General features: G+C 44.9%; 1 protein-coding gene across 2 annotated transcripts; it reads left to right on the plus strand.

Moving 5' to 3' along the window:
- Window positions 1-5,051: 5,051 nt before the first annotated feature.
- On the plus strand, window positions 5,052-103,506 carry TBC1D4 (TBC1 domain family member 4). 2 transcript variants are annotated; one of them, XM_083362293.1, is made up of 20 exons: window positions 5,052-5,886; window positions 45,493-46,083; window positions 47,521-47,610; window positions 51,096-51,200; window positions 55,087-55,219; window positions 60,507-60,598; window positions 60,784-60,894; window positions 63,828-63,947; window positions 65,155-65,229; window positions 68,113-68,339; window positions 76,508-76,657; window positions 83,780-83,940; window positions 86,716-86,925; window positions 91,897-92,055; window positions 92,680-92,838; window positions 93,096-93,340; window positions 94,122-94,281; window positions 96,725-96,894; window positions 98,850-99,026; window positions 101,036-103,506. In XM_083362293.1, exons 1-20 carry the CDS (start codon window positions 5,449-5,451, stop codon window positions 101,246-101,248), a joined length of 3,786 nt encoding a protein of 1,261 aa, XP_083218419.1. In that variant the 5' UTR covers window positions 5,052-5,448; the 3' UTR covers window positions 101,249-103,506. The 2 variants fall into 2 exon arrangements, with proteins under 2 accessions (XP_083218419.1, XP_083218420.1); XM_083362294.1 differs by lacking the exon at window positions 76,508-76,657 and having other exon boundaries at window positions 5,053-5,886.
- Window positions 103,507-144,179: the final 40,673 nt, after the last annotated feature.

Genomic DNA, 144,179 nt, shown 5'->3' on the forward strand with positions numbered 1-144,179 from the left:
CAGTCAACGGATGCTTTTTCATGCTTCTCACCGTATGAATGTGCAATTCTCTGGCCTAGCAGTTCCTCCTCGACGGCTTTTCTGGAGGCAGTGAAAGTCAATTGGAGTAAAGCAGAAAAGGACAGCATGACACAAAGGAAGGGCCTTAGGAAGCGAAGCAGGATCTGGATTCTTCCATGGGAGAAAAGCAGCCACGCCAAGGACTTTGGATTCCACTTGTCAGTCTGTTGAACAAGTAATGATAAATAACAATGAATTTCAGGCGCTGCTTTGGCTGCAACTTCTCAGTCAAGTTGAAAGGTTTTCCTTTCCGGATAATCTAATCTTTTCTAGAGGTTAAGTAGAAGGCGAGTCCAGAGTTTCCCTCTTTTCAGAGTTATTTCTCCGCACGCTGATACGAGTGGATTGAGGTGGCTGGATTTTATCCCCTACTGACTTGGCCTAGCCCACATTTTTTTCTGGTTTAAAGTTGTTTCACACTGCCTGACTGAAAAGTTACCCCATTTGTTTCCTTCCTTCCTTCCTTCCTTCCACCTTTCTTTCCTCTCTCCCTCCCTCTGCTACCTTCTTTCCTCCCTCCCTTCCCTTCCTTCCACCTTCCCTCCCTGTCCCCCTCCTACCACCTGTCCTTTCTCCTTTCCCTTCCTCCCTCTCTCCCTCGTTCCCTCTCCTTTCTTCCTCCCTCCCTCCCTTCTACTCCTCCTTCCTTCCTTCCTCCCTCTCTGCTACCTTCCTTCCTTTCCTCCCTCCCCTTTCTTCCACCTTCCCTCCGTCCCCTTCCTTCCACCTTTCCTTTCCCCTTCCTCCCTCTCCCTCGTTCCCTCTCCTTTTTTCCTCCCTTCTACTCCTGCTTCCTTCCTTCCTCTCCCTCCCTCTCTGCTACCTTCCTTCCTTCTTTCCTCCCTCCTTCCCCTTCCTTCCACCTTCCCTCCTTGTCCCTCTACCACCTGTCCTTTCTCCTTTCCCTTCCTCCCTCTCCCTCATTCCCTCTCCTTTCTTCCTCCCTCCCTCCCTCCCTCCCTTCTACTCCTTCCTTCCTTCCTTCCTCTCTCCCTCCCTCTCTGCTACCTTCTTTCCTCCATCCCTCCCTTCCACCTTCCCTCTCTGTCCCCTTCCTTCCACCTTTCCTTTCTCTTTCCCCCTCCCTCTCTCCTTCCCTCTTTCTTCCTCCCTCCCTACTATCCCTCCCTCCCTCCCTCCCTCCCTCTACTACCTTCCTTCCTTCTTTCCTCCCTCTCTTTCCTTCCACCTTCCCTCCCTCCCTCTCCTTCCTTCTACCTTCCCTCCCTCTCCCTCCCTTTTCTTCCTTTCTTCCCTCCCTCCCTACTACCCCTTCCTTCCTCCCTCCCTCCCTCTCTGCTACCTTCCTTCCTTCTTTCCTCCCTCCCTCCCTTCCACCTTCCCTCTCTGTCCCCTTCCTTCCACCTTTCCTTTCTCTTTCCCCTTCCTCCCTCTCTCCTTCCCTCTTTCTTCCTCCCTCCCTCCCTCTGCTACCTTCCTTCCTTCTTTCCTCCCTCCCTCCCTTCCACCTTCCCTCTCTGTCCCCTTCCTCCCTCTCTCCTTCCCTCTTTCTTCCTCCCTCCCTCTGCTACCTTCCTTCCTTCTTTCCTCCCTCTCCTTCCTTCCACCTTCCCTCCCTCCCTCTCCTTCCTTCTACCTTCCCTCCCTCCCTCCCTTTTCTTCCTTTCTTCCCTCTCTCCCTACTACCCCTTCCTTCCTCCCTCCCTCTCTGCTACCTTCCTTCCTTCTTTCCTCCCTCCCTCTCCTTCCTTCCACCTTTCCTCCCTCCCTCCCTCTCCTTCCTTTCTTCCCTCCCTCCCTCCCTCCCTCCCTCTCCTTCCTTTCTTCCCTCCCTCCCTCCCTCCAGTGTTGCCTGAGGACAAAGGCCTAATTCTCCCACCGCCCATTCCCAGTGGCATCCTGAGCTATTGTGGTAAGGGAGCATTCCTTGTCTAAAGTCAGCAGTTTCAGGGATGCAACACCCACCCTTAAGAGCCCTGGCTCTGCAGCTTCCAACCGCCCCCCCCCCCCACACCTCAAAAAAAGGGACCAAACTTTTACATTTAAGATTAGAAATTAACGATTTTTTTAAAAAAAGATTGTGTTGCGTGGCCATCAACGAAGCTGTTAGGAACACACTCCTAACACATCAATTACGAAAGAATTTAATCGTCACCACAGACACTAACCTCTAACGGTATCCGAGAAACAAGAGGCAATAAAACACATCAAACTTGGGGAAAGCTTTATAGATGGCATTTAGATCCTAAAAAGTTAGCATGTATGCATCCAAATCAACCACCTAAGTGTCGGAGATGTGGTAGTGAAGAGGCAACTTATCATCATATATGGTGGACATGTAAAAATGTTAAAGCTTTTTGGATAAAAATATGGTGGATTTTTCAGAAAGTTTTTTAAGAAAAAAATAAGATTTACCCCGCAGTTATTTTTATTAGGGATTATTCCGGATTGTACTGTTATAGAAACTAAATTAATGTTACATTTAATAACGGCGGCCAGATTGTTGGTGGCGCAATATTGGAAGAAAGAAGATTTACCTACAGTAGAACAATGGATACTTAAAGTAATGGGAGTAGTGGAAATGGCGAAAGTTTCAGCATATTTTGAAAGATCAGTCCCAAGAAAAATATATTTTGGAATGGAAAAGATGGATTGATTATATTCAAAACAAATATGGGACTAGAAAGTTTCAAATAGCATATGAATAATTTTTAATAACTATAGAAGTGTTGTTATAATTATTTTAGTTTTGTTATAAGGGAGTTAAAGGGTGGAAGGTTTGTTAATGTTGTAATAGATATTTAGCATATGTTTGCTTAAGATTGCTATATGTAATACTCTGTATTCTGCTTTGGGAAGTCTGGGGGGGAATGGGGGAGGGTTGGTGGGGAGGGTTATTTTTTTCATTAAAACTTTGTAAAACTTTTCAATAAAAAACAAACAAACTTGGGGAAAGCCACAGGCTCAGATGGCCCCGGTAGCTCAGTAACATCAAAGCCCTGTTTCTGAACCTCAGCAACGTTTAAAGACCTGTGGACTTCAACTCCCAGAATTCCTCGGGATGCTGGCTGAGGAACGTCGGGAGTTGAAGTCCACAGATCTTAATAGTTGCTGAGGTCGAGAAACACCATAAAGCAGGGGTCTTCAAACTCGGCCCTTTTATGACTCATGGACTTCAACTCCCAGAATTCCTCAGCCAGGCATGCTGGCTGAGGAATTCTGGGAGTTGAAGTCCATGAATCATAAAAGGGCCGAGTTTGAAGACCCCTGCGCATAAAGAATTGGAAGAGGGGATTGTCCCAGCCGCCGACAACGGTAGAAGCAAAGGGGATGCTGCTCCAACGGTGCTGAGAAGAGGAACCATGCTTGATTTGCAAAGAAAAGGCATTTTATCTCGGAAACAACCCACCCCACCCCCTAACGCCCGGTGCATGCAGGTGTCTGGCGCCAAGAGCACGCCAAGGTGTGTGCACGGCCTGCTCCCGACGTCTCTGCAAGAAAACCAGGTGTTTGGCCGCTGTTGCACCTTCGCCAACAAGGCGAAGCTCCCCGAGAGTGCACAGCTGCTGTTTCCCAGGCAAAGGCGCGAGGTGTGCGTTGCCAGCAAGCCCGGGCATGCATCCTCCGCTGTGAGAGACGCAACTCGGGCGAGTCCCGTTGTGTTGCAGCCCGGAGCAGCTGGTCCCGCTCGAGGGCGGTCTAAAGCATTTACAAAGCGTGCCTGGCCCCGCTAATCGATTGATTTGCATTTTGTTAAAAGCCGCCCAAACGAACAGCAGAGATACCTAGGGCTCTGCATTTACGAAAGCCCGAGAGAAGAGGTGCTGCGCCCTTCGGGGGGGGGGGGGCGAGAGATGGGGGGGTGGCCTCCAAACCTCCCATTCGGGGGCTCCTGCTCCTTCCTCCCTAGCCCGCGAGGGTAGGACAAGAAGCGCTAGGTGGAAACTAATCCAGGAGAGAAGCAACCTAGAACTAAGGAGAAACATCCTGACAAGTGAGAACAATTAATTACTCAGTTTGAACAGCCTGCCTTGCAGAAGTGGTGAGTGCTCCCAACGCTGGAAGTTTTTAAGAAGAGACTGGACAACGAACTGAATGTGAAACTGCACTTTGCAGCAAAGTCTGTTGTGAAGTGAGATTGGGCAACCTGCCTGAGCAGAGGACTTGACCAGAAGACCTCCAAGATCCCTTACAACTATTCTATTCTATTCTATTCTATTCTATTCTATTCTATTCTATTCTATTCTATTCCATATTGTCTATTCTATTCTATTCCATTCCATATTGTCTATTCTATTCTATTCTATTCTATTCTATTCTATTCTATTCTATTCTATTCTATTCTATTCTATTCTATTCTATTTCATTCCATTCCATATTGTCTATTCTATTCTATTCCATTCCAGTCCATTCCATATTGTCTATTCTATTCTATTCTATTCTATTCTATTTCATATTGTCTATTCTATTCTATTCTATTCTATTCCAGTCCATTCCATATTGTCTATTCTACTCTATTCTATTCTATTCTATTCCATTCCATATTGTCTATTCTACTCCATTCCATTCCATTCCATATTGTCTATTCTATTCTATTCTATTCTATTCTATTCTATTCTATTCTATTCTATTCTATTCTATTCTATTCTATTCTATTCTATTCTATTCTATTCTATTCTATATTGTCTATTCCATTCCATTCCATATTGTCTATTCTATTCTATTCTATTCTATTCTATTCTATTCTATTCTATTCTATTCTATTCTATTCTATTCTATTCTATTCTATTCTATTCTATTCTATTCTATTCTATTCTATTCTATTCCATTCCATTCCATTTTCGGGGACAAGTCTGACTCAGCTCAAAAACCCTCCGAGGCTTTTCAAATCTTGGACTTCCTGGCGGCTGATCTGCCAGGACGCGTCTGCGGAGCTGGGAAGCCTCCCCCCCCCCTCCCGCGCCCAGCGCCGAGGTCTCCTCCTAATTGGCCCGCCAGCTTCACCCGGGGTGGAAACGGGCGCACCGTCAGAACTGGAGCACCAGCATTAGCAGCGGCAGCGGCAAGCGGAGGGGCAGGAAGGGAGGCGGCGCAGGCCCCGCGGCCCCTTTCCAACGCCAGCGGCTTGGCTGCCTTCCCGGCTGGGCAGGGCCAAGAAGCCGGCCACCCTCGGCCCGGCGGGAGCCCCACCAACCTCGCGGAGGGCTCTCGGGACACGCCGGGGGACGGGCTCCAGACCCCGCACGCCCGAAAGCGGGGGAGGCGAGGGCGGCGCGGCCCGAGGCGGCTCCGCGGACCCGTGCCTCCTTCCCGCTCCGGTCGGCGGCGGCGGCGGCGGCGGCGTGGCCGGGCGAGCAAGAAGGGGCGGCGGGCAACCGCGGAGGCGCTGCGGAGAGGAGGAGCCCGTGGCGGGAGCCAGCGAGCCCGATGGAGCCGGCGCCCTTCCCGCACCCGCTGGCCCCCGAGGCCGAGCCCGGTCCCGGGCCGGGCCGGCCGGCCGGCGAGAAGCGTTTCCGACTCTGGTACGTGGGCTGTTCGAGCTTGGACCGGCGAGCCACGTTGCCCATGTTGCCCTGGCTGATGGCCGAGGTGCGGAGGCGCAGCCAGAAGCCCGAGCCGGGCGCGTCCCCGGCGCGGGAGGTGCTGCTCCTGCTGGGCGCGCCCACCCTGCGCTGCGTGCCCTCCTCGCCCGGCGGAGTCCCCGGCTCGGCCGTCTTCATCTTCGAGCACAAGGCGCAGCACATCTCCCGCTTCGTCCACAACAGCCAGGACCTCACCTACTTCGCCTACCTGATCAAGGCGCAGCCCGACGACCCCGACTCGCCTGTCGCCTGCCACGTCTTCCGGGCCACCGACCCCAACCAGGCAAGAGTGTGCGCGCGTGTGCGGGGCTGGGGTGGGGGGGAAATGTAAATAATAATAATAATAATAATAATAATAATAATAATAATAATAATAATAATAATAATAATAATAATAATAATAATAATAATAAACCTTTATTGTCAAAGTACAACATGTGTACATTGAGATTAGCTGAGCCTTCCGCCCCTGCTCTCTTCTCCCAACACACAGTGACAACAAACCCTGCTGGGTGGCTTCTCGGCCAGGAGCAGAAGCGGGGCACCTTGAGGTCCTCCAGCACCACCTCCCCGCCCACGCTTTCCAGATGGGGGTTGTGGCCTTCTGAGCCTTTTTCATCTTTCCCAATTGGTTTTTCCCCCCTGGCTAGCACACCACCACCACCACCCCGCGGAGGGGGGTGGGGGTAAACTGGGGAGGGGGAGGAGGTTGGGAGGAAGAGAGAAGCCACTTGCCAGTTGTCCTGGCTGCTGTGGGCCAGATCACCACTCTCCAGTTGTAGGTGGGGTGAAAAGACTTGAACCTGGGCTGCTAATCAGAGATGGGGGTGGGCTTACAAGGCAGGATGACCTGGATGCCCAGTTTTAGAAAAAAAAACGAAGGGAGCCTGTAGGTCATCTAGTCCAACCTTCCCCCCCACACACACACAAGCAGGGGCCCCTATACCACAGGTCTGCAACCCGCGGTTCCGGAGCCGCATGCGGCTCTTTCAGCCGTCTCCTGCGGCTCCCAGTCCTCTGCCATGTGCAATCCAAAAAAAGAAAAAAATGGGACTAAAAAAGTTCAACCAATCAATTCAAATATGCAGGGTAGGTCCATATCTCGCCTTGGCTCCACTCTTCAGTCAAACCCTGCTCTGCGCATGTACGCGCATGTGCACACATTTTTTGCGGCTCCCAGTTTTTCCTTTTGTGAGGGAACCGGTTCCGAGTGGCTCTTTCACTGTTTCAGGTTGCTGACCCCTGCCCTATACCATTTCTGACAGATGGCAGTCCAGCCTCTTCTTGAAAGCTTCCAGTGATGAAGCTCCCGCAACACCTGAAGGCAAATTGTTCCATCCCTTGATTGTTCTCACTGTCAGAAAAATTCTCCTTATTTCCAGGTTGAATCTCCCCCCTGATCAATTTCCATCTGTTATTCTTTGTCTGGCCTTCGGGTGCTTTGGAAAATAGGTTGACCTCCCCTCCTCTCCGTGACAGCCCCTCAAATATGGGAACACCGCTATCATGTCTCCCCCTGGTCCTTCTCTTCACTAGACTTAGCCATGCCCTGATCCTGTAACCGTTCTTCATATGATTTTCTTCATATGATTTAGCCTCCGGTCCCCTAACCATCTTTATTGCTCTTCTCTGCGCTTTTTCTAGAGTCTCAACATCTTTGTTATAGGGTGGAGACCAAAACTGGTTGCAGTATTCTAGGTGTGGTCTTACTAAGGCTTTATAGAGTGGGATTAGCACCTTACGTGATCGTGATTGAATCCCTCTGTTAACACAACTTAACAACTGTGGCTGATTCAATGATCGTGTGTTTGTGTGTGTGTGTGTGTGTGTGGTGTGGGTGGGTGTGGGGGTGTGGGTGTGGGTGTGAGGCCCAGTTAGCCCTTCAATGGAGAGAGCAGGAGATCTAAAACCTCCAGGCTAGACGGGGACATGGGAAAACCTTACGGAAAGAAGGCAGAGGAAGCTATCTTCAACTGTTACCTGGAAAATTGGATGCATACATATCCATCCTTGTGGTCTCGGGAATCAGGTATGCTTGAGGGAAACAGCTTGAGCAAGGTAGGAACTCTCTGGGGCTTCTTGACCTGCTGGATGAGCAGGAAGGCAGAGGGATGGCAGGTCCAGTTGAGCTTGGTGGAGGCTTCGCACCTCTGTATCATTTTTGCGCTAGTCTCTCCCCTTCCTGCTTCCTCAAACCAAAGTATGGCCGGGCTTCTGGTTACTCTTGCTTGCTTGTATCTCAGAGCTTAGGAGCCGTGGAAGCACCTCCTGATAGGAAGCTTTTGGTTTTCGAGCCGAGTGCGATGCCTTGTGGCACCAGCGAACCCCATTCCCAACATGATGGCAGGTGAGGGATTCCTTCCCCTGGAAGACCTCACATGCCAGCAGGTTGGTTCACTTTCTTGAAGGAGGACTGGCTTGACTTGGAACTGAAACTTAGTAGATGTGTTGGTCCTTTCTCCTGCCTGAACCTGTGAAAGATGCCTTGTGTTAGAAAAGGGTTTTTCAAACTTGGCCTTTTTATGGCTTGTGGACTTCCAACTCCCAGAATTCCTCAGCCAGCGTGCCTGGCTGAGGAATTCTGGGAGTTGAAGTCCACAAGTCATAAAAGGGCCAAGTATGAAGACCCCGGCATTAGAATATTCCCTAAACGAGAGAATCCCAGGAATGCTGTCTACGTGGTTCCTTGAGGTCAAATGGAGAAGCAAAAAAGAGGGGCATCTTGGAATGGATAGAGGAGGATGTTTCAGCTGTGTTAGTGTGTTAGGACGCTGAGCTTGTCGATCAGAAGGTCGGCAGTTTGGCGGGTCGAATCCCGACTGCCGCGTAGCAGAGTGAGCGCCTGTTACTCATCCCAGCTTCTACCAACCTAGCAGTTTGAAAGCATGTAAAAATGCAAGTAGAAAAATAGGGACCACTATGGTGGGAAGGTAACAGCGCTCCGTGCGCCTTTGGTGTCTAGTCATGCCGGCCACATGACCACGGAGACGTCCTCGGACAAGTGCTGGCTCTTTGGCTTTGAAACGGAGATGAGCACCGGCCCCTAGAGTCGGAAACGACTAGCACGCATGTGCGGGGGAAACTTTACCTTTATCTTTTTGCATATATTCAAGTAAAATAAAGACAGAATAACAGAGTTGGAATTGACCATGGAGGTCTTCCTGCTCAGGCAGGAAACCCTCTACCATTTCAGACCAATGGCTCTCCAATCTCTTCTTAAAAACCTCCAGTGATGGAGCACCCACAACTTCTGAAGCCACGTTGTTCCACCAATTAATTGTTCTAACTGTCAGGAAATTTCTCCTTAGTTCTAGTTTGGTTCTGCCCTTGATTAGTTTCCATCCATTGCTGCTTGTCCTGCCTTCCGGTGCTTTGGAGAATAGGTTGACCCCCTTCTTCTTTGGGGCAGCCCTTTAGATATTGGAAGATTGCTATCATGTCACCCCCTAATCCTTCTTTCCTTACACTAGACTAGAAATACTCAATCCCTGCAACCGTACTTCATATGTTTTATCCTCCCGTTCCCTAATCATCTTTGTTGCTCTTCTCTGCACTCTTTCTAGAGTCTCGACATCTTTTTCTTTATATTGTGGTGACCAAAACTGGATGCAACATTCCAACATAGGGGAATCCCCATCTATCCTTTAGTTTCCTGGTCCATTGAGAGCAAGATGCTGGCGTTCCCTCTTTGTGATGCTTTCAGGATCTGTTTGCTGGTCAGGATATGTGCAGAAAGGAAGGCAAATGGGAGGAGAGATGGATTTGGGGAGGAGAGAGAGGGAGAGAGAGGGGGAGAGAGAGAGAGAGAGAAGTTTTGGGGAAGAATTCAAATACTTCTGTGTCTCAAAATGTAACTTCCTTTCCCCCCCCCTTCCTTGGGAGACTCCTTTAACAGCAAACCTTTCTGCTTGAGGAGACTCTGTATTTAGAACAGGAATTCTCCCTCAGGGCTAATGTGATGCATACCCATGTGTCTCACCAATTCCCCAGGAAACAAACATTGAAAGATCAGCAGTGTGTGACAAGAGACCAGATGAACAAGGGTGAGATTTCTGACCTTTTTTTTTTTTTTTTGGCACAAGCCTGTGAAATCACCGGTGGTCACGTGGTCTTGGAAACCTCGGATGTAATCTCCAGCAGAAGAATTCTGAACCAGCTGCCAAAGGAATGATAGCAGTGTTCCAATATCTAAGGGGCTGTCGCAGAGAATCGGGGCTCAGCCTATTGTCCTGAAGGCAGGACAAAGAGGCAATGGATGGAAACTAAACAAGGAGAGAAGCAACTTAGAAATAAAGACAACAGTGATAGTGAGAACAATCAGTCAGTGGAAAAGCTTGCCTCCAGAAGTTTTGGATGCTCCATCACTGGAGGCCTTGCCTCTGTTAGCCATGCCCCACCCCCACCCCCCAAACCCAGCACTTCCTGCAAATCCAGTTTTCCATGTTCATGAGACAGAAAAGATCAATATCCGGCTTGGGAAAAACCTTTCCTTGCTTGCCGTTTCATCCCAAGCTCTTGGCACCCCTTTATTCTGCAGCTGGAGAGACGTCCCATATGTTTAAATAGCTCTGATCCAAGCAAAGAAGTATTTTTGAGTTTTCCAGGGTTTTGCAATAACAAATTTGGCAGCCTCTTGACCGAACTCAAATCAATTAGTTATGCTGCGCCAGCTGAAGAATCCTGTCAAAGGAACCATTAAGCGTGCGTTCTCTTAAGGTTCCTGCATTCAGCATTCAAAACTTCTTTGAAATTTCTCTGGTAGTTTGAACATGGCCACGTTGTGCAGATTCTCCTGTGGCTGCCTTGGCCTTGCAGTGAGACGGCAGAGAGGCCAAGGGGCAGCGCTGGGTCTTCTGTCCCAGGCTGTCTAGTGATCCAGGCCCTTCATCCCTGCCCTGGGGGCTTTGGGCCCCTTTGCTGCTTAGCCAGGAGTTCCTGGAAGAAGCACAAGGCAAGCCTGGAACGTGTCCTTCAGCCTTGGGTGATGCTGATGGAACAAGTGATGGTTTTTTCTATCCCAAAGGGAGTGGGACGAAGGTCTGTTATAATCTGCTTTAGAAAGGTGAGAAATTTCTTTGGACTCTGGGACTTCATAAAATTATGTACCTACCGTAACAACAGGGACGCGGTGGCTCAGTGGGTTAGGACGCTGAGCTTGTCGATCAGAAGATCGGCAGTTTGGCGGGTCGAATCCCGAGTGCCGCATAACAGAGTGAGCGCCTGTTACTCGTCCCAGCTTCTGCCAACCTAGCAGTTTGAAAGCACGTAAAAATGCAAGTAGAAAAATAGGGACCACTACAGTGGTAACAGCGTTCCGTGCCCCTTTGGCGTCTAGTCATGCCGGCCACATGACCACGGAGACATCCTCGGACAAACGCTGGCTCTTTGGCTTTGAAACGGAGATGAGCACCGGCCCCTAGAGTTGGAAACGACTAGCACACATGTGCGGGGGAACCTTTACCTTTACTTTTTACCATAACAACAGATCCTGGTTTTGCAGATTGCGAGGTCTGTGTCTCCTCTGTTTCCTAGTTAAGCCCATCTTTGGAAAGTGCTCTAAGACACAGAGACCCCCTGAGTTGCAGGACAATTTCAGCCCAATGGGCCTGTGTTTGTTTCTTTGGGGGCAGCAGATAGGAACAAAGCTGGAACAGTACTTCCAAAAGCGGCTGGTCCTTCAAAGCTTCAGGAAGCTGTGGCAGAAAGAAACCACGGACAGCTTTAAGGGTGGAAATTGTATTTAGATATATTCTCCACTGTTAGGTATTGGGGGTGGGCAAGGACCAGAGAACCCCACAGCCAAACTCTTAAAACTACATTTTGATCCCAGTTAAGCAAAATAAAGTAATGCAGGAAACTCTTAATAAAGAAAGTACCCATTTCCTTTGCTTAAACTTCCATTTTAAATTCTGTTTGGAGGAAGTTTGTTAGCTCACAGTATTGGGCTGAGGAAGGATAAGCAAGAAGCAAGTTATTTTAGACAGAATCAGAAAAAAAAGAGAGTTTAAAGGTCAAATTTCAAAGCTTGTCTATGCTGAGGATTGAATAAGGTAAGGCAATTTAAGCATGAAGCGTTTAATTAAATCAGGGGTCTTCAAACTTGGCCCTTTTATGACTTGTGGACTTCAACTCCCAGAATTCCTCAGCCAGCCAGGGCTGGCTGAGGAATTCTGGAAGTTGAAGTCCACAAGTCATAAAAGGGCCATGTTTGAAGACCCCTGAATTAAATGATAGGTTCCACCTCCCGTGATAGATGATGCTCAGTGAGAGAATCAGGTTTGCCCCAAAATATTTTGGGACAACTTCCTTCTGGGCTAAATCTCAGAGGGCTTCAAGGCTGAATGAATTTTGGAAAGGTCATAAAAGCGAATGTGCAACTGGTATTTTTTACTCTGTTTTCACAGCTGAATTTTCTTTTCCTACTGGAATGTGGATTGAGTCTGCAGTAGGTTCAGTTTACTAATCCGTAATTAATCCATTGCAATAATAACTCCCTAAAGTTGTTTGTTCATTTATCTTATTTTATCACATGCATAGTAAAGCCGGAATTCCCTTAGTTGTTCTTGTGTTTTCTAGAAAATGTATGTTTCCTTTTCAGAAGAAAGTGTACATTCATTTCCCTTGTACGTTGTATTAAGTTGCGTAACTTCCAGCAGCTGGGTTGAGCAGAAATAACAGAGTTGGAAGGGACCTTGGAGGTCTTTTAGCCCAACCTCTGCTCAAGCAGGAGACCCTACACCATTCCAGACAAGTGGCTGTCCAGTCTCTTCTTAAAAGCCTCCAGCGTTGAAGCGCCCGCAACTTCTGAAGGCTAGCGCTATTTCCACTGGTTAATTGTTCTCGCTGTTAGGAAATTTCTCCTTAGCTTTTGGTTGCTTCTCTCCTTGATTAGTCTCCATCCGTTGCTTCTTGTCCAGCCTTCAGGACAATAGGAGGACCCACCCCCTTCTTCTTTGTGACAGCCCCTCAATTATTGGAAGACTGCTACCATGTCAGCCCTGGTCCTCCTTTTCACTAGAGCCAGGGGTGTCAAACTCAATTTCATTGAGGGCCGCATCAGCATTGCGGTTGCCCTCAGGGTGGCCGGGTGGGTGTGGCCAGGGTGGGCGTGGCCTACTGGGTGGGCATGGCTAGAGTGCGTATGGCCTACTGGGTGGGCGTGGCCAGCTCTACATGGTTCGCATCAAGGGTGCCTATGGGGGCCTGGACAGGAGTGGGACAGATCTGAGGGTCTCTGGCAGGAGGAGGGTCTCTGGGCCAGGGCCAAGGCAGTGGGGGCCATTCCCTCACTGTTTCCAGGATGGCTTCGCGGGCCGCATGAAACCACTTCGCAGGCTGGATCCGGCCCCCGGGCCTTGTGTTTGACATGTCTGCACTAGACTAAACTTACCCAACTCCTGCAACCTGTTCTTCATTTGCTTTAGCCTCCAGCCCCCCCCCCCTAATCATCTTTGGGGCTCTGTGCACAGGTGGCCATCACTGTTTTAAGAAGTCTTGAACAGCCCTTCTCTAGTCTTTTTTTTCAAGATTTGGTTAATTATTAATCTCTTGGTGCTGACTGCTTGAAGGTATTTAGCATAACAAAGAGAGAGTTTAATGAGACAGTCAAGGTTCAGGAGCAGCCCTACTACTTTAAAACTGCCTGAGTCAATATTATGATAATTAGCAAGGAAGGGCACCTTTCCCCTGAATTGGGTGTTGGTGCAAAAGAGTCTCAACAGGAGTTACCTCTGATTTGCTGATATGGAGGGGAAGGTGGTTTAACATTAAGAAAACCAAGATCATGGTATCCGGCCTTCTCAATTCCTGGTAAATAGATGTGGAAGAAATGGAGGTAGTGACAGATTTTATTTTCCTGGGCTCCAAGATCACTGCAGTTGGGGACTACAGCCAAGCAATTAAAAGACGTTTGCTCCTGGGGAGGAAAGCCATGGCAAATCTAGACAGCACACTAAAAAGCAGAGACATCACCCTGTCAACAAAAGTGCGTATAGTCAAGGCTATGGTCTTCCCAGTTGCAATGTATGGCTGTGAAAGTTGGACCGCAAGAAAGGCTGAGCGCCAAAGAATTGAGGCCTTTGAACTATGGTGCTGGAGAAGACTCCTGCGAGTCTCTTGGACTGCAAGGCGATCAAACCGGTCAGTCCTAGAGGAGATCAACCCTGAATGCTCTTTAGAAGGCCAGATCCTGAAGTGGAAACTCAAATCCTTTGGCCACCTAATGAGAAGGAAGGACTCGCTGGAGAAGAGCCTAATGCTGGGAAAGGTTGAGGGCAAGAGAAGAAGGAGACGACAGAGAATGAGGTGGCTGGATGGAGTCACTGAAGCAGTAGGCGTGAGCCTAAATGGACTCCAGAAGATGGTAGAGGACAGGAAGGCCTGGAGGAACGTTGTCCGTAGGGTCGTGATGGGTCGGACACGACTTCGCAACTAACAACAACAAGGAGAAGGTGGTACAGCTGAGGATCTCAAATTGCCAGTAGAATCTCAGACTGGGCGTGGCTAGATGCATTTCTTGTGGAGACAGGGGTAAAGCCATTCCCAGATAGTCCTCAACCTACGACCACCATTGAGTCCAACATTTCTGTTGCTAAGTGAGACAATTGCGAAGTGAGCTTTGCCCCCATTTTACGACCTTTCCTACCAAACTTGTTAAGGTGGATCATTGCAGTGGTTAAGTTAGTAAGACGGTCATTAAGTGAAACTGGCTTTCCCCTTGGTGATAAAAGATGACCAGGATAATAATACAACCGTCATAGATACAGTACATGCCAGTTGCCATGGATCTGAATTTTGATCATGTGACCACGGGGATACCGCAACGGTTGTTAAGTGTGAAAAATGGTCATAAGTCACTTTTTTCAGTGCCATTGTAACTTTGAACGGTCAGTAAATGAACTGTTATAGATCGGGGATTACCTATAGAACGGGTCCCCAACCCCTGGTCTGTGGACCAGTACCAGTCCACGACATGCTAGCAACCGGGCCGCACAAACAAGCAAAGCCCCATCCGCGAGATGCAGGCAGCACACAAAACCACGCACCCTCCGGTCCACGGAAAAACCTCTCTCCACGGAAGCGGTCCCTGGTGCCCAAAAGATTGGGGGCCTCTGCTATTGAAGATTTATGCTCTATGCAGAAAGCTGTGCTTTTATAAGGCCTGTGCGGCAGGGCTACCAATTCTGCAGGTCCATTTCTACCCATGGCTGAGTCAACAGATCCTCAGCGGTTCCTTTGAAGACTTGCAGATCACCTGTTCTTGATCCCAAGACCATTCTCTCTGGCTGGGGACCTAAACCCTGGCTCTTGCCCCATCCCGTCGTTTCTTGCCCATGGCACGTGTTGTGATTTAATTATCCGTTAGCAGAAGGCTGGCTGTAGCCTTATAGATTCGCATTATCTTAGGCATCAAAGGAGGGGAAGTGCCTTGTACTCCAGAAAAAAAAGGACAGGATATAAATATAGTAAACACATCTTGATACTAAATAAATAAATACATCTTTAATGCCGCAGTGCTTCAGAACAGAGTTGTTTCCTTGTGGTTCTGTAGCATTGCAAATCAGTCTTTAGAAAGTTTATTAAGTCAGCTGAGAGGAGGCCTTAAGCTCTTCAAACTTCTATCTCAGTTTTGGATTATTTTTGTCTGGGATACTTGAAGTGTCCCCTTGAAAATGCCTTGGAACACCTTAAAATTCACTCACAGTGGTTTTAAAGACCTGATTTTAATTCAGCAGAGCTCCAATCTTATCTGTAGCCAGCCTAACGATGCGTGGAATATAATTTTAAAGTTTCATGCTAAAGACAGGTTCACTCTTCCTAGTGGCAAAATACTTCCCGTGAATGTATTTCATATGTATTTCATACCCACCGCCTAATTTGTTCTTCTGACAGGCGTAATTAACCTTTCTCAGCCAAATCAGCCCAGCCTAAGATTGAGAGCTGATTCAATCCGTGGTTTGGGGTGTGAGTAGCATTATGGCTGCTCCTGCACCTTCTCTCCCCTCCTTGTTCAAGGCAGGTCCTGCCCTCCTGATGTTTTGAAAGAGCCTCAAGACCTGGCTCTGCCAGATGTGTGGGGACCCAATGGTCGGGGGAGCTTTACACTGGAGGTGGTTAACTAGTTAAAATTCTGTGCTGCCTCCTCACCCCACCACCACCGTGCTTCCTTCTTTGCCATCTTGATTTTATCTGTTAATGTTTTCATTTGCTGTGTTTTTGTAATGGCTGTTTTTAATATTTTTTTGTCCCCAATGTTTTTTTTTTATGTTGTAAGTTGCCCATTGTATACAAGATGGGCATCATCATGAAAGACGAGTTGGCTTCTCCCCTTCTTGTAGAGTAGTTTTTGTCTATGTCAGGGGTAGGCAACCTTGGCTCTTTTATAACTCGTGGACTTCAACTCCCAGAATTCCTGAGCCAGCTGGCTCAGGAACTCTGGGAGTTGAAGTCCACGAGTCATAAAAGAGCCAAGGTTGCCTATACCCCTGGACTATGTGAAGTGAATCTTCTGAAACAGTCCCTGATTCACACAAGCATTAAGGCATGCTTTGTTTTAGCCATGATGGGGCTCACCCCAACAGGAAATCATAAACCATGGTTTATAAACCATCAAGGATTAGCTTTTTCACCAGCTAAAGCTAATGCTGCTTGGGGGGTGTATGAAAGCCCTAATAAGCAGGCATATACATAGAATGAAGGCTACTGCTAAGCTTGTAAGCCGCCCTGAGTCTTCGGAGAAGGGCAGGATATAAATGGAATTAAAATAAAAAAAATAAAAATAAAGCAACCTCATTCAAAGTGAATGTAATAGTTGAACCTGCCCACCCTGGACCAAGACCTTCAGAGGGGGCCTTCATCCTAGAACATCCTAGAATTTGAGGAGAAGGTCTAGACTTTTGAACATTTCCTTTTCGATGCCAGTTTCTGCATTTTCAAATTACTGTTGTGGAACAGAGGCTTTCTTGATTGGCAAGAAGATTGAATTGCATTTTGTATGTCGTGCTGCAGGGAAACTTGCAGCTGTTTTACAATAACTTCATCAAATCTTGGAAAACAGATTAAAGGTCATAACATGATTTGCTGCTGGGAAAATGCTGGCTTCTTGTTTCCATAAACAAATGATCTGAAATTACCGCGTGCCATGGAAGGGGTTAATTTCTCCAGCATTTCTTTTTATCTTTTTCTTGAAAACACTACTTGGACGCTGAGAAAGAGAGAGAAAAAAGGCAGCTTGATAGAAAACGAGAATCTGAAACAACACCAAGAAAGTGGAGATATGAGACCAGAATGAAAATTGTTATGTTTAATACTGGGACCCAGCCACCACCATCAACAATAAAATGACTTGCTGCATTATTTCCAAATGCTTTATTGCCAATGCATTTTGAATGATCATCCTTGCAAAGCTGCACTTTGAAACTTTGCTCATGGTGACTTGAATACAATAAAGCAATTTTGCTCATCCAACAGATTTCCCTTGATAAAAATATCATAATTCAAAAAGCTTTAACACAATAACAGAGTTGGAAGGGATCTTGGAGGTCTTCTAGTCTGGCCCCCTGCTCAAGCAGGAGACCCTATACCATTTCAGACAAATGGTTGTCCAATCTCTTCTTAAAAACAACTTCCAGTGATGGAGCACCCACAACTTCTGGAGGAAAACCGTTCCACTGATTGGTTATTTTCACTGTCAGGAAATTTCTCCTTAATGATGATGATGATGATGATGATGATGATGATGATGATGATAACTTTATTGTCACTTTGAATGTACACCAATCGGCATATATCAAAATGAAATTTCGTTGCATACAGCTCTCAAACGGTCACCACCTCCGATATATACTCCTTGTTCGGGGCCCGCTCAAATTTCACATTGTCCATTTTAGTCTCTAGGGAGTGAACGATGGCAAAGAGGACAGATGGAAATGGGGCTCCATGTGGATTAGCCCTCAAATTCGCTTGTGTTCTGACAACCTCGCCCTCTTTCCTTTTTCTGATACTGACTCTTCCACCCTTTCCTTAAAGAGGCCTTGCTTCTTTTCGCCCCTGGAGCACGCTGCCGCTGCCACCAACTCCTCCAAAAGCCTCTCTCTCTTCCTCTGGGCCTGCCGACAGCCTCATCCAGTTCCTTTGCTCCATAAGCTCCAGGTCCTCTCCTCCTCTGGAAACAGCCCTGATTTGGAGTAGAATCCATCATTGGGCCAGCAGTCAGATCTTGCTGCTGGTAGAACAAATTCAAACAGTGCCAACGATTTTTAACGATCTCACCAACAGTTCCAAAACAACTAGAAACTCGCCAGGCCAGCAAAGATTGTCGGTTGTATGTCGTATGTTACCTTAGTTCCACCATGTTGCTCAAACACATTAAAATCTTCCTGATCATGTGGCCTATAGCCCTTACTATCCCTCCCAAAACTATTCGCCTTCAAGAGCCAATGCAGCTGCAGCCATTCCAGGCGCCGCCATCTTAGAACATATTAATTCTTAATTCTAGGTTGGAGCACTCCTTGATACGTTTCCATTTGTTACTTCTTGTCTTGCCCTCCAGTGCTTTGTAAAATAGAGTGCCCCTCTCTACTTTGTGCCAGTCTTTCAAATGTTGGAAGACTACTATCAGGTTACCCCAGTGCTTCCCTTAGACCCAGTTCCTGCAACTGTTCATTATATGTTTCAGCCTCCAGTCCCTTAATAGTCTTTGTTGCTCTTCACTGCAGTCTTTCAATCTAGAGTCTCAACATTTTTATTTTTTATTTTGGTATCCTGGTGACCAGAACGGAAGGATTTGCAATGGGCCTCTCCAGATAGATAGTGGGAGCAAGCGTCATTGGTCACGCTGCACTGGGTTGAAATTATCTGAATAGAGCAATCAGAGCTTTCACAAAAGGGCCCTTTTAAAATTTGGGCCAAGGTGGTGGCACCGAAATCTTAAATAATAACATCAAAGAAATTCTGCATTTGCTTGAGCACTGTAATATCTGCATGATTGTGGGGGAAAAATACTGTTTGGGTGAATTTGAGCAGGACAAGCCTCAGCCTTGTAAAGAAACTGTTTTCTGTTTGGGCTGCAGGTCATGTGAGTTATATTCCAAGGTCGGCTAAAAGCTCTTCCCCTTCAGCCTAGCAGAAATTAATAATCTCCCTGACATGGCAAACTGTAGCCTTCTTTAATTTTAAAGCCTGGGAACAAAAGAAGAGGAGGCTCAACCAAAGCACCCGAAGGCAAGACAAGAAAGAATGGGTGGAAACTAATCAAGGAGAGAAGCGACTTGGAATTAAGGAGAAACTTAACAGTGAGGACAGTTAACCAGTGGAACAGCTTGCCTCCAGAAATTGTGGGTGCTTCATCACTGCAGGCTTTTAAGAAGAGACTGGACAGCCACTTGTCTGAAATGGTGTGGCTTGAGCAGGGGGTTGGACAAGAGGGCCCCCAAGGTCCCTTCTTAGCAATATTCTGTATGTTGTGTGTTTAAATCAGCTGATTCAGTACATACTGTAGATCTTTTCCCTCTGACTCTTGATGGCCAGGCAGGGTTTGTAGAAGTCTAAAGCTGTCTCTTCTTTCTCCCCAGGGATCTCTAGCCAAGGATTATCCTATTTGCTTTCTTGCCTCAAAAAAGCCCCCATCCAGTGATAGAGCACCCACAACTGCAGTAGGAAAACCCGTTCCATTTGTCTGTCATCCATCCATCCATCTTCTTTATCTTATCTGTCTATCTCAGAGGTAGGCAACCTTGGCTCTTTAATGACTCGTGGACTTCCAGAATTCCTGAGCCAGCCATGCTGAGGGGACAGGGAGAGGTTTCCAAGCTGAGCCATGCTGGCTCAGGAATTCTGGGAGTTGAAGTCCACGAGTCATAAAAGAGCCAAGGTTGCCTACACCTGGTCTATCTTTCCTAGGTATCTATCTCATAGAATCCTAGAATCCTAGGGCTGGAAGGGACCTTGGAGGTCCTCTAGTCCAACCCATTGCTCAAGGCAGGAGACCTTACACCATCCCAGACAAATAGTTGTCCAATCTTTTCTTGAAAACATCCAGCAATAGAGCGCCCACAATTGCAGTAGGCAAACGGTTCCGTCTGTCTGCCTGTCTGTCATCCGTCCATCCATATATCCTCCTATTCCGTTCTGAACAGTAATCTTGCTTTTGATTTCTCTTCCGGAGTCCACCACATTTGCTTATTCTTATGAATCAGCTCTGATAGTCCCAGTAGTTTTGATGCGTGGAAACCTGAGCCAAACATTTCCCTTGCTGAATTCTCAAGACAGAATCAGATCGGAGAGGCTTTTTATGGTGTCTTGAAATGAAAGGTTGAAATGTCAACCCTGTTTTGGAGAGTCTCATTCTCGTTGTTGCCCAGAAACACCTACATGGGAATTCGAACAATGGTACAGCTGTCCAGCGTTGGTCTGATCAAACATGCTAGTTCAAATATCCTCTTAGCTCATATTTTGCTGGTCAGAGTAATAACCTGTACATTTTCACTGAGAACAGTCAACATCTGTCACAATAAACTTCCTTAGTTTGGGACAAGCCTGTCTCCTCCTTCTTTACTATAGGTGTGGGGGGGAGAACCTGGGCTTTTTTATGACTTGTGGACTTCAACTCCCAGAATTCCTAAGCCAGCCATGCTGAGGGGAAAGGGAGAGATTTCCATGCTGAAACCTCTGGAATTCTGGGAGTTGAAGTCCACAAGTCATAAAAGAGCCAAGGTTCCCCACCCCTGCTATAGGTAGTCCTCGCCTTTAAGCAGTTTGTTTAGTGACTGTTTGACATTCCAAAGGCTGAAAAAAGTGACTCCTGACCGTTTTTCCACACACGACCGTTGCAGCATCCCCAGGGTCATGTGATCGAAATTCAGACGTTTGGCAACTGGTTCCTATTTATGATGGTTGGAGTGTGTCCTAGGCTCACGCAATCCCCTTTTGGTGACCTTTGGACAAGCAAAGCCAATAGGTTTGCCAGATCCACTTAACAACCGCGTTGCTCATTTAACGACTGCAGGGTATTGCTTAGCGGCCGTGGCGCGAAAAGACGTAAAATAGGGCAGAACTCACTTAACAACTGTCTTGCTTAGCAACATAAACTTTGGGCTGGATTGTGGCTATACGTCGAGGACTATCTGTTTTGAAGGGTCGTGCTTTTCTTCAGTAGGAGAATGTTTAAGCCTGGCTTCTTTTGCCAGTAAAATCACTGTAATCCTATCAGCCACTAACCCAGTAAAATCTTCTTAGGGCGGGTTCTGGCTGCCCCCAATCCCACAAACAGGGTCAAAAACTTTGGGAATAGAGGATTTCCTGAAAAGATCATTGGCAGTTCCCTCCCTTCCATCCAGGACATGGCACATAAGCGTTGCTTGAGTAGAGTCCGCAAGATTGTCTGGGACACTACACACCCTCTTCACGACCTGTTTTCCTTGTTAACTTCTGGGAGGGGGCTCCATGGTATCCGAAGCAGAGCACCCAGATTCACTCACTGTATTGTTCCATGCAGTAGTAACCTTGTGAACTCTCAAGCTTCTTCCTTCTGTTATGTATTCAAGATGGACAGCGATTAATAGAAAGAGTACAGAGAAGAGCAACAAAGATGATTAGGGGGCTGGAGGCTAAAACATATAAGGAATGGTTGCTGGAATTGGGTATGTGTAGTTTAATGAAGAGAAGGACAAGGAGGGACATGATAGCAGTGTTCCAATATCTCAGGGACTACCACAAAGAAGAGGGAGTCAAGCTATTCTCCAAAGCACCTGAAGGCAGGACAAGAAGCAACGGATGGAAACTAATCAAGGAGAGAAGCAACCTAGAACTAAGGAGAAACTTCCTGACTGTTAGAACAATTAAACCAGTGGAACAACCTGCCTCCAGAAGCAGTGAATGCTCCAACACTGGAAGTTTTTAAGAAGAGACTGGACAGCCATTTGTCTGAAATGGTATAGGGTTTCCTGCCTGAGCAGGGGTTTGGGCTAGATGACCTCCAAGGTCCCTTCCAACTTTATTATTATTATTATATAAAGCTTTTATTCATAAAACATGAAACTCAGTCAACTGAACACTCAAATTGACTGGCACTAATGGTTGACACGGGTTGCTGCCAGCATCCTAGGTATCAACCAGGTATCTCCTTAAAACGTAAGATGTTCCGAGTAGCGTAGTTTTTTGTAGCTTTGCTGGAGTTATTGCAGGAAGCTGCAATTTCTTGATATATTTTGCAAAGTTTTTGGACATAGTTCCCAGTGTCCCGATGACAATGGGTATCACTGTTACACGTGATATTATTATTATTATTATTATTATTATTATTATTATTATTATTATTATTATAAAACTTTTATTCATAAAACATGAAACTCAGTCAACTGAACACTCAAATTGACTGGCACTAATGGTTGACACGGGTTGCTGCCAGCATCCTAGGTATCAACCAGGTATCTCCTTAAAATGCAAGATGTTCCGAGTAGCACAGTTTTTTGTAGCTTTGCTGGAGTTATTGCAGGAAGCTGCAATTTCTTGATGTATTTTGCAAAGTTTTTGGACATAATTCCCAGTGCCCTGATGACAAAGGGTATCACTGTTACACGTTTCATCCATAATCGCGCAGTTTCAATGGCCAGGTCACGGTATTTCGCAATTTTTTCCAGTTCTTTTTCTTTGACTCTGGCATCTCCTGGTATTATTATTATTATTATTATTATTATTATTATTATTATTATTATTATTATTATTTACTTATATGCAAGGGTATAGGTCAGGGGTCTTCAAACTTGGCCCTTTTATGACTTGTGGACTTCAACTCCCAGAATTCCTCAGCCAGCATTGCTGGCTGAGGAATTCTGGGAGTTGAAGTCCACAAGTCATAAAAGAGCCATGTTTGAAGACCTCTGGTATAGGTGTATACATATGTTGCATAGGGTATGTTTTTAAAAGTGTGTTATGTATGAGTACACTTTGAGAGCAAGCAACTAATTTTCATTTTTCATGTGTGCCGTTGTGCCCACAGGGGGAAGAAATGACAATAAAGGTTATTATCACTATCATATTTTCTTCAGCAGAGGGCGAGAGTCCATGGGCATTATCCCAGGGGCCTCCAGGCAGGAGAACGTCATGACATCATGAGCCTCTTCTGCATTTGCCTTGGAAAAAGAGGCCAGGAAACATGGCCTGACCATGTCTAGCTTTCTCTCAACTGGTTTCAGGGTTGGCTCCGTTTGGACTTAATTTTAACCCCCTTGGAAGTTGGTCATTTAATCCCTCTCGAGTGTTCCCAGAACACCCCAACCCTCAGGGATTGGTATGTGATGGGCTGAGAGCCAGAGAGTGACTTACCCAACACCCTGCAGCCAAAGGGAGAACAACTCCTACAACAAACACACCCATTTTGTACCCTCTGTGAGAAGGAATAAATATCTTGGCATAAGGCACATTCAGTTTCTCGCTGGGGGATAATGATCTAAGCACCTTTGCCTGGAACTTTCAAGGCTGAGATATTTGAATATAGAACTGACTGCCGCTGACTTAGTCATTTGTGGGGCGGTTTTATTTAGCAAAAGGTTGTTGTCAGTGGGAAGCCTGCGTAGATAAGAGAGCAGGGATTCGGTTGGCAGAGACAAATCAAATTGTTCTGCCCTTGCTCGGCCAGTCCACTTGTTTTGCTACTGATAGTGTATAAAATCCTCTTTGTCCCTTTCTTAGGCTTGCTGGTCTCCATCTTAAGTGGGGGAAGGATACCATTCTGGACAAGGACCAAGCAAGGGAAACATGTTTTAGTCTGCTACAGTTTGGGGACCCGGCAACCCAGCTGCACAATGCATTTATTTTTTAATAGATAGAATGGAATGGAATTAGGAATTAGGAATAGAATATAGAACATAGAATAGAATAGATAAAATAAAATAGAACAGAACAGAACAGAATAGAATAGAATAGAATTCTTTATTGGCCAAGTGTGAATGGACACACAAGGAATTTGTCTCTGGTACGTAAGCTCTCAGTGTGCATACAAACAGCAAATTGATTAAGTCATGGATCATAAATCATAAGATACAAACAACAATTGATCAACCGTAATAAACCAAGAGAAGGTACTAGGAAAGATGAGAGATGACAAATATGACAAGATGACAAGGATAATAGCAATACTACTACCAGCCTACTACATAGGTAAATATCTTTAGGTATAAGACAGTGTTGTTTAGCAGAGTGAAGACACAGGGGAAGAAACTCTCTGTCAGGACCCACCCCAAACCACGTCTTAGGAAGACAAAACTCTTGGAGCCAAATCTTAGTCCAAAAGGAATCTTTACTATGACATGCTTGGTTGTAGGAATACAAGACAGGACTTAATATTGTTCTACAAACTAAACCCTTATAAAGAGTTCCTGGTTCAACCCCCCCTTAACCCCATTTAGTCAGTCCCCGTCATTTGCCTCGTATCATCCCTCTCGTGGGAAAAAGGAACTTAGGACCTTTTATGTTTATTGCTCTCTTCCGTGACACAAGCCAGATGCTCCTACCCTAACCCCCCCTTTTGTTCCCCCAGTTCAAAAGGCTTCTCTTTTCCTTTGAAATGCCTAATACAGGCTCAATACACATTCGTTCCCTCCTCCTTGGGAGATGGCAGAATCCATGGAATAATGTTTTAAACATACATTTATGAATATGTTATAAATGGATTCTGACACACTCTTTGTGTCTGGTTGTTTTGGCATGCAGTGCCCTATAGCGGTGTCTTGAGGGGAGAAGTTGAAATAGATTCTATACAGGATGTGAGGGGTCTATAGATATTTTCTCGGACTTCTGTCTGGTTTGTGCAGTATACAGGTCCTCAATGGAAGGCAGGCTGTTTGCAATTGTTTTTTCTGCAGTCCTAACTATCTGTTGAGGTCGGTACCTGTCCTGTTTGGTTGCTGTGCCAAAGCAGACGGTTATAGAGGTACAAATGACAGACTCAATAATTCCTCTGAAGAACTGTACCAGCAGATCTTTGGGCAATTTGAATTTCCTGAGTTGATGCAGGAAGAACATTGATATCTATTCTGTCTTTTTGGTTGTTCAAAATGAACATTTCGGGCTACCTGCAGTTTAAGCAATAGAAATATGATATTGATCACAGCATTAAGCTTATTTTTTTTTTCTCAAACGGAATCTTGAGGGCTTTAGTTTTGATTATGAATAGGTAGACTGATGGGGCACCCAACAAATATTATGAAAAATACTTTATGCATAAATAACCTTGAAGCAAATGTTGATTTGGGAGGAAGGAGAAAAGATACCGCATGTGGAGAAGATTGGACCCCTGTGAATATTTTCTAAGATCACTGATTTCAGTTTAGGTGCAATGTTGGGGGGAAAGGACACTTTTAAGTAAAGCAACTTTTCTATAACTTCAGATGTGCTGGCCTACACTTTTCCTTTTGGTATGCTGCTGTTGCAGTTGAACGCCTGGCCAGGTCTCATAAACGAATCATTTGGATGGTTGACATCTTAATTGTTTTTCCTCTACCTACTTTCCAATCCTTCTGGTTTTTTGTCATCCTCCCTTCACTGAATAATTCATTCCTCTTTAGCAACATTTTCGTGGGCATTGCGAGGATTCAGAAGGAAGGTTTTCTCAGCTCCTGGATATTCTGCAGGTGTCTGCAGAATACAGTCTGAATCCATCATGGAAACATCTTCACGAAGGTCTTTCCCCCTATTTTTAGAGCTGCTTTGGGTCCTATAAATTCAGATGCCTTGTTTTGAAGTCTTTAAATAACAAAAACACCCTGTCCCAAGCTCCCTTTGGCAGCTTCCCAGATCAAACAACTCATATGGGCTGCAATGGAATAACACAAATATAATTGATTATATCATGTGAACGTTAGTCAGTCTGGTGATTTGAGGGCCCACACATACCCATCTGTATCAGAGCATCAAGTCTGAAAACAAAGAGGGTCTTGGTTTGGTTTATGTTTCTAGGAAATCCTTTTCTTTGGGGAAGAAAAAGGCCACCTAGGAAAGTATTTGCCTCCTATAACTTTTATAAAAACCACTGTCACTTATTCCTGTAATTCTAGCCTGTTTTTCTCAGCATTTTCACTAAGCGTGAGGAAGCCTTACAGGGTGGCCTTCAAATTGTCCAAGCAGATGGGAGGGTAATAAAGGACTAGATAACCGTTTTCAGAAGGATTGGCTCAACTTGACTCCGTAAAATAATTCCCTTGAAGATATTTTGACTGTAGCTGTGGCTATCTTTAGTTGTATGCTGCAAGATTGGTTCCTATTTAAGGCTGCAAGATGAGATGGTGCTTCACCCTAATTCTTCTTTTTAAAAATGCCTGGCAGAAATGAAAATTGAGTCCAATTTGGGGTCTCTGTTATGTACCTTGTTGAAAACTGGAAGTCCTTCATGCTGGAAGTGGGAATTTTTATTCACTCTCAAGTTTCTACATTAGCCTGTTGCATCAAGAACAGATCAAAGCTGAATTTTCAACCACAGTTTACTGTACAAACTGCAGTGATCTGTGTTCACAAAACATTCCAGATAAAACCAGATGAATCACACTGCCACTTAGTGTCTTCCTATGCTGAAGTTTTCTACCTTTAAATTTTTTGCTGAATTGAGATTTGGACAGATAGTTGAATAGAACTGTAGTCCAGTGTTTTGCACAGGCTTTCCATAAAGAGTTTTCCTAGCATGTTTAATAGCAATGGCAATAGCACTTTGACTTATATACTGCTTTATTTATATAGCACTTTACAGTCCTCTCTAAGTGGTTTACAGAGTCAGAATATTGGGTCCTCATTTTACTGACCTCAGAAGGGTGGAAGGCAGAGTCAACCTGAAACCAGTCAGGATCGAACTCCTGGCTAGGGGCAGAATTTGCCTGCAATACTACATTCTAACCACTGCGCCACCATGGCTCTTAATAACTTTGTGTTTCTCTGGACGACACATTCTTTGACAATCCATCTCAGAAAAGAGTTTGAAATGACAGGCCTAGAGGAGCACAATCCTAAAATAGCAAGGGGGTGGTGGTGAAGGACACGCATGAAGGATAAACTGCCTTTAGTTTTTAGTTAGATAATTGATGGTGTTTCTGAGATGAACCTGGAAGAATTTAACTGGTAGCAGCTTGAGTGGAAGGAACACTGATGTAATTCAAGTTAGAAGGAAGTCTAAGCTGAGTATAAAACGTGGTCCCTCTGCCTCTGTTGGAGAGTGTTAATGAAGCAAACTAAACTAGAGAATGCCTTGTTTCTTCACCTTAGAGACATCGCATGGTTGGTTGTGTGGTTTCCAGGATCTGTCTTGGCATCTTCAGCCTGCATTGAACCTTGATTTCTTGATTCAGCAGCTAATGCCAATGATTTACCATGTTGTAAAAATTCATAAGACTTTGCTAAGATGTCAAGGTATGTATTTAAATACCTTCCTCTGATGTGTGTTTTCCATACTTTGAAGGCCTGTTGGCTTTTCCTTGCAAGCTTGTCTCCCGAAGACACAAACTATCAGGTCTTGCACCAAGTTGTGGGTTGTGTTCTTCCTAGAAGCAGACAGGCTCCTGCATTGCAGCAGAGATGGTGTTCTCCAAAGTTTTAAGGGAGGACAAACTGGCTCTTGGCAGCCTATATTCTTGTTTGCAGGTTTATCGAACTTCCTCCAGTGGAGCTATTTTTTCACCTCTACCGCCTCCGTTTGCATTCTAATTGGCACCTCCCCTTGCCAAATTTCTTCAAAGAGGTACAGACGTTTCATAAGCTGGGGAGAAATTGGAACCTATAGGCTACTTCCCCAAATTAATGTATTAGGCAGTTCAGAGCTAGCGTTTTGTTATCAATGGCCTTCCCTTTTGGCAAAATGTGTGCATTATCATAGACTGCTTTTTTCCCCTTTTTTCCATTTATTTTCCAAGTTTTTTTCTTCTTTTCCTTTTTCCAGGATTTCTAGTGTTGATTTAATAGCTGTACCACTTTAAAGAGGACATTATTCCGGAAGGTGCAATTAAACTGACACATACATGGTAGAACTGCCTTCCCTTTCCCCCCTCCCGCATTTCCTGCCTGCTATAAAAATGTATTTTCTGTTATTATGTAAGGATAAAGTCTTCTGCTTGTGGCCTTCGTGAACTAGGAGAGTAAACACACATCATTACAAAATGCTGTTGGTTTACTAAGCTGTGCAACCTCAGTTGAGAAGGAATTTTCTTGTCTTCAAGGAATCTGCCCTTAGTTTAAGTTGCTGTTTTTTTTTTTATTATTATTATTATTATTATTATTATTATTATTATTATTATTATTATTATTTATTATTATTATTATTTATTATTTATTAACATTTTGGGGGGGGGTTCCCAAAAAGATGGGCCTTTAACATCAGCTTTAAGAATGGCTGGAAGCAGCTGAAGAAGGCATTGAGGTGGATAAAAAAAATAGAATTATTTAAAAAATTAGGAAACTAGGTTTGGTCAACATGCTTCTTTAGGCTCAGTTGCTTTTAATATGGCAATTAATTGACCACGACACGGAAGTGACTGGGCTTTGTCTTCTGCCCTGGTCTGGCTTGTTGTTGGTTTCTGGTTTGCATCAGTCTAGTCCAGCTCTGGGACTCCTTGGTGATTCCCCATCCAGCTAGGACCAGATTGAAGTCCACTTAGCTTATCCACTTAACAGAATAACAGAGTTGAAAAGGACCTTGGGGGTCCCCAACCCCCAATCTGTGGACTAGCACCGGGGCCGTGGCATGCCAGCAACCGGGCCGCGCAAACAAGCGAAGCCCCATCCGCGAGATGCAGGCAGCACATGAAGCCACGCCCCCTACGGTCCATGGAAAACCCTTTTCTCCGTTATTCCTTTGGGGAAATATAATATTCTGCCTTTTTTATTTTTTTTTATTTATTTTAATTCCATTTATATCCCGCCCTTCTCCGAAGACTCAGGGTGGCTTACAAGCTTAGCAATAGCCTTCATTCTATGTATATGCCTGCTGATTAGGGCTTTCACACACACCCCAAGCAGCTTTATTACAAAGTCAGCTTATTGCCCCCAACAATCTGGGTCCTTATTTTACCTACCTCGGAAGGATGGAAGGCTGAGTCAACCTTGAGCCTGGTGGGATGCGAACCTGCACTAATTGCAGGCAGCTGGTGTTACTTAAGGAGGCATTAGCCCACTGCTCCACCAAGGCTCTTTTAAAATATTCCCCAAACTATTTCCTTCTATGGGGTGGCTGGGTGCTGACTTCCTACAGTTTAAATCTGCAGCCCTTCAAGACTGACTCCTCAGCATATTTTGCTACTGGCCAGGCTGGTGACAATGCCAGCAACATCTGGAAAGTCAGAGGTTTCTCCCTCTTGCTTTAAAGTCTTTGGAGAATCTGAATTATAAGTAGTCCTTGACTTACAACATTTCATTTAGCGACTGTGCAAAGTTACAACGGCACTGGAAAAGTGACTTATGACCATTTTTCACACTTGCGACCATTGCGGCATCCCCATGGTCATGTGATCAAATTTCACACACTTTGCAAGTGGTTCATAATTATGATGGTTGCGGTGTCTCAGGATGATGCGATCGCCTTTTGCGACCTTCCGACAAGCAAAGTCAAAGGGGAATCCAAGTGAAACCTAACAACCATGTTACTAACTTAATAATTGAAGTGATTCACTTAACAACTGTGGCAAAAAGGTTGTAAAATGGAGCAAAGCTCACTTGACAAATGTCTCACTTAGCAACATAAATTTTGGGCTCAATTGTGGTCGAAAACTACTTGTACATGCTCAGTTCCTGGGATCCAAGTGTTAATTGAAATTTACTTTATTTTTAGTCCAGTTAGGTATGAAAACAAACTTCCCACTGGAGTTTGTGTAGCTGGATTGAAGAACATGGGGAGGATAGTGTGGGCAGTGGTAGGATTCAAATATGTGAACAACCAGTTCTCTGGGTTGATGCCGCTTCTGGAAGTCCATTCTGGACCTGGGCAACAAAAAATTAGCTACCGGTTCTGCCGAAGTGGTGTGCACCAGCTGAATCCCACCCTTGAGTGTGGATGTGTGTGTCTTTGTGTGCATGCCTGCTATTCATTCTCTTGAGTGTGATCTCTTATAAAACCAGCCCATGTTCATTTAGCTCCTAACTCCAATCTGATTTATATTTGCCTTTCAGAACTTGCTAATACACTTCTGCTAGCTTCTCTCCTGGGTGAAATCCCTTGGAAGTAATAATTTTAGTATGTGGTGGCTCCAATGTTTAGCAAAAGGCATCTGTAAACTGTCCATTATTGATATTTTGAAGGCAACAAAGTGCATTCAAGGACATATGCGCTCTCAGTTTATAAAGGGGGGGATCCTTTTGGCATTAGAAATAGCCCACATTCCTGTATTAACTATTAACCAAGGCTTTCATTGCATGTGCCTCTGGGCATATTCGAAGTCAGACCAGCTGGTCCTTCAAGGTCATAGATAAAATCACTTTTATTAGAATATGCTCCAGACAAGTTCTTACAGTCCTCAAATCTTACATGCCAAGCCCACATTCCTTAAATGGATAATGCTGGGGACTAAGCAAACTACCTTCGGCAATTAAGGCTGTGAAGTAAACAAACATAAGTACAGATATTTCAGATTCACCTTCATATTGCTAACCCTGGGCTCATAAATGTTTTGCCTTGAAATAAATTGGAAGCCACATCAGGAACAGTCAACCCTCTTCCCTCAGAGCAACTTCTGTTGGTTAAGCATTACAAATCTTTGGACCTCTTCTGCATTGGAAATAGTGTTATACAGTATACAGAATCTTAATGCACATTGTTGTTGAATGCCTTTATCATTGGAAAGACCAATTTAGATCATCCATCCATGTACCCACCAACTCATGGCTTTTTGAATAAGTAGAAATGCACGAATTGAGCTCAGCTCTTGTTTGTTTTAACATTGTTTGCAACTTGGGAAATCGCCCCAAACTAAGCCACAGGTCATGGAGTGCACACCAGAGTGTCTGGGATCCAGCATTATGGGAAGTCAGGGGAAGGGAGGATAGGCACCAAAAAACTTCCTCAAAGAAGGTTTGGTGGTACTTTTGTACATTAAAGTAGGAGCTTTCATGGACAATTTATTGTATCAAGACTTATGTTTCAGTGTTGAAGGAGTTACAAAGATCAAAAACCTTAACCTGAGATAGGACTGTCTCCAATTCATTGTGGTGATTGTGATGATTGCAGTGTAAAACCCTACTGATGTCTACTGTTGCCACTGATGTATGTGCTTGTAGAGGAGAAAAGGGAATACGACTAGATTTTCCTCTAAAATATTTGGAAATATTTTTTAACAGTTGATTTACACTTCAGCATTTTAAGAAAGCACTCCTCTCAAGGTGTTGATGGTAAGCCCGTTTAATTGGTTGGTTAAAAGAAGAGCTGTCATTTTAATTAATGAAACCCTTGAAGAAATCAGTTTAAAGTTAATTGGCAGTGCTTAATTCAATTCAGAGAATTACGTTTCTGGTCTCTGACCTTGATGGCCACCAGCAAACTCAGTTAGGCAGAAATTCCTTTTAGATTTCATAGGAAAAGAGTTGGAAGGGACAGAGTTGGAAGGGACTTTGGAGGTCATCTAGTCCAACCCCCTGCTCAAGCAGGAGACCCTGTACCATTCCAGACAAGTGGCTGTCCAGCCTCCTCTTAAAAGCCTCCAGGGATGGTGCACCCACGACTTAATGGAGGCAAGCCTTTCCATTGATTAATTGTGCTCACAGTCAGGAAATTTCTCCTTAGTTCTAGGTTGCTTCTCTCCTGGATTAGTTTCCATCGTTCCTTGTCTTGCCTTCTGGTACTTTGGAAAAGTAAAATTGAAACACATCGCCTTTCTTCAGGCCACCTGAACCTCCAAGAACTCAAGGACTTTATTTGCCTTTTGGTAACTACTACGTTTCCTCGAAAATAAGCCCTACCCCAAAAACAAGCCCTAGTTTTGGGGCGAGGCGCACACCTAAAAATCAAGCAAGGGTCAAGGGTGGAACTGACCCATGCGCTCCGCACATGCTTACTGTTGCAGCTAGGCCTCCCATGCCCCAAAACCTGCCTCGCTGCCCCACTTCTTCTGCGGCCACTCGCTGCACGTGTCAATCCAGAGCTCGGTTCTCGGCTGCCGAGGCCTTTCCTGAAGGCCTCAGACTGCAAAATGGAGGCCAGGGGGTGCCATGTGCATCAATCCGGAGCTCCATTCTCAGCTGCAGAGGCCTTTCCTGAAGGCCTCTGATGGCAAAATGGAGGACAGAGGGTGCCGTGCGTGTGAATCTGTAGCTCCATTCTCAGCTGCAGAGGCCTTTCCTGAAGGCCTCTGACGGCAAAATGGAGGCCAGGAGGCACCATATGCATCAATCTGGAGCTCCATTCTCAGCTGCAGAGATCTTCCTTAAAGGCCTCTGACGGCAAAATGGAGGCCAGGGGGCGCCATGCGCTTGAATCTGGAGCTCCATTCTCAGCTGCAGAGGCCTTTCCTGAAGGCCTCTGACGGCAAAATGGAGGCCAGGAGGCGCCATATGCATCAATCTGGAGCTCCATTCTCAGCTGCAGAGATCTTCCTTAAAGGCCTCTGACGGCAAAATGGAGGCCAGGGGGCGCCATGCGCTTGAATCTGGAGCTCCATTCTCAGCTGCAGAGGCCTTTCCTGAAGGCCTCTGACGGCAAAATGGAGGCCAGGAGGCGCCATATGCATCAATCTGGAGCTCCATTCTCAGCTGCAGAGATCTTCCTTAAAGGCCTCTGATGGCAAAATGGAGGCCAGGGGGCGCCATGCGCTTGAATCTGGAGCTCCATTCTCAGCTGCAGAGGCCTTTCCTGAAGGCCTCTGACGGCAAAATGGAGGCCAGGAGGCGCCATATGCATCAATCTGGAGCTCCATTCTCAGCTGCAGAGATCTTCCTTAAAGGCCTCTGACGGCAAAATGGAGGCCAGGGGGCGCCATGCGCTTGAATCTGGAGCTCCATTCTCAACTGCAAAGGCCTTTCCTGAAGGCCTCTGATGGCAAAATGGAGGCTGGGGGTGACACACGCACCAATCCGGAGCTTCATTCTCAGCTGCGAAGGCCTTTCCTGAAGGCCTCTGACAGCAAAATGGAGGCTGAGGGCGACATGTGCGAGCGGCAGCAAGCGACCACAGAGGAAGTGGGCCAGCTGGATGGGGTTGTCAGTGCCCCCGCAGTGAGGTGAAACAGGAAAAGACGTCCCCCCAAAATAAGACCTGGTCCCTCTTTTGGAGGCAAAAAAATAAAATAAAAATAAGACCAGGTCTTTAACTTCCGGGAAACACGGTAGTTAGTGGGGCAAGATTATATTTTGTAAAGAAGGTGTTTGAGTTCATAGAAGTTCTGTAGAGGCTGCAGTCTGCATTCCTTTCTAGGCCTGTGTCCAAATAGCATCCTTTATCAGGAATAGCCTTAAAAAAATGAAGAGCTTTTGGCAGCAGTCTGGAATTCACACATATCTGTAATTGTGTAAGCACAGCATCTATAGGAGAGCATTGCGTTTTTCAGAAATGGAATTAAAAATAAAGCAAAGGTTGGTGCAGCTAATTATGGGATGTTTTACCTTAAGGCAGCAAAATGTTGCTTGTACAGATCCTGCTTTGCCAAAAAATTTTGTAGTGGAAAAACACCTGCCTAGCTCAGGTATTTGATTTCTTGTTCAAACAATTCAAGGTTGTTTTGCAAGATCCTGAGATCCAGTTTCACAAATGGTTACTGTCTCCTATATGTCACCTGGCATAATTGCTTGGCTCCCTGAAAAACACTTTTCAAACCAATCGGTAAGTTAATTGAAAGTTACATAAAACTTAAAAAGCATAATGTTGTATATGGTAATTTAAACATACAGACACTCAAATTGGGATCAAGTCATGATGATTGTATGAACAATTGCTTGCTATCCAAATCTGACTTTAATAATGTAACTTGTAGTCTTCCAATAATATTCCTGTGATATGTTTGATGTCGTCCATCCGCATGTTGTTTTTCCTCCTCCTTCCCTCAACCTTGCCAAGAATAATTTTTTTCTGGTCCTTCATCCATGTTCATCAGATGTCCAAATATACTGTATGATGCTTTAGTTGGTGATGGTACCTCAGTTAATCTTCTGATCCAGGATTGGCTGATTAGTTGAAAGACATCTGTCATTTTCATCCCACTCCCAATGTGACAGGTACATGTTGCCATCAGAAATACTTTATTTGGATGTCTTCAGATCTTTGTTGTCATATCTTTATACCTCACGAACCTGTCTAGGTTTTTATTGCCTTCTTCCCAGAATGAATCTCTGCTTTATTTCTCCAGCACAGCATTCCTCTTATCTAATCTTGAGATTAAGAAAACATAACTATACGTCAACATCATCTTCCCTGTCAACTGTAACTTCGAACAAAATGCCTTCTTGAAGCTTCTCATTAAAATACAGCAAGGATTGGCCATTATGGGTTGGATTGGAATGATTGTGGAGTGGAATTAAGTGTTGGATTGGAAGACCCAAAGGTGCTTTTTCAGGAGGCAACTGGACTTTCTTGCTTTTCTTTGAAGATGTTTCACTTTTCATCCAAGAAGCTCCTTCAGCTTTGATTAGATGGTGGGGAATGGAAGGATTTATATTCCTTGCAGCCTGCTGGTCATTTGCATTATTTTAGAGAGTTGTTGGGACCATTTGGAGGTTTACCAGTGTCCTCAGGATCACCTGAGAAGTGCAAATGTGTGTGGAGCCTTCTTAGCTGCAGGATGTTTTCTGCCCTGTGTCCCTTTACTGTTGAAGACAGGTGCAGGCTGTTGGGGATAACTCTATGTTGTCTGAATCTCATTCTGAAGCAGAAATGGTTCCTCTAGTCTGAAGTGTTTCTGGAAATCCTTTCATACTCCCGCACCATTCGAAGGATGTTCATTCCAAAGTACAAAGCTAAAATTCTGTGGAGATTCTCAGTCATCCAGGTCATGAGTGTTCAAAGGGTGCTTTTTCAGGAGGCACCTAGACTGGAAGATACTGTGGATGTAGATTTATTTGGCCTAAAGAAGGTGTTGGAATTCCCCAAAGCAGGTGTTGAAAGAAAAATCATCAGGTCCAGTTCCAAGCTGGGAGTAAACAAAAATGGAGGCTAAGATGCTGGAAATAAAGATGGAGGCTGCTTAGAAGGAAGGTTCCAGTTTATTGAGTTGCAGAACCAGAATGAAATGTGGTTCTGGGGCAGCTGACCACATGGAGCTGGGAGTGGTGGGTTTTTATACCTTCTTGGGCTTTTGTGTTTGGAGTTGTTCCTGTTCCTGTGGCATGAATTTTGACATGAGCTTTTGAGTGTGTCCTTTTGGTATTCTGCTGGTGGTGGGTTAATCCTATTATGTCCTAAAGGTCATGTCCTGCTTCTCTGGAGTTGTGACTGATGGCTATGTCTTGTGTTGGATTTTTGGGTGAGGGGTTGCTGGTTCTAATTCTATCACTCTGCTATTGTTAGCTATCGGTTTTGCTGCAAGGGATTTCAAAATAGTTTGTCTTGAATGGGCTTCTGCCCGGTAGTATTTGCTCATGAATGGGGTCTCAAGTCTTTTTGAATGGGATTATCAAATCTGCATTTCTACAGAGCTGGCCTGTTTCGTTTCTGTTTGGGGCTATTAAGAAAAACTGGGCCTGCATTTCTGCCTTTAAGATCCTTTGGGGAAATATAATATTCTGTCTTTTTAAATATTCCCCCAAATATTTCCTTCTCTAAGAGGGTCGGTAGGCACTGACTTCCAACACAGGCAACAGGCATTTGCAGGCAGAGGACTCTGGTAATCAGAACAATCATTATGACCTTAAATGGTTTGCTTTGAGATAAGCTCTGGTTGTGTTGCAGTTGTCCTCAGCCATTCAGTTGTGTCCTACCCTTGGCCAGTCTACTGTATGGATCAACACTCTCCATGCCCCACTGTTTCACACCGCCTCTTTCCGATCCTCCACGGTCATCCTGGTGTCCTCCTTTATACAGGTAGTCCTCGACCTACGACCACAATTGAGCCCAACATTTATGTTGCTAAGTGAGAAATTTTTTAAGGGAGTTTTGCCCCATTTTATGATTTTTCTCGTCACATTTGTTAACTGAATCGCTGCAGTTGTTAAATTAGTAACACGATTGTTAAGTGAATCTGGTTTCCCCATTGACTTTGCTTGTCAGAAGGTTGCAAAAGGGGACCACGTGAGCGCAGGACACTATAACCGTCATAAACGTGAGTCACTTGTCAAGTATATGAATACAAATCACGTGACCATGGAGATGCTGTAATGGTCGTAAGTGTGAAAACAGTCTTAAGTCACTTTTTCCAGTGGCATTGTAACTTCGAACAGTCACTAAATGAACTATTTTAAGTCAACAATTACCTGCAGTGTCCAGCCAGCGGGTATTAGGGTAGCCCCTTCTCCTTTTTCCGCTGATCACTCCCAGCAGGATTGATTTTTTGAATGAGTCAGCTCTCCTGGCACAACCAATATAGGACAGCCTCCATTTGGCGATCTTGGCTTCAAGTGATATTTTTGGTGAAGTTTGGTCTAGGACAAGAGTCTCCAAACTTAGCAACTTTAAGACTTGTGGACTTCAACTCCCAGAATTCCTCAGCCAGTCAGGGCTGGATGAGGAATTCTAGGAGTTCAAGTCCATAACTCTTAAAGTTGCCAAATTTGAAGACCACTGGCCTAGGACGTCTTTGTTATTTTGACAATCCATGGGATGCATGATAGTCCACTCCAGCACCACAATTCCAAGGCATCCACCCTTCTCCTATCTGCCTTTTTCAGAGTCCCAAGTTTTGCAGCCATAGTAATGATTGGAAAAATTATTGAGTTAACTCATCTGCATTTGGTTTTGAGGCTGATGTCTTTATTCTTCCAGATGTTATTCCTGCCAGATGTTGCAGTTCTTCCAAGTGCTATACGCCTTCGGATCTCAGGGCTGCAGTCACCACTTTGGTCGATACTGGAGCCTAGGAAGATGAATTCCTTTGCTGTCTTGATGTCAAAGACATCAGTTATCACTATCGTTGTTTTCTTGATGTTAAGGTGCAGTCCAGATTTTTCAGGCTGAGGTGGAGCTGTTGTCACAACTCAGGCCACAGCAGTTTACAAACATAGGCTGATCTCTTGAAAGCAAATTCAGGAAAGGGCTGACTCCTACTGGCGTAAGAAAACCTCAGGGGTGAAGATTACACTCTGCTGACTTAGCTCAAATCCCAAAGCTTCTGAAATGAAAAGCTTCAGTTTAAGAGGCCGTTGGGAACCTTCAGTATCAGAAGCAGCTTGAAATATTCAACCCATGATAGTTTCTCCAACTTCCTAGGTGGAATTTGGAAGGGCTTCCAGAGAAGCTTCTGGAGACCAGATATTTGCTGGAATGGAATGGGTCCGAGAGAAAGAGCTCTTACCTGACCACTTTGCCTGGAGCTGATAGTAATCCTCACAAATAATCACTTAGATAATGTTGTTGTTGTTAGCTGTGAAGTCGTGTCCAACCCATCGCAACCCTATGAACAACGTTCCTCCAGGTCTTCCTGTCCTCTACCATCTTCTGGAGTCCATTTAAGCTCACGCCTACTGCTTCAGTGATTCCATCCAGCCACCTCATTCTCTGTCGTCTCCTTCTTCTCTTGCCCTCAATCTTTCCCAGCATTAGGCTCTTCTCCAGTGAGTCCTTCCTTCTCATTAGGTGGCCAAAGTATTTGAGTTTCAACTTCAGGATCTGGACTTATAAAGAACAGTCAGGGTTGATCTCCTCTAGGACTGACCAGTTTGATCGCCTTGCAGTCCAGGGGACTCGCAGGAGTCTTCTCCAGCACCATAGTTCAAAGCCCTCAATTCTTTGGCGCTCAACCTTTTTTATGGTCCAACTTTCACTGCCATACTTAGATAATACCAACATCTTTTAAGAAAGTTGGCGTTCTTCCTTCACTTCCTTCCTTCCTTTGCTGTCCATTAGTTGAAGCAACTCTTGAGTGTGACCAGGTTTGCTTCTCTCCAAAAACTGTAGACAGCATCATTTAACAAAATTCGATTCGCTTTCCCAAGGGAGCATCATCATAAGTGGAGCGAAAGAGAACTTTCGGCCTGGATGTTGGAAGGTAGAGATGTCACAATAGACTTGAGATGATGTAGAATCTTTCCAAGCCAGCGAGGTGATCACCAACCCAGAATGCCAACACTGATGTTTCTCTTGGGACACAGGGGTGACAGAGGTTTGACAGTGCTCAGGTTTCCTCCCACCCCCCAGATTTTGCCCAAAGGCAGGCGCAGGATGAAGCATCCATCTAATGCAGGCATTTGCGGTGCCAAGCAAATTGACTCTCTATCCCATAATCCTGGATGCCCAGGAGTCATGTTTAAGATTTTTAAGTATCTTGGGATGAAGGTGAGTGGGGTGATGGTGCACAGTAAGTGGGTCCAGAATTTATCTAGACTTTTACCGGTATGTTTGTGGCAATAATTCAGAAGATTTCTTTGTTGTTGCTGTATTGTAAACTAGGCCACGGCTTTTCAACCAGTGGTACTGGTACCACCTGTGATACATTGGCACCTGGCAGGTGATACGCGACCATCCTAGAAAAGTGTTAGTGGGGGAGGGGAATGAGCTGAACCGGTGGCAGCACAACCACACAAGCCTGAGCGAGAGATGGCTGGAGCTGCAGGGCTGTCAGGGCTTAGCAGAAGCGCCAGGATCAGTGCCAGGCTCCATCTGGAGCTCGGCGCTGATCCCAGTGCTTCTGCTGAGCCCAGAAGAAGCGCCGATCAGCCGGAATGTTGCAGCATCTCCAGGGTCTTGTGATTTACATTCAGATGCTTGGCAAATGATTCATATTTATGACGGTCACAGTGTCCCAGGGTCATGTGAAGTGACCAAAACCTGCTGCAACCACCCAGCAGAGGAGGGGGGAATAAAAACCAAACACACACACCAATCCTCAACAGAAATGCTCACAACAATGAAAACCTCAGGTGGGCAGGCAGGTGTCTTGCTCGGCTGTGGTTTGGGGGGGGCACTTTTTTCAGTGCCATTGTAACTTCGAACAGTCACTAAGCGAACTGTTGTAAGTCGAGGACTACCTGTACTTCATCACATTTTTTCTTTTTTCTTTTTTGTCATCAAGTTTTTGACACCTTGCTAGGCGACTGGTGGTACTCGGATGTTGCCGTATCCTAAAAGTGGTACATTGGGTGAAAAGGTTGAAAAGCCCTGAACTAGGCTAAGCCTGTTTTGGGATGCATAGTACAACATTTGAGAGTTTCCTGTCCAGTTTTTTTTCAGGCACTCTGGTCAGAGATGGTTCCTGGGGTCCCAGGATAATGATTTGGGGGTCTCAGGTTGCCTTTCCCTGTCCTACGTTAACCTGCTGTGATTGGGACAATGTCCAGTTTGCATTGAAGGCCCTCGTCTCTCTCTCTCTCTCTTTCTGGTATTTTCTCAAATGGGAGAAGATCTTTTTCCCATTGTGTATTGTGTCTCTTGTGTTAGGCTTGCAAAGTCACCTTCAGGGCTCTGAAAAAATTGAAAAAAATTACCTCATGCTCCCAACTATTTGGAAAAGTAAAAAAAAAACTGTCAAAAGCTGAAGCAGCCTTAACAGATCACAAGAATTTTCTCCAGAATAATTATTTCACTCTGCTTCAGTAAAGAAGTGCTCATCAGGTTTGTGTGTGTGTGTGTGTGTGTGTGTGTGTGTATTTGTGAATATTTGCAACTTCAGCAGTTTCTGAATCATGTTTTAGTGCTGAGTATCCCGTTGGGGCAGACCCAGATTGGCTCTGGGGTTTTAATCTTCTCCTGCTGGGTTTTTAAATATTTCACAAAACTCGTTTCTGATTTGGTCTCTTCATTGGATTTTCTTGTGGTTTGCAAGTTTCATTAGTTCCTCAAAATATAAAATACAAAAGAATGGGAAAATAGGGGAAGGGAAAAGAAAATGTTGAAATAGTAGCGGAAAAAGGGGAAAAAAGGCGTTGACTTCCGACTCTCTTTAGCACAGTACAAAATAGCAACAGTACAGCCTCAGCTTTTTATTTTTACACATTAGTATATAACCAGCCATTTCTTCACCAACAAATCTATCCAACCAGCAAAACCAAAACGAAAACGTTTTCCATCACAAGCACAAAATCCAGAAGTGATTTCCAAATAGAAACCACAATGAGATATATTATCCTCTTCGAATAAAGCAATTCTTCATTGGATTTTTCAACATTTCAAGGGAAACGTTACACATACACACAGGCCCACAGACAGCCATATGTACATAAATGTATTTATATCTCTGCTATGTTTTCAGCAGCTGTTGCATCCAAGTGAGCAAAACCTGCCCATTGAAATCCTCCTGCAGGGAGTAAATTGAGCAATTTTGCAAGGAGGAAGACAGACGTACAACCTGGAACTGACACAGAGCTTCCCTCCTCGGTGTCTGTGTATGTGTTTGCAGGGCAAGAAGTATATCTGTTTTTTTTTATTGCACTCACTCTTCCTTCACACTCGAGCCTCTGTCTGTTTTCTGGACACTGATCCAGATGTTGTAATTTCAAAGCATGGCATGTGTAGTCTCCTGCCGAGATATCTCCTCTCTCTCTCTTCTCCGACTCTCTTGGGATTTCAGTTTTACTAGGGAGATGGTTGTGAATTGGAATATACCCCAAGTCTTCAAAGTATGGATTGGCTGCATTCTGCCCCTTTCGGGCTTGCAGAAACTGAGGCTCCGCTAAGGAAAAATCCCATCCTACAGGCAGCTGGATGACATTGCTTGACCTCAGCTAAGGCCTTCTCCTTGGTAGCCCCTCGTTATCTCCCAGGGCACTTGAGTTTGTGGAAGATGACTTGACAAAAGCCTTCCCTAGTTGAGAGTAGAGAATCCAACGTCACCCATCACTAGGGGTGACACGATAGCAGTCTTCCAATATCTGAGGGGCGGCCACAAAGAAGAGGCGGTCAAAATATTCTTCAAAGCACCTGAAGGCAGGACAAGAAGCAACGGATGGAAACTAATCAAGGAGAGAAGCAACCTAGAACTAAGGAGAAATTTCCTGACAGTTAGGACAATTAATCAGTGGAATGGCTTTCTTCCGGAAGTTGTGGGTGCTCCAGTGCTGGAAGTTTTTAAGAAGAGATTGGGCAGCCGTTTGACTGAAATGGTATAAGGTTTCCTGCTTGAGCAGGGCGTTGGACTAGTAGACCTCCAAATGTCCCTTCTGTTATCCGTTATCAAGTGAGTGAGGGGAAGTGGAAAGGTTATCTCAGGTCTGATAAATTGGACAGTAGATTACCATTCCTGTTTTACAGGATTCCTCCAGAAATATAGGCTGTTAAGCAAGCTCTGTGTGTCACAGCTTTCCATAATTGTTTACATAGCCTCCGTCTTCTTCAAAAGAACAGAACCTTGGCATCTGAATCCAGCCTCAAGTGACCAAGCTTCTCCTGTGTTTCCTGGCAGAAATAGGAATCTTATCTTGTGAAGACCATTCTGATAACGTTTAAGGAGTGGGTGAAAGACATTTGTTTCCCATTTTGACCTGAAAAATAGAGTCACAGTTAGGATGACAATTAATTTGTGTTCATCGAGTTGTGTAACTTTCATAAACCCAATTCTTGAAATATTCATCTGCGGTCAAGGGAACATAACTGGGTGAGGGGCTTGATAAGGGTAAGGCAGAAAATGACCAAACCAAACTTCTTGCACGTGGAAAATATTTCAGCAATATTTAAGTCAATTAAACTTATGTGGCAATGTTGTAAGTATGTAGAGTCCTATAGGTAGTCAAATATTTACAGACATATTTCCCCTGTATGCTGAATATCAGGAAATGTTGCATTTTTAAATGAGTAATCTTTGAAAACCTGTAGTGACCAAAACTAAGAATTCATGGAAATACATTTAAATCCTTGCCAATTCCATAGCAAGGTAAATTACTTTGCCTTATAGGGGAAGACATCATGGACTTTTTTTAGGGCTTGTCTGTTGGCCAAAGTTAGATAATATCTTACTTATTCTATATAATCCCCATAAGAAGAGGGCACTGTATATTACATTTGAAGGGGTAGAGACTATTTTGAGCCTACTAATTTAATAAACCCGTATTTGGAATCCTTATACATCTAGAAGACAGGTAGTCCTCAATGTACGACCATAATTGAGCCCAGAAGTGATGTGGCTGAGCGAGAAATTCATTAAGTGAATTTTGCCCCATTTCACGACTTGTCTCATCACCTTAAGTAAACCACTGTAGCTGTTAAGTGAATAACGCGGTTGTTAAGTAAACCTGGTCTCCCCATTGACTTTGCTCATCAGAAGGTCTCAAAAGGGGACCATGTGACCCCGGGATGCCGCAACCATCATAAATATGACCCAGGTGTCAGGCCTCCAAATGTAAGTCATGTGACCATGGGAATGCTGCAATGGTCGTAAGTGTGAAAAATGGTCATAAGTCACTTTTTTGTAACTTTGAATCATCACTAAGCAAACCGTTGTGAGTCATGGACTACCTATCCTTTGCCTCCTGTAGATACAGGCGTAATGATTATACTATTGTTGTTAGTTGCGAAGTCGTGTCCAACCCCTCATCACCCCGTGGACAACGTTCCTCCAGGTCTTCCTGTCCTCTACCATCTTCTGGAATCCATTGAAGCTCACGCCTACTGCTTCAGTGACTCCATCCAGCCACCTCATTCTCTGTCATCCCCTTCTTCTCTTGCCCTCAACCTTTCCCAGCATTAGGCTCTTCTCCAGTGAGTCCTTCCTTCTCGTTAGGTGGCCAAAGTATTTGAGTTTCAACTTCAGGATCTGGCCTTCTAAAGAGCAGTCAGGGTTGATCTCCTCTAGGACTGACCGGTTTGATCGCCTTGCAGTCCAGGGGACTGGCAGGAATCTTCTCCAGCACCATAGCTCAAAGGCCTCAATTATACTGTAGTGTGCTGTATAATAAGAGAGAAAGACAAAACTCAGGAATACAGGAACATTTATTCTGATGAGACACCTGCTTTTCAAGCTTATCTTTAAAAGGTGTGGACTTCATATCTCAGAATTCCCGAGGTAACATATTGTCTGGGAATTGAAGTCCACACATATTAAAGTTGTCAAGGTTGAAAAACTACTGGATTACGGTAAGGCATCTCTTCCTACAGTGAGCAGGAAGACAGAAATCTGTGTTCTCACTTGACCATCAAGGTCATTGAATCACCTTGGCTTGGTCAGCTGCAGCCTCAAGTATCTCCCAGGGTTGTTTCAAGAATGGGTAGGAAAAACACCATTCTAAAATATCTGTGGAGATTCTCAGTCCACCCAGGTCATCGTTGTCCCAAAGATGCTTTTTTTTTTTACAAGGCAACTGGACTTAACTTGGCTACGTGGCTCTTTCAGGTTATTGTTTGGACAAAAGTATAATAAAAGTGTCCTGTTTAGAAGTGGAATTGAGTTACAAATAAGCTGTCAACTTTGCATAGACTTTACGTAAATATGTGTGTGTGGTGGTGGTTGGGTTGTATCTTTTTGTTCCCAAATGGATGCAGGCTCAAATGAAATATTTACGACGTTGGCTTTAGACCTAACGATATCTGGAAATATCTTTTTTTTTTTTTGCTGGCCGTTGTTGTCTTGTTCAAAACAAACCAACTCCAGACCAGAAAGCTTTCACTTCTTTTTCCACTGCAAGAGAGAGTTTTTTTGCCTTGCATAATCTTGTCCCTTGAAGAGCTTCCAAGTTTTAAGCCCTCCCTCTCTCGTTTGTATCTTAAAAAGCCAGCGTTACATGTTTGCAATGCTGATCTAGCGTGACTGGAAGGATAGACAGTTGGGTTCTTCTTGTATTTACTTTTTCCAGGGTTTGTTTTGGTATTTTTGGTAAAAGGAAATGGAATTTCAGCGGTAGCTCAAACGTCTGCCTCTTGGTTTTGATGTTTTGCTGAAGCAGAAACTTTATCCATTCGTTTGCCACACATATAGGAAATGCAAAATTTTCCTTAAAATGTTGCAGGTCTTTACGTATTAATTATATGCATTACTTCAAAGTATGGGGTTGGCTTTCCAATTCAATCTGCAATTAATGTCAAGAGTTTGGAATGTTAATATTTATTTATTATGCTTGTTTTTCACTGTGCCTCTAGTCTCCATAGAGCTTCCTACTCCTATAGAGAAACAAGGAGAAATACCATTGTGCTTGGGAAAAAGCCAAATATAATATATTGAGGAGAAAGGAATCAAATGCTCATGGAGATTTTCAGTCATCCAGGTCACGGTTGTCCCAAAGACGCTTTTTCGTATAGATTTTATTAGTTTTTATAAGGTGGGGTTGGGGTTGGGGTTGGGATTTGGGTTAGGGTTAGGGTTAGGGTTAGGGTTGGTTTTTTTCCAAATAACATTCTCAATATTTAGCAAACAGCTTAATGTCTGGATTCACATGCTTAACAAACAGTAATAGATAATTGTTAATTATCATAAACAATATGTTAATTGCTCAATAGCCTTCTTCTTGCTAGTATATATTCAAAATTACATATCACATTCCTTTCTCTCTAACTCATTTTTCTAACCATTGATAGAAATTATCCCATGCTCTAAAATACACTGAGTCTTTTTTCTCTTTTATCTTTAAAGTCAATATATCCATTTCCTGCCTGGGCAGGGGTTTGGACTAGATGACCTCCAAAGTCCCTATCATCATCATCATCATCATCATCATCATCATCATCATTATTATTATTACTATTACTATTATTATTATTATTTCTGCACAAGCTAAAATTTTCTTAATTAAAACTTCTTCAGCTGGTAAATTTTCATTTTTCCAAATGTTGGGCAAATACAATTCTTGCTGCCGTTAGTACGTGTAGTATTAAATACCTGCAATCTTTCTCATAATTTGCTCCTATTATTCCTAAGAAAAATAATTCTGGCTTAAAGTCTATTTGTTTTTAGTTATTTTCTCCAACCATAAATGTATTTTAACCCAAAATCTTTTTGCTTTGGGGCAAGTCCACCAGATATGATAACAAGTACCTGGTCTTTGTTTGCATTTTCAACAGTTTGAATTATTTTTAAACATTTTTGCTAATCTCACTGGTGTCATATGCCATCTGTAAAACATTTTATATAAGTTTTCTTTATATGCCACCGCTTTAGTTAATTTAATATTTCTTTCCCATAACTTTTGCCAGTCTTCTAATTCTACCGGTATATTATATCCAAAGCTTTGCCCATGTTATCATTGTTTCTTTTACTTGTTCTTCCTCCATCTTTAAATTTAACAGAAATCTATAGATTTTCTTAACTTTTCGTCTCTTTTTAGCAGTATCTGATCAAATTCTGTCTGTTCTTTATAAAATCCCATTGTTTTAACATCTTTTTCATCTCTCGTTTGAATTTGCAGATATGGCCACCACGCTAGATCAATACCTTGTTCTTGTAAATCTTGTCTGTCTGTCAATTTTCCTTCATTGTCCAAACCAAAGATGCTTTTTTTCAAAAGGCAACTGGACTTTGTTTTTTTCCTTGAAGGCGTTTCATTTCTCATCCAAGAAGCTTCTTTAGTACTGACTCATGCAAGAGGTTTCTTCAGTTCTGTCGGAACTGAAGAAGCTCCTTGGATGAGAAGTAAAATGTCTTAAAGGAGAAAGCAAGGAAAATCCAGTTGCCTTTTGCAAAAGCATCTCTGGAACAAAGGAATCAAATATTGTGGTTCCGTCAGAGAAGGCTGGGCAGGTCAAGGTTACCTTGAGTTGAAAATTGCTCTGATTTCTCCACACTCTTTTGAATTCAGAGACCACAAACTAGTTCTGGGCATTGTTGTAACACATGTGGGAATTGCCTCACTTGTCCTCTGTGTTTTCACTGCACTTTAAGCATCCTTCATGATGTTATTTTTTCTCTCTCTTCCCTTTTGCTTTCTTCTCAAGGTTCCAGATGTTATCAGTAGTATAAGGCAGGCTTCCAAAGCAGCCTTCAAAGAAGACGTGAAGCCCAATAAAGAAAATGAAGATGCCTTCTACAACTCCCAAAAATTTGAGGTCCTCTATTGTGGGAAGGTGACGGTGGCCCACAAAAAGGCCCCCTCCTCCCTCATCGACGACTGCATCGAGAAGTTCCACCTGCACGAACGTCAGCGCCTGAAGCTGCTCAGCGAGCACAGCAACACAGAGTCCAGCGTGGACCTCATGACTTGGGAAGATGAACCCGCTTCCCCCTTGGACAGTCCATTTCAGGAAATGGAGGGCTCCAGTGGAGGCACCCAGGGGATGTTCATCGTGGGCAGCCAGACCAACCTGGCCAGTTTGGCCAGCGGCCGGACCTCTTTCCCAGAGCGGATCCTGGAGGACTCAGGAATGGAGGAACATCTGGAATTCCGTTCTCGCTGCAGCAGCGTTGCCAGCCTGCAGAGGAGAGCTCAGGAGAATAACTCCAAGCCTTCGTCCCGAAGGCGCCATGCCAGCGCCCCGAGCCACGTTCAGCCCTCAGACTCTGAAAAAAACAGGACAATGTTGTTTCAGGTATGGGGGCCATTTTTCATGGACCCGGCGGGGATGGACACTCCTGTTGGGTTCATGCTTGGTCTGGATGATTCGATGCTCTTGCAAAACGCGATTTGATATCCATTCGGTTAAAATTGAAAAGCGCTGTAGCGCTTTGATATTTCAATAGTTGCGAACTGGTGGGTGCCATTTGGGAGGTCTTTCGTAGAAGATCTGGTTGGTTGGTTGGCTGGGAGGACTTTTGATTTGTCACAGATTTCATTTGTTTTTGTTTTCTTTTTAAAGAGTTTGAATTTTGCCAGTTGAAATTTTGTAATGACCGCAACCAGGTCATTCCTACAGGACCGAAGAGATTTTGAGAGTCAGAATAAGGGGTGTTATAACATACATGTCCTGTGGGGTGTGTGGGGGGGTGTATCTTTAGGGGTGTTGAAGAGTAAAGATGTGAAGAGAATTTCTAGAAGCAAATTGTTCTGACTTAAAAAAATCTCCAGCTCTTCAAGAATAGGCTGAAATTGCAATTGTTGTGAGGTAAACCCAAGAACGCAGAGGAGAGAGGGACAGAAAAGAGTCCAGACTTGTGTTTTTATAGCCCAGCCTTGGCAGTTGGTGAAAAGAGAGAGCTCTTGGTCTCCATCTCTGATCAGTGATCAATGGAAGAAGGTGTTACAATTACCCTTGAGCATGTAAGGAATTAAGCAAAGGGGCTCTTATGCTCTGGAGAGGCCCACAGCGATGAACATTTGGCAGCCTGATTGATGGATTGTTTTGTGTTTTGGTGGAGGGCAGAAGCTGATCTCGGTTAACTTTTACCAAGAAATGAATGCTAAGCTGGAGCCTTGGTGGAGCAGTGGGCTAATGCCTCCTTAAGTAACACCAGCTGCCTGCAATTAGTGCAGGTCTGCATCCCACCAGGCTCAAGGTTGACTCAGACTTCCATCCTTCCGAGGTAGGTAAAATGAGGACCCAGATTGTTGGGGGCAATTAAGCTGACTTTGTAATAATGCCGCTTGGGTGTGTGTGTGTGAAAGCCCTAATAAGCAGGCATATACATAGAATGAAGGCTACTGCTAAGCTTGTAAGCCGCCCTGAGTCTTCGGAGAAGGGCGGGATATAAATGGAATTAAAATAAAAAATAAATAAATAAGATGAGAGAAAAATGGAAGCAGTGTGGAAGATCCACATGCAGCTCCCGGTCTTTGAAACTGAAGCCAGGGTCTGGAAGAGAGTCTTTGCCAGCCTCTCTCATTTTGTAGAGGGTTAGTCAAGCAGGCCCTTGGCAGCAGCATCTCCGCCTCATTCTTGGCAGAACAACTGTTTGGGAAGCTTCCCTTTTACATGCCTTTAATAAGCTACGTGAGGAAATATTTCGGAGCCGGGCCCAGGATTTTCAGAGCGGATTTTGTCCAAGATATTATGCATCACCTCCTGCTTTGACGTGTTTTCTCTTCCCAGGTGGGTCGCTTTGAAATTAACCTCATCAGTCCAGACACCAAATCCGTTGTGTTGGAGAAGAACTTCAAAGACATCTCCTCGTGTTCTCAGGTAAGAAGCACAATTAAAATCCCAGCTTGGAGGAAGAGAGCGGACAGGTTTCGAACAGCCCTACATTTTGAAGACCCAGTGAATGGGTCAGAAAAAGGAAAGAAGGTGAGGTTGTCAGAATACAAGCTAACTTGAGGGCTAATCCACATGGAGCCCCATTTCCATCTGTCCTGTGTGCCATCGTTCACTCCCTAGAGACTAAAATGGACAATGAAATTTGAGTGGGCCACGAACAAGGAGTATATATCGGAGGTGGTGACCCTTGGAGAGCTGTATGCAGTGAAATTTCATTTTGATGTATGCCGATTGGTGTACATTCAAAGTGACAATAAAGTTATCATGTCATCATGTGAGGAGGCTAGGTGACCTTAGATTGGGTTTTTTTTTTCTTCCCCTCCTTGTTTTCTTCTTTTAGCTGTGGGATTTGGCCCCTGCTGGCAAATCTAGCCTTTTATGAAAAACAGGAATCCCAATTTTGGGAGAATAGGCAGGGACACATTTGGGAATTGTACCTCCTAGATAATCACCAAGATGAGGATTATGTTGACAAAAGGGGTTTCAGGAGATGACCAGGCTGAGGGAGGAGTCAAAGACATCATCAGTCTCAAATTCCTTTGCACCGGCAAAAGATCTAAGTCCAGCCCACCTTGAATTCTCTCGGCTCCTATCTACTTCCCATTTGCTTTGACCGTTAGCAGTTCAGATTCTTGTAAAAGCATAGCCTACAGGTGGTCCTCGATGTAACGACGACAACTGATCCCGAAATTTCCATTGCTAAGAGAAACATTGGTAAAGTGAATTTTGCTCCATTTTACAGCCATTCCTGCCACAGTTGTTAAGTGAATCATTGCACTTGTTCAGTTAGTAACACAGTTAAGTAAATCTGGCTTCCCCCATTGACTTTGTCACAAAAGGTGATCAATGACATGACCATGGGGCAGGGGTAGGCAACCTTGGCTCTTTTATGACTTGTGGACTTCAACTCCAAGAATTCCTGAGCCAGCATGGCTCAGCTTGGAAACCTCTCCCTTTCACCTCAGCATGGCTGGCTCAGGAATTCTGGGAGTTGAAGTCCACGAGTCATAAAAGAGCCAAGGTTGCCTACCCCTGCCCTGGGGCATTGCAATAGTCAGAAATATAAGTCAGCTGACAAGCGTCTGAATTTTGGTCATATAACCTTGGCTCCTAAGCGTGAAAAAACAGTCATAGGCCACTTTTTTCAGCGCCATTGGAACTTTGAATGTTCACTAAAGGATTTTTTTTGTAAATCGAGGACCACCTGTACAATAAAGCTATATTCATTTGATCTGCCTGGACTCCTGATTTCCTGAGCTTGACTGGGGGGCCAAGCACCAAAGACTCCTTCCCAAGCCAGCAAACAGGTGAGATGCCTTCTCCCCTTTCTTGAGGAAATCCGTCCCCAGTCTGGTTTTCTTCAGATCTGCTTAGTTACGGCTCCCAGTGAGAGCTTCAAGCTGAACCCAACAATTCATGCTAGTCAGAAGGATGGGACTTGTAACCAACCGATTCTGGAAGGTTGTAATGTAGAAGAAAGTTGACCTTTCACACTAAATCTCCATACCTGGTCTGGGCCAACTGTTTTCTCCTGGATGACCAGGCAGAGTTCTTTGTGGCCAGATTCAGAGTTCCTAAAGTATATGCGCATCTTAAGTCTCTTCTGGTTTTTTGCGGACTGAAATAGCAGCACAACTTCAAACGGGTTTCAGGCGGGGGAAGTGCACTGCACTGGTTTGATTTTAAACAGGAAGCTTCATTTGTAAAATCTGTGCAAGTTGACAGGCAGTGTAAACACTAAAAGCAGCGATCATGGCTCATGAAAGGCCCCTTCTATGCTTCCTTGTTCTCTGGAGAACAATAAACAAGGGATGTGTGTTGTTCTGGCATCTCACAGGGCCTTCCGAGCAGAGGACCGACTAAGCAGTTATGCTGGGCCACAGAGCCTTTAGACCAGGCTGATGAAGGAAGCACTGGGCAGGTCTACTCCGAATTTATGGACTGCGGGGGGGGGGGGGAAAGAGGCACATTTTTCCCCAAGCTGAAGCCTTTGAGTGGTGGGAGGGTGGGAGCACTCTCAAAATGTGTGGAGCTAAGGCAAAGCGGTAGCTCTCCTTTCATGAATGGAATTAATTTCTTAAATTGGGTTACTCTCCGGTCATGTGTCCCAAACATTCTTTTTCACAAGGCAACTGGACTTTCTGTCCACCCAAAGGATAAAACACCCAGACACAAACTGAGCACTGTGGTTATATGCAGTCTAATGCAGTGAGCCATGTGCAGATCTGTACATTGGGGAAACAAAACAACCTCTTCATCAACACATGGCACAACAAACCCAGCAGGATAAGATTCAGCAGTCCATCTGCATTTAAAAGACAAAAGACGCTCTTTCAAAGACAGCAAAGTCCACGTTTTGGACAGAGAGGACCGCTGGTTTGAAAAAAGGGGTCGAAGAGGCCATCCATGTCAAAATTGAACAGCCCTCTCTCAACGGAGGGGGAGGGATACGACATCATCTATCTCTAGTCTACAACACAGTCCTTTCTGCAGTCCCAAGAAGGCTCCACACTCATTTGCACTGATCAGGTGACCCTGAAAACACAGATAAGCCTCTAGGTAGCACTAACGCCTCTAAAAGAATGCAAATAACGAACTGTCTTCAAGGAGTATAAATCCAAAAAGCTGCTTGGATGAGAAGCGAAACATCCTAAAAGAAAAACAGGGAAGTCCAGTTGCCTTGTGGAAAAGCATCTTTGGGGCAACTATGGCCTGAATGACTTAAGAATCTCCATAGACATCTCCAAACGTGTATTTAATAATATCCCACACCAGGTGGAAGACTGTTACATGGAGGAAACAAAGGGCTTTCTGACTTGCAAAGACTGCTAGAGAGGAATGTGTGGGGCTGGGAATTTACATCTCTCCTGGAAGTCTTTTGTGGTTGTGGTAAGGGAGGCCTCCCACCTGTGCCTACTCTGCCATTGCCTCTTCTCTAACATCCTCTGTGCTCCACAATACACAAGAACTCATGAAATTATAAAAAAGGGATCTGATTACCGGTATATTCTCGTAAGTGGCTTTAATGGGGGCAGTTAAATTCTGTGCTTGTTGACCGAGAGGTTGGCAGTTCGAGACCCAGGTGCCATGTGATTGGGTGAGCTCCCGTTCCTGCCCCAGCTCCTGCCAGCCTAGCAGTTTGAAAGCATACAAATGCAAGTAGATAAATAGGTACCACTTGAGTGGGAAGGTAACAGCAGTCTGTGCACCTCGCTGTATATGCCGGCCACATGACCACAGAAAAGTCTTTGGACAATGCTGGCTCCCTCGGCTAGGAAACGGAGATGTACACCGTGCCCGAGAGGAGTCAGGCACAACTGGACAGAGGAATGGCTTTAATCACTGCTTCTTTAATTTGCTTGAAATAAATGTTGGTGATAGGTTTCATTTTTCCATTTCTTTCCCTCTAGGGCATAAAGCACATCGATCATTTTGGATTTATATGTCGAGAATCTGCTGAACCTGGAATAAGCCAGTATGCTTGCTATGTCTTCCAATGTGCAAGTGAATCTCTGGTAAGAATCTTTAAAATGCAATTTGCATTGTCTGTTTGATAACAGCACTGAGGGAAAAAAAAGAGAGATAGGGCTGTTTCTGTTTCTGGATCCATATGATGCTTTGGTAGACTTGATTGCTTCTTCATTTGGAACCGGTTCATATCAGAGAAAGAAACAGAACCAGTCAAAGGTTTGTACATACCAAACCAACCTCCCACAGTGCTTGTCAAATTTCTGCCCGAAGAGTTTTAATGAGAGAATAGGATGGTTGATTAGATCCACTAAAACAGAGGTCCTCAACCTTGGCAACTTTAAGACTTGTGGACTTCAACTTCCAGAATTCCTCAGCCAGCTTTGCTTACTGGAAATGTCATTTAGTTATAATCCTATTTACATGTGCTGTATTTCTAATGACCTATTTTAGACTTATTTTACATGCTCAGTGTTTAACGTGTGTCTAGAATTTGAAGGCGCTTCTGATACAAAGAAAGGCCAGCTACCAATATCTAAGACTCCGCATCGATCCACTGTCTTAGTTAATTCAACCCCAACTTCAAAGCCATTTCCATTCATTAAGGCAGGGGTCTTCAAACTGGGCCCTTTTATGGCAGGTGGACTTCAACTCCCAGAATTCCTCAGCCAGGCACGCTGGCTGAGGAATTCTGGGAGTTGAAGTCCACAAGTCTTAAAGTTGCCAAGGTTGAGGACCCCCTGCACTAAAATGTTTCTCCTAATTCAGCTGAAATTTACCCTCCTGTCTCTTTTTGGGGGCATCTGTGTGCCTTCCTTCCATCAAGGGCCTGGAGAAGGCCGACCACCCCAGGACTTCCCAATCTTTTCTCACTTACTTTATTTTTTGACCTTCTTCATGCCATCTGTTGAACTGTTTCTACTGATCTTCCCCTTAAGATACTCCAAATCAAACTTCAGTGCAGAACCAAGCAAGAAGAATTTATTTCTGGCCCTTGAAGCTACATCCCTCATAATGCCACTTAAAAATCCCTCCAGCCTTGGATTTGACTGGAGATCAGCCATGACCTTGAGACTCTTCTCATTTCTAGTCTCCGTCCCGTTTTCCAAGTCCTTTTGCTGTAGATGTTGAAGGTGACTCTCTTGAGGCATTTTGTAACCTCTCCAGCTGTGGCGTTAACCACCACAGGAAGTATGGATGTCTCAACTGAAAGAAGAGGTCATTGCTAGAAAGGGTGATTCTCTCACTCTGGATGTCCTGGGGAAGCTGAAGGATGAGCATGAGACACTAAATACGTTCCTCCATATTTGCAGTCAGGACATCAGCTGGCGAGAGCTTTGCATTTCAGTTGGATTATGTTTTAGGGCACTGGGGTGACGGCCTTACTTGCTCGGAGAACGCTGGGGTTATCTCTGGAGCGATGGATCCAGGAGAGCCTTCAGAACTGAGCCACTGCCCAGAGGAAGTTTGTAAAGGGAGTCCTCAACTTACAACAATTCCTTTCGTGACCATTCAAAGTTACAACGGCACTGAAAAATAGCGACCTAATGACCATTTTTCACAGTTGATGATGATGATGATGATGATAACTTTATTGTCACTTTGAATGTTCACCAATCGGCATACATCAAAATGAAATTTCGTTGCATACAGCTCTCAAAGGGTCACCACCTCCAATATATACTCCTTGTAGAATCGTGGCCCGCTCAAATTTCACATTGACCATTTTAGTCTCTAGGGAGTGAACGATGGCAAACAGGACAGATGGAAATGGGGCTCCATGTGGATTAGCCCTCAAGTTAGCTTGTATTCTGACAACCTCGCCTTCTTTCCTTTTTCTGATCCTGACTCTTCCATCTTTTCCTTAAAGAGGCCTTGCTTCTTTTCGCCCCTGGAGCACGCTGCTGCTGCCGCCACCAACTCCTCCAAAAGCCTCTCTCTCTTCCTCTGGGCCTGCCGACAGCCTCATCCAGTTCCTTCACTCCATAAGCTCCAGGTCCTCTCCTCCTCTGCCTCCTCTGGAAACAGCCCTGATTTGCAATAGAATCCATCACTGGGCCAGCAGTCAGATCTTGCTGCTGGTAGAACAAATTCAAACAGTGTCAACGACTTTTAACGGTCTCACCAACAGTTCCAAAACAACTAGAAACTCGCCAGGCCAGCAAAGTTTGTTGGTCGTATGTCGTATGTTACCTTAGTTCTACCATGTTGCTCAAACACATTAAAATCTTCCTGATCATGTGGCCTATACTAGCCCTTAAAAACTATTCGCCTTCAAGAGCCAATGCAGCCGCAGCCATTCCAGGCGCCGCCATCTTAGGTCTTAGTTACAGCCTTTGCAGCATCCCCATGCTCACGTGATCAAAATTCAGAAGCTGGGCAACTGGTTCATACTTACGACTGTTGCAGTATCCTGGGGGGGGGGCGGGGTGTGTGTCACGCGATCCCCCTTTTGCAACCTTCTGACAAAACAAAAAGGGTAAGCCAGATTCACTTAACAACCTGGTTACTAACTTAACAGCTGCAGTGAGTCACTTAACAACTGCGGCAAGAAAGGTCGTAAAATGGGGCAAAACTCACTTAGCAACTGCTTCGCTTGATAACAGAAATTTTTGGGGTCATAAGCCGAGGACCTCCTGTGTTTCAGTTTCAGCCGGCCAGGAGTCAGCTTCAGACAATTATTCAGAACTGTGGTTGTATCGTACGATTAATGATTGTAACTATAATCTGTGATCTATGTCCTATCACTTTCTTGTTTGCATGTACACTGAGAGCTTGTGGTCCAGAGACAAATTCCTCGTGTGTCCAATCACACTTGACCCATAAGGAATTCTATTCTACTACATCTTGGGCTCAATATCATCTATGGAGATTCTCAATCACTCAGGTCATGGTTGTCCCAAAGGTCCATTTCCAAAAGGCAACTGGCCTTTTTTGGTTTTGAAAATGTTCTGTTCCTCATCCAAGAAATTCCAGTTCTGAAGTGAAGAAGCTTCTTGGATGAGAAGCCAAATATTTTCGATGGGGGTGGTGGTGGTGGGGGGAGAGGGTGGAACCTAAGAAAGTCCAATTGTCTTTTGGAAAAGCAACTTTGGAAGAATAACTCCCAGTGTTTTGATGGAGGATAATTCTCTGTCCTTTGGGTCCGAGGCAGAGATGGGTTAACAACCCTTGCAGAGAGTGGTTCTAGAAGCAGATATTATTACGCAGATTCTTAACGTTGTCGCAAGCTTCTGCCAGGGGCAGATAAAGAAGACGCTCTCCCTGTTGTTCTCTGCAAATGTTTGCCCTGAGAAACAGAAGGAGGAATGCCAAGTCTTTTCAGAGAAGTCAAAGGGTTCAGAGCCAAGTTGCTTTTTTCTTGTCGCTTCCTGTCTTGTTGACGTGCCTTCTAGACTCTGGGCGGGTTTTCTTCAATAGCTCCATCTGTTCATCGACCGTTGAGGCCTGAAATGGATTTGAATCTGTATGCCAGTGACTTTGCAACCTCTGACCCTTGTTTCCACCGAGCATGTGAAGTTAGGTCCCTCTCGAACAGGAGGCGATGGGAATCTTACACGCCCTTTGCTTCCCATCTGCAGGACCACCAGAAAGGCCTCCAAGAGTTTGACTGATTAAAAAAAACCACAACAACTAAGAAATGGAGCTTCTGACAATCAAGGAGCTCCGTGCTCTGGTAGAGGGTCTTTTTTTGCAGGCTAGATTGTGCATGTGATCTGGATGTGATCTGGTTTTCAATGGGAAGCTCCATTGAAATTCACGGCGAACGCGGCCCACTTCACGGGCCCAGCAGCAGAAAAAGTTGCCCAGTCGATTGTGTCCTTTCCATGGGGCTGGTTTGGGAGCCTGGCTCGACCTGGGGGGGGGGGGAAACACCACGCTCTTCCAGGGTCTTAAAAACACCCATGTTTAATCTTTACCTTCTTTTTCTAGGTGGATGAGATAATGCTGACTCTGAAGCAAGCCTTTAGCACGGCAGCAGCCCTGCAGAATGCCAAGACCCAGGTCAAACTGTGCGAGGCCTGTCCGATGCACGCCCTGCACAAGCTGTGCGAAAGGATTGAAGGTAGCTAGGTTTTAGTCTGGAAGAGACACACAGGGCAGAAGGCGCTGCTAGGGTTGTCCAGTACACTCTTCTCCCAAGCCTTCCTCTCCACGGAAGACTTCCACGGTCCTGATCCACAAAGCAAGCATGTCAGAACCGGGAAAGGAGAGCAACTCTTTGGGGACCTTTTAGTTAGGAAAAAAAAAAACCCAATAGCCCAGTCCTTTCACCATCACGTTGAAAGAATAGAGAGGCCTTTCAAAGAAAGTTAGGCCCTGACTCCCTGATTTGTGACTTTTCAACTCTGAAGGAGGGATTCAATCACGATCACGTGAGGTACTAATAAAGGTAAAGGTAAAGGTTCCCCCGCACATGCGTGCTAGTCGTTTCCAACTCTAGGGGCTGGTGCTCATCTCCGTTTCAAAGCTGAAGAGCTAGCACTTGTCCGAGGACGTCTCCGTGGTCATGTGGCTGGCATGACTAGACGCCAAAGGCACACGGAACGCTGTTACCTTCCCACCGTAGTGGTCCCTATTTTTCTACTTGCATTTTTACGTGCTTTCGAACTGCTAGGATGGCAGAAGCTGGGACGAGTAACAGGTGCTCACTCTGTTATGCGGCACTCAGGATTCGACCCGCCAAACTGCCGACCTTCTCGACAAGCTCAATGTCCTAACCCACTGAGCCACCGTGTCCCTTGAGGTACTAATACCACTTTAGAAAGCCGTAGTAAGACCACACCTAGAATACTGCAACCAATTTTGGTCTCCGCACTATAAAAAAAAAAGATGTTGAGACTCTAGAAAAAGTGCAGAGAAAGAGAAGAGCAACAAAGATGATTAGAGGACTGGAGGCTAAAACATGAGGAATGACTACAGGAACTGGGCATGGCTAGTCTAGTGAAGAGAAGGAGCAGGGGAGACAGGATAGCAGTCTTCCAATATTTGAGGGGCTGTCACGGAGAGGAGGGGATCACCCTGTTTTCCAACGCCAGAGAAGGAATAACAGATGGAAGCTCATCAAGGAGAGATTCAACCTAGAAACAAGGAGAAATTTCCTGACAGTGAGAACAATCAACCAATGTAACAATTTGCCTTCAGATGTTGTGGGAGCTTCATCACTGGAAGCTTTCAAGAAGAGACTGGACTGCCCACCTGTCAGAAATGGTGTAGGGTCCCCTGCATGGGCAGGGAAGGGCTTTGGACTAGATGACCTACAAGGCCCCTTCCAATTCTGCTATTCTGATTCTTATAAAAGAGAGTTGTTAAAAGCAGCTCACAAGAATATATATCTGCCATGCTTGTTATTTAATTCATGAACACAGAAGGCTAGAAGTGTCGGATGAAGCCCAGAATGATGGGATAAGAAGGCCTGGTTTGATCTTGCAAGAAGAGCTTCTAGGGCAGGGGTAGGCAACCACGGCTCTTTTATGACTCATGGACTTCAACTCCCAGAATTCCTGAGCCAGCTATGCTGACTGAGGAATTCTGGGAGTTGAAGTCCATGAGTCATAAAAGAGCCGAGGTTGCCTACCCCTGTTCTAGGGAGAGCTGGGCTTGTGCACTCATCGTACAAATGAGCAGCAGCTGATGGGAGAGGAAGGTTTGAGGTCAAGTGGGCTGCACAGGCTTGCAGCGTCTTCTGCCCCGTGTCACCTTCCGGCCCAGCCCGTTTGCCCCCAAGTCTTCCTCTCCCATCAGTTGCTGCTCATTGAATGACGAGAGCCCAAGCGCAGTCGTGGGTGGGATGCCTTTGCATGTACTACCATAAATGCAGGAAAAAGAGAGGTTTTTTTGTTCTCTTAGCAAAAGGAAGGGATTATGTTCTGGTTATGTTTGGTTTCAGGATCTGGAAGAACAGCCTCACACTGCTAGAGCAATCGAGGGGTTGTGCTCCAGATGATGTGATAGTGTTTCCCTAAAAGCTCTTCTTGCAAGATCAGCCAGCTTCATCCAACACTTCTAACTATGTTAATCTAATAACACTGTGTTAATTTAATAACAGTGTGGCTATCTATATCAATATCTATATCTATCTATCTATCTATCTATCTATCTATCTATCTATCTATCTATCTATCTATCTATCTCTATCTCTATATATTTGTTTTTGTAGATTTTCACGGGTACAGGTATGTAGGTCTTGGCGTATTCGGGTCTTTTCCCGAATATGCCAAGACCTACATATAGCTGAGGAATTCTGGGAGTTGAAGTCCACAAGTCATAAAAGGGCCAAGTTTGAAGAGCCCCTGCTCTACTCATTTGACATTTTGGTGAAGGACTGGGCCATGGTTTTGTTTTGTTTTTTTCTAGCTAAGAGGTCCTCAAAGATTTGCTCTCCTTTTCCAGTTCTGACCTGCTTGCTTTGTAGACCAGAAAGACCACGAAAGTCTTCCAAATACAGCTATACCATCCATTTAATGCAAGTGATTTCGTGTTTATTCTCATGCTCAATTATCCTAACGATTCTTCTGGGTCTGAGTGAAGTGCGCACAGAATGGTTATCTCTTGCAGTCCTCAGAAGTTTCCTTGTGTGCTGACTGGTTTCTCTTAAGAGAGCGAGTAAAAACATTTCCTTCTGATTGCTTATAGGTTAGGGTTGAGTAGATTTTTTTTCATCCTCCTCCTTTTGCTAAAAGTGCGTGACTAACCCTTAATTCAAGGGACACGGTGGCTCAGTGGGTTAGGATGCTGAGCTTGTCGATCAGAAGGTCGGCAGTTTGGCGGGTCGAATCCCGAGTGCCGCGTAGCATAGTGAGCGCCTGTTACTCGTCCCAGCTTCTGCCAACCTAGCAGTTCGAAAGCACGTAAAAATGCAAGTAGAAAAATAGGGACCAGTACGGTGGGAAGGTAACAGCGTTCCGTGCGCCTTTGGCGTCTAGTCATGCCGGCCACATGACCACGGAGACGTCCTTGGACAAGTGCTGGCTCTTCGGCTTTGAAACGGAGATGAGCACCGGCCCCTAGAGTTGGAAACGACTAGCACGCATGTGCGGGGGAACCTTTACCTTTACCCTTAACCCTTAATTCAACTTGAGAAATGTCTTTTAGTCATATGGGCAGTATTTTCCCTGGATGGGTAGCAGGTGTCAAGGATAAAAACTGATTGTCTTAAAACATTTTGCTGCTGCTGATGGAGCAGAAATGTTTACCTATTTCTATTTCTTATGATTATCAGTGTTTTCTTTCAGAAAGCATGTTTGGTGATCAGCCCCCTCTGGTGGGCAAAGCCATAAAGCCACCAAGGTTGTGTTAAAATGAGAGAGAGAGAGAGAGAGAGAGAGAAAGAGGCAGAGAGAGAGAGAGAGAGAGAGAGAGCGCTGCAGTGCAGGCATGCTGGCTAAGGAATTCTGGGAGTTGAAGTCCACAAGTCATAAAAGGGCCAAGTTTGAAGACCCCTGGCTGTAGGTGGGTCCGAGACCAAAACGGATTGTGTTTTGTTGTTTAGTAAGCCGTGTTTGCAGGAGGGACTGACGAATGGCAAGCTCTCTTGAATTCCAAAAAAGAAAAAAAATCTAGGTTTTCTTTGACTTGAAAAGATATGAAGCTGGGGCCTCGTTGTTTTCCTTTTTTTAAAAAAAAAAGCTTAAAAAATTGCAGCTTTTCAGCAAGAGTATACCAAAGTACTTTAAGAAAGTTTTCTCATGCTTCTGAAGACCCGTTTCAGTTGCTGGCGCCAAAAGATATTTTAGAGTCCTGTGTAATTTGACATAAAATCTACTCGGACAAAGGCTGCCCTGTCAAAGAAGGGGAGCGATGACAGCTGTGTTCACCTGCGTGCAAATGTCGCAAAGTACTTCACATTCTGAACCAAGGACTGAAATGAGAATATCTGCTTCTGGGGGGTGGGGGGCTGTTCTGAGCATAGAAACACTCTGGAGATCCCTATGTCTTCTCTCCCAGTTTTTTGCAGCAGGCCCCAAATAGTTAAGATATTTTTGTATAAGCCAAACTCAAGAGTGCCCCTTAGCCAAGGTGGAGCCTCTAAACAAGCAAGTTTAGCTTTTGGCTTCTGGGCGTCCAGTTATACTCTTAGATGGAAATAGTTTGATTAAAAAAAACCCAATTCTTTCCTAGTCTCTTGACCGAGACCTCTTGTTTGGACTTATAAAAATGGTAATTTAAAGATTTTTTTAAAAATGGAATGTCTGTGGGGTGGGGCCTTCTGGGTGGTCTTCTGCCCAGCAAAGGCCCTTCGCTTGCAGGGTTGATGATCAAGACTGCAGAGCTACCTCTGTGTGGTATCTCTGGAGCTAGTGACAGATTTTAATTTCCTGGGCTCCAAGGTCACTGCAGACGGGGACTGTAGCCAAGAAATTAAAAGTTGCTTGCTCCTGGGGAGGAAAGCCATGGCAAATCTAGACAGCACACTAAAAAGCAGAGACATCACCCTGTCAACAAAAGTGCGTATAGTCAAGGCAATGGTCTTCCCAGTTGCAATGTATGGCTGTGAAAGTTGGACCATAAGAAAGGCTGAGCGCCAAAGAATTGAAGCCTTTGAACTATGGTGCTGGAGAAGACTCCTGCGAGTCCCTTGGACTGCAAGGCGATCAAACCGGTCAGTCCTAGAGGAGATCAACCCTGACTGTTCTTTAGAAGGCCAGATCCTGAAGCTAAAACTCAAATACTTTGGCCACCTAATGAGGAGGAAGGACTCACTGGAGAAGAGCCTAATGCTGGGAAAGATTGAGGGCAAGAGAAGAAGGAGACGACAGAGAATGAGGTGGCTGGATGGAATCACTGAAGCAGTAGGCGTGAGCTTAAATGGACTCCAGAAGATGGTAGAGGACAGGAAGCCCTGGAGGAACGTTGTCCATAGGGTCGCGATGGGTCGGACACGACTTTGCAGCTAACAACAACAAGTTGTTCCCACCCGCCTTCTCCCCAATCCCTTCTTGAGGAGCAAAGGTGCCACGCTGCTTAGGGCAAGGCCCACCTCCTTCACGATCCTCAGACTTTGCAAATTGCTTTCGTTGGTGGTAGCCAAACCAACCTAACGAGAAAGTGGGGGGAGAGGGCTGGGCGGGGGGGGGGAGCTCGCAACAAGCCCCCCTGTGTGAGGAAAGGAGAAACAAAAGAGAGCTTGAATGGCCCAAGTGGGGAGATGAAGGTCCCTCCTGGCTCAAAGGGATGCCAGGCATCTGGGTGGCGAGGGCATGGGTGGGCATTGGGGCTTCAGCAGAGGTTGTGTGGATTTCAGCAGCCACACGTTAGCTGAATCCTCTCTTTCTGGCTTCAGAGAAGTGGCTGGGAGGGCTTTCCAATGAGTAAAGCTCTCGCCCAACGGCCTCTCTTCTTTCCCTTTGAAGGACTTTATCCACCGAGAGCCAAGCTGGTGATTCAGAGGCACCTGTCTTCTCTCAGCGACAACGAACAGGCTGAAATCTTTGAGCGTGTTCAGGTAATAACTCCCCCCCCTCCAGGTATGGCCCAAGGGTTGATCTCTGCCTCTCTGTGAGCTCCGAAGCCTCCAAGAATCAGAAGCGCGTGTCAGGTAGCAAATTCCTTTTGAAACACCCATGCGTCTGGCTGCAACTCGGAGCTGGGTGGTCATCAAAAATCTTTGCTTCTTTCCTTCCGTGGCAGAAAATGAAGCCGGTTAGTGACCAAGAAGAAAACGAGCTGCTGATTTTCCATCTACGTCACTTGTGTGAGGCGAAGCAAAAGACCCACATTCACGTTGACGAGGCCCCGATGGTGAGCTTCCTCCTTGTCTGGCTTCTTAGAAGCTTCAAAAGCGGCCCAGGGACTCCTTCAGCCATTCCGTTCACAGGAAGTACACTCCATGTATGCAACGAAATCTCATTTTAATGTATGCTGATTAGTCTACATTTAAGGTGGCAATAAAGTTATTATTCTATTCTATTCTATTCTAATTCTAATCCATTCCACTCCACTCCATATTGTCTATTCTATTCTATTCTATTCTATTCTATTCTATTCTATTTCTAATTCTAATTCTAATTCTATTCCATTCCATTCCATTCCATTCCATTCCATATTGTCTATTCCATTCTGTTCTGTTCTATTCTATTCCATTCCATTCAACTCCACTCCACTCCAATCCACTCCATATTGTCCTATTCTATTCTATTCTATTCTATTCTATTCTATTCTATTCTATTCTATTCTATTCTATTCTATTCTATTCTAATTCTAATTCTAATTCTAATTCTATTCCATTCCATTCCATTCCATATTGTCTATTCCACTCCATTCTGTTCTGTTCTGTTCTGTTCTATTCCATTCCATTGAACTCCACTCCAATCCACTCCATATTGTCTATTCTATTCTATTCTATTCTATTCTATTCTATTCTATTCTATTCTATTCTATTCTATTCTATTCTATTCTATTCTATTCTATTCTATTCTATTCTATTCTAATTCTAATTCTAATCCATTCCACTCCACTCCATATTGTCTATTCTATTCTATTCTATTCTATTCTATTCTATTCTATTCTATTCTATTCTATTCTATTCTAATTCCAATTCTAATTCTATTCTATTCCATTCCATTCCATTCCATTCCATTCCATTCCATATTGTCTATTCCATTCCATTCTGTTCTGTTCTATTCTATTCCATTCCATTCAACTCCACTCCACTCCAATCCACTCCATATTGTCTATTCTATTCTATTCTATTCTATTCTATTCTATTCTATTCTATTCTATTCTATTCTATTCTATTCTATTCTATTCTAATTCTAATTCTAATTCTAATTCTAATTCTATTCCATTCCATTCCATATTGTCTATTCCATTCTGTTCTATTCCATTTCCTTTCAACTCCACTCCACTCCACTTCATATTGTCTATTCTATTCTATTCTATTCTGTTCTGTTCTGTTCTGTTCTGTTCTGTTCTGTTCTGTTCTACTCCACTCCACTCCACTCCACTCCATATTTTTTTTGTCTATTGTCTATTCTATTCCATTCCATTCCATATTGTCTGGTCCTATTCTATTCCTACTCCTACTCCTACTCCTATTCCTATTCCTATTCCTATTCTATTCCATTCCATTCCATTCCATTCCATTCCATATTGTCTATTCCGTTCTGTTCTGTTCTGTTCTGTTCCGTTCCGTTCCACTCCACTCCACTCCATATTGTCTGTTCTATTCCATTCCGCTCCACTCCTCTCCACTCCACTCCACTCCACTCCATATTGTCTATTCTATTCTATTCTATTCTATTCTATTCTATTCTATTCTATTCTATTCTATTCTATTCTATTCTATTCTATTCTATTCTATTCTATTCTATTCTATTCTATTCTATTCTATTCCATTCCATTCCATTCCATTCCATTCCATTCCATTCCATATTGTCTGGTCTATCCTATCCTATCCTATCCCATCCCATCCCATCCCATCCCATCCTATCCTATCCTATCCTATCCTATCCTATCCTATCCTATCCTATCCCATCCCATCCTATCCTATCCTATTCCACTCCTATCCTTATCCTTATCCTTATCCCTATCCCTATCATCATTATCCCTATCCTTATCCTTCTAACAGTTCCCTCCTGCTTCTCAGGAGACCTATCTGAAAACAGATGGTGCAGGAAGGATCCAGATGGAATTTTGGTGGGCAAAGACTAGCACTGTCCTTCTGGGCTAATTTTGCTGCTGGGATCCTTAAGGGAGCGAGGACTAGGTTTCCTTGAGCCTAGAAAGCCTTCCTCTGTCCCAGCCAAATTTGGTTTAAATCGAGTTCAACTTACGAACATTAGCTTAGCAACCAAAGTTACACTAGGGCTGAATACAGGTGGTCCTCGACTTACAACAGTTTGTTTAGTGACCTTTCCAAGTGACTTATGGCCATTATTCATACTTAGGACCTTTGCAGCATCCCCGTGCTCATGTGATCAAAATTCAGGTGCTTGGCAACTGGCTCATATTTATGACCGTTGCATCAGCATCCCGGGGTCATGTGATCCCCTTTTGCGACCTTCTGACAAGCAAAGTCAATGGGGCAGCCAGATTCACTTAACAAAACGGTGTTACTAACTTAACAACTGCAGTGATTTACTTAACCAATGTGGCAAGAAAGATTGTAAAATGGGGCCAAACTCAGTTTACCAATGTTTCACTTAACAGCAGTAATTTTGGGCTCAATTATGACCAAATGGTATAGTCCCGTGATTGCCATTTGTAATTTCCTTTGCCAGTTTCGGGCCAAACCCTGCCTCTCCCCACCCATTTGGAAGAAATTATTCACACTTAACGACTGTTGTAAAAAAAAATGGTCAGAAATTAGGGAGTGATTTGATTGCAAAGACTTGCCACGAAAATTCCAGTCCAAATTTTGGTCTTAAGTCGAGAACCTCCTGTAGCTAAATAAATTAAAGCCAGTTTTGCATTCCTGACTACCTGATATTGCATCTAAAATGGATGACTCTGCCAAAAAAAAAATTGGGCTTTTTAAATTTGAAATGGGGGGAGGGGGGAGAACAGCTGGACAAAACAGCCTTTTACCTTTTTTTCTGAAACCCAGCCCAGCCCCTGTCCCTGACAACTTCTGGTGTTTTATTATTTTTCTATTTGGAATCAGTTTGGCAGTTGCATATTTTGGACCTCCTCAGTTGCCTGTATTGATAGGGTGGTTTATCTTCACCATGCAGAACACGTCTAATAACACAATCCCAGAAAACACCACCAGTAGTGGAAGATTCACCCTGGATATCCTGAAGAACAAAGCCAAGAAATCCTTAACCAGCTCTCTCGAAAACATCTTCTCCAGGGTGAGATAAATTGCGCAGAGGGGAGTAGGTGGCTGATAAAGTCATTTTAAGCCATTTTCTCTGTCATGTTAGTTTCTTTGTGGGTGGCGAGGAAGCAGACACGAGGTATCGGAATGTTTTGCTGTACCTTTCTCACAGCAATTCCCAGAAATTGTGAATTGCTCTGTTCTCTCTGAAGCTCCTATTTTCAAACTGCTGACTTCCCTTTGAAATCACTCCTTGGGAATTTAGCTTTAATTTTGCTAATTCAGAATTTAGCTTGAAAGAACGGTTGCAGGAATTGGGTGTGCCTGGTCTAGTGAAAAGAAGGACTGGGGGAGACGTCATAGCAGTCTTCCAATAGGGGCTGCCACAAAGAAGAGTGTGGCGGGGGGGGGGTGTCATTCTATTCTCCAAAGCACCGGAAGGCGAGACAAGAAAACAGTGGATGGAGACTAATCAAGGAGAGAAGCAACCTGGAACTAAGGAGAAACTTCCTGACAGTGAGAACAATTGAATCTGTGGAACAGCTTGCCTCCAGAAGTTGTGTGTGTTCCAGCACTGGAGGTTTTTAAGAAGTGACTGGACAGCCATTTCTCCAGAATGCTATTGGGTCTCCTGCTTGTGCAGAGGGCTGGACTAGAAGACCTCCAAGGTCCCTTCCAACTCTGTTACGCCGTTATTCATTGTGGCAGTGTTTGACACTGAAAGGGCACGATTGGGCACTTCATACAGTTCTTTGAAAAGGTACTTTCCCCCCAAGATTCTACATCAGGTGGTGTGACTATTTGCTTTTAAATAGATCTTTAGAGACTCTCCAGACTTATGAAAAGTCAGCATTTACAAGGGGCTCCAGGACTGCCACCTGACATCACTGCCCCATTTGGGGTTGTTTTGAGGAATGTATTTATTTATTTATTTGTATCTCGCCTTTACTAGCTTTACAAATAACTCAAGGTGGCAAACATATCCAAACACGCCTTCCTATTCCTATTCCCCCCCCCACAACAACAGCCCTGTGAGGTGGGCTGGGCTGAGAGAGGGTGACTGGCCCAAGGTCACCCCGCTGCTTTTCATAGCTAAGGCAGGACTTGAACTCACGCTCTCCCGATTTCCAGGCTACTGCCTTAACCACTAGACCAAACTGGCTCACGAGGGCCTTCCTGTCAGCACAGGAGCCACCGAGGCAGGAAAGGGATGCCACCACGTGGTCTCTTATGTCTTGCAGGGGGCCAGTCGCATGCGTGGTCGCTTGGGGAGCACGGAGAGCTTTGAAAGGTGCAACCACCTCACTTCTGACAGAGTAAGTACCAAATAGTCAATAGTGTTAAGCACCTGGGGGTGCAGATAACTAACAATCTGACTTGCTCACTTCATACGTTAACTTCAGTGAAGCGTACAAACCAGCGTTTCCATTCCCTTCATCGGATGAGGAGAGCACATCTTTCTCCTTCTGTCCTGGCCACTTTTTACAGAGGCACAATTGAGAGCATTTTTTTGTTTGTTTGTTTATTGAACCTTTATTGACAAAGTACAACCATGTATACATTGAGATTGGCTGAGCCTCCCTTTGTGCCCTCACCACCACCACCACCACCACCACAATTCACAGTGACAACAAACCCACCATCTTGTTACACCATGTGAGCTAATTGCACAACACACCAGCCTCGCAAGTCAATCGTACATAAAATTATAAAAGTATTTCCTGTTCAAGAGCCTAACAGCCCATGGATAGAAGCTGTTCTTCAGCCTGTTGGTGCGGCTGGCTGTACTCCTGTATCTCCTACCCAATAGTAGGAGAGTAAGGAGGTACCGACCAGGGTGTGAGTCATCCCTGAGAATTTTCCTCCCTCTTCCAAAGCAGCGAGCCCCAGCAATGTCATCCAGTGGTGTCAGGGGACAGCCCACAATTTCTTGTGCTGTACTCACCACCCTCTGTAATGCTTTCCTATCCGCGGCTGTCAGGCCAGCATACCAAACCACAATACAGTACGAGAGGATGCTCTCTATAGTTAACCAGTAAAAGAAGGTCATTAACCGTTGTTCTACCCTGTTCTTCCGCAAGACCCTGAGAAAGTGAAGTCTCTGTTGGGCCTTTCTGGCCACCTGGGTTGTATTGACTTTCCAGGTAAGATCTTCACAGAGGTAGACTCCCAGAAATTTAAAGGAGGAAACTCTCTCCACACAGCCCTCCCCAATGTAAAGTGGGGCAGGTTCCTCCTTTTTCCTCCGGAAGTCTAGCACCATCTCTTTCGTCTTGCTGATGTTCAGGTGCAAGTTGTTGTTGCAACACCATATGGATAGTTTTTGTACCTCCCCCCTGTACGCTGTTTCATCTCCACCTGTAATAAGACCCACTACAGTGGTATCATCTGCGAACTTAAATATCGCAGTAGATGGGTCGGATGTCCACACAGAGAGTGGTAAGGACAGCTGAGAAATTTATAGGAAGCTCACTTCCCATGATTCAGGACACTGTTTATAAGTGCTATGTGCTAAGAGCTCAAAGCATTGTTAGAGACCCCACACACCCACTTCATGGTCTGTTTCTGTTCCTCCCCTCCAGGAGGAGGTTTTGAAGTATTTATAGCAGAACTACTAGGTTCTGAAAAAGCTTTGTTCTTTACTGCATCCATCTTGTAAATTCGCAGGATTCTTTTTTTTCCCCTGCCATGTATATGTATACATTCAAACTAGACTGTGATGTTTCTCTGTGTCATATTTCTCTCTGTGTGTATGTGGGTATATGCACAATGGTATTTTTTTGGAGAGGTGAATGCAACAAAATTTCATTTTAATGCATGCTGGTTAGTGCACATTTAAAGTGACAATAAAGTTTTTATTCTATTCTATCCTTTTATTCTAAATGGGTGGAACCGCCTAGGGTAGAAGCGGTTGCAGAAGAATCAAAGGCGCTGTTTTCCTTGTTTTTATGACAGGTAGTTCCCCATTTACAATTACTCACTTAGTGACCTTTTGAAGTTACATCGGCAATGAACAAAGTGCCTCGTGATCATTCTTCACCGTTACGACCCTTTCAACATCCCCAGGGTCAGGCAGTCAAAATTCGGATGCTTAGCAACTGACTCGTATTTATGACGGCGGCAGTGTCCCGGGGTCACCCAATCCCCTCTTGTGACCTTCTGACAAGCCAAGTCAATGGGGGAGAGCCAGATTCACTTAACAGCCATGTTTACTGTCTCAATAACTGCGGCGGTTCACTTAACAAACGTGGCAAGGAAGGTCGTAAAATGGGGCAAAACTCACTGAACAGCTGTCTCACCTAGCAGTGGAAATTTTGGGTTCAGTTATCGTAAGTCGAGGACTACCTACAGTGCTTTTTTTTGTTAAAAAAAAGGTGCCAGAACTCACACACGTCATACAACCCGCCTTGCCTACCCTACAAGGTTCCATCCAAAAAAGGTGCCGGAACTCCGTTTTGGGTGTTTTATGACAAAAAAAAAGCCCTGACTACCTGTATGTTTTTTTGTTTTTCCCCCCCAACGTTAAAGAGAACAACTGAGAGGAAAGTAAATAATAAATACCCCGGGCTTTTTTTATACAAGCAGAAAAGTTTTCTCCTGTCTCTACCAGCACGGGGAGCATCTGAGTGTTGTTTCCGGAAGGGATGGTCTTCTCGAGCTAAGCAGGGTGCGAGTGGCACCTTTTCCGCTCATTTCCTGTTTAAATGCTCTCTCTCTCTCTCTCTCTCTCTTCCTCCTACAATAGAGATTGTTTCTGCCCCTTCCCTTCCCCAGGATATAAAGGGCTGTTTGTGTGGTTTTCAATTATCCTGTCGGGTTATCCAAAGGGTGGCTGGTCACAGATGCAGCTTGGACATTGCAGGGAAATCCTGTCGGCCCCAGATCCAGGAAGCGGGCCAAGGGGCCAGCTTTGGTGAGGAGGTGGGCTCTTTGCCTGGCTTCCTCCTCTTCTTCCTCCCTCTCCAGATGGTCCTCTAGTCACGTTTGGACTCCCCGGGCTGCGTTGAAGGTGGACCGACGGCCTTCGCCCTTTCGCCAACAAAGTGGGGTTTGCCCGTTTGGTTCTTCAGCCGCAAGGCGCGTCTGTCTTTGTGTGGGGAAAACCACCTCTCTCTTTCTCTCTCTCTTTGGCATGGGAGGTGCCTACTAGAAGGTGCGGGTCATCGGGAGAGTGCCTCATTTGTGTCTGTGGCTTGTAGGACTGCTCCTCTGGGGACTCGCCACCCTCCACGCCGCCGGCATCTCCCGTTGCCTTGGCCGGGCAGCCTTTTCCTGAAGAGGACCCCGACTCTCCCCAGTTCAGGAGACGGGCCCATACCTTTAGCCACCCGCCCTCCGCTTCCAAGAAGAGGATCACTTTCCAGGATGGGCGGTCTCAAAGCGTCCGGTCGCCCCTCCTGAGGCAGAACTCAGCCGAACAGAGCAGGTGAGTTGGGCTGGAGGGGGGGAGGTGGGTTAGGGTGAGGGGCAAGTGGCTGTCTTCAGAGGAGATGCTGGCCTAGATGCCCATTTGGGAGGCCACCTGAGATCCTTGGCTCAGGAAGGCCAGGACTGTTTTCAGACATGCCGATGGCCTGAAGCCGGGATGGGATCGTTGCGGCGTGTTTTACGTAGCCAGGTGTACGTTTCAAATAATAAGGAAAACCATACCTCTCGGCCCAACTCTTGGCAGGCTTCTCGACAGAGATACATTTGAGTCCTTCTGAAAATGAAGGCACAAAATTCTCTGTGGAGATAATTCTCAGTCATCCCAAAGTTGCTTTTTCTTTGAAGACATCTCGCTTCCCATCCAAGAAGCTGCTTCAGCTCTGAGTGGATGGCGGGGAATGGAAGGATTTATATCCCTTTGCAGATAGCTAGCTGGTTGTTTGCAATCTTTTAGAGGGTCCTTGAGGCCATTTGGAGGTTTGTCTGTCTCCTCAAGGTCACCCGAGAAACTTCTTGGATAAGAAGCAAAAACAAAAAAAAAACGTCCTCAAAGAAAAACAAGGAAGCCCAGTTGCCACTTGAAAAAGCAGCTTTGGGATTACAAAATTGTCGTTTGTCCTGTGCACCCCGACAGGTGTGTTTAGTTTAAAAGAGTCATTGCCAAGATTCTACGGGTTTAAATCTCAGCCCTGAAAAAAATGAGAGAAAGCAAGGGAACATTTTCTAAAGAATGCTGGTTTCGCTTGAAATTGTGTAGCTTCATCCAGACTTGAATAGAATTCTGCTTTTTATAAATAAAACAGGGTCTCGTCTTTTTTTTTCCCTTCCCCTGATTCCTTCAAAGCTGCTTCAGTCTTAAAAGGGGGGAAAGGAGCGTTTACAGTCTACTGGTGCTATTTTAAGAAAAGAAAAAAAATTGAAGCACGGATCCATCCTAAGCAAAAGAATATTAAGAGCAAAACTGGATCAGTCCAGTTGTTCAAGGTTATGAATCAACGCGTTGAGCAGGCCAACATTCAGAAGTTGAAAGTCCGAAAAAGAAAGAAAGGGGAGGAGAAAAGTCCTCCTGCTAATCAGTCTCAAATGGCGGGGATTAAAACATTATTCTCTGCATTTCAGACCAGTCTGTGAAATGAATGAGAAGCCAGTAAGGGCTGAATCATTTCTTGGGTGGGGGGGAGGAAGGGGCCTTTTGTCAGATTGCAGCGGCAACTTTTGAACACCTTCAAACGTGGCTCTGTGTGAGGAGATACGGTGGGAGTTTAATCCCTGCCTGGTTGACACACCCTCTGGCTTTCACAAAACCCAGAGGAGTTGACTCTGTGTATGCAAAGACTCTTGTGACATTGTGGGAATCTCCCTTATTGATTTCAATGGGAGACATTTCTGAGGACAAAGATCCCTTCAGGGCTTTGTCAGCCCAAACCCGGCACATTTAGGATATTTAACTCTTAAGACCTCAAGAGGTCACAAACCCTTAGTACCAAAAAGTGGGTTTCTCCCTAAAATGCAGAATCTCCTCCCTTGTCAGGCTGAAATATCGGCCCAGGTTTGGGCAGAGATAGGAAACAGTGCAGTCAGATGCTACGTGGCTTTCAGAAGGTAGACGTGTCTATGCAGATTCTCAATCAATCAGAATAGAGCTAAAAGGGACCTTGGAGGTCTTCTAGTCCAACCTCCTGCTCACGCAGGAGATCCCATACCACCTCAGACAAGTGTCTGTCCAGTCTCTTCTTAAAAACCTCTAGTGATGAAGCACCTACAACTTCTGGAGGCAAGCTGTTCCACTGGTTAATTGTCCTCGCTGTTAGGAAGTTTCTCCTTAATTCCAAGTCGCTTCTCTCCTTGATTAGTTTCCATCCGTTGTTTCTTGTCTTGCCTTCGGGTGCTTTGGAAAATAAGTTGGCCCTCCTCTTCTTTGTGGCATCCCCTCAAATACTGGAATACTGCTATCATGTCACCCCTGGTCCTTGTTTGCTCTAGACTGGCCATACCCAATTCCTGCAGCCGTTTTTCACAAGTTTTAGTCTCCAGGCCCTTAATCATCATAGTTGTTGTTCTCTGCACTTTTTCCAAAATCTCAACATTTTTTTTTATATAATGTGGTGACCTAAACTGTGTTATTCCAGGTGTGGTCTTATTAAGGATTTTTAAAGCAGTGCTTATACCTCATGTCATTTTGATTCTGTCCCAGTGTTTATTCAACCAAGGATCATATTAGCCTTTTTGGCTGCTGTCACACACTGCTGGCTCATGTTTAAGTGATGATCCGCTAGGACTCCAAGGTCCCTCTCACAGTTACTGTTTTTGAGCCAGGTTTCGCCTAATCTGTACTTGCGCCTTTGGTTTTTTTCCTGCCTAGGTGTAAAACCTTGCTTTTCTCTACATTAAATTTCACATTGTTATATAGGGCCCATTGTTCGAGTCTGTCAAGATCTTTTCGGATCCTGAGCTTGTCTTCTGGGGTGTTGGCTATTCCTGCCAGCTTAGTGTCATCTGCAGATTTGATGATCATTCACGTCGCGGTTGTCCCAAAGGTGCTTTTCCAAAAGGCAATTGGACTTTCTTGGGGTTTTTTCTTTGAAAACGTTTCACTTTAGCCCTGGTGGCGCCGTGGTTAGAATGCGGTATTGCAGACTAACTCACTGCTCACTGCCAGGAGTTCAATCCTGACAGGTCTCAAGGTTGACTCAGCCTTCCATCCTTCCGAGGTCGGTAAAATGAGGACCCAGATTGTTGGGGGCAAGATGCTGACTTTGTAAAACTGCTTGGAGAGAGCTGTAAAGCACTGTGAAGCCGTATATAAGTGTAAATGCTATTGCTATCCTTCCTTCCTTCCTTCCTTCCTTCCTTCCTTCCTTCCCAGTGGTTGGAATGCAGTATTGCAGGCTAACTCTGCCCACTGCCAGCAGTTCGATCCTGAACGGCTCAAGGTTGACTCAGCCTTCCATCCTTCCGAGGTTGGTAAAATGAGGACCCAGATTGTTGGGGGCAAGATGCTGACTTTGTAAAACTGCTTGGAGAGAGCTGTAAAGCACTGTGAAGCCGTATATAAGTGTAAATGCTATTGCTATCCTTCCTTCCTTCCTTCCTTCCTTCCTTCCTTCCTTCCTTCCTTCCTTCCTTCCTTCCTTCCTTCCTTCCTTCCCAGTGGTTGGAATGCAGTATTGCAGGCTAACTCTGCCCACTGCCAGCAGTTCGATCCTGAACGGCTCAAGGTTGACTCAGCCTTCCATCCTTCCGAGGTTGGTAAAATGAGGACCCAGATTGTTGGGGGCAAGTTGCTGACTCTGTAAAACTGTTTGGAGAGGGCTTTTAAAAGCACTGTGAAGCGGTATATAAGTCTAAGCGCTATTGCTATTCTCACCCAAGAATCTTCTTCAGTTAATTTCACTGAACTGAACTGAAGAAGCTTCTTGGATGAGAAATGAAACGCTTTCAAAGGGGGAAAAAAAACAACAACCAAGAAAGCCCAGTTCCCGTTGGGACAGGAGGCAGAAGAAACTGACCAAACAGATCCAGATCTTCCTGGAACGATTGCTTCAGAAAACTAGCTTGCTGCGTCCTTGAATGGTGATAAACAGCTCAAGGGAATTTTTTTTTAATTATTATATTTTTTATACCGCCCTTCTCCCGAAGGACTCAGGGCGGTGTACAGGGCAATAAATATAAAAAAGGAATACAAAAGTTAAAAAACGATTAAATATTATGCCCAAGTTTAAAACAGTAATTAAAAAACATATTAAAACCCCAACCCTAACCCATCAAACCAGGTCAGATTGCTCGAATAAATAGGTTTTTAGATTGCGCCGGAAGGAGCGAAGGTCGGGGGGCCATCCGGAGCTCAACCGGCAAGCGGTTCCACAGGTCTGGCGCGGCCACAGAGAACGCCCTCCCCCTGGGGGCCACCAATCGACATTCTTTGATCGGAGGCACCCTGAGGAGGCCCTCTCTGTGGGAGCGCACTGGGCGGAGGGAAGTTGACGCCGGCCTCAGGTGTTGCCGTAGGTAATCCGGACCCATGCCATGTAGGGCTTTGTAAGTCATTACCAACACCTTGAATCTCACCCGGAGGACAACCGGCAGCCAATGCAGCTCGCGGAGCAAAGGTGTAACATGGGAGTATCGGGAGACTCCCAGCACAACTCGCGCGGCTGCATTCTGCACCAGTTGGAGCCTCCGAGTGGACTTCAAGGGCAGTCCCATGTAGAGAGCATTACAGTAGTCCAGACGAGAGGTCACGAGCGCATGAGTGACTGTACGCAAGGCATCCCGGTCCAGATAGGGTCGCAACTGGCGCACCAGGCGAACCTGGTCAAAGGTCCCCCTAGTCACAGCTCCAATATGATCTTCTAAAGAGAGCTGTGAGTCTAGAATTGATGAGAGAGCATGGCTAAAGTGGGCCCTTTTCCTCCCTTATTTTTAGCCATTTCCCGGGCGTTTCTACACCAGCAGCCTCTTCCAATTTACTTTTTTTTCCTCTGCGAAAGTGGCTATCATAGCCGCTCATGGCCAAGGGCAAACATTAAGCCATTCTGAAGATCCAGGTGCTGGGCTTAGCTGATCCATTCCTCCCACGGGATCCTCTTTAGCCTTCAGCAACTCCAGTCTGAAGCAGCTCTTTGGGGTTTCTTCTCTGACAGCCATTTCTTTCCAAATTCCATCCTACCGACTTCTAAGGGAATAAGAACTTTTAGACAAACTGCAGATTTCATTTCTTCTGAACTCTTTGTTTTTGAGAACAGTTGAGAAATCTGGTTTATTTGAAATGCGATGATGGCTTTGGAAGTGTCTTGCCTCTGTGCTTTTTTTTTTTTTTTAGTATTTTCCTCCAGCTCAGGCTGTAACCTTGCAGCACAACAGGAAACCTGAGCAATAACAGTGTTTAGTCCAGCAGCCCAGCGTTTCTTTCTTTGTCTTTGTCATGGCAAAGCTGGGGGCTCTCGCTTGCTCAGCCAGTTTTCCTAATTAAAGCGGCAATTCCCCTTGCCAGATGTTGCTTTTCCACGTGCTGTTTTTTTTTTCTTTTCTGGCACCCAAACAGTTCCTCCCAAGAATTGGTGAGCAGCTGGGGCTAAGAAAAAAAACGCCCCAGACCTTGTCCTCCATTTTAAAAGTGGAAATAAATCTGCTGCCCCATCCTCAGAAAAACCCTGACAAATGTATATTTATTTATTCAGTGGAATTGTGTAAATAATGCTTACAATTAGATGACCTCATCATCCTGCAGAAAGTGACCGACTGTTGTGCGTTTTCTCTCTCTCTTGCACATTGCAAACAAAACAAAACGAAACAATGCCACAACCTCCACCCAACCCCCAACAAAATATTATTGCGAATGAAGGCAACGTCTCCCAGGATAAAGTTTGAGGATCCAATCTGGGTTGGGCACCGGGATCGGACGTTTAGTCTTCCAAGCTTTTGGATCAGCGCTAGAGCCCGTCTTCAAGGAGCTTCTCACTAGCAGAGGGTCCCTGAGGATGGGCTTCAGCACGAGTCCAAAGGTTCAGAAGACTAAATCTCTGGTCCTGGTGACCGACCCAGATTGGATCCTAAAACATGATTGGTTTGATTCAAAGCAGACTCTGCACAATACCTGGAAAGGCAAGTGTCTTAAGCATCTGTGAGCGTGTGCATAAATCCCTGTAAAATGTGTCATCTAGCACAGGGGTTCGCAAACCCCCGGTTTGTCCACACAAACAAGCAAAGCCCCATCTGTGGGACGCAGGCAGCACACAAAACCATGGACTCTCCAGTCCGAGGAAAAACCTTTCTCCACAGAACCGGTCCCTGATGCCCAAAAGGTTGGGGACCTCTGATCTAGCACAGGGGTCCCCAACCCCTGGTCTGTGGACCGGGAGCGGTCCGCGGCATGCCAGAAACCAGTCTGCGCAAATGAGAGAAGCCCCATCTGTAGGATGCAGGTAGCACAAAAAAAACCACACCCCACCCGATCCACATTAAAACCTCTCTACACACAAGTGTTCCCTGGTACCCAAAAAAGGTTGGGGGCCGCTGATCTAGCAGATAGTGACTTTGCTTGTAGTTTAAAGGCGAGGGCCTGAAGGTCCCATGCGTGTGAGGGAAGAGCAGTCATTTAGGGGTCCCCCATTCATTGTGAGGCGGTCTCCCCAAAAGAGGGTTTAGGGCGTTCAGCCCACATTTTTGGCCACAGCTTCACCTTCCAGGTACCATTTATTCGATCACCCACTCTGCTGAGGGAGAGCTATCTGTGAAGGAAGCCATCCACCAACTCCAATTCTACTTGAGGACCACACGGCTAAACTTGGATTTTAACCCCTTGGCTGCGTTCTGGTGTGGGGCCCGCCCTCTTCAGTTTAGGAAACTCTCCTATCCCCAGCTCAGCTCATTTGCACAGAATGGGACAACACGCCAGGGCAACTTGCCGTGGCCAGCTCACCCCAAGGCAACGTGCCTCAGGACAGTTCAACAAATACAAAAGCGAGGGGGTCCTTGGTGCTCTCTGAGCTCACTCGTTTTGTTTGCAGATGTTTCATTTCCCAAACGAGGCACTGATGACGCTACCTAGTTTGGGGTCATGAAACCTCTGCAAGAAAACGACCAAGCTCAGAGAGTACCAAAGGAAACCCTCCCCCCACCGCCCCGCTCATTTCAGCCCTGAGCTACAAATATTCTCCTTTATAAACAGAAACGTTAAATTAATTTCAACGGAACCCTGGCTAATAACAATGAAATAAAAGTCAATCCGGAAATACGAGAGTTACAATCGTTTCGATGAAAACATGGTCGCCAATGTTAAAAGTAACTAAAAGAAACAATGCAGTGTTGAGTTGTCCCGCGGCGAGTTGGCCACGGTGCGTTGGCTGCAGTGAGTTGGCTGTGGAGAGTTGCTCTGGATCCCATTTGTATGCTGTTTTGGTGACAATGCCCAGATGCAGCTCGGCTTAACTCTGCCCTTTTGTGCAGTGGGTGTAGACCAGGGCTTTTCAACCAGTGGTACGGGTACCACCTGTGGTGCATTGGCACCTAGCAGGTGGTACATGACCATCCTAGAAAAGTGGTAGCTGGGAAGGGGAATGAGCACAAGCCTGAGCGAGAGATGGCTGGAGCTGCAGGGCTGTCAGGGCTTAGCAGAAGCGCCAGGATCAGTGCCAGGCACCAGCTGGAGCTCGGCGCTGATCCTGGCACTTCTGCTGAGCCCAGAAGAAGCGCCAATCAGCCGGAATGTTGCAGCATTTCCAGGGTCTTCTGATTTACATTCAGATTCTTGGCAGCTGATTCATATTTATGACGGTCACAGTGTCCCAGGGTCATGCGAAGTGACCGAAACCTACTGCAACCACCCAGCAGACTGGGGGGGGGGGGGATAAAAACCAAACACCCCACCCCCACCCTCGCTGCCAATCCTCAACAAAATTGCTCACAACAATGAAAACCTCGGACAGGAGGAAGAATGCTGCTGGGCAGGCAGGCAGGCATCTTGCTCGGCTGTGGCTTGGGGGGCCATTCTGTGCCATTGTAACTTTGAACAGTCACTAAGCGAACTGTTGTAAGTCGAGGACTACCTGTACTTCATCACTTTTTTTCATTTTTTCCTTTTTCTTTTTGGTCATCAAGTTTTTGACACCTTGCTAGGCGACTGGTGGTACCCGGATGATGCCATATCCCAGTGATGGCGAACCTTTTAGAGACCGAGTGCCCAAAGTGCAACCCAAAACCCACTTATGTATCATCGGGTGCCGGGTGGGTGTGGCCAATTGTATGGGCATGGCGCATTGCGTGGGCGTGGCTGTGGTGGTAATGGCAGACTGGGTGGGACTAAAAACTTCAGTCAATCAATTCTAACTTTGCGATATCATTTTTCCCCCACCAGAAGTGGAAATTGATTGATTGAACCTTTTTTTTTTTTTTGCACACCGCGGCGGAGGCCTAAAGCAAAAAAGGTTTTATAAAAGCCAGCTGAAGGCCTAGGACTGAGGCGCCGCCGCCTGTTTCCACAGAGAAGGCTCTGTGTGCCACCTGTGGCACGCGTGCCATAGGTTTGCCACTACGGCCACATCCTAGAAGTGGTACAATGGGTAAAAAGATTGAAAAGACCTAGTATAGACGAGAGGTTGGGCCCCCCCCCTTAAAGGCTGGACTAGAACTTACCGCTCTCTTTTTTTTCTTATTGCCTGCTGCCAGGCTGGCAGTTGCCCGACGTACCCGCTGTGACAGTGAGTCTTCAGTGCCTCCCAGGCTCTCTTCTTCTTTCTCTGCCCCTTCTTTCCTGAAAAGCTTCTATCATAGTTCTGGGAAGCCGGCTTCTCCGCCTGAAGGTGATCCCACCAGGAGGTGAGACCGCTAATCCTGCCCGCCTGCTCTGCTGCATTTCCCACCCATCTGGCTTGCCAGAGCCTGACTGGCCGCTTAGGGAACATCTCATGAGCATCCCTGCCTGATGCACTCCGCGGACAAAACGTCTTCAAAGCTGCAGGCGGAGGATGGGCTTCATGTGGCCCCACGCTCGCCAACGCTGACGCCATTTTGGGTCACATCAACATTGCCGACCCAGAGAGAGAGAGAGAGAGAGACGCCAGGGTCCTTCCTAGCCTCACTCAGATTGTAAACCTGTATTCCTTTTAAAAGCCAACCCTGTAAGTAAGTCTCTGGGGCTTCCTCACAGGTCTCTCTTTGTCTACTCTCTCGTCCTGGAAGGGTGTGGAAGGATTTTTTTTTCTTCCTCCCCCAATCCTTTTGGGGTTTGGGGTCAGGACAGACAACTTGGCAGCTTCTCCTGACAGTCGGTTCCACAAGCAATTTGAGCACCCGATGCTTAATAGCGGAGGTAAACTTACCCGAGTTTGTAGAACTTGCCTGACCTTGAAAAAAAAGCTATTTAATTTTTATTTTTTTTATTTTTTTTAATCAGCAGCTTCGGTTTACATTATTGCTGGTTAATATAAAAGTATTTACCGTTCAGAGTTTTTTTGGGGTACGGGAAGCACCGGCAATGTTGATCTTTTTTTTTTGGTGGTCCCTCTACTAATGAGCATTTCTATATTTTTGCTGTGTGGCAAACTGTGATGAATCTTGGCATGTTTTCTAACACTGCAAATAGCACAGTTTCCAGCCATCTGCAGCCACCTGTAGGTGTGCGCTCTGGGCCCAGTGTCTCATTTTCACAGTGCACTTTTTAATCAGCCAGCTAAGCTTCATGCAGGACACAGTGGGAGGTTTCAGGCATGTTTTGATTCAGGGGTGGGGTGGGGGGTTGGATGGAGGAAGATGCCTCCAATCTTTTTTAAAAAGCGTGGCTTGATTGTCTTGTTGCTTATGAACCCAGCTGGTAAAGGTAAAGGTTCCCCCGCACATGAGTGCTAGTCGTTTCCGACTCTAGGGGCGGGTGCTCATCTCCCTTTCAAAGCCGAAGAGCCAGCGCTTGTCCGAGGACGTTTCTGTGGTCATGTGGCTGGCATGACTAGACGCCAAAGACGCACGGAACGCTGTTACCTTCCCACCGTAGTGGTCCCTATTTTTCTACTTGCATTTTTACATGCTTTCGAACAGCTAGGTTGGCAGAAGCTGGGACGAGTAACAGGCGCTCACTCTGTTACGCGGCACTCGGGATTCGACCCGCCAAACTGCCGACTTTCTGATTGACAAGCTCAGCGTCCTAACCCACTGAGCCACCGTGTCCCTATCAGCTGTTAAATTAGCTTAATTGAATTAAAATTACTTGCTGACCATCTCGTGGTTCAAGGCACTCCGAGCTATTTCCTGAGTCCACCTCTCTGTTTTTTACGCTTCTGTGTAATTCCTGGGCTGTGGAGGGACCTTCATGGTGTCAACACTGAAGCTTAAGGAACAAGAATGGAAGATGTAGACATTCAGTCTGCCTCGTTAGTGTATGATTTAGATGTAAGCTCATCTCTAACCTTGTGATTCACCTTAGAATAGAATTGAGCTGGAAGGGACCTTAGAGGTCATCAAGTCCAACCCCCCCTGCTCAAGCAGGAGACCCTACAGCATTTCAGACCAGTGACTATCTAGTCTCTTCTTAAAAGCCTCCAGTGATGGAGCGCCCACGATTTCTGAAGGCAAAATGTTTCACTGGTTAATTGTCCTCGCTTTTAGGAAGTTTCTCCTTAATTCCAGGTTGCTTCTCTCTTTGGTCAGTTTCCAACCAGTGTATTAAACATTTTTGACTTCCTATGAATTCCATACAATTAAAAGTTTTAACATATCTGGATCTACCTTCTCTTGAATTGGGACTTACCAGCGCCCTCTAGTCTAAACGAAGACGTAAGACCTCTTTATTCGGTTAATCTAGATGAGAGCCACAGCAGTCACTCCAACATACTTTTTTCTTCCTTGTGATGGTCTCTAGGCTCTAAAACATTAAAAAGGTTTCTACAGATTTCAGGGAGAAGCAGTCAGAACGTAGTGTGGGATTGGCTGCCCTTGTAAGGTTGCCAACTGGTTGTTCCTCTATTACAAAGTTGCTCGGAGTCATCGCTCAGTCAAAACCAATAAGAAGTTCTTCTTTCTCTTCCAAGCCGCTTGGAATAGAAACGAGCACTTTTGGCTGGCTGTAACTGAATTGGTTGGTCTATCACCTTTTGTGCAACATTTTTAAAAGGCAGAGAGAAAATCTTGTGGGACGTTTGGACCGCTGACAATGTGTTTAAACTATTATTGTCCGACGTTCTTCCTTTTCTACTCCCTCGCCTTTTAAAGAAGTCCTCCAATTCTCCTTGCATTGGACCATCCTCTTAATGGTCTCTTGATCCTGAAAGTCTGTTAAGCAGGTGCATTAGCAATCCCTCAGCTTACCTACCACGTTGTCATTTGCAAACTTCTAAAGATTTCTTTTAAACACACCTAAAATTATCCTAATACAGGATAATGTCACGTTCAGTTTAGCACGTTGCACGGTGAAGCAATTCACCGAATGTCTAAAATTTTAATCTTAGGAATTTACAATTGGTCGGCAGTAATTCTAAGGAATAAGCTGCTTTTGCAGTTGAAACTTTCTTTCTATTCAATTTTTGGGTAGGGAAAAGTATTTTGATTAAACCGGGCCTAGTCAGTATTAATTCTGACAGCTGAAGCAACAGACAGCTTTGGATTTTTTGTTTTTGTCTATCTGTATGAATTTAATTTGAAAACGCCTGGAGAAATGTTTTGGACCTCACATGAAAACAGATCTTCTTTTTTTTTCTTTTTCTTTTTTGCAAATTGTGAAGGGTTATTTGTCAGCCTGAAAAAAAAAGGTGTGTGTTTTAACCATTAGCAGAATGGTGCTGTGGGTACATGAGGTCCAAACAACGTCTTCTGAGACAGGCGTAGTACTTTTAACAACTGCAGCTGGTAGTGGTGCTTTTAAAAAAAGGGGTTATTCTCTCCTATTGGAGATACAGGATTTCACCACCACCACCACATTCTCTGCAACAGGATGAAGATTTGATTTAGGGACTTCACCGTTTCCTTAATGTTCTGGTTCTGCTGATTTGGCTGTGCCTGGGACTATGGTACGGATTTTGAAACCTCAGTTCTGGTTTTTCTGTAGAATTAAGTTTCTAATTTGGAAAGGACAAAGAAAAGGCCTCTCTCTCTTTCCCTTCAGACCTCCAGTAGCCTCTCCCAAATGGCAAAGGTTGTCCACTGGGGCAATGCAGGGCCTAAGATTTGACTTGGAAGAGAGGCTGAGATGCTCAAGGAGGCTTTGCTGCGCCATCCCAGAAAGCAGATATAGCTGCTTGAAGGAGCTCAAAATCAACCCTCCTGCCATTTTCTGAAGCAGCTCTTCCAACTCCAATGCAAAGCACACACACACAGCCTTCTGACTCGTCCTGTCTGGGAAAACAAAGCTCAGAGCAACCCAAGGCTTGCATCTTGCAAGCGTCTTGGGCAGACGGACTCGCTAATGCTTGACACGTACCTAAGTTTTCAACTGAAGTTTGATGCATGCTGCTTAACTTTAGGGCAGTCCCCAAATGTACCCATGGGATTGTACCACAGCTTAAAAACTGACGTAAGGCAAGGGTCTCCCAACTTGGCAACTTTGACCTGTGGACTTCAACTCCCAGAATTCCTCAGCTAGCCAGGCTGGGGAGGTTGAAGTCCATCAGTCTTAAAGTTGCCAAGTTTGGAGACCCCTCTGACATAAGGGGATGGAAGAGATCTCCAAGCCAGCCTTGGGAGAAATGCTCTCATGGCTTTCTTCCACTTCACCGAACCTTGCATGCTGTTTTTCTCCAGCGCATGCGTGTGTTTTGGTTCTCTTTCAAAACGTGCAGACTAAAGCATGGACTGGATGCCTTAAGTTAACACATTTCTTCCAAGGAAAAGAGAAGTTGAACCGAAAGCAAATGCAAAGTAGAAAATGCAAATATGAATGCCGAGCATCAGCATAAACATTTCTCTCGGACCAGCTGGATCAAACTAGAAGCATTCCTGTTACACACAGAAAAATTGTGACAACCTAATTTGGGGTGACGGGCGTGGAATGTTGTGGCACAGGTCTATGGAGGGCGGTAGAAAAGCCCACTTTGTTTTTGGAGAAGCCCAGCGTGGTTCATAAAACAGGAAGAAGAAAGTAGCTTTGTAAGTATTATATATCTTGGATAGCGAAGTTCCGTAAAATTTTCCCCTTGAGTACAGACAAGTCTGAATACACACTCTTAACAGAGTTTCACAGCTGTGTGAAATAAAAGCAGGGTTTTATCGTGGGCTAATTCTTTGGAAATTCCTTGTGCCTCTTACACACTTACTTAAGGATAACGTTGAGCCGTCTGGTATTCAAAGAAAATTATGTTTGGAAGTAATTACTATCATAATGCATTAGTGGTTCTGCTGTTTTACTTAATACTGATTTTTTTTTTAAAAAAAATAATGATCCAAGCTCCCAAGCGAAAGAATGTTTTGCATTATGCTAAAAAACTATTAAGACTTTTTTTTTGTACTGCTGGAGGAAAAATGAGAATGATTAAACTGTAAACATATTTAGCTTCTAGAAGAGCTTATCTGAAGGCTTGTTTGAATTATAGCTTCAGGGGTAATTTAAAGCCAAACTGTGGATACTGCTAATTCCCTTTTTGGAAGTTTGCTGTTCATAACCTTTTTAGGACTGGTGAGCTATGCCTATGTGGTTTCCCCCCACCCCACCCCTTATTGTTGTTGTTAAATCATTCCTATGACTGTTGAAGGTTTAAGTTTTTATTAGATAGTTGGTGGGGGCTGGATGGTTCAGTGGTTAAAGATGCTGAGCTTATCAGCTGGCAGCCGGGGTTCAAGACCCGAGCTCCTTGCGACAGGGTGAGCGCCCGTTCCTTGCCCCAGCTCCTGGCCACTTAGCAGTTCGAAAGCATGCAAATGCAAGTAGATATATATACCCCGTTTCCCCCAAAATAAGACCCACCCTGAAAATAAACCCTAGCCTGATTTTTTTGGGGGGCGTGGGTGGGCCTAATATAAGCCTTACCCCAAAAGTAAGCCCTGGGGGTGGGTGGGCGTGGCCAGTACAAGCAGCAGCGAGGGTGCACGGGCAGATGGTGTCCAGCAGCAGCCGCCGCAGCCCTCCTGCCCCTTGGTGCGGCGTAGGAAAGTCCGAGCGCAGAAGCGGAGGCAGAGGGGAGGCAGGCGATTTGGACGCGCCACGCACTGTTCACCCAGAGGGAAAGTGGAAGCTTGGTCTATTTGGGAATCGGGCGCTTAGAAACGGAGTGATTCGCTCCATCTCCAAGCAGCCCATTTGCAAGCAGACGAAGCTTCCAGTCTCCCTCTGGGTGAAAAGTGTTTGGGTAGGGCAGCTCCATCTCCTCCCCCCACCTGTCTCGCCTCGTGGTGGGGGCATGCACGGCGGGCCATGTGGCCTGCGATCGGCCTCAGAAGTGGGCCAACGGCCACGTTGGCTCCTGCTGGACAGGGCTGTCAGTGCCGCGAAGTGTGGCAGGTGTCAGGAAAAAAATAAGAGATTCCCCTCCCAAATAAGACCTAAAGGTAAAGGTTCCCCCGCACATGCGTGCTAGTCGTTTCCGACTCTAGAGGCCGGTGCTTATCTCCGTTTCAAAGCCGAAGAGCCAGCGCTTGTCCGAGGACATCTCCGTGGTCATGTGGCCGGCATAACTATACGCCAAAGGCGTACGGAACGCTGCTACCTTCCCACCGTATTGGTCCCTATTTTTCTACTTGCATTTTTACGTGCTTTCGAACTGCTAGGTTGGCAGAAGCTGGGACGAGTACCAGGCGCTCACTCTGTTACGCGGCACTCGGGATTCGGCCCGCCAAACTGCCGACCTTCTGATCGACAAGCTCACCGTCCTAACCCACTGAACCACCATGTCCCTTAAATAAGACCTACTGCCTCTTTTTAGAGGCAAAAAAAAATAAAGAAATAAGACCGGCTCTTATTTTCACGAAAACACGGTGGGTATCACTTCAGTGAGAAGGTAACAGCGTTCCCTGCACCTCGGCATATAGTCATGCCGGCCACATAAGGAAATGTCTTTGGACAATGCTGGCTCCCTCGGCTGAGAAACGGACATGAGCACCGCCCCCTGGAGTCAGACACACCTGGACAGGGAAAACTTTTACCTTTTGCCTCTACGTAGTTGGACTTCCTATTGTCGCAATTGCAGGAGAGACAGATTTTTAGAGGTGGCGGTTCAGCAATAGTTAACTGCTTTATTGCTAGCCCTCTATTTATTTATGTCCTTCGTTTTCCTTGAGGAAGCAGGAACAAGAAAAAAGGCCTTCAGAAAAGTTCTCCCAGGAGCACCATAGAAAAGGGAGGTCCTTGAATCTCCTCCATCTCCAGCCCGGATGGCTTCTCCGTGGATTTTGACATGTTTGTGTTTCTCAGCCCAGCTTTCATAACCTTTGTTAGGGAGCATGGGCCGCTCTCACTTTTTCCACATAAACACAAGTGTGTTAAAACTGGAAAGAGAAGCAACGGTGTCTATTCGGACACTTCCAATTACTAAAGGAGGAGATTGCTTACTTTTAAAAAAAAACAAAAACAAACCAGAATGTTGTGCCTCAAACACGTCTATTCGTCCTCCTTTTAACTCCTTCGTGTTTTTTTAAGTTTGCTTTGTTTTTTTAGTTTGAGACCTATTTATAGAACATGCACTAGCTCCAGGACTGAAAAATCAAGTGCTAGGTTTGGATGCAAAAATGAAATTGTGATAAAGGACTGGTGGGGGGGGGGGGGGGGAGGAAGGCTCTCTGGCTGGGAATAAGCAAGCATGTTTTTCTTGCGGTTGTTGTGTGCCAACGGAGATGCTCCTGGGTCGAAGGGAGGCCGGGTCCCCCATGGAGTCTCTGGGCTGCCTCTGTGCCTGGTGATCGAATGCAGCCTGGGGTTTATAAATGCTCTTGCTGGCTTTAGATGGGCCACAGCTCAGTGTTCACAAGAAGGGCTGTTCTTAGTGACCTACGTTGTGTTTTCTTCCTCCTGGTCCTGTCCTGCAGCGATGTGGAGAAAAGGAAGAGGACTTCCTCAGTGTGCAGCAGTGACTCTCTAAATGCCGGGGGTCTCACCCTGGCCCCCCGTCGGATTTCCTGGCGGCAGAGGATCTTCCTAAGGGTGGCATCACCCATGAAGAAGTCTCCTTCAGCCATGCAGCTGCAAGGTCTGTTCCTACTTGGAGAAAATGATTCCGGCAGTGTGGTTGAATTTCCTTTTCTCTTGTAACGATGGGTATCTCTTGGAGATCCACATCTAGGTTCCAACATATTCTTTCATTAATCAGCCTCAAGGATGTGGATTACCTGTCAACATCCAGCTCAAGAATCCAAATAAAAGTCCAGGTTAATTCCGTTTCTGAAAATCTTAACTTTTTATTGAATATACGGCAGTGTAATGTTGAAGCGAAGCTAACCCTGAGGTTCCCAAGACACCAGTTCCTAGAATTAAACAATAATTTCTCTGGCCACACCCCCACCCTTGTCTCGTAATCCATATAAACAATTTCACTTTGTTATGGGAACCATCTGCTTCCTCTCCGCACCTGCTGCAGTGTCCTTGGAAAGGTTTCAGGCTCTTAACGTCCTACAGTGGAAGTGTAGATGTTTTGCTTCTCCATCTAACCAATTCTGAAGCAATACCTCCCTTGCCCTTATTCTGATGGCAAGTTGAAGTGAAGAGGCACGTAGCTGCCAAAGTTTCACTCTTGTCACTACATTTGTGTAAGCTGTCAACCTAAGTATATGACTGTCTGAAGTGACCACTTAGTCAGTACCAAAGTGATGTAATGAGGGATAGTTTCTTTCTTCCATGAGACCAGGAAAGTGGCCCTGCCAGTTTGTTTGCCAGTGACAAGAGTCCTTTTCAGCTTCTCAGAAGCTTGGTAGGCAATGCCCAGGATTCAAGAACAGATAGACACTGGTCTATTGATCAACAATGCCCAATTTGTTTTTCTATTCTTTGAAAGTGAGCAAGATAATGAATTGGCTGTACTTAAAATGTCAAAACTGAAAAATTTCAAAATCCATTTTGGAGTTACAATAATACCTAACAATAACCTAGATCAGTGTTTCCCAACCTTGGAAACTTTAAGCTTTGTGGACCTCATGCTGGTTGGGGAATTATGGGAGTTGAAGTCCACACCCCTTAAAAGTCGCCAAGGTTGAGATTAAATAAATTCAACTATGTGTCAGTCAATAAGTATCTCAAAGGAGAGATAAGAAGTTGAAATTGCAGTTCAGCTTTCAAGATTGGGACGTTTTCTTCTCAAAATGCTTTTCTCGCCAAAGCTGCCAGTCGTTTAATCTAAACTTTTGAGTAGCTTCTAAATTAAGGACTGGGCAGAGAGTAGCATCTCTGCAGCTCTGGTGTTTTCCTAATAAAATCCAGCATACATAAAACCTCTTCCAGGTGTGATGTAAATATTCTTCTTTCTGCTTACAATTCCTGCTTGAATGCACCTGGAGTTGATTTGGCTTTAGTTTCGTAGGAAACTTGGGAGAACCATCTGAAGTTAGATTCACCTCTGGATTGATCCTCAGGAAAAGGATTAAATGCTTCTTCCACATTTCTGGATAAAAATATAAACCATGAGCGATCTTCCGTCTGTCCCTTTTCTGGGATCATAAACATGGCTGCTTTCTGCTTTTCTGCTGCATGTGCTCATAACCACAGGGACCCCAGAGCTTCTGCCAAATAGCTGCTTTGAAGTCTATACTGAAAGGGATCCCTAATTTGGTTCTTTGACTCCCATGAGCTCATACCTCTGAAGGGCCCTTACTAGAAGAGAGAGGTTTGTTTCCTTTTATTTCCAACTACTTCAAAGCCTGATGGACTGATTATAAATAAAGGATCTTGCTACAGAGCTCTTTTAGGGAGAGAGTTATAAAAGCCATTTTTGTATTGTTGGTGGGGATCTGTTAGCTCAGGAACATCCCTTTATGATCCAGCATGTAAGGAGTGTTGCTTGATGCTAAATGGTCTTGCCTATGTCTGTATCCATTAGGGCAGGGGTGTCAACTTGGCAGCCCGCCAGCCTGATGCATCGCGCACAGGCCACGCCCACCCCGGGCTCTCCAAAGACAAAAAAAAACATCATGATATGTCGTGACACGTCATATGACTCGATCGAGTTTGACACCCATGCATTAGGGGTACCAAGTGTGAGACAATGACTCATTCTTTGTGCATGACAAGGAGAAGGGCTGAAAACAGGAGAATAAATCTAAAATAATAGAATCTGAAATCCAAAAGTAATAAGTATTCTTCCTTGTTTATATTTTTTGAACAGGATACAGTTTTATCTGTCTCTCCATCATCTATCTATCTATCTATCTATCTATCTATCTATCTATCTATCTATCTATCTATCTATCTACCACCTCAGCATGATTCTGGGTAGCTTACAATAAAATGATAAATATTAAAAGTAATCAGATGAGGTACAAAACTAGAAAACCAGAAAAGGGTCAAGGATTTTGCTGGTTTGTCTTTCAAGTACATCAGTTTCTGGCTTGGGGTATAGCAGTGGTAGTGAACGATGTCCCTTTTATGACTTGTGGACTTCAAATCCCAGAATTCCTAAGCCAACATGGCTGGCTCAGGAATTCTGGGAATTGAAGTCCACAAGTCATAAAAGGGCCATCGTTCCCCACTCCTGGCGTATAAGGTTGAGCCTAAAGTTTCACTGCCTTAGGGACTTTGCAGCACAAACCAAATTCCAAAAGCTGTTTGTTCAGGTCTCTGCAGAGTTCACAACCACGATTTGTAGGTTGAGGGTGATGGGATGGGGGAAGTGTAACAGAGAAATAATGGGGTGGATTAGGGCAATATCAAAAGTACACAATTAGGGTTGGGCTTTGTTTCTTAAAATGAGACCTCAAGTACAGATACTGGGTAGCATTGACTGAATTCACGGTTAACCAAATGGTTCTTTCCACAGATGGCTGTGATGAAAAAGAACTGCTGCCATTATCCCCGCTTCCACCGTCCTTTGACGAGGTTCCCCTGATTTCCATCTTGCAAAATGAGGATGTCCAAGATCAGACCGGAGAGAAGAAGAAGTCAGAGGAGCTGCAGAGCCTGTGGAAAAAAGCGATCCACCAGCAGATCCTTCTCCTCCGGATGGAGAAGGAAAACCAGAAACTGGAAGGTTGGTGCAGGCTGTGGACTACCGGGGGCAGGAGGTCTGGAGAGGCACGGAGGGGCATCTGCTTCCCTTTTAAAAGGCACACTAGAGAAAACATTTTTGAAACCTTCATGCAGAAATCTTTCAATCAATTACTTTATCCAGGAATAGGTTTTCTTGGAACTAGAGCAGAAATGTCCCTTCTTAGCCAACAATGCCCTCCCTCAGCAAACCAGCTGTAAATGAGATTATTTGGACCACTCCTCATGCATTACGGCAGTAGTAATTCATTCTGCAGTTGCTTAATGTAAGCTGCAGGGCATGGAAGGCAACTGAGGAACATTCTAAGAGCAACATCTCTCCTGGAGACATACCATGTGCTAATGGTCCTTCCTTCCTTCCTTCCTTCCTTCCTTCCTTCCTTCCTTCCTTCCTTCCTTCCTTCCTTCCTTCCTTCCTTCCTTCCTTCCTTTCCCATTGGCTTGCTTTTTCCTCCCACAATGATTTCTGGCTATGGATTGGGGGAATCAGATGTTTAGTTTAGTGGTGGACATGTCACTTGGGCTTAAGAGGCCCTTGTGGCTGCTTTTGCTGGTCTTTACCATCAGTGCCAAGCAGGAGAAGGCATCAGAGGCAGCTGTAGATGTTCTTCGTTCCTTCAGTTCCAGCGGCCGTGGGATTTGAGGACAAGCCTTAATTTTCTCTGTCCAAGAATTTGAGCGATGACGGACAGTAAATCTGTGTCCGGGTTTCTTACTCTCCCTTGCTTATATTGAAGTGAGGAGATATCAAGAATCTGTATTGGCCTACAGAGAATGACCTTCCTATGGACGTGGTCTCCAGAAGCTCCTCACGCGCAGCCTGGCTCCGTTCCCACCCCAGCAGAGAAACTCTGATTGAGAGCTGGTCCATCTGTTTATTATAATTTAGACTTGACCATCAAGAGGAAGGAGGAAACTGTTGGTCGCCATTGCTGATAGTTTCATACCTGACAATGAAGAAGGAGAGATGGAAGCAGGATGACTGCAGGGCTCTGAACTCTCTCCAGGCCTTCCAGGGACCAGACGGGAGTATGACCTTTCCCCAGACTCTGATGTCCCCAGGAGGCAAGGTCCAAACTGGTTACTTTGGAACAAGCCCTGGAGACGTTGTGCTTCAGCTTGACCATGGGATAAGGTCCAAGTCCCACTTTGGGACTTGCACTAGCCTAAGCGTAGTTCCTGCCTCCCCTGCCTGCTGGCCAAATGGATCGTGGCATCGCTGTCTCCCCTCGGTCTCGGAGGCTGGCGTTTCCTTTTATTTCTCCTTTAATATCTCGCTTGAACGCCTGGGTGATGCATAAGATCGTTTGGGTGATATACCATTTAACTGACGTCGAGGGAGTTCCGTGGGAAATAAAGCAGAGAATATATTCGGAGAATGAAGAGTGTTCTAATCGGTGGGCATTATGAACTAAAAAGCATGAAGCCATTTATATTCTTCCCCCTGTGATGAATGTGAAAGGGGGAAAATGAGAAAATAACCAAGAGGGGCACTGGGAATTCTGTCTGAGTGAAATTTTGGCTCCTGGGTATTTCGGCTTCTTGTTGATGGCCGGCAGGGCTGTTTCCTTGCCAACCACTGTGCAGGAGAAACCGAAGGGCTTCAGGGGGTGGTGGGGAGGGAACAACAAAGTTTCTGCAGCTGGAAATTGTTTTTCTTGTGATTCCACCTCTCCCCCCCCCCACTCCCATCTCTGCTTTTCTTCTGTAACCTTATCCATCTTCATGAAATCGATTAACCAACTTTAACACTTCCTGTTCTTCCTAATGCTGTCGAGGAGTTTGAAGGAAGCTTTGTTTTACAGAAGGTAAGATTTGCGGCTTCACCGCTTCCCGCATCTCTGCCTGTAAGGGGGGGGGGTGTCCATGACAATTCTCGCCAGCTATCTCACCACGGGGCCAACTTGCTACGGCCAATACTCGTTGCTGGACAGGAGTTACCCTAATATCAAAGATCGGGTGGCGTAGAATCGTTAAAAGAAAGGATGCCGAAGGAGCGACAAAGCGAAATGTGAATGACCAACATGAACACTTTTTTTTAAACCTTATTTTAAGTAATTAAATTGACTTGTCCGATGGTCCCATGGCAAGTTATCTTGTGGAGAGTTGGCCATGGTGAATTGGCCGCAGAGAGTCGGGGGCAGTGAGTTGCCCCGTTGTGGCCTGTGCCTGGGTTTGCACACAGACACACGTGACACCTGCCCATTTAGGTGTCTGGCCAGGTGTGTGTGTGTTAATTGTTTATTTTTTAAAGATCTGTATCAGACTGAAGCATCGGTGCAGAAAGCTGGCCAAGAGTTCTATGGGTCTACTCAAAAGCTTACTGATTTGGGCCCCAAAGCTGCCTGGTCTGTCTGACCATAGTTAGGAACAGGGTCCCACCTGAGATACTTTCCTTGAGGGACCTGCCATGGTTCCCAGATGCTTCTTGGGCACCACTAAATGAATTAACGTTAATCTGGTTTAGATCCTGAGCGTGCTTAAGGAAGCCTTTCTCCCATTCTGGACTTGCCAGTCTGTCCCAAGGAATGGAAGAGACCTCCTTAAAGACCCATCCTTCTGCTGTTCCTCCTGCAGCCTTCTCCTGCCTTGACCCCAGGCAAAGGAACACTCCGTCAAGTTTTGGCTGGTGCCACAATTATTGCTTCTCAGCTCGCCTACCACCTTGGGGCGGGGTGGGGGGGAACAGAAGGGGAGAGATTTGGAATGCAGACTTCCAAAGATTTAAGAAGGCTCAAGGACGTTACCCCAGGTGTCTGGCTAGACCCAGAAGTACTTTCTCATCACAATGTTTTTCTACTTGATTGGGCAACCTGACCTGACCCAGAGGGAGGAGGGACAATTCAGTGCTTTTACTCTGCGGACTCGGGAGGGGTCTTGCCAGAGCTAATTTTGTTTTCATTAGTGCGGGAAGTGATGTACTCAATAAAGTTTCACACCAAGAGATCGGGATGTCTCGAAGGCGTTTGCTTGGTTGGGTTCGGCAGTCGCAATCTTGACATTAAACCAGCTCCGTCAAGACACGCTGCCCTTCAGGAGTTGCGTGTAAATGCAAGAAATCCGCACGCCGTGTTTAGCAAATCCAAGGAGAAACACGCTGGTCCAGAAGGTGCCTTTGAAAAGGAAATTTAGGTTTCCAATCTTTTGTCGACCAAAGCTTAAAACATTTCCTGACATTGTAATTGACCCGGGCTTACGAATTCCTTTGGTTGGGCAGGATATCCACCATTTCCTACTTTATTAGCCTTCTTAGAGGCGTATTAAATTGAGGCATTCGGTATTCAGAAGATATTATAAAGGAACTAGAAAGTTTTGTTTCCTACAAAATCAGATAACTTTTTCTCTCAGTACTGAGTGCCACCTGGCAGTTGTTTATGGCATGATGGGATTTTGTGTAGCAGCAGCACCACCAGCTGAGCAATCTCACCTGTCCCAGGTGTTCACCTTCAGTTCTGCTACTGGACTTCTCAGTTAGATGTAGCCGTAAAAAATGAACTTGACCAGAAGGATGAAGCACAATCCATTTCTCTCTCTCTCTCTCTCTCTCTCCCTCCCTCCCTCCCTCCCTCCCTCTCTCTCTCTCTCTCTCTCTCTCTCTCTCTCTCTCTCACACACACACACACACACACACACACACACACACACACACCTCCCAAAAGGCCCCCTCTGCCATTTTAGATTGTTGTAGTAACTCCGCTCAACTTCCAAGTTGCTGGTTGCACATCAGTTAAATTTTTGGCACACAAATACGAAGCAGATGGCCACGAAGGTCCATTGAAGAATTAAGCCTGAGAGAAAGGGGAGTGCCAAAGTTGTGGGTAGAAATGCAAAAGAGCGCAATAAAGACTCACACCCCCCCCCCCCCCGAATGAAGATTCAGTTCTGGATAAACTAATCCAATCTACCTGCTTCAGAAAGGGTTGTTGCATTGTTAAACGCGGGCATAACCCCAGTTGAGGGAAGTTTAAAGATTGTTCTCTGTTGTGCAGTTGCTGAATGGCTGCTGTTATATCTTAGACCAGAGGTCTTCAAACTTGACCCTTTTATGACTTGTGGACTTCAACTCCCAGAATTCCTCAGCCAGGCAAGTTGGCTGAGGAATTCCGGGAGTTGAAGTCCACAAGTCATAAAAGGGCCAAGTTTGAAGACCCCTGTCTTAGACTTTATAAATTCAGTTCCATGATTAACTATCAGTGTAAAGCCTGAAATAAATGCAACGTAGTGAAATCAGGCATATGAAGAGCTGCATGCTTCCTTTTTAAATTGTCGACAATATTCAATTCACACTGACTGACTCAACTGCAAGTGACGGATGTGACTGACATTCTGAATTGTGGAGGAAGCAGCCTTTTTGTTCTGAAAATGTTGCATGTTGTATGTGTCCCTTCTTTGTGACTTGCTAGGACACTGAGATAGGAACATCTCTCACGTGGGTGGCACAATTTGTATACCTGTGGACAGAGATTAAACCAAGGGTCTTCAAACTTGGCAACTTTAAGACTTGTGGACTTCAACTCCCAGAATTCCTCAGCCAGGGCTGGCTGAGGAATTCTGGGAGCTGAAGTCCACAAGTCTTAAAGTTGCCAAGTTTGAAGACCCCTGGATTAAACCAAAGCCCACATTGGGTGGCAAACCTAGTAAGCTCTGAATGTTAGGCTGATTTTTGAGTGGAAGGAATATCTGATCCAGCCTAGGAAGGCCATCTTCTGCTATTTAATATCTTGGGGAAATGTTAGTTGAAGAACTGGATTGTGGGAAGCCTTTTAAGGTGTACTGCCTAGTACAAAAAGCAGAATTCTATACTTACCTTTTGACTGATCCATTGAACGGGACCTCTGTTGTGGCTGGTGTCTCTGGGACATACGCACATCCAAACGTGTGCACGCGCGCATCTAAACATGGTGAAGGGTAACTGCTTATCTGAAGATGCCTCACGGGGTCTTCCCTCTTGCAGCAAGCAGAGATGAGCTGCAATCCAGGAAAATTAAGCTGGATTATGAGGAAGTGGGAACCTGTCAGAAGGATGTTATTAATATCTGGGACAAGAAACTGTTGAACTGCAGAGCCAAGATCAGATGTGATGTGGAAGACATTCATACTACCCTGAAAGATGGTAAGTTCTGAATCCAAAGGACTTAGGACCTGGGGTAAAAGACCCACCATGGGTCGCAACCAAGGCTTGGCATCTTCAGGGGAGGGAAGGGACATAACACAGAAATGTTGCTGTGTCTCCAAATCCCAATGGGGTTCCTTTGCATCTACTGCTTGGTGTTCTTAGTTGATGAGTGTTTGATCACAGCATTGAGTTTTGATTTAGCTATCGTGGGAAATGGAGGTCAATTGAGTGGAGGTCAATTCTTGGTGCTTCAGAAGCACACCCAGGTTGGGTTTGTGTGTTTGTGGGTGTGTGTTTGTGCCCACAAGAGGAAGGGACCTTGTCCCTTCTTTTGATGTACTTTTCTTGCATTTCTCCAGTGGGGGAACTTCCCGTAACCCGGCAGATTCCCTCTGCCTTCTACCCACCATCCCAACAAAAGTTCAGCCCTGCTTATCTTTCAAGGCCAATCAAAGGCAAAGCTGACTTTCCTAGGTTCAGAAATAGCCTCACCACTGCCAGATATTTTCAGCTGTTGCGTACACTCAAGGCTGTCCCTGTGTATACATGTGTGATTGCAGGAAAAAATAAATAAAAAAATGCATCCCTCTCTGCCTTTCCCTTCTTCACTCTTTTGTTCAGGTGTCCCCAAAAGCCGCCGGGGAGAAATTTGGCAGTTTCTGGCCGTGCAGCACCGCGTCAGACACCGGCTGCCAAATAAGCAACAGCCTCCAGACATCTCCTACCAGGACCTCCTGAAGCAGCTGACGGTGCAGCAACATGCCATCCTGGTGGACCTGGGTGAGGGCACGACTCAGCTGGCGGATGCTGTGGGCTGTGTGTGTGTGTGTGTGTGTGTGTGTGTGTGTGTGTGTGTGTTGCAGAGCATCTGCATATAATCGTGAAGTTGCAGCATCATGCAAAGAGCCTCAGGCTAATGTTTTGTTTTCAGTTGGAACTGCTTTTATGGTCCTTCCCTGGAGCTCGCTCTCCAAGGAAGCTTCCCCTGGGCCCCGATTTGACTTCTGACCTCACCAACCCTTCTTGTTTTGTCCCAGGAAGGACTTTCCCCACCCATCCCTACTTTTCGGCCCAACTGGGTGCAGGGCAGCTCTCTCTCTTCAACCTGCTGAAAGCCTACTCCTTGCTGGACAAGGAGGTGGGTTATTGCCAGGGCATCAGCTTCGTGGCCGGCGTGCTACTGCTCCATATGAGTGAAGAGCAAGCCTTCGAAATGCTGAAATTCCTCATGTATGATCTCGGGTTCCGGAAACAATACAGGCCCGACATGTTGTCACTGCAGGTAAGGCAAAAAGGAAAAAAAAGAGAGAAAAAGGACATCCTCGTTCAGCTGATTTCCTGCAGAACCTCTATAATTTCCACTGCAGAAAGGGGTGGGCAACCTTGGCTCTTTTATGACTTGTGGACTTCAACTCCCAGAATTCCTGAGCCAGCCATGCTGAGGGGAAAGGGAGGGGTTTCCTTGCTGAGCCATGCTGGCTCAGGAATTCTGGGAGTTGAAGTCCACGAGTCATAAAAGAGCCAAGGTTGCCTACCCCTGACCTAAAGTATTCTTACTGCCGTCAGCATATTATAATATCAGAGTTCCAATTTTTCCCCCAAGTTCTTTATCCATTAAGCCTAACAGAAAATTCTCCGGTTTTATCTTTATATTCCCTTTAAGTGAGCAGACAAGCTGTTTCCTTCACCTTCTTGACTAGAGGTGAGGCCCAAGACCTACATTCTGAGTGGCTCAAACCAGGCGTGAGTGATGGCCAGTTGTTGTTAGCTGCAAAGTCGTGTCCGCGACCCCATGGACAACATTCCTCCAGGCCTTCATGTCCTCTACCATCTTCTGGAGTCCATTTAAGCTCATGCCTACTGCTTCAGTGACTCCATCCAGCCACCTCATTCTCTGTCGTCCCTTTCTTCTATTGCCCTCAATCTTTCTCAGCATTAGGCTCATTTAACATGATTTAACATAATTTAACATGGTTGAATGTTTGTGAAGGAACAAGGTTGCCATGGAGCTCTTAGGCAGGTATGGACCTCCTAACCTCCTCTTTTTTCATACCTTCATGTAGATCCAGATGTACCAACTGTCAAGGCTTCTTCATGACTATCACCGGGACCTTTACCACCATCTTGAAGAAAACGAAATCAGCCCAAGCCTGTATGCTGCACCCTGGTTTCTCACTTTATTTGCCTCACAATTTCCTCTGGGATTTGTAGCCAGAATCTTTGGTAAGGATCTGTTTTGCCTCACAATCCTAAGGGCACATTCATTGTGAATGTCACCAGGAATATATCTACCCCCTGTAGATAGGGCTCGCAACTTGGGAGTCCTCCTAGATTCACGGCTTACTTTGGAAGATCACATAGTGGCTGTGACTAGGGGGGCCTTCGCCCAGGTTCCTTCCGACGCGATCTGAAGACTCACTTGTTCGAACAAGCCGGCCTGGCCTGATGGGGGATGGGTTGGGATTTTATTGTTGTTTTTAATATATCTATTTATTGTTTTAGCTTGGGCATTGTGTTTAATTCTTTTTTAACTTTTGTATCTTTGTATTTTTATATGTTTGCCCTGTTCACCGCCCTGAGTCCTTCGGGAGAAGGGCGGTATACAAATAAAATAATAATAATAATAATAATAATAATAATATTAATAATAATAATAATTATTATTATTATTATTATTATTAGGTAGAAGAGAACAGGATTTGTGCCACTTTTTTTAAAAAAAACTTCTTTTGGGGTTGCAATTTGTCTTCTCAATAGCATTGGCAGAGGTCATAAATTAATGGTTCTCTGTGGGTTGTTCTGGTTTTTTTAATATATATATATATATATATATATATATATATATATATATATATATATATATATATATATATATATATATATATATATATTCTGCGATGTTGTATTAAGATGCATTTCATTCCTGGGATGAACGGGAGCTGCCCCCTCTTGCCTGGATAGGAATTCCAATTTCAAAAATCGTCTGTTGACCTGCGAAACTGCGTGTCCCATTGGAGACCCCTTTTTCCATGCCTTAAAATTTGGTGGTTGGGTTTTTGTTTTTCCTTTCTTTTGTTTTGCTTACGATTAACTCTGTCCACAGGAATATAGAGCCAAAATGGTTCTGTCAGCACTGGGACAAACCGAACTGAAGCCATTTTCATTTTGCCTTTGTTGCTACGTATTTAGTTTAGAAGAAGACGGAGGTGTAGTTCCCAGTTAGCCAAAACAATTCAAATGTATGGGAACCAAGGTCATTGCTGATAACATTTTGGCGGTCTGGAGAGCTGGGAAGAGTGCCCAAGTTTTCTGACAATTGGTGAATGCGGTTTATGACAACAAATTGGGGTGGGAATTGCAACTTGCAACTTTGTAACCAAGGGAGGGGAATTTAGTCTTGGGTTCACCTTTGTATGTGCCGTTATTTTGTAGCCAAATGAAAATGTTCTTTGAGGAAGAATTCCTTGCCTTTAAGATTTTTTAATTGCTCTCATCTATCGGAACCCTGACAGGTTCTTTACAAATAGCTGGACTTGCTTCTTTGTGTTCATAGTTTGCTGGGTTGCCTCTTTTCGCAACTGGAACTTCTAAAAATACAAAAAAGCACTCCAAAATATAATAAATGTTTTTTTATGGGGCAGTCTGAAATTGGATTATTAACCCAGCAACAAGTTTCCTTGTATTTTAGTAGAATTTCTTCCTATTAAATGTAACAGATTGTAGAAAGACAAAAGGTCAGTTTCCACCTTTGGGTTGTGTGAATCTTACAGGTAGGTTGTTGTTCACCTAATTGTATGAATGATGTGCTTTTATGGGGTAATCAGTGTACAGACAGTCCTCAACTTACCACAGTTCATTTAGTGACCATTCAAAGTAACAGCGGCATGGAAAAAAGTGAACTAGGACTGTTTTTTTTTAAAATTATGACCCTTGCAGCATCCACAAGATCACGTGATCAGAATTCAGACACTTGGCAACTGGCTCATATATATGACGGTTGCAATGTCTGTAGGTTGTGTGATCGCCATTCACAACCTCCTGACAAGCAAAGTCAATGGGGAAGCCGGATTCACTTAACAACCATGTTACTAACTTAAGAAATGCAGTGATTCACTTAGTTTTGGCAAGAAAAGCTGCAAAATGGGGCAAAGTTCTCTTAACAAATGTCTCGCTTGGCAACATACGTTTTGGGCTCAGTTGTAGTCAAAAAATGACGACTACCTGGGGTCTTAACTTTTTTTGCTCTTCCCAATCAGGAAGAGCAAACATTTTTTAATTGTAGTTCCAAACGGAAAAGGAAAAAAAGAACTGGCTCACCCAGTTTCAGCAGGCTGTTGACAGTCAGCTGTTTGATGAAGCGCGGGGGCGCCTTGTTTTTTTTCTGGCTGGTGACAACTTGGGCTACCTGGGTGAACCTGAGCAGCTTTTCCTCCATCCTTTCTTTAGTCCGCCTGGACCAATTGCCGTCTGGTCTAGACTCCTGAAACATCCCTCCTTCTTCGTTGCCCCTCCAGGGCAACTTTCCGTCCCCTTAGGGTCGCCGGGCAGAACAAAATCGGGCTGGGAAGTCAGAGCCCCGGCTTCTTCCACCCGTCTCGTCGAACGCCAAACCGGAAGTCTCTGACGACTACCTACTAACCTATCATTTTGCTCTTTCTCGCCCCAGATATTATTTTTCTTCAAGGTACAGAAGTCATATTTAAAGTAGCGCTATGCCTGCTCAGCACCCGGGAGGAACGCATCATGTCGTGTGAGACATTTGAAAGCATTGTGGAGTTTCTTAAGAACACCCTCCCAGACATGACAGAGCCCCAGATGGAGAAGATAATGGCCCAGGTAATGTAGATGTCAATGCTGTGACAAGCTGACCTGAAGCCATTTGTCATTTTGTCTTTGTTGCCACATTTTACTTTAGAGATTTTAGATGAAGGAGGGGGAGGGGGGAATGTGAAGTTTCTCAGTTAGCCAAAACAATGCATCGGTATGAGAACCAAGGTGAGTGCTGATAAGAGTTTTAGCGGGCTGGGAAGCTGGGCGGAGAGCCCACATTTTGTGATAATTGGTGAATGTGATTTATGACAGCATATTGGGGAAGGAAAAACAACTGTAACTTTGTAACCAGGGGGAGAGGATTTTTAGTCTTGGGTTCACCTTTGTACATGCCGATATTTTGTTTCCTAATAAAATGTTCTTTTAAGGCAGAAATCTTTGCCTTGAAGTTCTTTTAAATGGTTTCATCTATCGGAACCAAGACAGTAGATTTATTCTTGCCACCCTCTCTTTCTTAGAAGCAAAAAGCCTGTTAAAAACATCCCTTGACTGATATGCCAAGTCTTTGGGGTATCCTATGACTCACTGTTCCGTTTTTTTATTAAGTAAAATAACCTGTTAATTAAGTTTTTAACAGATGTAAATTATTCCTTACTTTTCTTTTCTCTTTTAGTTAAGTCTGTAGTGTTTTTGCTGTGTCTATTAAGGATGAAGTCTTTGAGCTCAGCTTGAAAACCTCACAGAATGTCCTGTATTGATATGTTGCTGCAATAACTTGATCCACCAGTTTTGGAATTTCAATGTATCTTTGTGGAGTTTTAGGAATTAAGTAGTTTCTCTTTGAAATATGGAGCTCTTTTTTTTAAAAAAAAATTGCTAAGTTAGAGCTTGGCCCAGAACAAGATGGCTCCCTTTTTATCATTTGTCCAGTGAAGTCCTTCGGGTGGTATGGCCATCAAAGCAAATATGCGCAAGAGACAGTGGTTTGCACTTTAAGTTGTTCTCTCCATCTTGAATGAATCTGGGGCTGCTCCATATAGATTGAAAGTTTTAATTTAGTCAAAATGGGTGTGAGAGAAGCATAATATTTTTTATTTTTTATTTTAATTCCATTTATATCCCGCCCTTCTCCGAAGACTCAGGGCGGCTTACAAGCTTAGCAGTAGCCTTCATTCTATGTATATGCCTGCTTATTAGGGCTTTCACACACACCCCAAGCGGCATCATTACAAAGTCAGCTTATTGCCCCCAACAATCTCGGTCCTCATAATAATAACAACAACAACAAAGTTGGAAGGGACCTTGGAGGTCATCTAGTCCAACCCTCTGCTCAGGCAGGAAATCCTACACCATTTCAGACAAATGGCTGTCCAGTCTCTTCTTAAAAACGTCCAGTGTTGGAGCATTCACCACTTCTGGAGGCAGGTTGCTCCACTGGTTAACTGTTCTAACTGTTAGGAAGTTTCTCCTTAGTTCTAGGTTGCTTCTCTCCTTGACTAGTTTCCATCCATTGCTTCTTGTCCTGCCTTCTGGTGTTTTGGAGAATAGGTTGACTCCCTCTTCTTTGTGGCAGCCCCTGAAATATTGGAACACTGTCATCATGTCACCTCTTATCCTTCTCTACATTAGACTAGACATACCCAATTCCAGCAACCGTTTCTTGTAAGTTTTAGCCTCCAGTCCTTGATCATCTTTGTTGCTCTTCTCTGCAGTCTTTCTGGAGTCTCGACGTCTTTTTTACCTCATGGTGACCAAAACTGGATGCAGTATTCCAGGTGTGGCCTTACCAAGGCATTGTAAAGTGGTATTAGTACTTCACGTGATCTCGATTCTTTCCCTCTGTTAATGCAGCCTAGCAGTGTGTTGGCTTTTTTGGCAGCTGCAGCACACGGCTGGCTCACATTGGTAGTCTTCTTTCACACTCTGAGGTCCAAAGAGTTCAGTTATTTGTCTTCTCTCAATTAGCCAGTGGATTATAAGGACTCTTTTTTTCCCCCTCTCTCTTTTGCTACCCATGGTAGGTATTTGAGATGGACATTTCCAAACAGCTTCACGCCTATGAGGTGGAGTACCACGTTCTGCAGGATGAATTGCAAGACAACCTGAGCCCTTGTGAGGAGATTGAAGCTTCAGAGAAACTTGAAAGGGCCAACAGTCAGCTGAAGAGACAGAATATGGATCTCTTGGAGAAACTGCAGGTAACATAGAGCCAGGCTCAGTCTGAATTTGGGAGCAGCTGGCAATATAAAATTAGGCAAAGAAGAAGCCTTAGAAGGAAAAACCCAGTGGTACTTTTCTTCCCCAGAGACACACGTTTCTCTGCAGGTAATCCTTGACTTATAACCATTTGTTGAGTGACTTTTCAAAGTTACATCGGCACTGGGAAAAGCGATGTACAACCATTGCAGCATCCCCATGATCACATGATCAACATTTGGACATTTCTCCACTGACATGTATTTAGGATGGTTGAAGGATCCCGGGGTCATGTGAACCCCTTTTGCGAAAAGCAAAGTCACAAAGGGAAGTTAGGTTCACTTAACGGTTATATTACTAAGCCTTACAAGTGTTAATTGATTCACTTAACTGTGGCAAGAAAGGTCATAAAATGGGGCAAAATCCACTTAACAACTGTCTCGTTAAGCATTGGAAATTTTAGAGTCAGTTGTGGTTGTAAGTCAACCTACATCTTGTCCTTTGTTTACTTCCATAGATGTTCTTAGACTTTAATGTTTTAAGTCTAGAGCGGGGGGGGGGGGGGAAATCAGTTGACTTCAAAAAACATCTTCTTCCCTAGTTCCTCCCTATTTTATCTACACATCTGAGAAAGACACGGCTATTTTTAAATGTCGGCTTGTTCCTCAAACCAAGGAGAAGCTGAAGCACCGTCCAGAAAATGGTGGTCATGAAAGAGGCCAGCTATCGTGGCCTTTGGGCAGTAAGCAGAATCTACAGATCCAGGCGGTAGGGCTGTTGCCGAAAGTCCCACCCACAGCTGTGTGAGTGGGAAGGCCTGGTGGGTGCATGAATTAATGTATGATCTTCCAACAGGGTACATATTCTGGGCAGGCCACACAGATTAGGAACTTCTGGTGTAAATGGTGGCAGCTAATTGGATCAGATGTTAAGTTCTTGTGGTTCTTGTTCAAAACTAGAAATAGGAGCATCCATTTATCTGATACGGATGTGATGTGTCATTTTCACTAAGCTAATGTTTTACTTCTCACGAACTTGAAGATCAGGAGAAGAGGTTTAATCAACCTGTGCTTAATCTTTTGGGCAATTTAGGTTATCTAAAACTGCTCATTTTTTTAAATTCATAAAGTGCTTTAGTTCAATTACCGGTAACTTTTTTTTTAAAAAAATCGCAACAAAGCGAACCTTCGTTTATGTTAATAAGTCACTAGGCACTCTGAATTCCCATCCTTATCAAGCGAAAGTGAAACCACTCGTGTAAAAAAGAGCAAAGTTAAGAGTTCTGACATTGTCAGAAGTATAAAAATATCTTTCGATGGATTTAAAAAAGAAATGATGGAGAGAGGGAACCACTGAGTAGCAAACATGTTCATGGGCTAGAATCGCTGACAGTGAGAAATGGGATAAAGAAAATACGATGTATTTATTTGAAATAAATAAATTTAAAGGACAGTTTTCTGAAATGAAGGGCTGTCCTTTAAAATAAAGGTCTGTGGAGATTCTCGGTCATCCAAGTCATAGTTGTCCCAAAGATGCTTTTTCACAAGGCAACTGGACTTTCTCGTTTCTCTTTTGAAGACATTTCGCTTCTCATCCAAGAAGCTTCTTCAGCTCTGCCTGGATGTGAGGAATGGAAGGATTTATATTCCTTGCAGACAGCTGGTCGTTTGCATTCTTTTAGAGAGCTGTTGAGGCCACCTAGAAGCTTATCTGTGTCATCAGGGTCACCTGAGTAGCGCAAATGGGTGTGGAGCCTTCTTGGAACTGTTGAAAGGACTGGTTTGCAGAATGGAGATAGATTATGTCGTATCCCGCCCCCCCCCCCCCCTCTCTGTTGAGAGAAGAATGTTCAGTTTTGACATAGATGGCCTCGTTGACCCTTCTTTCAAACCAATAATAATAAAGTCCTGTCTGGCCTCTCTAGGAATCATGAGATTGGTCAGAACTGAAGGATCCGGAAGAAATCTCCCTTTGCCCATCCTCTCTGTTTCCTCTTTCTGCTCCTTGTTAGGTTGCCCATGCTAAGATCCAAGGTGTGGAGTCCAGCTTGGAAGCAGCCTTGAGAAGGGAGAGCCAGATGATGACTTTAATCCAGTCCCTGGAAGAGGAAAAGGCTCTGTATCAGAAGGCCCTGGAGAAGATCTGCAGCTATCTGCCCCTGGAAGCTCTGCCTGACTGTGAAGAGCTGCTGAAAAAAGTCAATTGTCATCCAAACAAATTCTAGAAGAAAGCCATAAACGAGGTGTGTGGGTGGTGGGGAGGAGGAGGAGAGAGAGAAAAACATGCTTTGTGCTCACAGATGGAAGGAAAAGAAATGGGCCGCTGCTGGAAAGGGGATGGACTTCAGTTCACAGGTTTCTGCAAGCAGTAGCCACGGTAGCTAAGAGGCCTTTTTTCAACCCCAATATGCAAATCCCAGGTTCACGTCTTTTCTTTTTTTAATAACGCATGTACATAATTTGCAGTGCACAGAACAAAAGATGGGTGTCTAATGAAGAAGATCAGGTGTATATTATTTAGGACTGATCTAAACGGGGAAACCGGTGAAATTTGAGACTGCTTGTAACTTAAAACCTTGAAGACTCTACTTGCCCTCAGTCAGGAAGGTATGGGGCGGGGTGTGTGTGTCTTTTCTAAACGCTGATCAACACTTGAAAAAAATAAAAATAAAAAGCAAGAATGTATTTCCACCTCCAAAAAGCAGCACAGGTCCCAGCTGAGGGGATGGGTGGGGATGCTGTGCATGTGTGCTTCCTGTGTGTGTGTGTGTGTGTCAGGGGTGGGGTGGGTCCGTTTCTAAAGTTCCTCAGGGAAGATTGCTAGTCCTTCCATTCCGTAGGAACAGTTGTGTTCCTGCGGACGCACAACTGACTCCTCTCTCTTTTCGGGGGGACCTGGTGATGGTTGATGCTGTCGTGCCTGCCCCAAACTCACCAATTCCCTATCCAGACAAGCAAGGAAGGCATATCAGGGACCCCTTCACTCCCCCTTCCTTGTGCGACAAGAGAGCAAAAGCAGTGGGTGGTTGAGGTGTGGCTGGGGCGGGAGTGTGTCAAAAAGCAGGTAGGGCTTTCCAGGTAAGCTCTTCTCCTGGGGAAAAGTCACAAAGTCTCGGGATTGAGTCCTTGGGATCGCTGACCTGGAGGGATCAGTTTGGTTCAGGGGATCCTGACTGTTGAGCGCTGTCCTTATCTTAGTATCTCGAAGCATCTTCTTCACGCTCTTGAGATTTAGGTCACCCTTCGGACAGCCCGTGTCACTTCAGCAATGGCTCAGAGATGCCTTGAAGCGCTACAAGTCCTGAGAGGGGGAATGGTCACCGTTTAAACATGATGGATGGAAGAGCCTTCAGCCAAATGCCGGGTTCTGCAGCTTGATTCCATTTGGCCAAGGAAGCCCTGTAAGATCTCCCTGCTTCCTCAATTGTCCAGCTTTCCCCCCCCCCCCAACACCCAAATGTTAGTATTTCTTCCACAGGGAAGATTCCATAAACCTTCAACGTTGCACCTCCAACAGAAGAACAAATAGATTGTCACAGAATTAATGCTAAGGGGAGTGGTGCTCCCTACGTTGTACATTTCAGAACATGTCTGTTCCTTCCTCTTTTTAAGAAGCATTAAGCAGCAGAGATTCGGCTTCTTGAAAATCCAGCAGTTTCTGGGTCATGTTGACTGTGTTTATCATTATTATCGTCATGTTCTGCTCTGCCTATTTCTTAAGTATGTTTGTTTTTGGAAGCTATTTCTGCCATGCAGACCAGACACTGAAGTCAACATTTGATCTATCAAAATTATGAAACTAGCAACAAAAGAAATATATTTTGGAACATGTTGTCCCCGCATTGGGAACGACTTGTTGTATTTCTCTAGCTGCTTTCTCTTAAAATTGTGCCAAATTCAGCCAAGTGTCTTACTTGTACAAGGCACAGGTGTGGATGAAAGTGCTTCAATTGCGTCATGGATTGAGTTATGCAAACAACCAAGGGAGATACAGTTGACGTTCTCCTTCCACTGCTCCAGTCTAAGTCCAACCCACGTCCCTTTTTTCATTTCTTGATCATATAATTTCCTAGCTTTTCCTGGGAAGAGTCCCAAAGAAAAAGCAAATGCATGGCAAGACACTGCCCTAATTTCATCTTTGCACGGGAGATTTCCCAAAGATTGCGCATCTGGCATTATTTTCTTGCTGCTTCTTATCAAATCAACAGAATCCCACCAAACCTGGCGAAGTTGCAGAAACATTACACTTTTTATCAGTCGGAGGGAAAATGTATTGTTTTTTTGCAATTTCATTTGGGGCCGTCTTACGCACGTAGAATTGGTCTCCGAGAATTGTGTGCCAGTGGTCTGAGTTATCAAGGCGCGCAAGATTTAAACACACACACACACACACACACACACACACAAACAAAAGTTTCACGCTATGTCGGTTTTATTGACTTGTTCACTTTGTCACATGGAAAATTTTCCAATAAATGCCTTTGCTGCATTTGCTCATCTTGTTTTCATTTCGCAGTCAGAATATTTTTTTTATTCTGCAGTCATAATAATATTTTACGTATCCACAGGGAGGTTTTTTTTTGGTTCCTCTCTTGTAACGTTAGAGCTCTGGGCTACCCAATTAAACAAACAAGCCGCCAGATCCTTTGAGCCCAAGAAACATTTCAGGACATAATCTTCTGATTGACGGACAATGGCCTTAAAAATGACGCTTCACACACATTGAGATAACAAGCCTTGACTGGCTGTGTGGAAGGGAAGGAGTTGGAAGGATGCTCTGAGAGACGGACTGGGGGTTCCAGTGCAGGTAGTCCTGAATTAACAACCATTCATTTAGTGATTGTTTGAAGTTACAACCGCCCTGAAAAAAATGACTTATTTATTTATTTAGTTAGTTAGTTCAATTTCTATACCGCCCTATTCCCGAAGGACTCAGGGCGGTTTACAGGGCAGCATAAAATACAATATAAAAGATAATATAAAATTAAAATACATTAAATTAAGCCCAATTAAAACAATATTTAAAAAGCTAAAACCCCTTCAGTCCAGGCCTGATAGATCGAAAAAACCAGGTTTTCAGGTCCCGGCGAAATGAACGCAGATCAGGGGCGGTCCTGAGTTCCACGGGTAAATCATTCCAGAGGGCAGGCGTGCCCACAGAGAACGCTCTTCCCCTAGGAAGAACCCGCCGGCATTCCCTAACCGGCGGTGTCCTGAGAAGGCCCTCCCTGTGAGAGCGCACGGGACGAAGGGAGCTTGATGCCAGCAGCAGGTGTTCCCTCAGATAACCCGGACCCAAGCCATTAAGGGCTTTATAGGTCATCACCAGCACCTTGAATCTCACCCGAAGGGCAACCGGATGCCAATGCCGCTCGCGGAGCAGAGGTGTTACATGGGAGTATCGGGAAGCCCCCATCACAACTCGCGCGGCCGCATTCTGCACCCTGTGACTGTTTTTTTACACTTACAAGCATTTCAGCATCTTCATGGTCATGCAATCAAAATCGGGATGCTTGGCAACTGGCATGGATTTCTGATAGTTGCAGTGTCCCAGGGTCACGTGATCCCCTTTTGTGACCTTCTGACGAAAAAATGGGGAAACCAGGTTCCCTTAACAACCTTGTTACTAACTTAACAGTGGCCAGAAAGGTTGCAAAATGGGGGCAAAACTTGTCTTGCTTAGCAACAGAACGTTTGGGGCTCATTTGTGGCCGTAAGTCAAGGACTAGCTGCAGTTTGGCCTATCACGCTTCCTCCCTTCCCTGCCAAAAATCACAAGTACAAAAAAAAAAAAAATGAAACAGCTGTTGTGCCTGAACAGAAACCAAAACAAAGAACTGTGAGTCTGTCTTTGCTCAATCTCGCAAATGGCAAGCTCTCTCTCGTGAGTCTGGAAGGTCTGCAGAAGCTCCCAAAGCATCCAGAAATCCAGGTCCCCGACAGGGTTGATGTCATGAGGCATGACGAGCCACAACCTTGAAGAACATCCACAGCTGATTTCCTGAAGAAATGTTGAAAGCAATAAACGGAAAAGACACCCATTCCTTCGGCTTTTGTAAATGAAGAAAAGGGCCGAAGGCAGTTTCATTCCCAAAGCGTTACTTTCTAGGCACACCTTGAAGTCATTACAATTGGGCACTGCGGGACCTGCTGTTTTTATTATTATTATTATTATTATTATTATTATTATTATTATTATTATTATTATTATTATTATTATTATTATTATTATTATGGGAAGAAATCCTGATCAAGCAGAACTCTTGCTTTTATGGACAGTTCTGATTCAGCAACTTAGGAGAATTGTTTGATCCCGTGCTTTACGAGGAAGGGAAATTTCATTCCCAGATTCTAAAAACCTTACTTAAACTCTTTTCTGCTAAAAACAAACAAAAAAACAACATGAGGTGGGCCTGGGCTACACCTTCGGTGTTCTGTTTGGGTTTAATGGCATGGAACCTGAGGAACAGATTACAGTAACTACCAGTCCACATCTCTGAAACTAGAGAATGGTTGCAAAAACCAAAACCAAAAAACGGGTTTACCTAATAATATGCGTTGTCTGTTTGGGCAAAGCTTGATAGCTAAGGAGGCTCTCCTCCCTGATTCAGGCCTGTTTGCCACAATTTGATCACCAAATTGTACTAACCTGCCTTGGGCCACTGACATCCCCTGGAGATAAGCATAAGTACCATTTTGCTTTTTGATAGTGATAGCTTTCATAGGAAATTCATCTGGCATATCTCAGTTTCGAACCACATTGGGGCAAAGGAAGTAATGTTGCTTGGTCGGTCCGTTCCTTGAGGTGGTTCCGTGCCATTGAACGTCCACTGGCTTCTTTGACTTTGTTCCCCTGTTTGTATGACTGAACTTCCTGGATGCTCTTAGAGACCAGGACTTCTCCGGAGTCATTTTTAATTTGCTGGTTGTGATACCCTGGCCAGGAGGAAAGGCCGTTTTGAAGATTCTCCTCTTCTTGAAGCAAAGGCCACCGTTAAGCCTTACCTTACATTTCTTGTCCCAGGCCTGGCTGGATCTAGGTGGGTGATGGATGCAAGACCCCATTCATGTAGAACAGTGGATGATGGTCTCCTGCCTCTCTTTATCATTGTAGCTTGGCCACCAGAGGGCCCTGATGCTTGTGCAAGTCCCAGAGCCATGATAAGCAGTATTCCAGTATTTGAGGGCTGCCACAAAGAAGAGGGGGTCAAATTGTTCTCCAAAGCACCAGAGGGCAGGACAAGAAACAATGGTTGGAAGCTGATCAAAGAAAAAAGCGACCTGGAACTAACAGTGAGGACAATTAACCAGTGGAACAGCTTGCCTTCAGAAATCGTGGCTCCATCACTGGAGGTGTTTAAGAAGAGACTGGACAGTCACTCGTCTGAGATGGTGTAGGTTCTCCTGCCTGAGCGGGGGGGCTGGACTAGAAGACCTCCAAGGTCCCCTCCAGCTCTATTCTATTCTATTCCTCCCTTGATCTGGCCATGGGGCTCCTTCCTCCACTCGCTGAGGAACAGACACAGGGGAAATCTTGCTGTAGGAGGGCTCTTTCCTGGCTGAGCCTCCGGTCTTCTTAATACAGCAGGAGGGCCCTTGTAAAAGCCATCAGCCAAGACAGCTCTGAGAGGAAGGCCGACCTCTGGACAAAGGAGAATAGGTCATTGACCTCCTCACAGGCCAACTGGCCCAACTGCAGGGGGGGGGTCTCCCTAGACAGCCTCCCTTTGTTATCACACATGGAAACCCAACCTTAGAAGGGGCTGGTGAAAACCGGGCATTGAGCTCCCACTTTTGTACAACCCAGGACAAGCGTCAGCCTTGCAACCTGCAATTTTATAGTTCTAACATTTTCTTGCGCCCAGCCAGCCTTCACTTGCTGAGAAGACTAAAAGGAAACAATAATTCAAGCTAGTAGATTGAACTGGTACTTTTGCTTCAGAGTCTCTGTCTACTTCTTCAGTTCTTGTTATGCAAATCATCTCTGTCTGGCTCAATCTGCTAGATAACCCTGGCTAGTGGCTGCTGAAAGGAAAAACACCCATTATTTCTCTCTCTCTCTCTCTCTCTCTCTCTCTCTCTCTCTCTCTCTCTCTCTCTCTCTCTCTCTCTCTCTCTCTCTCTCTCTCTCTCTCTCTCTCTCTCTCCTTTCAAGCTTCAGAATACATCATTCTGTGTCTCATTTCCTTCTCCGCTGATTGCAGCAGGGACCAATTGATGCTGTGGGGGTTAGATCTTCCCTTCTCCATCATTGTCCTCCTCCTTCCAGGCATCTGGCTAAATCTCTTGGCCTTCTTCCCTTCAAAATGCAAACCATAAATACGGCAATAACGATCAACAACTTGGACTTTGTTGAAGGGACCTTGCTGGCTTGGGACAACTCATCTCTTTTATCATTGCCTTCATTAGTCCTCAACTCCGTCTTGCATTTCAGAATCGAGTCAACCATAAAGGTTTAGGCAGCTCTTTATGGAGTCCCTTTTTTGGTGAGGGTCAGTTTACAAGAGAGAGATAGCGGGCTGTACACAGGCTGTCGAGCAGTGCCCTCTTTCAAAAAACTATTGATGGCAATGGAGATTGAACTGCTCTTCCATGAAAACACAGCTCACGACATAGGGAGAGGTTTGCTCACAAGCCTAAAATAGACTGGTCCCCCAAGAGGTCTCTGGGCTGCTGTAATTCCTGGTAGAAATAGCACTCTGTAGCTTGAAACCCAGCAGGAATTCAGGATAATCTTTCTGTGGACCTGGGAGATGTTCATTGTTACATCCCGTGGGTGGCCTTCAGTTGCCTTTAGAATGCTTGGCCATTGTGGTCTTCATTAGAAACACCAGAGGATGGGTTTTAGGTAATCTGGTGGAAAGATCCAGTATTTCTTGGTGATGGCTGATCTTCCCCCATGCTCTGGCAAATCAACCATTTACACTCTGCTAGAGGGCTTGCAAAGCTCGCACTCTGCTAGAGAGAAGTTCCCTGAAGATGGGCTCCAACATGAATCCAAGAGCTTGGAAGACTAAACCTCTGGTTCCAGTGACCAACTCAAACTGGATCCTGCAACATTATCCTGGGACATATATATTTGCCTTCATCCATAACCGTTTACCTGTGTGGAAAGAAAAATCTTCATCTGGGCCCAGTCCAAGCTGGGAATAAACGAAATGGAGACTGCTTTAGAAAGAAGGTTGAAGTTTATTGAAGAGGAGAGCCAGGCAGTAAGATGGCTCTGGGAAAACTGACCACATGTTGCTGGGAGTGGTGGGTTTTTATACCTTCTGGGACTCTTGAGGTTGCTTCCTGTTCCTGTTTGAGGCTTTGTATTTCCTCTGTCATGTACTTTGACCTGAGTCTGAGTGTGCCCTTTTGGTATTGGTGAGTTAATCCTATTATATCTTTAGAGTTTGGGTGGGGTATATAGATTTTAGGGGTCTTTGTCTTCCTAATCTCTTCGGCTTCTAGCTTTCTGGCCCCAACCTTCCTGAATGGATTATTGAATTTGCATTTCTAAAAGCTGGCCTCCGCCTAGGGGCTGGGGCTGATTTCTGGGGGCTGGTTCCTGTCTTTTTTAAAAAGATCTTCTCCATTATTCCTTTGGGGAAATATATTCTGCCTTTTTAATATTTCCCAAAATATTTCTTTCTTTGGATTCTTCCCACATCTGCTAAAGTGAATTGTAGACCCTTTGAGGGCTGCAGAAGCAGGAAGAGATCTCTTCACTCAATGGAGGAGAAACGATGGTGGTTTCATCTCAGAAAGAGAGATGCATAGGGAGAAGCGCTATGGCAGGGGTAGGCAACGTTGGCTCTTTTAATGACTCATGGACTTCAACTCCTAGAAATCCTGAGCCAGCCATGCTGAGGGGAGAGGTTTCCAAGCTGAGCCATGCTGGCTCAGGAATTCTGGGAGTTGAAGTCCACGAGTCATAAAAGAGCCAAGGTTGCCTACCCTTGCACTATGGAGTCTGGAGGCTCTTGGTCTCTGGATTGTATGTATGCTCTTGTGAGGCCTGAACTGGGGTTCCCTTTGCCCAGGAAAGAGTGGGCCCCTGCAGGAAAACAGCACAACATCCTGGTTTGACCAGCACACCTTATTGTGGTTATTTCAGTGCTGTGTTGCTCATTTTCCGGATGTATTAATTGGAAAAAAGACAACTTTTAACCATCCTAATCTGTAAAGGAAGATAGAGGGAGGGGTCTTTTGAAAACAGGTAAGAGAATAAATGGCAGTCGAGGATAAAGTATTCTCTGGATAGTTGACTTAGACTAAAAAGAATAATTTATCCGGAAGTATCTGTCTTTGCAGGTTGATTTAAGCAACTTTGTCTTAGATGTTTCACAGAACTTGCCCTGCAACATAATAATTAAGATAGGGCTTCAATGGGAATATTACGGAGGAATCAACCAGGAGGGCTAAGAGACGAATGATCTGCAGATTGATGAAAACCACCAGACTTCCATTTCACAATAACTCAGCCCACATTCCTCCTCTTTCACTTGGCAAGGTGTGCACAGCCATCCAAAGGCATTTTAATTGTTTTGCTTTTCGTTATTTTAATAATTATATTTAATTAATAAAATAACAAAGTAAAATACCTTATTAGCAATTTTAATTAATTTTTTTTAAAAAAAATATTAAATGATTTTCATAATCCTTTTCATTATTACAACTTCAACGTGTCAGATCCTGTTTCATTTTTACTTACATAAATCCAGGTTTAAGTAAAACAAAACCAGCAAAAGCCCAAGGGTTTAGCTTTGGTTAGTACTTTCTCTAGCCACTTGATCCAAGGGGTTCGGAGGGCCCCCGGTCTGCAAGTTGAAAAGGCAGCTGGGGTGCATGTGAGAATCCCTGCTGAATGTGTGTGGTGCCTGTTAAGTCGTGGGCTCTGGAGAGCAGGAATGATGACACGAGGCTGAGTACAGAATAACTCATACTTTTATTCTTGATGGAACTGTACTGAAGCTTGGGCCGCAACCAGCCACAATATATAGTCTAGCCCCTAGGCGGCAGCCAATAGGTTTGAACCCACGCTTGCCACCTGGGGCTGACCAATTGCAGGACCGGAAACGGCCTGTCTGGGTTGCTGGAGAGCCGTTAACTCCTCCAGCAACGCACGTGCTATAACACCACAAGCCCAATACATAACAGTGCCCATCTTCTCTTACTGCCTCCTGACCTTCTAAAGCAGGGGTCCCCAACTCCTGGTCTGTGGACCAGCACCAGGTCGTGTCATGCAAGAAACCGGGCCACACAAACAAGCGAAGCCTCATCTGCATGTGAAGCCACTTCCTCTCCGGTCCATGGAAAAACCTCTCTCCGTGGAACTGGTGCCTTGGGCCCAAAAGATTGGGGGGGGGGGGATGTAACTATTCTAAAGTACAGGAAATCCTTTTGCATTGAGCACCAGAAGCCCAAGTGGATGGAGAGAAAATTGCATCAGCTCTTCAATGTTCACGCAGCCTTCAGCCTCTCTGCTGTTGGGAATTATCCTTTGCAGCTTCCAGAACTCTCTGCTGATTTTATTTTGTGCAGAGGGTGCCAGCAGATCAGAGGGTTGGGTCAAAAAAATTATAGTCCCTATTTAAGCATTTTATCACCTGGATCAAAAGACATCCAGCACGTTCCCTACCTTTTCCTCCTGAGCAGATATTTTTGAGATGGGAAGGGGTGGGAGGCAGGCAAGGTTATTTATTTATTTATCATGTGGTACGTTCATATCATATTTCAGTAAAAAAGGAACAGAGGTAAAATACAAAATGTAGAATATAAAATCTGAAATCTTAATTTGAAATAAAGTGCCCGAAGGCAGGAGAAGAAACAACAGATGGAAACTAGTCAAGGAGAGAAGCAACCTAAAACTAAGGAGAAACTTCCTGACAGAACAGTTAACCAGTGGAACAACCTGCCTCCAGAAGCAGTGAATGCTCCAACACTGGAAGCTTTTAAGAAGAGACTGGACAGCCATTTGTCTGAAATGGTATAGGGTTTCCTGCCTAAGCAGGGGGTTGGACTAGATGACCTCCAAGGTCCCTTCCAACTTTACTATTATGATTATGATTGTGATTATTATCTAAGTTGCAAATATAGCTTTTTTTGCTTCATTTGTCGCAGCCAAGGAAATCAGGGAAACCTCTATTTTGACACTCCATCACTATATCTTGGATAGTTTGTTTTCCAGCCCCACAGTCACAATTCAGTGATGGTATTTTGCCACACTTACAGAGAATAGAGTAGAATAGAATAACAGTGTTGAAAGGGATCCTGAAGATCTTCTAGTCCAACCCCCTGCATGGGCAGGAGACCCTATATCATTCCAGACAAGTGGCTGTCCAATCTCTTCTTTAAAACCTCTAGAGATGGAACACCTGCAACTTCTGGAGGCAAGCCGTTCCACTGATTTATTGTTCTCACTGTCAGGAAATTTCTCCTTAGTTCTAGGTTGCTTCTCTCCTTGATTAGTTTCCATCCATTGTTTTCTTGTCTTGCCTCCTGGTGCTTTGGAAAATAAGCTACCCCCTCTTCTTTGTGGCAGCCCCTCAAATATTGGATCGCTGCTATCATGTCTCCCCTGGCCCTTCTTTTCACTAGACTTGATATGCAGGTTCTGAGGTTTTGCTGGTAAAAAATGCAGGAAACCAGAGGTTGCCTTCAAGCTTTACGTTTTTTATTCAGCTTAACAAAAAGTCGGGCTCCTCTAAATGAGAGCAGCCCCGAAAGACAAGAAATCTGTTATGTAGCGGGTTCTTCGTGCAGGAAAGGAGACGAGGCAAGTGAGTTCAAGAAAGCTCATCGTTTATTGCTTGCAGGATCTGAACTGGGAATTGGGCTGCAACTAGCGGCAATTTATAGCCTAGCCCCTAGGCAGCAGCCAATAGGTTTAAAGCAATCATTGCCGCCTAAGGACAGCCAATAGCAGCACTGGAGACCTGGAGTCTGGGTTGCTGGAGAGCCGTTAGCTGCTCCAGCTAACCACGTGGTATTACAATTGAGCCCAATACATAACACCCCTCCCCTCTTAGATCAAACAACATCAAAGCAATAGTTGGCCTTAATACAATTCACAAGACTTAACACCATAGCAACCTTAAATAAAAAAACAATACAAGCTACAAGGGTTAACATTATAGCATCTGAATGAATAAGCTTTCATTGACAGCACGCTAGACAGTTATCATAGCATCTGAATGAATAGGCTTTCATTGACAGTACACTAGACAGTTAACATCATAACTCCAGTTTTCAGTACAGCAACGAGTTACAGTACAGACAACATTATAGTTCTTTATTTTACAACGTAGTCAGCCAGATAAGAAGGAGGCTTGCATGCCCTTGTGGAATGCCACGGAGTTCCAGCCACTTTGTGGTCTACCAGCTTACCCATCAGGCCAGGTAGACCATTGTCCTTTGATGCACCTGAGTCAAAGGAATTAGATGCTCTTTGGCTGGCCTCTCCAATTTGGCCCACCCCAGAGTCAGACTGATCAGCAGAGTAGTCACAGTGGTTGTTGAAGTCTGGTTGACTTGCTCCTTTAGGGGATCCATTTTGCATTTCTGGACTCCCCTCTTCTATGCCCAGTTCCTCATTGGTTATGAAGGAAGAGTCTTGAGGGTCCATCTATGGGCTGGCTTGACTGCAAGTTTGGGGACCTTGGGAGGAACTCATGATGCAGTCCTCGCTTAGTGGCCGTTCTGGAAACCGTTTTTTGAGTTGATCAATGTGGCATCTGACAACTTGCCCTCCCTCCAGCCCCACTTCGTAAGACGGGCCCAGATGATTTGGTACTTTTACCAGGAACCCACAGATTCCCATGTCCATAGTTTCTGGCCCAAACCCAATTGCCCAATTGCAGCCCTCTAGGGGTTTTGGTCGAGAGGCTTCTGCTGCCACTCTATCTGGATGCAACCTGTCCAGTTTAGTGATCAGACGCCTCCCCCAAAGCAGTTCTGCAGGACTTTTGCCAGTAGCAGTGCAGAGTGTAGAATGCTGGCAGAGTAGAAAATCTGCCAATCCGTGATGCCAGTCACCTGTTACAATGCGCTTGAGTGATTCCTTCGTTGTCCTCACCATACGTTCAGCTTGACCATTAGTGGATGGGTGAAAGGGGGCAGACGTTGCATGTCTGATAAGATTTGCTCTGAGGAAAGCCTAAAATTCAGCAGCAGTGAATTGGGCCCCATTGTCTGAAACTAAGACATCTGGCAACCCATGTGTGGCAAAGAGTTTTCTCAGCACCTGGATGGTCCTAGCAGTAGTCATGTTTGCAACTGGAATTACTTCCAGCCATTTGGAGTGGCTGTACACCACTATGAGAAACAGCTATCCCTGAAAGGGCCCAGCGTAGTCTATGTGAATTCTAGACCAGGGAGTGTGTGTTTCCTCCCACCTGTGAACTGGGCCGTGTGGCATCTCAGGCCTAGATTGCTGGCATGTATAACAACCATGGACTTGTGCCTCAATGTCCTTGTCAAGGACAGGCCACCAAAGGTAGCTTCTTGCTAAAGCTTTCATTCTGACAATGCCTGGATGGTCCTCATGTAATGACTGTAAAACCCTGTCTCTCAGGGAAGAGGGAATTATGACTCTGTTTCCCCATAATATGCACCCCTTGTGGGATGATAGCTCATGCCTTCGGACAAAGTAATTCTGAAACTCAGAACCTGGGCTTTTATCCAACCACCCCGTGTGTACCCAAGAAAGCACTCTACTAAGTGTTCTATCTGTACCTGTTTCTGTAGCAATGTCTCCAGCATGGAGGGGAAATTCAGGCAGGTCCTGTATGGACAGAATACTGGCTGCAGGGGCCGGGTCTGGTTCCATTAGTGGCAGTGGGAGTCTGCTGAGGCCATCACCATGGCCCATTTCTTTACCAGGTGTGTAAACCAATTTAAAAGTGTATGCAGATAAGAAAATAGACCATCTCAGCATTCTTGGGGAAAGTATGTGGGGGTTTTGTTTGTCTGTTGTGAAAAGTCCCAGCAGACATTTGTGGTCTGTAAAGACCATGAAGTCCCTTCCATATAAATAGTCATAGAATTTTTTTATTCCAGCAACAATGGCTAGGGCCTCTTTGTCAATCTGAGCATAGTTACGCTCAGCAGAGGACAGTGTCCTTGAATTAAATGCCTTAGGGACCTGTGTTCCATTCTTTTCTAAATGACTCAAAACTGCCCCCACCCCGTAAGGAGATACATCACATGCTAAACAGACTGGTTTAGACTCTCTAAAATGAGTTACAGTGGATTTATCTGACAAGAGTGCCTTTAAGTCCTGGAAGCTTTTTTCATGAATGCCAGTCCATTTCCATGGAGCTTTCTTATCTAAGAGCTTGTGAAGAGGCTCTGCCAATGTGGCCTTGTTAGGCAGAAAGGCATGGTAGAAATTGAGGAGGCCCAAGAATGCTTGTAGCTCTCCTTTGGATTTAGGACTAGGAGCCATTTTAATGGCCTTCACTTTGGATTCAGCAGGGTGAATACCGTTAGCATCAATTCAAAATCCCAGAAATTCTGTTGAAGGGACCCCAATACTACATTTGCTGTTTTTTAACTTGAGGCCTGCTTCGCGAAGCCTCTGTAGGACAGCCCTGAGCCTGCTGGCTAACACTTCTGTAGATTCCCCAGCAATAAGAACATCATTATTTTGAAGGGCAGACGCCCTGAATGCCTTTAAGTGTGTGTTGCATGATGCCCTGGAAAAATGCCTGGGGCAACGCTGACTCCAAACTGTAAATGCTTTACTTTGAAAGCCCCCCTGTGAGTCACAATCGTCTGAGCCACGGCTGTGGCCTCATCAACCGGCACTTGCTGATAGGCCTGTGCTAAATCTAATTTAGCGAAAATAGTACCCCCTTGCAAGGAAGCTAAAATGTGGTTGACCACTGGGACAGTGTAAGCGTGTTGCTTAAGGTTTTTTTAATTGTACATTTATAGTCTGCACATATCCAAATTTCCCCGTTGGCTTTAAGTGGGGTGACTATAGGAGTTTCCCACTCCCCACCAACTGGTTGTAAAACATCCTGTTCCACCAGCTTGTCTATTTCTGAGTCAATTTTATGTTTGAGGGCAAAAGGGATCCTTCGTGGCTTAACCCTAACGGGAACTACGTTGGGGTCTAGCTTGAATGAGATAGGCGGGCCTGTGTATGTTCCTAGGGCTGAATCAAAAACGTCTGCAAAGTCCTTGCAAACTGATGAAAGGTTTGCAGCTTGTGTCTGGTTGATACCAGTAATCTGAATGCCTAAGGCATCAAACCAATCGAGTCCAATGAGACTCGTTCTCTGGCCCCCTACTACTATGACATCCAGGTGCCCATAAAACCCCTTAAATTTTACAGTTATGGTGGCTTCTCCCTTAACTTTAACTTGAGCATTTTGAAAGTCAGTTAAAATTATGTCTGAGGGCCTCAGCTTGACCCATTTGTTACTGCACCTGCACATGAAATTGAAGGTGTCCTGGGAAATAATGGAGACAGCAGAGCCAGAGTCCAACTCCATTTTACATGGGACTCCTTGTAGCTCTACCAGCAGTTTGAGTTTAGATTTGAGGGGGCATCGGGCCCCAGTGCAGCTTCTGCAAAACCCCATACTAAATGGACCTGGGCCCCGGTACCTCTCCTGGTCAGATCTTCCGACTGGTATTTGGGTGGCCAGTCCCTCTGGTGAGCTCTGCAGACCACTGCAATGGGGCCTGTCTTGCCGCAGGCCCTGCACATGGCTGACCGGAATCTGCAATCGGCATGAAAATGGTTGCCGCCACACCCTTTACATCTAGGTAAGAGAACTGCCTTGTAAGTGTTCTCTTGCTGTTTTCTGCTACGTGGCTGTGCGTCGGTTTGCTTGTGAAGCTTATTGACTTCAGGATCTTCTTCCTCTGAAGATTCCTCTAAGTGCTTGGCGCCCTCATGGTGGACTGTTTCTTCATGTTTCGTCATTTTGGTGGGCTGGACTGTTTGGACTGCACCCCTGGCGGCCTCATCTGCCATAACTTCATCTTGAGCTTCTGAAAATGTTAATTTCGGTCTGGCAAAAAAGTCTTTGTTGGAGCGTTTGGTTCCACAGGCCGCAGACGAGCCGGTCTTGCAGTCGCTCCTCAAGGTTCGAGAATTTACAGAGGCGTGTGGCCTGCCTCAAGGCCGCGATAAATTCTGATGCTGTTTTGTCGGGTTGCTGTACTCGCTGATCAAACGTGAAGCGCCAGGCAATCTCTGACATCTTTGGCTGAAAATGTTCTCCCAGCTTCTTCTTGAGGTCCGCATAGGAAATCGGCTCTATCGGTGTCGGAGCGAAGAGGTTTTCAGCCAGGTCGAAGGTGGCTGGGCTGCACACGCAGAGCAACGTGGTGGCCTTCAGCCCCTCTTCTACAATTTGGTTTGCCCAGAGGTAGTTTTCTACCTGGGACAAGTAGGAAGACCATCCCTCTGGGTGCTTGACGTCGAATTCACAAAGTCTTCCGACCTTCAGCATTCTGTCTTCGGTTGGTTCCTGCGGTTTCCGATCCTGCTTCCCAAGGCCCAGGGAATGAATCCACTGAGCACGTGGTCACTAGCATGGCTTGTTAGCAACCTGGGGGGGGGGTGGAAATGCCTTTTCCCTCCAGGCGTGAGCTGTCTCTCCCCTTGCGGACTTCAGCTCTTTTGGGGAAGCAGGATTCCACCTTCATCGCCAGTGTTATGTAGCAGGTTCTTCACGCAGGAAAGGAGACGAGGCAAGTGAGTTGAACAAAGCTCATGGTTTATTGCTTGCAGGATCTGAACTGGGAATTGGGCTGCATCTAGCAGCAATTTATAGCCTAGCCCCTAGGCAGCAGCCAATAGGTTTAAAGCAACCATTGCCGGCTAGGGACAGCCAATAGCAGCACTAGAGACCTGGAGTCTGGGTTGCTGGAGAGCCATTAGCTGCTCCAGCTAACCACGTGGTATTACAATTGAGCCCAATATATAACAAAATCCTTGTATTTATTCTTTCTGGTTACATAAGCAAGCCATCCAGCAAAGCTGACATGCAAATGATTTCACCCAGTAAGTCTGGCATACTGTAGATAGGAGAGCAGAAGTAACAAACAGACTAGACACATCTAATTCCTGCAATCGTTCTTCATACGTTTTAGCCTGCAGCCCCCTAATCGTCCTTGTTGCTCTTCTCTGCACTCTTTCCAGTATTTTAGCATCCTTTTTATATCGGGATGACCGAAAGTGGAGGCAATGTTCCAAAAGGCTTTGTAAAGTGGTACTAGTACTTTACATGATCTTGATTCTATTTCTCTATTTCTTGATCTTGATTCTATTTCTCTGTTAATACAGCCTAGGATTGCATTGGCTTTTTGGGCTGCTGCACACTCTACCATGACAAGGGAGAATTGCTGGCAGACATTAGTTTTTGCATACCCTCCCCAGGTGCACAAAGAATGGTCTCCGAATGACTAGAAAGGAGGATGCAATCAAAGATTCCTGGGAAGTCCCTTCTCATCTATTTCAATCCATCCACCTGTTCACAGGAACTGGTTATATGCACAGAAAACACCAGCAGATGGCAATCTCCCTCCCTACTCAACCCCAGGAATGCCCAGCAGAGCCTGGCTTATTTCTCCAGATGCTTTTCCAGCAACCCTCCCATAAAGATGTAAATATTAGAACTGCCTCGCTGTCCACACCCTCACACTGGGATTGTGTGTTTTGCAGGGGCGTGGCTGGCTCAGCTTTTGTTCAGGGAAGAAAAGGACATGGTCAAGCCTTTGAACAGACAAGGGCCTGGGAGAGGCAGTACTTGCACCTTATCTCAGCCACCACTTTGCGCTGGCTAGATTTCCAGGTAACAGCGGGCTCTTATTGTACAAAAATCTAGTGGCATCCTGTTGTCGCTGGGTGTAATCTGGCTACGGGTGGGAAAACACATCTTTGCATGCTGGATTTGGAAGCTGCTGTGTGAGACGTTAACACGGCAGAACAGCTTTTCCCATCCTGCAGATGTGTTGGGAAAGCCGTTCCCAGAATTTCCAGCCAGATTGTCCTGGCATGTGTATACACAAACACACAGACAGAGCATAGAAACAAGACAAAAGTTCTCAGCCTCTGCACAGCAGAAGTCCTGGTGTACCACCTGGGATAAGGAAAGGGGACACTTAGAACATACTCTGGAGATTTCTCCTTCCTGGAAGAAATTTGCTGGGCATCGCTGAGACATCAGCTTTTTTAAAAAAAAGATGCACTTGATTGATTGTTAATTACATTTTAAGAAGCACCTCTAATTACTTTGCCTGTTGGGCTCACTGTAAATACCCCACCTCTCTGAAAATCCCAGAACTTCTGCTGCATTTGATGGCCTTCTTTCACCGAGTTGTAGCTGAGGCCTCTTTGTTCATGATCTGGGGAGGGGTCCATGTCCATGTGCCTGCCTGACCCCCTTTCCTTATGGAAGGAGTATCTGATGTCCACCTGTCAAAAGTCTAAAGCAGAGGTCCCCCAATCCCTGGTCCATGGACCAGTACCGGGCCGCAGCATGCCAGCAACCAGTCTGCCCAAACCAGCAAAGCCTCATCCGCGAGATGCAGGCAGCAAACAAAACCACGCACCCTCCAGTCTCCAGTCCCACTAAAACTAAAGTAGAAAGGTTTCTGTAGAAAGTCAGGGTGTCAGGAGAAGATCCAAGGGTGGCTTTCTACCCTCCAAAATTCCACCTACTTCTCCATGTCTGTTTTGGAACAGCTGATTGGTGGGGTCTCAACTTTAATAAAAGCTCTTAATCAGGTGAGAAACTGGCTTGCTCAGGATCATTTCTTTTACCCCATCCTGGGAGGGGGATATTGGAGAAACTGAGGGACCCCTGGGTGCTCTCTGAGCTTGGTTGTTTTCTTGGAAATGGTTCATTACCCAAACTAGGTAACATCATCAGTACTCAGCACTGCTGATGTTACCAAGCTCAGAGAACACCCAAGGAAGGACCTCTCATTTCAATCCTGAGCTACAAGTATCCTCCTTCATTGATACTGGAGAAACTGCCTCTACAGATGGACAGCCTGGATTCAAAAAGATCTCTTCCGTTCTAACAATGGAAGAAGAAATGCAGAGGCTGCAAATATCAGTTCGAAAAAAGAATCCCGGGGGTTTCTCCGCGTGAATCGCGCTAAAAGTGTTTTTGCGACTATAGCTCATCCTTTGTAGGGATCTGTCACTCCTGCTTTCGTCTGTCAAAACAAACAACGTGGCTCCTTTGCAGTCTTGCACAACACAAATAAAGCCTCACGCCTAGTGTTTTCTGTGCTGCACGTGTGTACGTAATGGGTGAGCATCCCAGGTGGCTGTAATCCAGGTAATGCTGAGCCTGCCTTGTGTTTAGAAATGAGGAATTCAGTTTCTCTCGGTCCCAGGACAGGAGGAAGTGTCTGGCAGTCACAGAGGGGAATTGCCCAAACACGGATTGGCCCACAGCTGAGGACATCTGGAGTAAGGGGCTTTGCTAAGAGCTGGATTGAGGTTCTTTTGACGAATGAGAACTGACATGCAATGGTCGTAGGGATGAGCCTGGAAATTGAAATGCAGACCCAGCCTGGCTGGAAGCTGACCCCTTGGCCTCTGCTTCCACCTCACTACACCCACCGGCCTGCATTTCATCTTCTGTCCAGACATTCCCCAGGACGCCTCACTAAGGGCTGCCTGCCTGAGCTGCAGGAACCAAGGATATCCATGGCAACCAGTCTCAGTTTTAACCCCAGAGAGGAGCCAGTGAAATTGAAAAGGGCCGGTCCTCCCTCCCTGCATTGTCACACAGCAACTGACAGCTGACGACTTTCCTGGCTCCATTAGATTAGGATGTTCACCGCTGCTGTCTGCTTTTGTTCCTTTCTTTTCAGTCTCTGCAGATATCTCTCTCTCTCTCTCTCTCTCTCTCTCTCTCTCTCTCTCTCTCTCTCTCTCTCTCTCTCTTTCTCTCTCACGCAAACACAAACACACACTTTGAGGTAGCGGGTGAATCTTTCCATAGTGCTTTTCCTCCAAGAGTTGCTTTGGCTGTTAATTGAGAAGCACGCTTGCTCAGCATTGGAAGGCACAGAGATTAGTCACAAAGATCCTGCAAAGTCCTCTGGATCAGGCCAGTAGAATCAGGGGATTGATCTCATAAATCCTACCGCTTGGTTAATATGGAGCAGTTTTAATATACAATTAATATGCAGGATCAAAGAGCTGCAATAATTGCCCAAGTTGTTGTTGTTGTTATATTATTATTATTATTATTATTATTATTATTATTATTATTATTATTATTATTATTATTATTATTATTATTATTATTAATTTTATTTGTATACCGCCCTTCTCCCGAAGGACTCAGGGCGGTGAACAGGGCAGTACATGTTAAAAGACAAAATACAAAAATTAAAAGAGATTAAACAATATGCCCACAGCTCTTACAATAGGTTAAAACACATTAAAAATAATAAAACCCAAGTTATTGTTTATGGTATAGAGATGGCACCTGCATGCAGATCCATGGAGATCTGGGCTCTCCAAAGCACAGGATGGCTCTAATGGGGTGGCTTGCAGGGACCTGCTGGCTGCCCCCTCCCCCCAAGTGGCTTAGGTCACCCTCACTACCCAAAGGAATTTCTCAACATCAAACACTCAATTCTTGATTGCACATCTTGGCATTATAGAGGAGATCAATTTTTGGCTCTCTTCTCAAAAAACTGTTTTGCTCCATGTAATTTTTATCTCATTGGAGCAAGGCTGTATAAATTGAACAAATGAACAAATTAATTAATTCCGAGTTGTCCTCAGTCTTATGGAGCCACATCTACCTTATTACCATGGCAGAAGCTATCCTTAAGTCCTAACGTAGACATGACTCCATTGGAGTATAGATGTGGAATAGCATTGTTTTCAGGGATGCAGTGGCTCAGTGGGTTAGGACGCTGAGCTTGTTGATCAGATGGTTGGCAGTTTGGCGGGTCGAATCCCAAGTGCCGCGTAACAGAGTGAGTGCCTGTTACTCGTCCCAGCTTCTGCCAACCTACCAGTTTGAAAGCATGTAAAAATGCAAGTAGAAAAATAGGGACCACTACGGTGGGAACGTAACAGCGTTCCGTGCACCTTTGGCGTCTAGTCATGCCGGCCACATGACCACGGAGACGTCCTCGGACAAGCGCTGGCTCTTTGGCTTTGAAACGGAGATGAGCACCGGCCCCTAGAGTTGGAAACGACTAGCACGCATGTGTGGGGGAACCTTTACCTTAGCATTGTTTTCAGAGATAACGGTCTACAGCTTTTCTCAGTTGCGTTGTGTTTTTTATGGGGTTCCCTGCCTTGGTAGCATCTTCAACTCTTCAGCTCGAGCCCTAACACAAACAGTTGCCATCCTGTGCTTAAAGTGCCTCTCTTTTCCTAGCAATAAATCAGATGCTGGTGAGCTGATCTGCCTAACCACCTCTGCCCAGATGCATCAGCCTCCTTGGCATTCTGCCCCATTTCTCATCATTGGTCCTCCTTTCTGTGCATTGTTGATGAAGATCTGAACAAAGTTCTCTTCAGATCTGGGCCTCCTGTTTCCAGCCACATTGGACTGAGTGCTGGAACAAGGCGCTCCTCCTGAGAGACCAAGATTGCCATTCTTCAACCACGTCCATGTCAACAGGTCTTGCCGTAATCAGACCCACCAGGATCTTGAGAGCATGGAAGCGCCCGCTGCATGTCTCAGCATTGATTGTGAGCTAGCCAAGAGTTGTTTTTAAGATAAGCAGCCATATAAAGGTTTTAAATAAATAAAAATAAAAATGGACATTTCGAAGGGAGTGCAAGGTTTATGCCAAATGTCAAGTCTGACTCTTGCTGATTCTATGGGGCAGGTCTCTCCATATCTTCCAAACTTGCGTTACTTCTTTGAGTTGCTCTGGCTGGTGTCAGCTTTCATGGTGTCCAGACGTCATGTTCTTTGACGGACTGATTTCCTTTTACTGCTAACTCTTCCAAATATAGGATGGCCTGATGCCTATATACTGTAAATGTTCCCTGGACCCTGGAAGCTGCATCCAAATCCCTGAGAACTTTTCTCCCATTTATTTTCATAAGCTAACTCATCAACAAAATAATGTAGCACCCCTAAAGCCTTGGAAACAAATAAAACCATATGGGTTTAAGTGTCTTACACTATGGCCATTAATATTCTTTAAAATATCCCTGGCAGTACACATGGATAATACTGATGTTTTCTTCATACAGCGAGGTTAATTAACCAGTGGAACAGAAGTTGCCTTCAGACCTTGTAGGTACTTCACCACTGGAGGTTTTTAAGAAGACACTGGACAGCCACTTTTTCTGAAATGGTAAAAGGTCTCCTGCTTGACTTGAGGTTGGACTAGAAGACCTCTAAGGTCCCTTCCAGCTCTATTCTGATTCTGATTCTAAGACAGGAGGAGATGCTGGAAGGCAACAGAGAAGCTGTTTTGAGCCCTACACTTTGGCTGTCCAATAGAAGGGCCAGTTCCAGAGCCCATGTCTGATCTGAACAAGTTTTCTCATTGGGAACCTGACTTCACTCTTGCTAGGTTGTCACAGGATGAAATTTGACCTCTCAGTTTGCAAATGACCGTGAGACATTCGCAAGATTCAATTTATTTTTGACACCATTGGTACTTGAAGACATGTTATTGATTGTATTTTCTTCGTTATTTTATCGAGCAATGACATCCTCAGAATGATGTAAATGGCTTTGTCTGGCGCTCATTGGGCCATCTTGAAATTGCCATGAAAGGGGATGGAGCAACTTGCCTGGGATGAAGGGAGTAGATCAGTTTTGGGGACTCCCAGACTGAAGCCCACATTCAGCCTTGGAAGCTTCCCAAGGTCTTATAATAAAATAACAGGGTTGGAAGGGACCTTGGAGATCTTCTAGTCCAACCCCACGCTCAAGCAGGAGACCCTAACCCATTTCATACAAATGGTTGTCAAGTCTCTTTCTAAAAGCCTCCAGTGATGGAGCACCCACAACTTCTGAAGGCAAGCCTTTCTACTGGTTAATTGTTCTCAATGTCAGGAAATTTCGCCTTATTTCTAGGTTGGGTCTCTCCTTGATTAGTTTCCATCCATTGTTTCTTATCGTGCTTTCTGATGCTTTGGAAAATATGTTGAACCCCTCTTCTTTGTGCCAGCCCCTCAAATATTGGAACACTACTATCATGTGTCCCCTAGTGACATGATAGTAATGTTCAGGCTACTCCTTGCCTCATTTGCCTCATAGGGGGACAGAGTTTACACTACACATGCTCCTGGACGTTCTCCTGAATAATCTAAATAAAATAAATGCTTTCATTTGATTATGCACTTTTTCCAGGCCAACTTCCCACAGAATCTTCCATCCATTCCTTCCAGGTTTGAGAAAGCTGATACATTTCTCTAAGGCCTTGCCTCAGAAGGTGCGATCTAGGACAAATTGTATGGTCTTTCTTTAACAAATCAAGATTTAGATAAACCATGGGTAAGTGCATCACATGGACCAGGCCAAAAAGGGTTTTCTGAAGGTGCCCAGGATATGCGTCTGCAGGCATCGTTTCCGGACAAGGCAACAGTTGCTGTCAAATTTAGATGAAGTGCAACTCCCCACCTGTCTGTGGAAGGAAGGCATAGCTCTGGTAAAAGGAATGTTTGCATGAATAATTAAGCAGAAAACCCACCAAGCATCACCCACCAGTTTGTTAAGCAAAATTCAGCATAGTTATAAAAAGGATAGATCTGAGGAACCCAATCATTGCTCTGCAAATGACAGAAGGAAGAGACAGCTGACACAGATCTCTGAGCATTATAGTAGTGTCCTGGCAGAAATGGCATATAAATTTGGATATTAGTAATTCTCAGTTTGAAAACAAAGGCATACAGGAAAATTGGCTGTTTAAATATGTATGCTACGATGCTGAACACTGAAGGAAAATTAAGATAAATAAGGCAATCTTGCAGAAAGATCCTTCTAAGTGGCATGGCTGGCACTTTTTTCAAATCCCAGAGTCACGAGAGGAATGTCACTGAGAAACAACAACAACAACAACAATAGCAGCAGCAGCAGTAATATAATAATAATAATAATAATAATAATAATAATAATAATAATAATAATGATGATGATGATGATGATGATGATGATGATGATGATGATCCAAGGGATCATCATCCAAGGGACCTTGGAGGTCATCTAGTCCAACCCCCTGCTCAGGCAGGAAACCCTATACCATTTCAGACAAATGGCTGTCCAGTCTCTTCTTAAAAACTTCCAGTGTTGGAGCATTCACCGCTTCTGGAGGCAGGTTGTTCCACTGGTTAATTGTTCTCACGGTCAGGAAGTTTCTCCTTAGTTCTAGGTTGCTTCTCTCCTTGATGAGTTTCCATCCGTTGCTTCTTGTCCTGCCTTCGGGCACTTTGGGGAACAGCTTGACTCCCTCTTCTTTGGGGCAGCCGCTGAGATATTGGGCATCTCCTTATCTGTCTCCGTCAGTCACATCACAGGCACCTTTCTTTTTTCTAGGCTTCCATCATCCCATAAATGTCTGTAAAATTGCTCCTGCTCTGGGGAAAATACAAGACTGACCGCTTGTGACCCGTGGAAAACTTCTGGGAGGCTGATACCTCAGTGTGAATGGCTCTGCCTAGTTCAACATGGCAAAAGAGAAGTAAAAGGTTGGAGTGGATTAGGAACAGTTGCCATGTTGGATGCTAAGGGAAAACAGTTCAGTGAATTCAGGGGAAGAAGATGATCATCCCTGGCAGGTATGGGCCAGAACTGGGGTTGAAGGCAGTGGTGGGATTCAAATATGTGAACAACCGGTTCTCTGTGTGGATGCCATTTCCGGAAGTCCATTCTGGGCCTGGGCAACAAAAAATTAGCTACCAGTTCTGCTGAAGTGGTGCGAACCACCTGAATCCCACCACTGGTTGAAGGCCATCAGATAAGCTCCTTATGGAATTTTGTGACAGTCAGCGTCCCCCAGCTTGATCTGCGTCATGTGGTAATGGTTCTGGGAAAATGAACATGAATGGGTGGTTTTATGAATTGCCTTGAGCCCTTCCATGAAAGTTATGATATGAAAATATGAAGTTAAACACGTACATTATAATAAGGATATTCCCACTCAGCTCTGGGCTTGATGCACTACAGAAAATATTGCAGCAAGCATTTCTTTTGCAGATTCTTAGTCATCCAGGTCTCAAAGATGCTTTTTGAGAAGGCAACTGGACTTTGTTTGTTCCTTGAGGAAGACGTTTCACTTCACATCCAAGAAGCTTCTTCAATTCTGACTGGATGGTGGTGGTGGTGATGATGGTGTGTGTGTTGGGGGGGCGGGAAATGGAAGGATTAGTTAGAAAGACAAAGGCCACTCTTTTGAAGACAGCAAAGTCTACATTCTGGATGGAGAGGACCATTGGTTTGAAAAAGGGGTAAAAGCAGTGATGGGATTCAGCCGCTTCGCACCAGTTTGGTAGAACCGGTAGGTAATTTTTTGTTAACTTTGGTGAACTGGCTGAAGCCCTAGTCCTTTTTCGCAAGGCCCAAAACAGACCACCAAAAGTGCACGGACACCACTTTTGAAAGTCTGTTCTGAGGTGGGGAGGCCTCCCAGGCTCAGAACAGCCCACTGGAAGTGCATGGCTGGTACTTCCAGAAGTCTGTTCTGAGCCAGGGAGGCCTCCCAGGCCCAGAACGGCCCACCAGAAGTGCAAAGACATCACTTCTGGAAGTCCGTTCTGGGCCTTGGAGGCCCAGGCCCAGAATGGATTTCCAGAAGTGGCATCCACACAGAGAACTGGTTGTTCAGGTATTTGAATCCCACCACTGGGTAAAAGAGGTCATCTATGTTAGAACTGAACAGCCCTTCCTCAACAGAGGGGGAGGAATATGACACCACCTATCTCCTGTCTACAACATAGTCCCTTCAGTAGTTCCAAGAAGATTCCACCCCATTTGAACTCTGATTTAGGTGACCCTAAAGGTACAGATAAACCACCTAGTGGCCTCAATGGCTCTCAGAGTGCTAACAACCAGATGACTGCAAAGAAATATGATCCTTCCATCTCTGCACACACACCCCGCCATTTTCTCAGAACTAATCCTGCCATTCCCCCCACCATCCAATCAGAACTGATAAAGCTTCTTGGATGAGAAGCAAAATGTTTTCTTCCTCATGGAAAAGACATAGTCTAGTTGCCTTTTGAAAAAAAGCACTTTTGAGACTGTGGCAAGCAATGGTGAAGACCCAGATTAACAAACACCTCATTCTCCTGGGGGTCAATAAGACAGCCCCTTGAAGGCATATCCTGTCTCCCGTCAAATGCTGTCTATGTCAGGATCTCTCATAAAGCCCAGCCATTGACTGATGCTGCTGGCTGCTCCTTCTAGAGGTGACATTTTGCTGGAATGGGTGTCTTTTTCACTGATTTCTTTGAAGAAGAAAGCAGTAAGATAAAAACAGATTTCTTTAGAGAATGGATGTCTACCTCAAGGAGGAACAAAAAGGTATTCAAACTTCAGAAATAGATTAAAAGGGGTAATAAAGGACAAGGAGGACTGTGTCCTTCACAGCGTGAAGACCAATGATTCAAAAATGAAAATGGAGTTGGGAAATTACCGGATAAGGAATTCTTTTGATGGAAACCTCAGAAGAAAAAAAAAGATCCTTCGTGGGTTTGCCATGATAAAGGGATACCCTGCATGGAGGGCCATTAGGACAATTTTTAAAAGACAAGATATTGCAAAAAAATGTTAGAAGATCCTTTTATCTTTTCTTTATTTTGTTTCCATGTAATGGCTTTGCATGGGGCTAGTTGAGGAATGATGTCTTTCTTTCATGGTTTGCCAGCTGGCCCCAAAGAATATAATAGATTGATACATATGCATGGAAGAGAGAGAGAGAGAGAGAGAGAGAGAGAGAGAGAGAGAGAGAGAGAGAGAGAGAGAGAGAGCGCAAAGGAGAACAATATTATGTGGAAAATATAAAAACAAAAAAATTGTTTCATGTCGGCAACTAGAACTGATGCAGAAAAGACTGATCAAAACGGTCAAGGCATGGAGCAAATTGGAAGAAAATTAAAATGTTTGAGCCTTTGAAGACACACACACACACACACACACACACACACACACACACACACACACACACACAAAGGCCCAGTAGGTATAGGAGACCACAAGCATATCTAGGAACAGAGGTAGTAAAGTAGAAGTAAGGAAGATGCTCTGTTTTGTTGTGATTCAGCGTCAGCCTGTGGTACCGGCAGCTGAGCCTGATGATTCTGAAGAGGAGGAGGAGGAGGGGTTTGGAGAGCCTTTGGTGTCAGAGGGAGGTTCTGATGCACTGCAGGACTCTCAGCCTGACCCCTCCCGTCTTGTTCAGACTCAGCCGTGTGAGCACGAGGGATTGGAAGAAGACGATCCACAGCTGGCTCTGTTCAGGGACGCTAGGAGCAGGAGGCAATCTAGCAGAGCAGAACAGAGGAAGGCAATGAAGCAACTCGGGAGAAGGCAATGAGAAGCCACGCCTTGGGACTGCTGATAAAAGGGGAAGGTGTGGGAGGTGCTGGTTGCTGAAGGCAACCATTTGAAGATCTTCTGCTAGAGTCCTGGTCTGTCATTCTTGTTTAACTCTTGTTGGCACTTTTGGTTTAACTCTTGTTTGAAATTTTCGTTTAACTCTTGTTTGAACTGTTTGTAAATAAATTTGGTTGGGTTTTTTCCAGCCTGTTGACTATAAAAAGGGGTTGTCCCTGACATTCAAACAGGGCCGGTCGTAGGCTGGAACAGAACATGTTTCTTCTTTTTTAAAAGTCCTAGCATGGGACTTTGGAAAAGACAAAGGGTTTTTGAGAGGTCTGGAATTCCCCCCCCCAAGACAAAGGGTTGACTTTGAAAACTGATTTATATACTGTAAATTAATGAAAGACAAATGCAGCTGCATCCACAAATTAAGATGGCTCTATATTAATCTGGTGTCAAAAGCATGGCGTTCCTCATGACCAGCTGCTCAAATAATATTTGCTGACTTTATTTAGTTGTTATAGCAAGAGTAGCAATCTACAAGTTTCGTTTACACAAGGAGTCTTTCCTCCACCTTGCATTTGGATTAACCAGAGATACCGGAGGGAGCAAAGAACTTAAAATGGAAAGGAAATGGGTTTTCTTGATCTTCTAGAAAACGTCATCTTTAGCTATCGTGAAGGTAGATTATTTTTGTAAACAGAAACACACATTCAGGGCAAAGTGGCAAAACATGGCATTAAAACTGAACATTAATCCTGGGGTAGTTTAGGTAACATTTAAGAAATGGACCTGTTTCCCCAAGTAAACCACTGGATGCCTCTCTGAGTTGAGCTTGTTTTCTGATGACCTCGTGGTTTTCTCAGAAATGGGGTGGATGTGAGCTGCTCCTACAGATCAAGGGTTCCAAAACCCCCAGCCCATGGCCCATTCAGAAATGGGTCACAGAAGTGGCAGGCGAGCATGCACGAAGACACAACTGCACTTGTGCATGGAGCTCCACTTGTGTGCACAACTCCATTTGTATGAGCAGCAGCCATGTGTGCCCATCGCACATGCAAATGGAGAACCATCCCCTCTCCTTTCCCTACCGGTCCACAAAGCCAGACAGGTTGGAGACCACTGCTGTAGATCACGTCATTTTGACCTCCCAATCTGGCCTCTAGCACTGATGGTCTTCCAAAGTGACAACAACTAGCCCACCCCTGCTTAACTTCCCAGTCTAAACAAGACAGCCCAGGTGCTATGAGTTGTCAAGACCCATAAAAGTTAAGGATTTAATCCAAAGCAGAGAAGGAATACAAATATTGATTATAATTTAATAAATTCCCCAAAATAATACTTCTAAATTATCATTGGACTTACAATGTATTAGCTGAAGCATATAATCACTACTACAATTAAGCACTACGATCCTGCAAACACATTGCTGTATCCTTCATTATGTTGTCATGTTTGGGGCAGAAAGGTGGTAAGATTAGCTGTGAGGGCCAACTGACCAGGATTCTTGGCCCAAATTGCCTTGATATAAGTTAACCAGATCTTGAATGCAATTGGGAATGTGCTAGAAGACAGAGAAGTCAGTTTAGAATAGTTTGGTTTAAGCTGACATGAGCAATGTTAACTTGATTTAACAATTGACTGCAGCACTCTTGAATGAATTAATTTTGTTGAACTTAAGCAAACGTGCAACGCCTTGTTTTCCTCCACTGATTTACTGCCTTTCCTGCAAAACTGAATTTTTCTTGGCTTCATTGTTAGAAGGAAAGTTTTTCATTTGTTTCAGAGGATAAATGTATAAGAGTGCCCAGTGCTATACTATTAACCTTTATAAATAGTATTAACCGTCCTAGTAGATTATTTTTTCATCTTTACCATCTCTTGAAACTGTTGGGCTTCCAGGATTAGGAACTGAAGTCAGTGTTTAGGAAGCAAAATAGGTGGGACTATGTGATGAAATGACAGCCCTTCTTCAAACATCTCATTGGTGGCTTGGAATTGTGCCTGGACAGATTGACCCCCTTCTGGTTGCCATTCCTGGAGATCTCTGGCTGAATCCATTCGGGGGAACTTCAGGCCATTATAAGTATGGCAGTGCCCTGCTACTGTCTTCTCCTTAACCTTGAGAAGTTGTTCTTATGGTTCCTTTAAAAGTCTATACCAGATCTGGTTTCCCTAGAGACCTACCTTTCTCCTGTAACCAGTGGTGGGATTCAAATATGTGAACAACTGGTTCTCTGTGTGGATGCCACTTCTGGAAGTCCATTCTGGGCCTGGGCAACAAAAAATTAGCTACCGGTTCTGCCGAAGTGGTGCGAACTAGCTGAATCCCACCACTGCCTGTAACCACAAATCAGCATAGACCAGTGAACCTGTCACTTGGACATCTGCATTGAAAACAAGGAGAGACACCTTTTTATTTCCAGCTCAACCTCAGTGAATGGAGGAAAGATTAGAGAAGCTTATTTCATTCTGGATATAATGGCCGAGAAGCTGTCCCTCAGTTGCATCTAGCTTGGAGAAGAACAAAGAAGGATGACTTGCTTGCTCCTCTTGAAGACATTGGGCTCCTCAGTGTGCCCCATTTCAGGATTTTAGCCATTTTCCACCCACCCACCCACTCATCCACCCACCAGGGTGGCAGTTCATAAGTGCCGTAGTGGTCCAGTGATTAGAATGCAGTACTGCAGAGAAAATGTGCTCACAACCTGAAGTTCAATCCTGACCGGCTCAAAGTTGTCTCAGCCTTCCATCCTTCCGAGGTTGGTAAAATGAAGACCCAAATTGTTGGGGGTAATATGCTGACTCTGTAAACCATGTAGACAGTTTGGATTAATAACAGAAGCATGTGTGTGATGTTTCCTCTCTGTCCAGAAAGTATTCGGGTGTGAAATACAGTATCGCTGTTACCCGAATGACTCTGCTGTGTCCAAACCCCGCAATTTTCTGAGATCAAATTATACCTCAGCCTACCAGAACCAAGGTGCTTTAAATATTGATTGCAGTTATTTCTTCACTCTCCTTTGACCATAATGGATGCTACTCAGAATCTTTATTGAATGTATTATTATCAAACTCTCCTATCACATCTAATATATACCTTTTTTGTCTGAAGAGGGAGGGAAGATACCTTGTATTAAGAAGCAGAGCTAGACAGACCCAGTTTCCTGGTAGCCAAGAGACCTGCAAATAGCGTAGAGATTGGTCTATTAGCAGTCTTTCCTTAGCTCAGGTTGATACTAAATACTTGAAACAACTTCCCCATCTCTGTCCCAAAGGTGCTTTTTCAAGAAGATTTTCTTGTTTTTCTTTGATTTTTCGCTTGTCATCCAAGAAGCTTTTTCAGCTGTGACTGGATGCATTACCTGAGTAATGCAAATGGATGTGGAGCCCTCTTGCACTATTCAGGTGTCCCTGAGGACACAGATAACCATCCAAGTGGCCTCAACCACTCTCTAAAAGAATGCAAATGATAATGTTGAAAGAAGAATCTTCATCAGGGCCAGTCCAAGCTGGGAATAATCAAAATGGAGCCTGCTTTAGAAAGAAGCTTGGAGTTTATTGAAGAGGAGAGCCAGACAGAAAGATGGCTCTGGGAAAAGCTGACCACATGTAGTGGGGAGTGGTGGGTTTTTATACCTTCTTGAGCTTTTGTTTGGAGTTGTTCCTGTGGCATGAACTTTGACCTGAGTCTGAGTGTGCCTTTCTGGTATTCTGATGGTGGTGGGTTAATCCTATTATGTCCCAAGGGTCATATCCTGCTTCCCTGTGGCTGTGGCTGATGACTGTTGGATTTTTTTGGTGTGAGGGATCGTTGATTCTAGGGATCTTTGTCTTTCTAATCCCAACTTCCTGACTCCAATCTTTCTGACAAGATGATCACATCTGCATTTATGCAGACCTGGTTTCTGTTTGGGGCAGAGAGATTTGGGAGGGGGTGGGGTTTTCTGCCTTTAAGATCCTTTGGGGAAATATAATATTCTGCCTTTTTAATATTCCCCAAAATATTTCTTTCTCTGGATTCTTCCCACAACCAGCTGTGCGCAAGCAACATAAATCCTTCCATCCCCCACCATCCAGTCAGAGCTGAAGAAGCATCTTGGATGAGAAGCAAAATGTCTTCCAAGAAAAACAAGAAAGACCTGTTGCCTCTTGAAAAAGCACCTTTGGGACAACTATGACCTGGATGACCGAGAATCTCCATAGACTTCTCCCTATCTGTTTGCTTTGTGTCTCCCCATCCCACCCCTGAATTCTTACATTCAAGCAGGCAGACAGGAAGCTGTCCTGTAAAAGTTACTCTTGTAACAAATGTGATATTTAATAAGGCATTTGAAGATAGCCAAAGCTTCCCCAAGTAGTTGACTTGACCTTTCAAAAGCTACTAAGAAGTGGGATCTCCTTGACCCAGAAGGATCAAACTTTCCTCCCGACATTCTCCTGCTGGTAAGGAGGCAGAAGCCAAATCTCTTGGCGTAAACTGGGCACAAGCTGGGATCCTTATAATACACGTAGTCTTTGATTTATGACCACAACTGAGACCAATATTTCTGTTGCTAAGTGAGACAGTTGTTCAGTGAGTTTGGCCCCATTTTACAACCTTTCTTATCACAGTTGTTAAGACAATCGCTGCAGTGGTTAAGGTAGTAACATGGTTGTTAAGTGAATCTGGCTTCCCCATTGACTTTGCTTGTCAGAAGATTGCAAAAGGCAATCACATGACCCTGGGATGTTGCATCTATCATAAATATGAAACAGTTGTCAAGCATCCAAATGTAAATCATGTAAATCAGACAAAGGGTTGTCCAATCTCTTCTTTAAAACGTCCAGTGATGAAGCACCCACAACTTCTGAAGGCACGTTTTTCCACTGGTTGATTGTTCTCATCATCGGGAAATTTCTCCTTAGTTCTAGGTTGCTTCTCTCCTTGATTAGTTTCCATCCATTGTCCTGCCTTTAGGCACTTTGGAGAATAGGTTGAAGCCCCCCCCTTCTTTGTGGCAGTCCCTTAGACATTAAAACACTGCTATCATGTCACCCCTGGTCCCCCTTTTCATTAAACTAGACATAATCAATAGAGACCTTTTCCTTAGCTGGTTGCATGATTAGCAGTTCCTATACTGAATATCTGAAGTGGAAACTCAAATACTTTGGCCACCTAATGAGAAGGAAGGACTCACTGGAGAAGAGCCTAATGCTGGGAAAGATTGAGGGCAAGAGAAGAAGGGGACGACAGAGAATGAGGTGGCTGGATGGAGTCTCTGAAGCAGTAGGCGTGAGCCTAAATGGACTCCAGAAGATGGTAGAGGACAGGAAGGCCTGGAGGAATGTTGTCCGTGGGGTCGTGATGGGTCGGACACGACTTCGCAGCTAACAACAACAAATACTGAATATGCAAGAGGCAGTCTTCGCTGAGCTTGGAAGTGCAGGAACAAGTATGAATTTGGACCTGCAAAGTTGAGCCACCCTGGTGAAGTCACTATTTGGGGTCAAAAATCCCTCTGAATGGTAGTGAAGAGGTCAGGAGAGAAGGGCAGAAAAAAAAGAAACCAAAGGTCAAAGAAGAAAGGAGGCAGAAATAGGGTGGGGGGAGTTTGCACAGCCAAAGAGTCAAGATTCCTGCACTCCATTGGGCATTTCCAGGTGACCACGTGAGGGAGGAAAGAGCTGGCAAGGCAGTCCCAGGAAGAGGAGGGTTTCTGTGAATGGTCCGGTGATGCTAGAAAGAAAGAAATGGGACGCCAAGCTTGACTGGGCCAAGAGTTTCCAACAATTGGGAGGGGCAGTTCCAGTTCCTGAAGGCATTGATTTATGTATTGACTTTCTACAGCCATGCATCTCATTTGCATTGTGGCTCTGAGTGGCGAAGGAACTGCTCTTTGTCTCAAAGGTGCAACTGGCTTTTCTTGTCTCTCCCCCCCCCCCTTGTTTCTCAACTGGACTGGACTGGACTGAAGAAGACAACTAAAGAAGCTTCTTAGATGAGAAGCAAAACACTTTAGGGGGAAAAAAGAAGAAGTCTAGTTGCCTTTTGGAAAAAGCATCTTTGGGACAACTATGACCCAGATGACTGAGAATCTCGTACACAAATGCTCTCTTTAGCGTTTAAGATGCCTTGTGTTTCTTTGCTTCCTGCCAGCATTTCAGGAAGACAACCATCTTCTCTATTGGTCTGGCTGAAGGCACTGAATCCTATCCAACAATACTTGGAATCATTTTCCTGGTTAGGAAGTTGATGAGAGATCTCTTGGCATCTTAGCCTTGAACTTCTTTGTCTCAGCATGTTTTTGTTTGTCCCTTCTGCTTGAAGGAGCAGGGCCAACTGAAGATTGGCTGTGCTCTTTCTCAAGAAGTCTGAATACTCACCAAGCAGCTCTAAATATTCCCCTTTCATCCCACTCGGGCTGCTAAAACTGACATCCACTTTCCTTTTACATGGGACGCTAGAGAAAACCTTTTGGAAAACTTCATGCAGAAATCTTCAGATCAATGACTCTATCCAGGAATATGTTTTCCTGGAACTAGAGCAGAAATGACCTCTTTCTTAGCCAACTTTCTAGAACTAGCTGAAAACAAGTTTATTTTGACCACTTCTCAGGCATTACTGCAGTAGTAATTCAGTCTGCAGTTGCTTAATGTAGGCTGCAGGGCATGGAAAGCAACTGAGGAACATTCTGAGAATCTTTCCTGGAATAATATCATGTGCTAGTGGAGGAAACCTCTCCTTCCTTCCTTCCTTCCTTCCTTCCTTCCTTCCTCCTTCCCTCCCTCCTTCTCCCTCTCCTTCTCCCTCCCTTTCCTTCTTTCCTTCTTTCCTTCTTTCCTTCCTTCCTTCCTTCCTTCCTTCCTTCCTTCCTTCCTCTCCCTCCCTCCCTTTCCTTCCTTCCTTCCTTCCTCCCTCCCTCCCTCCCTCCCTCCCTTTCCCTCTCCCTCTCCCTCTCCCCCTCCCTCCCTCCCTCTCTTCCTTCCTTCCTTCCTTCCTTCCTTCCTTCCTTTCTTCCTTCCTTCCTTCCTCCCTCTCCCTTCCTCCCTTTCCTTCTTTCCTTCTTTCCTTCCCTCCTTCCTTCCTCCCTCCCTCCCTCTCCCTCTCCCTCTCTCCCTCTCCTTCCTTCCTTCCTTCCTTCCTTCCTTCCTTCCTCCCTCCCTCCCTCCCTCTCTTCCTCCCTTCCTCTCCCTCTCCCTCCCTTCTCCTTCCTTCCTTCCTTCCTCCCTCCCTCCCTCCCTCTCCCTCTCCCTCCCTCCCTCCCTTCTCCTTCCTTCCTTCCTTCCTTCCATCCTTTCTCCTCCTCCCTCCCTCCCTCCCTTCCTCTCCCTCTCCCTCCCTCTCTCCCTCCCTTCCTTTCCTTCCTTCTCCTTCTTCCTTCCTTCCCCTTCCTCCCTCCCTCCCTCTTTTTTTTGAAAGGCTGAAGAAGTTCCAGGAAATCGCAAAATTAATAAAGATGCCCAAAATAAAAGAGTAGGTAATCCTCAACTCACAACCCACAATTGAGCCCAAAATTTATGTTGTTACGTGAGAAATTTGTTAAGTGAGTTGTGCCCCATTTTATGACTTTTCTTGCCACGTTTGTTAAGTGAATCACTGAAGTTGTTAAATTACTAACACGGTTGTGAAGTGAATCTGGCTTCCTCATTGCTGACCTTGCTGGTCAGAAGGTCACAAAAGGGGATCTCATGACCCCGGGACAATCCAACCGTCATAAATATGAACCAGTTGTCAAGCATCCAAATGTAAATCATGTGACCATGAGAATATTGCCATGGTCATAAGTGTGAGAAATGGACATAAGTCACTTTTTTCAGTGCCATTGTAACTTTGAGGGGTCACTAAATGAACTGTTGTAAGTTGAGGACTATACACACACACACACGCACAGAGAGAGAGAGAGAGAGAGAGAGAGAGAGAGAGAGAGAGAGAGAGAGAGAGAGAGAGAGAGAGAGAGAGAGAGAGAGAGAGAGTCATCAACTCTATATAAACAGAGATTGTCTGTCCTATTTTGGGATACCTAATGACGTATACAGTAAATGTATTCTGAACCAAAAAAAATTGGACATTTACATTTTATATTGAAACTGGTATATTAAGGAATTTCTTCAACCTTTAATTGCATTGCACTTCTGGGTTGAAAGAATTAGCCGGTGACATCACCACTGCCTGGGGGACACTCAGCTGGAGGCTTCTTTCCTGTCCCCATCAGGAGCTGGAGTGCAGGACAGGAGCTCAACCCCACCCCACGGCAGCACTTGGGTCACTAACTTCCACCCCAGCATCCTAACCACATGAGCCACCGTGCTCCTATAACCTTTAAGCAAGAATAGAGATAGAGACATGAAGACGTGTTTTACTCCCCCTATCCCACTCAAAAGAACTTGTTAGCTTAACAACCTTTGGCAAATGCCTGACTCACTTTCCACTGAAATGGAGTGGCTTTTAACTGGCCATCCAACCTCATTAGCCATTTTCTGGAAACCTTCTCTGTATAATGCTAGGTTTGGATTTAGTAAAAGAAAACCGTGAAAAACATCCAGAGTGATATGGATTAAAGCCTTGCAGACCAACTTTAGCCAGATATTCTGAAATCCAGCCCTTGTCGTGTTAATTTGGTAGACCTGCGCCATCTTTTCAAGGCAGATGGATATTCAACGTTTGTCTTAATTGCATATTCTGTTTGTTTCTTGGAAACGTCACACTGGAACCAGCTAAAGACATTATATCTTATTAATTCTTTGACTTATTAAATATTAGTGTAGAGACTATTTCTTTCAGCTCCTTCGGTCTTTCCCTCTCCCCTTGGCTGTCTTCATTTGTTACTCATGGGTTTTAGGAAATGTCCCCCCCCGCCCAATGCTTTGGCTGAAAAGGAAGAGCATAAATGTGTCAAAGCAATCCATAAATCATGTTCCTGACCAAGTGAGGTTGAAAGAGGCAGACTATAGTTGCGGGGATAAAGGAAAACGAATTGCTCCTGCGATTCCAGGCTGAATCTGTCTCAGGGTTGACAGTTATCTGCGGCTGTCCCAGGAATCTCTGCCAACATCCATCAGAAAGACTGAATGCTGCCAGTGGGAACTCCTTAAAAATGAAACAAAGAATGGCTGCTTTCCAATATGACAGAAAAGGCATAAAACAGTGTGCTTTTGTGCACTGGAAAATTGCTTTCTGGGATACCTTTGACAAGGTGACCGTGCATGACATCATAATTCTGGGAGATTAAGTGCTACTGAAGTTGGCCATTGATTTTCTTAAATCTCTGTTATCGTTATATGATTCGAAGTGGAGTTTGTTTAATGTCAAAACGCCGGCGAGATGATTGTCTTCCTTCAAAAAGGCATGGGATACGGACACACAAAGATTTTCATTTTGAGGGTTTCGATCTGCAGCATTTGGAAAGCTTTAATGGCAGGATTGGAAAGTCAGCAAAGGATCAGCTAAAGGTGGAATGGATTGAAGGGCGTATTGGAAGTCCCAATATTGGTTCTCTAGAGAGGACAAAATGGTCATCGGGAGTAATTGCTTCCTTTTAAATCAAGGACAGGCAGGAGCATGTTTGCAGGCCAGCTTCCTCTCCAAAAGTGAGGGGTTTTAAACATTATCATGCAGGGAAATTCACTAGGGAAAGCAATTATGTTTGGAAGAGTTAGTGGAAAAAGGAAATCAGCCATCAAAGAACACAGTGGCTGCACACCGTCAAAGTTGACACCAGCCAGAGCATAGAACAACTCAAAGAAGTAGTGCAAGACTGGAGGATGTGGAAAGACCTGGCCCATAGAATTGCCAAGAATCAGACACAACTGAATGATTAACACCACCATCATAAGGCGTGGTGGTGCAGTAGTTAGAATGCAGTTACTACAGGCTACTTCTACTGACTTCTGGCTGCCTGCAGTTCGGTAGTTTGATTCCCACTGGCTCAAGGTTGATTCAGCCTTCCATCCTTCTAAGATCGGTAAAATGAAGACCCAGATGATCGGGGGCAATATGCTGACTCTGTAAACTGCTTAGAGAGGGCTGTAAAGGGCTGTAAAGTGGTATATAAGTCTAACTGCTATTCCTATTGCTATCAAAAGTGGTGCCCCTACAGCCTGATCATGCCATCAAGGTTCCCTTCTAGAGTTGAGAAATACAACCTCTATCAGGAAATGATGATACTGAGAGGGCAGGATATACAGATGGGCCTCAACCTACCAACCATTTGTCCCAAAGGTGCTTTTTCAAAAGGCAGCTGGACTTTCTGAGGATGTTCTTTGGATGAGAAGCAAAACGCCTTGAAGAAAAAACAAAAAACAAAGTCCAGTTGCACCTGTCGACACTGCTAACATCGGATGTTTTTGATTGACAACAGATGGAAATGTAGCCATTTTTCCCCTTTTGCTTTTAGAGTTAGATGATGCCGAAAGGGGGGGGGGGATGTGAATGAGAGTCCAGCTAGACATAACAACACAAAAACGTAGTGTGAGAATCAAGGTTACTGGACTCAGAGCTGATAAAGAATTGGAGGGCTAGAGAGCTGGAGAGGAAGCCCGCGCTTCTAGCTAATTGGGGAATGTGATTTATGACGGTTAATTGAAGGAGGAAATTGTACTTTGATACTAGGTGCCCAGGGGAGGGGAATTCAGTTTTTGGCTTCGATTATGTTAGTGCCGATGCCATGCTACTTGAATAAAAGATTCTTTAAAGTAAACAATGCCTCAAAGTTAATAATAATAATAATAATAATAATAATAATAATAATAATAATAATAATAATAATAAGAAGAAGAAGAAGAAGAAGAAGAAGAAGAAGAAGTAGTAGTTGGAAGGGACCTTGGAGGTCATCTAGTCCAACCCCCTGCTAAGGCAGGAAACCCTATACCATTTCAGGCAAATGGCTGTCCAGTCTCTTCTTAAAAACTTCCAGTGTTGGAGCATTCACCACCTCTGGAGGCAGGTTGTTCCACTGGTTAATTGTTCTAACTGTCAGGAAGTTTCTCCTTAGTTCTAGGTTGCTTCTCTCCTTGATTCGTTTCCATCCGTTGCTTCTTGTCCTGCCTTCAGGTGCTTTGGAGAATAGCTTGGCTCCCTCTTCTTTGTGGCAGCCCCTGACATATTGGAATGCTGCTATCACGTCCCCCCTCGTCCTTCTCTTCATTAAACTAGACATACCCAATTCCAGCAACCGTTCCCTGTATGTTTTAGTCTCCAGTTCCCCAATCATCTTTGTTTCTCTTCTCTGTACCTTTTCTAGAGTCTCAACATCTTTTGAAGAGTTTCATCTGTCGGAACCATGACAGCACCTTTGGGACAACTGTGACCTGGATGACTGAGAATCTCCATAGACATTTGCCAACCATTTATTTAACAACTGTGCAGAGTTACAACAGCACTGGGGAAAAAAAAAGGAACTCATAACCGATTCCCATGTTTATGACTATCACAGCGTTTTCATTGTCACGTGATCAAAATTCAGGAACTGACAAGTACTTAGGATGATTGCAGTGTCCTGAGGTCACATGATTGCCATTTGCAACTTTCCTTGCAAGTCAAATCAGTGGGGGAAGAGGGATTCACTCAAGGACAGCAGTGAATCCCTTAACCACCGTGGCAAAAAGTAAAAAATTGGGAGCGATTCACTTAATGACTGTATCTCTTAGAAATGGAAGATCCAGTCCTAATTATGGACGTAAGTCCAAGACTACCTGTAACAGATGCTTCCAGTGCCCTCTTAATCATGCCAGATGATGTCAACCATCATTTTTTTTTAAATTCCATTTATATCCCGCCCTTCTCCGAAGACTCAGGGTGGCTTACACGCTTGGCAGTAGCCTTCATTCTATGTATATGCCTGCTTATTAGGGCTTTCATACACCACCACCCCAAGCGGCATTATTACAAAGTCAGCTTAATTGCCCCCAACAATCTGGGTCCTCATTTTACCTACCTCGGAAGGATGGAAGGCTGAGTCAACCTTGAGCCTGGTGGGACTCGAACCTGCACTAATTGCAGACAGCTGGGGTTACTTAAGGAGGCATCAGCCCACTGCTCCACCAAGGCTCTATGGAGATTCTCAGTCATCCAGGTCATAGTTAACTCAAAGATGCTTTTTTCATGAGGCAACTGGACTTTCCTGCTTTTCTTTGAAGATTTTTCACTTCTCATCCAAGAAGCTTCTTCAGCTCTGGTGCATTTCTCAATCATCCAAGTCATAGTTATCTTAAAGATGCTTTTTCACAAGGCAACTGGACTTTTTCGTTTTTCTTTGAAGATGTTTCGCTTCTCATCCAAGAAGCTTCTTCAGCTCTGATGCATTTCTCAATCATCCAGGTCATAGTTATCGCAAAGGTGCTTTTTCATGAGGCAACTGGACTCTTTTTGTTTTTCTTTGAAGATGTTTTGCTTCTCATCCAAGAGACTTCTTCAGCTCGAAGAAAAACACGAAAGTCCAGTTGCCTCGTGAAAAAGCATCTTTGGGCACCTTAGACCCGTTGTCGTGCCAAGGGATGAGATGATGGGAGCTGAGCTTGCTACCTTTAAAGAGTGCTTTGTTGGGAAGATGATACGATTACCGGTACTGTTATTTCAAAAGTAGGTCCTTACACTTGGAGCCAGGCAGAGCTACATCTAATGGGTCAAATCAACATAGCCAAGAGAAAAATGGTTGATGTGGCAGGTTGATTCTGCCAACGTGAGAAATAGGATGCAAATAGGTGCTAGTTACCCCAACTCTCAGTTGGATGGGCAGGGAGATTTGCTGCCATTTTTGCCCCCAAGAGCTTGTTTTCCCATATCACTCTTCTTGGTTGGAAGATTCGATGCAATTCCATCACCTCCTTTTGTTTATCAGCCTGTAGAAACTATCTCTGCAAAGTTCAGGCACACTACGTGGTTTTTAACACCGAATTCCTTATATTTGCAAATTGGATTAAGTAATTTTGCAGCGAAGATTTCTCAGCAGTTCTGTTCTGTAACATAATTAAGAATTAATGAGAATATTACAGAGTAAATAGAGTGAGGACTACCAATAAGTCATATCCACACCATTTTATGCAAAACAGCATCAAATTTCCATTGAATAAGAAGAGATCAACTTTCATTTGAAGGTATGTTAATGGCTATCTAATTGTATTTATCTACATCTTTTAATTATGGTAACTACAGCACAATGGCATTTGCTGTTCTTAATGCCAGATTTCATTGAGTTTTCTTGAAATTTGAGAACTCTCTGGGGCGACTTTCCGATGTAAAGAAATTCTGAGCTTGTAGTGCAGCATTGCTGGCCTCTCACCTCAAAGCATCTGGTGTTCACGGGCAAATGAAAAACATGATGGCTGAAGTTGATGTCAGCCAGCTTGCTTTCAGGTGTACCCATAGGGATATTAAAAGTCTGGACTGGCTTTAGCTAAGAGGTTAGCCAGAGCTGGTGGGATGCTAAGAGCAGAAATTCACAAAAGCCCTCCTGAAATTTTCAGACAAACCAAAAGTTGTCATCTCCTTGACTATGAGGGTAACAAATTGACATCTTTGGCTGTAAATGTTGAGTCATCTCCTATATTACGAAATCATTTAAAAGGTCAGTTAGGATACACTTGCTGATAGAGTCAAGATTAATTTAAGGAAGTTGATAATCTTATAAGATCAACAATGCTAAATTTAGAGCTACAAGAACAGGGGCTGCAAATATCTGGGGAACCACTAGAGGGCCTAAGGTGATATTTCCTTACTGCCATCTAGTGATCATCTAATTGCTTACAACCCATATTAAGTAGTTCTATTTCATACAGCATGCTTATCCATAGTCTAGCTCAGGGGTGTCAAACTGCTGGCCCGTAGGCCGGACACATCATCCGGAAGCCGCGCCCATCCCATTGACAGCAATGGGAAAACTGTCCCGATATGTTGTGCGATGTCACATGATGTCACAACTTTGACATGTCTGGTCTAGCTCAACTCTCAAGTAACCATAACTTTAACCAAGGTTTGCACAGTATGTAGGGCTGCAGTGAATCAGTCAAGTTTTTGCTTTAGTCTTTTTTGAGCACAGGAATTCTGTCCTTGGCATCCTCCAATCCACAACGATTGTGCACACATGTTAAAGCAGTTGTCAGAGGCAGAATAAGCAAAACACAGAGAGGGAAGGAAGTCCATTCTGGATTTGCAGACTAGGAAAAAAAAACCCATTTTTCTAGACAAAAAAAACACACAACCCCACCACATTCTTTTTGGACAGATTTTGCAAATATTAGTCATTGTGACTTATCTTTTGCTGTTTTTAGAAGCAGACAGATGGGAACTGAATCAGTCTCAAACTGGAGTCAGATAATATAGTGCAGAAGGAAATCTGTTTTATGTTAATGCTTAAAAAAGCTTGCAAATTTGGAGAAGAGATTAAGTGAATATACTGTGTGGTTATATAGTGGTTAAATTTGGGGCTAGATCTATGAAGCTCACAGTTTAACATTTTTTTGCTGAGCTGTTAAGTGTAAACCTCTGATCGTAACCATACTACAGTAACTGAATACGGGGACTGCGATATTGTATATATTGAGAGTAAAACAAAGCCGTCCTTTGTCTATGCAGATTTACTCCATGTTGGCACGTATAAGATTAAGCTTAGTCTGATCGGAGGTGTAGCACAAAGTTATTTACTCCTGCTGAGTCGCTGACTGCCTGCACTTGGGAGTTTATCATGACTTATTGTTCCTTTGCAACTTGGTGAAGCAGTCTGATCTTCCACCTAAAGCTGTAGATCCAGAAGTAGAAGTAGGTGATCCCCTATTGGCTGCCTGTTGTCATAATGTCCTTAGCAGTGCCAGCAAGAACATGTCTCAGACAGCATCAATGCAACGTCTACACTGTGCTTGAAAGGGTGGTTTGTGGTCCAGCGGCAGAGGTTCACTCAAGGCTCACTCTGTGTCAGCCCTTTGAGATAGTCCAGAAAACAAAACAAAACACCAAACTTGTCTACTAATATTACCATTAGTTTAAGGTTCTAGGAAAAGAATCTTGCAAATTTGAAGCATCTCTCCTCTCCCTTTAACTTTTCAAAAAGGGAGGGGTGGTTCTGAGAGGCTCTTTCCTCCCCTCCTCAAGGTCACTCCCACACATCGTTCCATCCTGCCTCTTGGCTCTGGATCCTACCCTAGCCACACACAGGTATGATTAACTAAAGTGGGATGTAAGCAGTGGTGGGATTCAAATAGGTGAACAACCAGTTCTCTGTGCAGATGCCGCTTCCGGAAGTCCATTCTGAGCCTGGGCAACAAAAAATTAGCTACCGGTTCTACCGAAGTGGTGCGAACTGGCTGAATCCCACCACTGGATGTAAGCAGAATTGTCAGGATCTGGCATAACAAGTGAGAAAAGAGCTTGCCAGATCAACACAAGGAAGGCTGCCGTCTTATGCTGGTGCATTTTTGTGAGGGTGGGTGAGAATGGGAGAAGGAATACTTCCGAAGCACAATTAGAACTCATACGAGATCTTTGGAACCTCAAAACTGTCCCCATCATCCAATCCAATGCCTTCCAGAACCCTTCCCCCCATCCTCCCTCAAAAGGTGGGCTTGAAAGTTACTGAGTAGTTTTCTTAGGGTTTCCAGTCCCCATAATGGTACCCATAATACCTCTTAGCTTCTTCCTGTCAGACCAATTTTTCCTTTACTGGGCTCCTCACAGAGACAAAAGGCTTACGAATGAAAACGAATATACGTATCCCAGGATAACGTTGCAGGATCCAATCTACGTCGGTCACCGGGACCAGAGGTTTAGTCTTCTAAGCTTTTGGACTTGTGCCGAAGCCCAAACACAAGGAACTTCCCTCTAGCAGAGTGTGAGCTGTTATGTGCCTGGTATTTATAGTGCCTGTTGTATGTGGCTTTTAGACGTTGATTGGGGTGTGTTGATGGCTGGCTTTTTTAAATCATTACCGTATTTTCTGGCGTATAAGATGACTTTTTAACCCATGAAAATCTTCTCAAAAATCAGGGGTCGTCTTATACGCCGGGTGCTGAAACTTTAGAGACAGGGCTGGCTGGAAAACCTGGAGCCGATCTCCCATTTAGTCTGCGCAGGGAAAGCGGACCAATTGGAGAAGAAGCTGCAGTCTGTGATTTTTTACAGGCTGGGGTCTGGGTGTCTTTCCTTCTAAAGTTGAAGAGCAGCTGCAGTCTATCCCAACTTGAAAGGCAGTGGGGAATGCAGCAGCCAGAGCAGCTGCTTAGCTCTAAGGACACATTTGACTCAGGAACTGGGCGGGCTGGCTGGAAAACCTGGAGCGGATCTCCCATTTGGTCTGCACAGGGAAAGCTTTAGAGTGAATTAGGAAAAGTTTAATCCACTTGCACTGTTTTATGTTTACATGTTTGATGACAAACAGCCTTATGTTTATAAGTGACAGTTTTCCTACTAAGTACCTGCATGTCATAAGCATTTGAATTAAAATTACCATATTAAAATCAAATCTGATGTTTTTTAATTTTTATTTGGTGTGCGTTGGAAGAGGGGTAGTCTTATCCGGCGAGTATAGCCCAAACCCTATAATTTAACAGGAAATGTAGGGGGTCGTCTTATAAGCCCAGTTGTCTTATATGCCGGAAAATACGGTACCTGTCTTTTGCTTCTGCTGCCCAGCTCTCACCTTCTAAGTACTTGGTAGGCTGGTGGCACGGTAAGCCGGCACTCCTCTTGCAT

The sequence above is a fragment of the Vipera ursinii genome (genome assembly GCF_947247035.1).
Source record: "Vipera ursinii genome assembly, chromosome: 4".
Lineage (NCBI taxonomy): Eukaryota > Metazoa > Chordata > Lepidosauria > Squamata > Viperidae > Vipera > Vipera ursinii.

Excerpts from the sequence above, each read along its gene's own strand:
- TBC1D4 (XM_083362293.1), top strand. The coding sequence starts at position 5,449 with ATGGAGCCGGCGCCCTTCCCGCACCCGCTGGCCCCCGAGGCCGAGCCC. Across the intron at positions 92,839-93,095 it reads TGCCATCCTGGTGGACCTGG|GAAGGACTTTCCCCACCCAT; the intron begins GTGAGGGCACGA and ends GTTTTGTCCCAG. Across the intron at positions 93,341-94,121 it reads CCGACATGTTGTCACTGCAG|ATCCAGATGTACCAACTGTC; the intron begins GTAAGGCAAAAA and ends ACCTTCATGTAG.